The 143,604-nt window shown below is 49.2% G+C and overlaps 2 protein-coding genes across 3 annotated transcripts in view; both read right to left on the minus strand.

The window, feature by feature from the left end:
• Positions 1-13,956: 13,956 nt before the first annotated feature.
• On the minus strand, positions 13,957-83,222 carry PRDM15 (PR/SET domain 15). 2 transcript variants are annotated; one of them, XM_024996507.2, is made up of 24 exons: positions 81,790-83,222; positions 65,174-65,219; positions 64,560-64,653; positions 63,019-63,172; positions 60,532-60,784; positions 49,421-49,522; positions 48,911-49,135; positions 47,309-47,429; positions 45,746-45,927; positions 45,537-45,631; positions 45,098-45,185; positions 36,486-36,653; positions 33,903-34,000; positions 31,637-31,768; positions 30,788-30,922; positions 29,942-30,105; positions 29,058-29,137; positions 28,629-28,748; positions 26,777-26,908; positions 25,381-25,464; positions 24,864-25,039; positions 20,691-20,771; positions 18,990-19,199; positions 13,957-17,398 (listed from the first exon to the last, which is right to left on the minus strand). In XM_024996507.2, exons 1-24 carry the CDS (start codon positions 82,144-82,146, stop codon positions 16,922-16,924), a joined length of 3,774 nt encoding a protein of 1,257 aa, XP_024852275.1. In that variant the 5' UTR covers positions 82,147-83,222; the 3' UTR covers positions 13,957-16,921. The 2 variants fall into 2 exon arrangements, with proteins under 2 accessions (XP_024852275.1, XP_024852279.1); XM_024996511.2 differs by having other exon boundaries at positions 81,786-81,934.
• Positions 83,223-92,342: 9,120 nt separating this feature from the next.
• The window catches only part of C2CD2 (C2 calcium dependent domain containing 2), a 61,663-nt gene continuing 10,401 nt past the window's right edge, over positions 92,343-143,604 (minus strand). The window contains exons 2-14 of the mRNA NM_001192676.1: positions 141,265-141,363; positions 127,752-127,871; positions 123,243-123,347; positions 121,484-121,606; positions 118,556-118,676; positions 116,615-116,723; positions 112,857-112,921; positions 110,149-110,273; positions 108,686-108,860; positions 107,404-107,517; positions 104,451-104,578; positions 101,767-102,082; positions 92,343-92,710 (exon numbers count right to left, since the gene is read on the minus strand). Of these exons, the coding sequence (NP_001179605.1) occupies positions 92,490-92,710; positions 101,767-102,082; positions 104,451-104,578; positions 107,404-107,517; positions 108,686-108,860; positions 110,149-110,273; positions 112,857-112,921; positions 116,615-116,723; positions 118,556-118,676; positions 121,484-121,606; positions 123,243-123,347; positions 127,752-127,871; positions 141,265-141,363 (1,821 nt within the window). The 3' untranslated portion in view covers positions 92,343-92,489. The remainder of the gene's footprint in view (positions 92,711-101,766; positions 102,083-104,450; positions 104,579-107,403; positions 107,518-108,685; positions 108,861-110,148; positions 110,274-112,856; positions 112,922-116,614; positions 116,724-118,555; positions 118,677-121,483; positions 121,607-123,242; positions 123,348-127,751; positions 127,872-141,264; positions 141,364-143,604) is intronic.

The following is a 143,604-nucleotide window of genomic DNA, read 5'->3' on the forward strand; positions in this document are numbered from 1 at the left end:
AAGAATCTGCCTGCCAATGCAGGAAATGCGGGTTTGATCCCTGGGTCGAAAAGATCCCCTGGAGAAGGAAATAGCAAACCACTTCAGTATTCTTGCCTGGGAAATCCCATGGACAGAGGAACCCCATGGGCTACAGTCCATGGGGTCCCAAAAGAGTCAGACACAACTTAGCAAGTAAACGACAACAGCAACAACATATAAGATAGATCATCCACAAGGACCTACTGTATAGCACAGGAAACTAAACTCAATATTCTTCACTAATCTGTAAGGGAAATGAATCTCAAAAAGAATGCCTACGTCTTATATGTAATTGAATCTCTGTGCAGTACACCTGAAACTAACACCACATTGTAAATCAACTATACTCCAATACAAAATAAAAGTTAAATTGAAAAAGGTATGGCATCTAAAATAAATCATCATTGTAAATGTTAATGAAGAAAGTATTAAATTATATAGCCCTTTGTTTTTCTCTCTTCTGTTGGTTTTGTTCCATATCAATGTTAGATGTTAAGCAAAAACTTGATATTTTATTTGAATTAATAAATTATGAATTATTTGGGGACGACAGAGGATGAGATGGCTGGATGGCATCACCGACTCAATGGATGTGAGTCTCAGTGAACTCCGGGAGTTGGTGATGGACAGGGAGGCCTGGCGTGCTGCGATTCATGGGGTCGTAAAGAGTCGGACACGACTGAGCGACTGATCTGATCTGATCTGATCATTATTTATAATTTATTAATAATTATTTATAATTTATTATATAATTAATAAATTATGAATTAATGATTCATATGATCATTTTCATACTTTAAGATTGCACAATATAAATCAGAAACACTTTAAAACCTTTCCATCATATCCGAAACTTGAAGTGCTGAAGATCATTCTTTTCTTCATTCAATAAAGTCTTAGTGAATTAAAAAAAAGAAACTATCCCGTTTACTTTTCTTCAAGCTGGTCAGAAGAAGTTGTGTTGTAATTGAGCAGCCAACACCTCCCACGTGTATGTTTTCCTGGCTTGCTACCCATGTTCCCTGAGTACGTACATGGGTGCTAAGTCGCTTCAGTCGTGTCCAACTCTGTGTGATTCCATGGACTGTAGCCCACCAGGCTCCTCTGTCCATGGGATTCTCCAGGCAAGAGTACTGGAGTGGGTTGCCCTGATCTCCTCCAGGGCATCTTCCCTACCCAGGTGTTGAACTGGCATCTCTTTCGTCTAACGTGTATTGGCAGGCAGGTTCTTTACCACTGGCACCACCTGGGAAGCCTCAGTTACTTTGTCCAGTTGTCTTCTCCTTGATCCTGTCTTGTTATCACAGAACCAGAATTCAAGAATCATTTGTCTCAGAGATGAGACATCGACACAAACCACAGCGCACAAGTCAGCCTGAGTAGCTAATGAAAAAGAAATCAGTAGGAAAGTTAAAACAGTCCAGTTAATGTGAGTCAACACCTTAATTCTTCGATTTGCAAAACAAAGCAAAAGGCTTTGCAAGCACCCGCCATGATGTTTGCCTTACTTGTTAAAAGGTAATTTGTTAGCAAAGATGTTTAAAATAATGTCAACTGTCTTGAATAAATATATGTTCTGTATCCAACAAACCCCAACTATTTGTAGGGCACTGTGGCATGTTTTATAGCAGTGGTTTAAAATACTTTAACCTACAGCCCCAGTGGACCAGCCATTTCCAAGACGGTCTCTTCAACAATGATAAGAGATAGGCTCCGCACCTCCCTCCTGCCCTCAACGACCCCATGCTATGCTGGCTTCCTGTTCACTTCCTCACATTGACAAGGGAAGACTGGACAGGATAGGTCTTGCTAGCTGCCAGGGGCTTTCCCTGGCAACTCAAAGCTACAGGGAGAATGAAGAGTCCCACACATTGTAAGAGATTGCACATGGTCTTGGTCAGAGGTAGGGATTGAAAGAAATTGTAGTTGCTATGGAAACCATACATTTTTCTATGCTAAACTGCTCAGCGTCAAATCATGGCCAGCTGCCCCAAAATGAAAATCACCAGGAAAAAACCCATTACAAGGAAATTCAGAATATAAAAGTTCCACTTGTTTGTTTTTTAAAGATGAATTTGTCATATGAATCTCTAGGGGTTCATCTCCATTTTTCTTTCCTCAGCTTGGGTAGATTCTAATTAATCAAACTCCCAAACTTGATTTTTTACCCTTTTCAGAATTAGACTAGTACGTAATTTAAAAACAACATATCTTTTTTAATGTAAATTTAGAAATCTCCAAAAAGTGATCGGTGCATTATAAGAAAAATATGAACAAAGCTAATGGAGGTGATGGAAGTCCAGTTGAGCTATTTCAAATCCTAAAAGATGATGCTGTGAAAGTGCTGCACTCAATATGCCAACAAATTTGGAAAACTCAGCAGCGGCCACAGAACTGGAAAATGTCAGTTTTCATTTCAATCCCAAAGAAAGGCAATGCCAAAGCATGTTCAAACTACCACACAATTGCACTCATCTCACATGCTAGCAAAGTAATGCTCAAAATTCTCCAAGCTAGGCTTCAACAGTACATGAACCATGAATTTCCAGATGTTCAAGCTGGGTTTAGAAAAGGCAGAGGAACCAGAGATTAAGTTGCCAACATTCACTGGATCATTGAAAAAGCAAAAGAGTTCCAGAAAAACATCTACTTCTGCTTTATTGACTATGCCAAAGCCTTTGACTGTGTGGATCACAACAAACTGGAAAATTCTTCAAGAGATGGGAATACCAGACCACCATACCTGCCTCCTGAGAAATCTGTATGCAGGTCAAGAAGCAACAGTTAGAACTAGACATGGAACAATGGACTGGTTCCAAATTGGGAAAGGAGTACATCAAGGCTATATATTGTCATCCTGTTTATTTAACTTATGCAGAGTACATCATACGAAATGCCGGGCTAGATGAAGCCCAAGCTGGAATCAAGATTGCTGGGAGATATATCAATAACCTCAGATATGCAGATGATACTACCTTTATGGCAGTAAGCAAAGAGGAACTAAAGAGCCTCTTGATGAAAGTGAAAAAGATGCCTTAAAACTCAACATTCAAAAAACAAAGATCACAGCATCTGATCCCATCACTTCATGCCAAATAGATGGGGAAGCAATGGAAACAGTGACAGACTATTTTTTAGGCTCCAAAATCACTTCAGATGGTGACTGCAGCCATGAAATTAAAATACGTTTGCTCCTTAGAAGAAAAGCTATGACCAACCTAGACAGTAAATTAAAAAGCAGAGACATTACTTTGCTGGCAAAGGTCCATCTAGTCAAAGCTATGGTTTTTCCAGTAATCATGTATGGATATGAGAGTTGGACCATAAAGAAAGCTGAGTGCCAAATAATTGATGCTTTTGAAATTGGTGTTGGAGAAGACTCTTGAGAGTCCCTTGGACTGCAAGGAGATCAAACCAGCCAATCCTAAAGGAAATCAGTCCTGAATATTCATTGGATGGACTGATCCTGAAGCTGAAGCCACAATCTTTTGGCCACCTGATGCAGAGAACTGACTCATTGGAAAAGACTCTGATGCTGGGGAAAGATTGAAGACAGGAGGAGAAGGGGATGACAGAGGATGAGATGGTTGGATGGCATCACTGACTCGATGGACACAAGTTTGAGCAAGCTCCGGGAGTTGGTGATGGACAGGGAATCCTGGCGTGCTGCAATCCATGGGGTCGCAAAGAGTAGGACATGACTGAATGCCTGAACTCAACTAGGCTTCCCAGGTGGCTCGGCAGTGAATCTGCCAATTCAGGAGCCGAAGGTTCGATTCCTGGGTTGGGCAGATCCCCTGGAGAAGGGAATGGCAACCCATCCAGTATTCTTGCCTGGGAAATCCCATGGACAGAGGAGCCTGATAGGCAACTGTCCATGGGGTAGGAGAGAGTTGGATGTGACTTACGACTAAACAACAATAAAGCAGTCTAGCCACACAGTCTAACCTGGCTCCATACGGATATCGATAAATACATGCTCTAAAGTTAAACATAAGCTCACCAAAAATGAGCCATAAACTTATTAGTAGAGTGTGGTTTAATAAGTGAAAGTGACAGTCACTCAGTCGTGTCCAACTCTTTGAGACTCCATGGACTATACAGTCCATGGAATTCTTCAGGCCAGAATACTGGAGTGGGTAGCCTTTCCCTTCTCCCGGGAATCTTCCCAACCCAGGGATCAAACCCATATCTCCTGCATCGCACATGGAATCTTTACCAACTGAGCCACAGGGAAGCCTAAGAATACGGGAGTGGGTAGCCTTTCCCTTCTCCAGCTGTATCTTCCGGACCCAGGAATCAAACCAGGGTCTCCTGCATTGTAGGTGGATTCTTTACCAACTGAGCTATGAGGGAAGCCCATGGTTTAATAAAAGATTTTATAAAAATATAATTCATAATTCATATTTTTCCTGAAAAGCTACATGAAACGAAAGTAAATACTGATCAGCCCACACAGAAAGGAGAGTTGAGCACAGAGAGAAATAATTAAAATAAAATAAAATCACAATGAAAACATTTTAAATATAAACTATAACAATGATCAGCAAATATAAATATTTCAGAAGACATTTCTACCTATACTCTAAAGTACTTTTAAACACTCATTTGCAAAAACTTGGTAAATGAATATGAAAAATAAAAATGTATTCTAAAATGCTAACTGAAAATCTTGAATGTGAGTTGCATATACGATTGTGTGTGTGACAACAGAAGAAAACGTTTTCTTATCACAGCTGACATTTCCTGCAAGAAAAGCTTCCTGTGAGCAGGGCCTCAAATTTCGAAAGCAGAACTATGCCAGCAACAGATTATGGGTCATGAGAGCCTAGCCATATATTGCTGATCTTATAATGTGCTCCATATGCTTGCTTTCCATTTGTTGTTGCTCATTCGCCCAGTCATGTCCGACTCTTAGTGACCCCATAGACTGCAGCACACCAGGCCTACCTGTCCCTCATCATCTCCTTGAGATTGCCCAAGTTCATGTTCATTGCATCGGTGATGCCATCCAGCCATCTCATCCTCTGACGCCCTCTTCTCCTTTTGCCCTTGATCTTTCCCAGCATCAGAGACTTTTCCAGTGAGTTGTCTGTTCACATCAGATGACCAAAATACTGGAGCTTCAGCTCAGCATCAGTCCTTCCAGTGAATATTCAGGGTTAATCTCCCTTGAGATTGACTGATTTGATATCCTGGCAGTCCAAGGGACTTCCCATTTAGAAATGGACATATCAGGACACTCCAGCCCACTGTAATTCAGTAGAGATATTTGGGACCCAAGCAGTTTACAAGGACCTCAAGCTGCCCCAATCTGTACAAAATCAAGAAGGAAGGTTCCTAAGACCTAATGCTTTATTTATCTATTTTTTCTTTCTTTTTTTTTTGGCCACTTGAGTGCAGCATGTGGGATCTTAGTTCCCCAAGGAGGAATGGAACCCGTGTCCCCTGTGGTGGAAGCTCAGAGTCTTAACCATTGGACCACCAGGGAGGTCCCAAGAGTTAATGCTTTAGAAAAGTGCTAAATTCTTTTCTTGCTCTTGAACCCAGATTGCCCAATATGACCCTGATCCCTTACTTAATCTGAGACTGCACCCAATTTGTCAACACAAACCTTTATGTCACTTGTAGGTCACCCACAGTTATGATAAGAAGACAAATGCCTTTACAAGCAGCTTAGAGTTTTGCTAAAATGTCTTTCCTTATCATTACATCTAATAAAAGATCCTTAATAACATAAAGATATCAAGGAGTTTTTAAGATAGGCTGAAGCTACAATTAGATGACCTCCAAAAGCAAATGCATTAGATTGCAAAAAAAGTCTCTCTCTTTTTTTAAATGAATGAAGAACAATAACCACAGAAAAATATGCCATTCTCTTTAAAAAAAAATTCTAAACCTTTCCAAAACCTCCAATTTCTAAACTTTCATTTTCCCGTCTTAACAATAAGTGATGCACTTTCTAAACCTTTCTTAAAAGAACTTCAAATCTAAATATAATGAACCTGAGGCACTTCCCTGGTGGTTCGTTGGCCAAAACTCCACTCTTTCAACACAGGGAGCTGGGGGTTCAATCCTTGTTCAGGGAAGTGGATTCCACATGCCACATCTAGAAGACTCCGCATGCCACAACTCAGACCTGGCACAGACAAGTAAATAAAATACATACACACACATAAAATGAACTTGAAGAAAGCCCTTGTACAGAGTCTCACACAGTGTGTTCACAGTGACAGGTAAGAGGAAGCCAGTGTTACAAATTTTCCCTGTGTAGGCGTTTGCCTGGACCCTGAGCTCATCTGATATTACCATTACTGACCATAGCCTACAACTTCCTTGTACAATAATGACACGGCGAAGCTGATGTCAGTGTCTTGTCAATTCAGTTTAACTCTAAAAGAAGTTGTTAAAGACCTACTGAACTGCACTGATCAACTGAGGAACTGTCTCTCCAGCTGTCCAGAAGAGTTGTGTATCATATGTACACAGTCTCCTTTACTTCAGATTCAAAAGGAAGTGTCAAGTTAAGGCATAGTACTGTAGGGGCTTCCCTGGTGGTCCACTGGCTATGACTCCATGCTCTGAATTCAGGAGACCCAAGTTCGACTCCTGTTCAGGGAACTAGATCCCACATGCCACATCTAAGGGTTTACATGCTGAAACAAAGATCGAAGATTCCCACTTGCTGCAACTAAGACCCAGTGCAGCCAAATAAAAAAATTAAATAATTAATTTTTAAAAAGCATGTAACTATGATTCCAAAACCTTCAAAACATCATATTTTTAACCTCTGGATTGAATCTGACTTTTGGAAAATAAAATATTTGGCAAGAATATTTACTTTGTCATCAAAAAAACAGCCATGGACTTACTGTCTTCTGGAACCTGTGATTTCACAAGATCAAAAGTTTACATTTGGGGAGAACATTCCTGGACGAGCAGGACAAGCCAGAACTTCCTCCTGAGGGTGTGTTCTGAGTGCCCGCTGGGTTGGTGCCTCCTGTTCTCCTGGGTCCCTGCCTTAAAGGTATGTCCTTGAAGGTTATAAAGAGATCTCCTTCAGCTGGGTCATGTGATAAAAGTAACATTAGTTTTTGCAAGGCATTCTAAAACTGAAAGGGAGATGATTAACTTAAGCAGTATTTTCAGCCATTGTCTAGGGGAGCGCTCTACTTACATCCACTTGAAAAGGAAGACAATTACAAAGCACACATACAAAGTAATGTGATTCAAGTTACAGATCCTGAAAGCTTTATTCCCTGTCTAGTCAAGATGGGACATAAGGAACTGGATTTTCACCACTAGTACGCTCTCTTTCAAAGAACGAGACTAGGAAAAGTGTGTAGCCGAGGGGCACGCCAGCCCTCAATGTGGGCTAGCCCAGTTTAAGACATGATTCAGAAGTACATCCAGATGTAACTACAATGCTTAGGGGATGAGGGGTACATTAAAAATCTAAATTCCCCTGAAAAACTGAAAAATAGATCATCAATGAAATTAGGTTCAGGGACTTTCCTGGTGGCCCAGTGGATAAGACTATATACTTCCTCTGCAGGGTCCATGGGTTCAAACCTGAATGCTGCACACCTCGGTCTAAAGAAATTAAGTTCAAAGTTTATATGGAGTACATGTTTGGATGAAAACGAAACCACAGAGGACTTCCCTAGCAGTCTAGTGGTTAAGACTTGATGCTTCCAATGCAGGGGGCCTGGACTCAATCCCTGGTTTGGGTACAAGGATCCCACGTGCCATGGGGTGTGGCAAAAAAAAAAAAAAAGAGAGAGATTACAGAAAGCAAAGCCACAGAAATGCACAATAATGAACTGCTTCTGTTCAAGAAATGAAAATCAGATTGCACAAAAATGAGCATAAGCTTGATGTCCACGCACAAATAGAGCAACAGGTAGATTTCTGCTTGGCTTTATCATTGTCCTTTTTATTAAGAATCATGCAAGGACTCTATTTCTTATTTTATCTTACTACAATGTTGTTAAGGGATCTATTTTTGAGCAACATTCTTTGTACAAGACCTTTCCAAGACCAGCTGGGCTCTCCCGACAGTTACTCTTCATCACCTGAGCTGGACTCAAGCCCCCAGGGAGGGTCAGTGTGTTCAGTTTTACTTCTTCAGGTCACAGAAAAGTGGTCCAGACTCATCATGGTTTCAACCCCCGAGGAAAGTGAGGATTTTAAAAAGGCTATCATCTCAGGAATGTCCTGCAAATTCTATCACCAAAGACAGAACAACAGTCAATCAATTCTACAAACTAACTGTACTTTGCTGTTGTTTAGTTGCTCAGTCGTGTCCGACTCTTTGTGACCCCCTGGACTGTAGCCAGCCAAGCTTCTCCATCCATGGGATTTCCCGGGCAAGAACAGTGGAGTGGGCTGCCATTTCATTCTCCAGGGGATCTTCCTGACCCAGGGATGGAAACTGCATCTCTTGCATCTCCTGAATTGGCAGGCGATTCTTTCCTGCTGAGTACTTAAGTCAGGTTTAATTGAAGTAAAACGATTCAGAATTGTTAATTCACTAGATACAGCCCTTGTCAGGAAGACCCTTAACTAGAATATGCAAAATAATACTTGGGTTTACAGTCAAAAGTATTTGGAACCCTTGAAGAGAATATAGGCAAAACATTCTCTGACATAAATTGTACCAATGTTTTCTTAAGTCAGTCTCACAAAACAATAGAGATAAAACAAAAATAAACAAATGGGACCCCTTCAAACTTACAAGCTTTTGTACAGCAAAGTAAACCATAAGCAAAATGAAAAGACAACCCACAGACTAGGAGAAAATATTTGCAAACTATGTGACCAAAAAGGGCTTAATTTCCAAAATACACAAATAGTTCATACAACTCAACATCAAAAAAAAAAAAACTAATCAAAAATAGGCAGAAGACCTAAACAGACATTTCTCCAAAGGAGACATACAGATGGCCAATAAGCACATGAAAAGATGCTCAACATGCCTAATTATTAGAAAAATGTAAATCAGAACTACGTGGAAATATCACCTCACATCAGTCAGAATGGCCATCATGAAGAAGTCTACAAACAATAAATCCTGGAGAGAGTGTGTAGAAAAGGGAACCCTCCTACAATGTTGGTGAGAATGTAAGTTGGTGCAACCATTATGGTGAATAGCATGGAGGTTCCTTAAAAAACTAGAAATAGAGTTACCATATGATCCTGCATTTCCACTCCCGGGCGTATCCAGACGAAACTAATCCCAAAAGATACATACTTCCCTATTTTCACAGCAATGCTATTCACAATAGCCCAGACGTGGAAGCAACCTAAATGTCTATCGACAGATGAATGGGTAAAGAAGATGTGGTGTATATAGTATATATACCATGAAGCATTAGTGAAGTGAGTGAAGTCGCTCAGTCATGTCCGACTCTTTGCGACCCTATGGACTGTAGCCCACCAGGATCCAACCCCATGGGATTCTTCAAGCAAGAGTACTGGAGTGGGTTGCCATTTCCTTCTCCAGGGGATCTTCCCGACTCAGGGATCGAACCCAGGTCTCCTGCATTCCAGACAGACGCTTTAACCCCTGAGCCATCAGGGAAGCCCATGGAGCATTACTCAGTCATAAGAAAGAACCAAATGACGCCATTTGTAGCAACATGGATGGATCTCGAGATTATCCATTAAGTGAAATTAAGTCAGGAAGAGAAATACGAATATCAGATCGTACCATTCATATGCGGAACCTAAATTATGACACAAATAAACCTGCCTATGAAACAGAATCACGGGGAACAGACTGGTGGTTGCCAAAGGGCAGGAGGTCGGGCAAAGGTTGGAGGGGGAGGTTGAGGTTAGCAGATGCAAGCTTTATAAACACGAGGGACAACAACAAGGCCCCACTGTACAGCACAGAGAGCTATATTCAGTATCCTGTGATAAATCATAATAGAAAAGAATAACTTAAAAAATGTGTATATATATATATTTATAACTGAATCACTTTCTGTATAGCAGTAATCAACATATTGTAAATCAACTATATTTTAATTAAAAAAAAAAACTGGAACCCTTCAAGGTTCAAGGGTAAATCGAAGAGGAGAAAACATCAAGAACAAAAGTCTGAAGAGCTAGGGCAGGTTGTGGAGTTAGTTTGTGGGTTTAAGAAGTGTAAGGTTATTAGACAAAAACCTATGATTGGCTCTTCTTGATCTTCACCACAAACAGAACAAGGGGGCATACCCTCAATTATCGGACACAAGGGTCTTTTTTTGCACAGAAACAACTCCACTCGCCTCATTAGCAGTAAAATAAACGCTGGGGGAGTTCAGTTGTGTTTCTATTCTTGGTTTGAAATACTGGTGCCAAGCAGCAGCTCAGGGCTATTAAAATCTGAGTTGTAGCAAGCTGAGGAAAAGCCACTCTGCTGGGTGTGAGTCACCAGAGCCAGGGAAGTTCTCACAGTGATTCACACGGCAAGCCAGAGGTGACGGTAAGCTCTGCAGCGTCACAAGTCTGACTGTGGCTGGTGACTAAGCAGTTAAAATATTGAGGCTGTGACTCCACCTGAAGACAGGTGTGGGGTAGGGGTGGGGGGTAATTACAGCCTGAGTGGGAAAGCTGAGCCCTGTCTGACAAACTGTCGGAAGGGAGCCAGTAAAGTCATTTAACTTTTTTTATTGTTGCCTTTGCAGTTAAAAAGGGAAAAACATAGTATGGAGGGTCCTCAAAAAACTAAAAATGAAGTTGCCATATGATCCGGCAATCCCATTCTTGGGCATTTATCCAGACAAAACTAGAATTTGAAAAGATACATCACCCCAATTCATAGCAGCGCTATTCACAGTAGCCAAGACACAAAAGCAAGCACGGAACCATTGACAGATGAATGGATTGAGAAGATGTGCTACATACATACAGATGGGTATCAGCCTTAGAAAAATGAAATAATGCCATTTGCAGAAATGTGGGTGGACCTGGAGATTATCATACTAAACAAAGGCAGTCAGAAAGAGAAGGGCAAGTATCATACGGTATTGCTTATATGTGGAATCTAAGATATGACACAAATAAATCTATCTATGACAGAGATAGACTATCTTAATAAAACAAAGTTGAAGAAATAATCATCTCATCAATAAGATTGAGTCATTGGAGACTAGGATTTCCAAGTCTCTCAAAGACTCGGAAGTTTCAAGTGATAACTCCAACTAGATTTAATAAATTTCTGTTTTGGGGGGTTAGTGCTTCAAAGCTTTGGTGCTCAAGGAAGTATGTTGTCTCCCTCGATGCTTAGGAAAAATACTTGCCTATTAATCTCTAGTGTGGGTCAGGCTTACTGCATGGGGCTGGGGGTGGCTCAGAGGAAAAATGATGAGAAAAAGCAGTCTCAACTGAGCAACTGAGCACACACACGCTTTTGGAGCTTACTGAACAGCAGGGAAGCTCAAATATGAACAAAGTCATATAATGAGTAAATAGTGTAATTGCCAACCGGATCGGTGTTGTGCTTGCTTTCAGATGTGATATGAGGGTGACTCCAAGAGGTGTCTCTGAGGTGGAGTTTGAGGCGAGATCTGAAGGACAAGTACATTTAACCAAGTGAGGGTTGGGAGCTAGGTGGGTGGAGACCTTGGGAGGGGGTGGGAGAGGGAGGCAGGACAGCCACTGCAGCCTCGAGGCCACAGAAATGATCAGGGTGTGTCCAGAGACAGAGTCTGTTGGAGGATACTAGCATTGATGCGTGGGTGACCATAGAGCAACACCCCCACAAGGGCCACTGAGGCCGCCCTGTGGAACAGGGGAACGAGGGGGGCTGACTGGCCCCACAGGGTTGTCCACTGGAAATTTGGAGGGAGACAGTCACGGAGATGGTGACACCCAGACAGATCCAAAGGCACTGGGGGTCTAAATGCGGCTCTGGGTTCTTGCCTGTGTGAGTAGGTGGAAGGCTAGGCTATCGGCTGTGAGAGGTGACAGTGGAGGGGAGGCGCCAGGTTTGGGGCTGGGGGTCATGGATTCCAGGGTCAGACGTGCAAGCCTGACAACCCTCAGGGACATCCAGGTGGAGATGAGTCGGTGGACTTCCCGGGAACAGAAGATGGCGATGCAGGAGCCACACAGCACCCTTTTCCCAACTGCAGCCAGCCCCCCACCCCAACCCTAGATCGTCTAGGAAAAGCAGACAGTGACACCTGAGGACTTCTAAAACGGCTCCTGCAATGCAGCGCCCACTCCCTGTCTTTCCTTGATGATCTTGCTACCCTGTTTCATGGCTAAAACTTGGAAGAGAGAATTTCTGGGGTAGGAGGCAAGCTCCAGATGGTCGTGCAAGGGCATGACGCCCTAGCGCCCAGGAAGAGTTGAAAGTCCCAAGTGGAACAGACAGGGATCACTGGGTACTGAGTCCTGGGTCCTGCATCCTTGCTCTTCCAGGGAGGTGTGCTACGCCAGGCTCCCTGCAAAGACTCAGGTAGGTCTGTGTCCCATTGATGGGCCATCTTCCCACAGAGACTGGGTCCGTCTCCCTCCTTATGGAGCAAATGTGGGCAGACACACCTGTTAACGGGGAAGAGCAGACGGCTTGGATTCAAGGCAGTCTGCAGGCAGGTGCCAACCCTCTGGTGTTGTCTGGATGCCAGCTGCCTGCACCTGGGACCATGGGGAGGGAGGAAAGCCTCAGATCCTGGGGCACTGGGGCTTAGTGGGTGGGATGATCCCAGTCAGCTGGTTGTGTGGGTAACCTAGAGCGGCTGCCAGACAATTCTGTTGCTTCCACCATCACGCAAATCAGATCATTCGCTGTCATTCCAGAACCGGGGCACTTCTGATGCAGAGGCGCTCAAGCTGGATGAAAACAGCCAGAGGCGCAACTGTCTCCCCTTTCTACTGGAATTTGTTGGACGTACAAGAATGTGCTGACGGCCTGCTGGATGCTGAGCAGGTGAATCCCACTCACTGGCAGGAGGGTTAGCTGCTATCAGCTGTCTCCTAAGACAGAACCAAAGCATCTAAAACAAGGTTCTCCTAATTCAAATTCTTAGAAGGTCTGATGGCACACCAGGTGCTTTTTAAGTTTAAAATGACCACTCCTAACAAATCAGAACAATTTGATCAATACAATTTAAGGGATTGTTCCAGACCACTTGCCCAAAGAAACACCTTGCTTGTCAAGTTCTCCCTTCTCTGGCTACTCATCTTTTTTGGATCTATTCTCTCTGTTTGAACTGTGGTGCCGAAGAAGACTCTTGAGAGTCCCTTGAATGGCAAGGAGATAAAACCAGTCAATCTTAAAGGAAATCAACCCTGAATATTCACTGGAAGGACTGATGCTGAAACTCTAATACTTTGGCCACCTGATGTGAAGAGCCAACTCACTGGAATAGACCCTGATGCTGGGAAAGATTGAAGGCAGGAGGAGAAGGGGGTGACAGAGGATGAGATGGTTGGGTGGTACCACCAACTCGATGGATATGGGTTTGAGCAAGCTCTGGGAGTGGGTGATGGACAGGGAAGCCTAGCATGCTACAGTTCGTGGGGTCTCAAGGAATCAGACATGACTGAGCAAATGAACTGGACTGATTCTCTCTGTTTAAGGGCTTACCCTGGTGGCTCAGACTGTTAAGAATCTGCCTGCAATGCAGGAGACCCAGCTTTAATCCCTGGGTGGGGAAGATCCCCTGGAGAAGAGAATGGCAACCCACTCCAGTATTCTTGCCTAGAGAACTCCATGGACAGAGGAGCCTGGCAGGCTACAGTCCATGGGGTCACAAAGAGTCGGACACGACTAAGTGACTAACACACATCTCCATTTAAGCTTTACAAAAATTGCTACTACCACTTGCTTTTTCAAAAAATTGATGGCTGCACTGTGAGACATGCAGGAAGTTAGTTCTCTGACCAGGAATTGGCTCTGTTCCTTAAAAAAAAAAAAAAACCTGTGAAAGCTTCTAATATTTTAATATCTTGTTTATTTTCAACGTTTGGGTCACTTAAAATAATCCAAACATTTCACAGGGTGTGAACCACACAGGAATTACAATTGTTCTCAAAATATACCAAGTGTGTCCCCCACTCAGGACGAGTGATCTGAGCAGACCGTGAGCCATGGAAAAACACAGCTCCTGGCAAATCTTGTCTTCAAACAAATTGATGGGATTTGAAGGACGTGTGACTTCTCAGCCTTGACACCTTTCAAAACCCAACAGGAAAGTGACTCACACAGCCCTGAGTTGGGAGCCATGAGCTCTGGCGCCGTGGCAGTCAGGCCCACACATCTGCCTCCAGAGCCTGGAATCCTCCCAGGCGGTCACCCTTGGTCACATGACCACTGTGGAGCAGCACCCAGCATGGGAGCACAACCCCTGCGGGCCCTCCTGTCCTTGCCTCACAGTCCATGTCAGGCAGTGTACCCCGGGGGCCAGCTCTGCAAGGCTCACAGCGCTGGTGGCGTGGACGACACTTCACGGGCCTAGACCCAGCATCTTCTGGTTACTGATTTAGCGGAATTCGGGGATTCACAGAGCTCAGAGGCCGCAGTGATTTCATCCCCTTTCCTCCTACACTTGTGCACCTGGGATCAATTAAAACACTAAATCCTTTCTACCAGGAAACAGGGATAAATGTGCACAGCACTCTAGAGCTGATGGCTCTTTGGGCTGACTAGGTTTTTTTTTGCTCCCCAGTTTTTTATATGGAAACTCAAAGCAACTGTTTCACGACAGCACAAATCTATTTTGCCTCAGACAGTGATCCTATTAGGACAAATATTTCTACAGAAAACTCAGGAGTAAATCTGATTTTTATTTCGAGTTTTTGCTTATTGTAACAAGAAGTACTATTACACATCTGTGTATTGAAATGAACGATGGTAAGTACACTGGGGCCACACAACCTAAATTAGGTTCTTTAAAAACACACGATGCATTCTTATCCTAGTCACAAAAACAACTTTTCTTAAAAAAATAAAATTGTGATTTTAAAGGCCTTTATTTCATAGGGAAGAGGAATAAAAGATAAATGATAGCGGGTGTTCAATCACATCTGGGTTTTTTTTTTCCTTGGTCATTTGTCCTTTATCTTCTGCAAGTGCAAAAGGAAATGGTCAGTGATGTTTAAAAAAATACCTTAGGGACCTTGGCGTGCTTGATGACTCCACAGACACCTGGACCACTTACATTTGGAGAACAGAGAGAATGCTTAGAAAATATATCACCCCTAGCCCAAGTTCATTTGATGAAACTATTATGTATAAAGCAGTTAATTATATACATAAATAACATAAAAATAATTATCATAAATTAAAAGTCAAATAATCGCCCACGACAAATTCAACGGAGAGGGGCAAGCTGGGAGTTAGGGACGAGCTGGGTGTGGAGGGTGAATTCTGCAGCCCCCTTTCACATGCTGCATGGGTGATGAACTCAGTTCACGAAGGCCTGTATTGCACACATCAAAACCTAGCCCTCTCCTCAACAGCTTGTGACTTGGAACTACGCGAAGTGCTGAGAACGCTGCCCTTTGCGCGACAGATCTCCCGCAGCCTCACTGGCAGCATCAGGTCAGTCTGTCTCACTTATTTACTCTTTACTGAAGGTCTCCCAACTAACACAGGATCACAAAGAGTGATCAAGACAAAGCAAAGCAACCGTTATCTTTTCATTCTGGACAGGGCAAAGGCATCACTCAAGCTTCTTCACCTGCCTCTTTGTCTCCCTGGCTGGACAGCCAGAGGACTGGCTGCTGGCCGCCACCTCGGTGGCCCTGAGCCTCACCCACCACCCCTGAAATGGGTGCACACGTGTGAGCTGTCACTCAGCACATTCATTCATTCATTCGGGGCGCTGATGCTTCTATTACTCAGCTAATGACCTTTTCTGCTTTCATACTACTTGGCAGGACAGCACTACCTCTGTATTTCAGAAAAAAACCTACCCCTTTCCCCATAAGGAGCAAAGTTCACTCAACATTTTTATAGAAAACTGGTCTTGAAACACATCAACCTTTGGAATTAGAGTTTAAACAGAAAAAAGACATGAATTTCTTCCCCGTTTCTCCAGTTCAGGGGACTCTAGCCGAGTCTCAGCCACAATAAATACATTTGGATGGCAGAGTCCTGAGACGGCTCCAGGGAGCCTCCAGAAGGGCCAGCGGGAGGCCCTTTTGATGCACGTGTAACAGCGACCCCTGCGTTGGGGCCGCTGTGTAAGCTGGACATAGGCCTACAGTGCAAACGACGTCGCGTGTCAAAGGAAAACAGAAGAACATGGTCTCCACAGTTTCGAACGCGAGATACGCTCGAGATAAAGTTTAAAAAAAGAACCGTACTGAAAATCCATTCAGGAACCCTATTACTAGGACGCCTTGCTGAGCGACCTCACGTGACCGCTTGCCTGTGACCAATGCGAAGGCCAGAGGAGGGGCATCTCCCCACAGGGCAGCTTTCCACACGGTTTCAGCCAACGACTTTGACTCAACTGGAATTTCAAAGATAAATGTGACTTGAACTTCTACCTGTTCAAAGTCCAGGAGCCCAGAGAAAACTCTGTTCCCACCCAGCACATTGCTACATTTTAACACAGCAGCCCAGCCCTAAAGGGAAAAAGGAAACAAACCACTTCCCTTTTGCAAACCTCCAGTCCCTCCAGCTCTGGGAGGGAAGCCTGGGGGCCTGCCTTCTCTGGGAGAATGCGTGGGGCTGCTCCTGGGGACAATTGGCCTGCCCAGGGTCACTTCTGAGTTCAGCTGACATACTGCCATGGTTCTGGGGGCATTTGGAGATAATTCTGCAAAAGCTAAGTCAACCTTTCTTACACTGCAATAATGTGTTTGCTTTTCTCTGTTTGGTATCCAGCCAACAAATCTTAAGTGAAAACAAACCCCATCTGTGGTTCTCTCCCTGGTTTCTCTGTAAGCTGCCTCAGTAGCTGTACATCTGCGGCTGCTGCTCGGCCGGCACTGAGGGCTGGGCGGCCTGCTGGGCGGGGGCCGGCGGCGGTGGGGGCGGCCCATCCGTCTGGGGCACCGCCCGCCAGGTGAGCGGGTGCTGCTCGCCCAGCTGGCTCCCCAGGGGCGTGATGGAGTTGACCAGGGTGGTCAGGTTGATGAAGTGGGCCACAGATTGTGGGTTCGAGGCTTCCGGCTGCGGGTGGATCTGGAGGTCGTTCTGGCGGTTGTGCAGCATGGCGGAGCCACTGACGGTATCAAAGGTCACGGTCAGGATGGAGTTGTCCAGCTGGAGCTGGCGTTCTGGAGTGGTCAGGTGCCCGACGGCCACTGGCTGGAGGTTGGTAAACTGGGTCCCGGCCGTGGTGGTGATGGGGGTCACGGTGATGTTGGTCAGGCCGACGGAGCTGGACGGGGTGGTCACGTTGGGGTCGCCCAGGGTCACCACCACCTGGAAGAGTCACGCATGACACGAGACCGTTAGTTTCTGAAGAATTAAGAACAAGAGCAGCTTCCTGTGCTGTGCTTTGTGGAGGATTCCCCGTGACGCAGGGATCATCTCACGTTCGGCCCAAAGGAAGGAGGTGAGATGTGCTGGTGAAAGACTAAACCACACTAGTTTCCTGGAAAAAGAATTCCAGGGAAAAAGAGAAACGAGATACAGATGTGATCATTGAGACCATCAGTTGGAACTGAGCAATAAATGATTTCAGTGTCGAGAAAAAAACAGAGAACAGTAATCACGAGAGAAGCTGAAGTGAAGAGGAACTCAAGAGCCTCTTGATGAGGGTGAAAGAGGAGAGTGAAAAAGCTGGCTTAAAACTCAGCATTCAAAATACTAAGATCATGGCATGTGGTCCCATCAATTCATGGCAAATAGATGGGGAAAAAGTGGAAGCACTGACAGATTTTATTTTCTTGGGCTCCAAAATCACTGTGGATGGTGACTGTAGAAGGCGAAATTAAAAGACACTTACTCCTTGGAAGAAAAGCCATGACAAACCTAGACAGTGTGTTAAAAAGCAGAGACATTACTTTGCCAACAAAGGTCCATCTAGTCAAAGCTGTGGTTTTTCCAGTAGTCATGTATGGATGTGAGAGTTGGATCATAAAGAAGGGTGAGTGCTGAAGGACTGATGCTTTTGAATTGCAGTGTTGGATAAAACTCTTGAGAGTCTCTTGGACAGCAAGATCAAACCAGTCAATCCTAAAGGAAATCAACCCTGACTAGTCACTGGAAGGACTGAGGCTAAAGCGGAAGCTTCAATATTTTAGCCATCTGATGTGAAGAGCTGACTCATCGGAAAAGACCCTGATGCTGGGAAAGACTGAGGGCAGGGGGAGAAGGGGACGACAGAGGATGAGATAGTTGGATGGCATCACCAACTTAAGGAACATGAGTTTGAGCAAACTCTGGGAGACAGTGAAGAACAGGGAAGCTTGTCATGCTGCCATCCATGAGGTCGCAATGAATCAGACATGACTCAGCGACTGAACAACAACAATCACGAGAATATTCTTCGTTGTCTTTTAACACACTGCAAAGCTCAGAAGGACAACAAACCCGTGTGCATGGCCAAGAACTAATAAACAAAAAAGACAGCACCGCTCTCCCCACAAAGAGGGACAAAAGGCCAGAGAAACACAGGAACCCTTGCAACCAGGATGACCAGGGCCACTCAAGAGAGGCGCGGCGTCCAACACACGCTGACAGAGAGCTGAGGGCCCTGAAACCCAAGCAGGGAAGGGTCGGCAAAGGGGAAGTTCTGGCTAAAAGCAGCGGCTGGACACACGCCCTGCTGTGCAGGGTCGGGTCCCCCCGCCTGACCAGCACACTCAGGCCCCTGAGGACCTCCCCCAACTGGTCCCAGCCAGTTCCCAACCGTGGGGGTACGCCTGCTTTTCACCACGATGGTGGTGACCTCTGGGTCTGCACTGGGAAACGGGGCACAGGCTGACGGCAGTCAGGGTCCAAGTCCCCATGGGGAGAAGGATACCAGGCCGGCCCCCCACACCCGGGCCAGACTCCGCACAAGCGCCACCTGCTGGATGCTCTGCACGGCCGAGTCCGTCTCGTCCCCGACACCGCCCGAGAACGAGCCCTCCTTCTCCGAGAACTCGCTGAAGGCGGCATCCTCAGGGCCCGTGGCCCCGGCCTCCTCCTCCGGCTTCTGCTTCCTCTTGGGAGCTCTCCTGGTGGCTTTCACGTGCTTCCCTTCGGCCAGCTCCTCCTGCTCCAGACTCAGCTCAGGCTGCACGAACAGAAGGTGAGACAATGACAGGTCAGTGCATCGTGCCCCTGAGGCGGCCTGGCACCATCTCCAGACACCAGGTGACCAGGCCCATCTGCTAATGTGCACATCTAGGGATGGCAGCAAGTTCCCGCTGGTCTCTGCTGCTTCTCTTTAAAGTGAGGAAAGTTGGATAGAAGTCATACTTGGTGCTGAAATAGAAATATCTGTGCAAACAGGTTTTGAGCCCTTGTTTCAGCCCTGTTGAGCTCTGCCTGAGGCTACAAAGGCTTTCACATCAGGCTCTCTGCCCCAGACTGACACAGGTTCACTGTAGACACAATCTTGGATCAAGGATGAGTCTGACTGCAAGAACCGTGTGGTCATGGTTTTTAGGGATAGCAAATAAGGACCCAGCAGTAATGGTGACCACAGATGGGTGCCCGGCATACTTCTTTCCCTCCTGCTGACCCACAGCTGGCCCAGCCCAGGATCACAGAGGCCGCTGGGCAGTGGTGGCCCGCAAGGCTCTCCGCCTCGGTCACCCACCACCCGTCCTGTCCTCGGTGCCATCCCATGAGGTGTGGCCTCACCCAGTGGCAGACAGACCCCGAGGAGGCCTGTCAGGACATGGCCACGAGGGGCTGCCCATGTCAGGGGCGGACGTGGTCATGGGTCTTAGGCCTGGCTGTTTAGCGCAACCCAGCCACTGAGCACTGGGCTCAAAGCTCTGCTCTCTGCAAAACAGAGAGGGATAAACGCGATTTTAAAGTGACTGAGCGCGAAATGTTCCCTTCAAAATAAGAGAAAGCCTTTATATCAAGGTACTGACTACAAATTCCTTTTGAAAGTTCACATAATTTGTTTAAGGTTATTTTGCTCTTCTGGGTGATACTTGTGATGGTTAACTAAAGCATCCCTTTGCTAGTTTGGGGCGCCCAGTCATGTGGCCCAACACCAGTCCAGATGCTGTCCTGAAGGTGTTTTTCAGATGTGATCAACACTGAAGCCAGTAGGTGCTGAGTAAAACAGCACCTTCTGAACGTGGGTGGGCCTGGACCAATCAGGTGAAGGCCCTGAGAACCGACAAAGTTCCCAGAAGACGAGGGAATTCTGCCTCCAGCATCAGCTCCTCTTGGGTGTCCAGCCTCCGGCCCTCCCGGCAGATTCTGGACCTGCCAGACCCACAACTAAGTGAGCCAACTCCTTAAAATAAATCTAGTTCTCTCTGCACGTGCGTGCATGTGCATGCACACACACACACATGCTTTACTGTTTTCTCTGGGGGAACTCAGTCTTAATAAACAATCTATTCTCTAAAAAGACACACATCTGTTTTCAGAAAACTGAAATTCTAAAATGTTCACAGAAACTAGAAGGCTCCTGGGGTGACGACCAATTAACAGAAGAGAGGGAAATGAGTGTGACACGTAGGGGTTGCCCCAAGGGCTGCTCCTGACACCTACTGGGCTCCTCGGGTGAGACACCCTGCCCCGCGTGCTCCGCGCTCACCTGGACGATGCCGATGGAGGAGGCGTCGATGGTGGTGGTCTCCGGGAGGTGGTCCAGGTCGTCAATCCTCACGGCCAGGACCTAGGAGTGGGCGCAGGGCCGTGAGCCCAGGACATGGCACCTGAAGGCCAGCCCAGGAAAGTGGGGCCAGACACACGGCCGCTGGGCTGTCTCCCTCACAGGCCCCCACGTGCCCACCGGCCCTGCTCAGCACTCAGAAGCCTGGGATCCAGAGTCCTGCCCGGCTCTCCTTCCCTCCTCCCAGGCCCCCTCTCCTCAAGTGTCCACCGCGTTCCCACACACGGGGGTGTCCCCTCGGCCATCCGTGCGTCATCGCACCATCTACTGCCCCGGTGGAGGCCCTGCTTCCCTTCCTGTCCACGCCGTCCACTCTCTGAGGAAGTGCATCCTCACTCAATCTCAGTATCTCTCACTAAGAGCGGAGCGGGATAAGACACAGTACAGCAAACCCATCCTATAACGAGTTACCAAGAGGGAGACGTGTCCATGTGACACACCTTAATTTCCCAGCTGCGCCCCCCGACCCGCAGCCCCCAGGAGCCACACCGGCCTGTCCTCAGCAGGAGGCAGACCCTTACACTGGAACACACGCTCGAGTTTTACGTGGTTCCCCCCTCACCGCAAACCTGGTCCACACCCCGCTGACACTGGCTACACAGGTGACTGTGGTCACCTAACTGAACAAGTCACAGGTGGTGCACAGAGCACGTAGGACACTTCGGGGGGAGGCTGTGATGGGGAGTCGCTGAGGGACGGAGGTGGCCGTGGAAAAACGAAATGCAACCAGGGAAAGCACGGCAGTCTGTCCAAACGGCTCTGCAGTCAAATGGCTTTGCAAGCATCTTTCCATTTTTGTTCCAAACTAAATTAAGAACAAAACTATAGGCTATATATCATGGGTGTGGCTTATTTAAGAAAGATGACAGACCACTGTATTTCTGGGCTTAGGATCCAAGACCATCCAGGACAGGGCACTCTCTGAAAGGGCGGCCAGCGAGGCGGTTATGTGTGTTTCAATAGAAATGCTGACATGGTGGTGAGAACCCAAGTGTGACTGAGGCTGCAAAGCTGAGTCAGAGCAGCTGGAGGCCACTGACTGTTCTCTCCCACCACACCACCTCCACCTCTGTCACCATCACCACCCCATCACTGCCACCACCACCTCCATCACCAACATCATCAGTGTCCTAGTCACACCATCCGGAAGCCAGAGAGAACCACCACAGCAGCACCTGTCGACTTTACTCTGTTAGGAGATTCGACCACACGTGAAAAGCACTTTTTGTGTTTGAATCTTCCTCAATGTAACATTCATTCAAAGCAGAGGGAAGACCATAAGTGGAGTCACAGAACAGCATGAATTCTTAAAGATCCTGAGTTTGTGAAAGCAGCTTATACTTAACACCCTAACATGCAGGCCAGCCTTCACCAGACCCCCACGCCTGAGTCTGCGCCCAGCACCACTGCAGAGCACCCCCGCCCTGCACAGCCTGGCCGCGCGTGGTGCCCTCACTGCAGCAGAGCCTCCCCGGCCTCACTCCTGCAGTCTGGGGACGTTTCTCCCATTCCCTCTGCTCTCCTCTGTGTGACGTGTCTGCATCCTTCCCCTCCTTCCATCTACCACCCTAGACCATCAGGTCCAAGAGGATGGGGCACCCCCGGTCCAGCTGGTCACCAGCGCTCATCCCTGCAGGCACTTAACTATTTGTCTGAACACACAGAAGGAAACAACAGAGAAACATCAAAGGATCGAAGGAAAGCAGCCCAGGGGAGAGAGGCTGAAAGTGCCTGAGACAGAAGGGAGTGAGAAGAGAGCCCCGACAGTGGAGCCCGAGCCTGCTGGGGGCCCCTCCAGAGTACTCTGCAGCCCAGCATGGTGGGCTTGACAAGAGGTGCTAAGAGGTGGCCATGCAGATGGAGCAATGAGGCAAGTGATCATTAACCAGAGGAAAATGTCTGCTGAGCTGCTCCGTGTCCGCAAGGGCCCTGCACCCAGCAGCACACATCACACATGCCATGGGCAAAACCCACCGTGCACACCGTTAGTGCACGGAGCTACAGACACCCATGTACCGAGAAATCACTCACTCCCACCCACCACGAGCCCCCGGGGGAGCCTGCAGCATCTGCCCTGGACCCCAACACCTAGAGGGGGCCCCACTGACACTGGGCAGCCGGATGGATGCTGACACACCAGGCTCCTGCTCCCGACTTTGTTTCTCTAGGTGGAGACGCCAGCAGGCCACTAGGCGAAAAAGGCTGGAGTGAGGGGAGCAAAGCTGGTGGAATCCCAGTTCCTCATGCTAAGCGGAAAGAGCCTGGGGTCCATGGGTCATGGATCTGCACGGGCTGTGGAGGACATGGCGAGGTGATGGGAGAAAAAGACGAACTCATCAGCCAAATGAAGCAGAAGGTGCTCTTATAATTGCAAAAGTAACCCATGTTCATCAGAGGCGATTCTTTGAAACAGAGAAAACTATAAAGGTAAGAAATAACCAAAACTTTGGTGCCAGAAGACCACAGTGCAATGCTTCCCCCTTTCTTGTTTCACATGGTTTATATTACACAGGTGAGTATCTGTAAATATACAATGTGAACGACATGCTGTGGGTACACCTGTAGTCTATGCAAGGTGCATGCTGCTTTCTTACAATGCGCATTCACAATCTTACGCAGAACTCTCTGCAAACACATCACAGTCACGCACATCGCTGAGCTACCACTAACAGCGGCATTCCTCTTACTGGACACTCAGGGGTCCACGCAGTCATTTATTAAAGCATTGGGGAGATGTCACACTACCCTCAGGAGGACATGCAACTGTGCATGCCGTGGAAAGTGAAAGTGAAGTTGCTCAGTTGTGTCCGACTCTTTGCGACCCCATGGTCTGTAGCCTACCAGGCTCCTCTGTCCATGGGATTTTCTAGGCAAGAGTGCTGGAGTGGGGTGCCATTTCCTTCTCCAGAGGATCTTTCCAACCCAGGGATCGAACCCTGGTCTCCCGCACTGCAGGCAGATGCTTTAACCTCTGAGCTTCCAGTCCTGGAATTGGGTGCAATCCCAGTCATTCTGAATCCCAGAACCTCCCCTAATTCCATGGAGGAAGCATGCCACCTTCTACTGTTAAAGGCTTTCTCTCGTGTCTCAACCACATGTACTTCCTTTAGTGAATCTCCTCTCCCCAGACACAGTGGGTTCTCTGTTATTCTCGTGGAAGGCGTGCTATCTTTACCATTAACAGCCAGTATTTGTTAACTGCTGCTGCTAAGTCACTTCAGTCGTGTCCGACTCTGTGCGACCCCATAGACGGCAGCCCACCAGGCCCCCCATCCCTGGGATTCTCCAGGCAAGAACACTAGAGTGGGTTGCCATTTCCTTCTCCAATGCATGAAAGTGAAAAGTGAAAGTGAAGTCACTCAGTCGTGTCCGACCCTTAGCGACCCCAGGCTCCTCCGTCCATGGGATTTTCCAGGCAAGAGTACTGGAGTAGGGTGCCATTGCCTTCTCCGTCTGTTAACTATACTGACCCATTTTTCAGTTTTCCCTTTGCGTGTTCTCTTGACCCCCAGAAACTCTACTTGTTATGTTGCTTACTTAGTCAAATCGTTTGTTCAAAATTTTCACTGCTTTCGTGCTTATAAAGCCTCTAGTTTTGTTTTCAGTTTACTGTCTTTTCAAACAGCATGACTTATTCAATGCCCTGGACCTGCCTTGAGCACCGGCTTCTGGGTGTCAGGGTCCACCTACCTTCCTGGGTACACTTTCTCCATCTCAATCCTCAGGGCCACTTTCTAAGCAGCCCCCAACACCATGCAGAGCCCCTGGTTCTGCACATTTTTTAGCTACTCTAAAGGGAGGAATGGGGGAGAGGGAGGGTAGCACCCCTGTCCTGCTATAATTCCAGGGAGGGAGTAATTGATTACTTCAGCAAAAGACCACTTGGGGCTCTTCTATTCACTCATCCATTCGGTGCCTCCTACCCGCAGGCAGAGGGGAGCGTCGGACCCCGGCCCTGCCTCCAGGAATCCCGGGGTGGTGACCCTGCGTGGTGGGATCTCGGAGCGGGGGAAGTCAGCGGGCCGAGGACAGAGGTGCCGGGCTCGCACGGGGGAGGGGATGTAGAGTGGGCAGCCCCGCCCGGCGCATGCTCACCTCAGGGTGCTTGCGCCGCATGTGTCTGCTCATGGAGGCCCTGGTGGACACCTTAGTCCCACACAGCTGGCAGCTCTGCGCCTCCACCTTGTCGTGGGTGAGCTGCACGTGCTTCTGCAGCATGTACTCGGTGACGTACTTCTTGTCGCACACGGAGCACGTCCACTGCTTGCCCACTGCGCGGGCGCATGGGGAGGGAGAGATGAGCGTGGGTGGTGAGGGGGTCAGCCTCTAGGTCGCGGACCCAGTCACCCACCCCGAGGTCAGGCCTTGGAAAGACCCCCCTCCCACCCAGGAATGCTTCAATCAACATCTGAAAATGCGAGCATGAATATTCGAAAGTTTTGTGGCTGAATTTTAGGGGGGAAGGGGCTTCATTAAGGCACAAAAGTGCCAGATATTCTGAAAAAGTCCACATAGAGCCTCACAGCCAAGCTCTCCACACCCTGCACACCCAGACGGCCCCAGCAGAAACCATGGCAGCCGGCCGGATGGTCCCCAGGCACTCCCAGCTCACCCGTGTGGATGAGCTTGTGTGTCTCCATCGTGTTTCTCTCACTGAATGTTTTTCCGCACAGTTCGCACATGAAATCTTTAATCCCTGCAGGAAAAGGCACATTTAACATCACGTTTCTCGAGTGTTTTAACTGTATACAGCATCAGTCTTGTCCATGACACGTTTCTGTATTTGTAAAGGCTGTGGGGGCTGCTAAGTTACCCAGAGATGACAGTAAGCCTTCATTCCCCCATTCAACCTGCAAACTGTGGCTTGAAAACCATTCTACTGCAGGTGTCTGAGTGTTCAGATCAGTGACTTGGGCTGGGGTGGTCACCCTGCCCGCCTGCAACATGGAAGTATCAAGCCGTCAGACCGTTGCATTCCCCAAGCTGACAAAAAAGGTGGGCCCTCTGCCTCTTAGATAAACATTTGCCCTAAATGTAAAGCACGGCAAGTGACTTTCAAGCCTGCTTATCTTGGTCCTGTATTTGCTGGGCCCCTGGTACTCGGGATCCCATGTTCACGTGGCTCCTGGAGGCAAGAGCAACAGAGGCCACTACACCCCAGTGGGTGGAGAGTTGTGAGACCCCCAAGGAGGCGCAGGACCCAGTCCCAGGAGGTGAGCGCTTCCCAGAAAAGGGGAAGCAAGAAACGGATGGCCTCCCCCAGGAAAAGGAGAGCCGCATGCTTTTGTGAAAGCCCAGTGCCCTGGGGGCTGGCATTCCAGGGGGACCCAAAGCAGACCTGTGTGGTGGCCTGGCCGGCCCTGGGGGCAGTGAGAGAGGTGGGCACACAGCTGGGCCAGGCAGTAGCAAGACTCAAGTCCATTACAGAGAGAATATGAACCAACCAGATGCTCCTGCTAACTTCACACACAGCTCCACCACCCTGGGAAGACTGTCTCTCATTCTGCTGTCGATCTGATTCTGTCTTATATACACGTTTACCCATAGACAACCGTTTATAAGAAATGAGCTCGTGAATGTTGATGAAAGTTAACATGCACATCTCATCACTTGAAGGAAGCACTGTCCTTTAAGGTGGACACACAATTCAGCCTCTGCCCTGCTGATAGACACTTAAGGGGTCCAGTCTCCTGTCCAGATGACATGACGATCATGCACACACACATGCCAGGTCTTTGTCCGATGGTTTCTCCTGGCTGAGTGGGAGGGAAGGGCACTGAAGGCATCGAGGGTGGTAACCAGGACCTGTGTGTTTGGGGGACGCAGGGGGCTTGTTGCAGGGATGGGGGAGCTTCTGGGAAACCGATTACTTATCCAGTTTCCTAAAGCTCGACCAGAGAGCCAGGGGCCTGTTGGGAGCTAGAGACCCTGCGGAGCAGCGGCGGCTCTGCTCGAGCTGTTCCTCACCAGCGGGCTGGTGCCTCTGCACCCGAGCACCACGGACTCACCTGTGTGCCGCTTATAGTGCTTGAGCATGTTGACCTTCTGCGCGAACTTGCGGTGGCACTCCCTGCACTCGTACTCTTTGATGCCCTTGTGCAGCTTCATGTGGTGGCGCAGCGCGTGCTTGGTCTTCATGCCTGCGGGACAGGGCGGGTTGGCGCCCCACCTCGGGAGCCGCCCATGCCACACCCCACACCCTGCCCCCAGTGCCCACGCCTGCCCCCCACACCCCGCTCATCCCCCGCCCCGAGGGTCCATGCCTTACCCCACCCCCATGTCCTTCCCTGCCCCCACGCCCCCGAGTGCCCATGCCCCACCCCCACTCACCCCGAGTGCCCATGCCCCACCCCCACGCCCCCGAGTGCCCATGCCCCACCCCCACTCACCCCGAGTGCCCATGCCCCACCGCCACTCCACCCCAAGTGCCCATGCCCACCCACAGCGCCCATGCCCACCCTGAGGAAAGGTATGCCATACAAGATGTGAGAACAGGCCCCAGTACCTGCCCTGGACACCCCTCCCCATCCGGCCAGGCCCACTGAGCAGCACTCAGGACTCAGGTATGGTTGTCCCTGCCCACCTGGGGGCAGGGCCCACCAGACCTGTCCCCTCCAGCCCTCCCCACCTCTCCACAGCTCCAGAGCGGTGGGAATGGGGCTGGAAGAGCTGTGGCAAAGATGGGGCTGGGGCTGGGGGTGGACTTCCACCCAGCATGGCCAGGGCTAAGACACGGGTAGAAACTTCTAGAAATGTCCGTGTGCAACACTTACATGCTGCTTTTGAAGCATGTAACTAAGGCCTGAGGCAGGAAAAACTATTTTGTATAACCATTTGTGTTGTTTAAAAATAAATATTTTTTGGTTAGGTTCTTGTGTTACTTTTCAATAGAACAATCTGCACTGTTGCACAGGGTTACTCTGGAGAACAGACAAGAAACTCTTGCCTCTGGGGAGGGGGACTGGAGCTGCCCGGGGTGAGGAACTTCTCACTTTCTGCTCTTCTCTGGTTAACTCTTTAAGTCTTCTACATGTAATCTTATTTTATGAGGCTAATTAGCAGTTGATCCAGTGAGTAGAATTATGGGACATTTGTGTTTGCTTTATACCTTCCTGTTTAATTTTAAAAATCAAGGAAAAATAAAAACTTCATGAAATAGTAAATTTTTAAAAAATGCTAACGGCATCAAGACAAACTTTTAAATCAAGACAGACTTGATTTGTCCTGTATCTGAAGGGGGGTGGCCCTGCCACTCTTCCACACACACAGCACTGGCAGCCACTTGGAACCAAAGATCCACAGCTCCAAGCCTTCCTCACAGTTTTGGTTTCTTTTTAAACAGAAATGGGTTAAAATTTTACCATGGACTGAGATTATCTCTTTCTATCTGATTATACTTAGTGATATGAACTATTTTACTAACAGGTTCATTTAACTAATTTCACCTGATTAAAATAAAGGTCATTGTCATCACCGGCCACAGAAAGTCAGCGTCGACACACAGCTGGTCCCTGGAAGCAGCTGAGGGGTCTGCACCTCCACTGAGACCACACGGTGATTCTGAGGGCACTCTGTACATCACACACGGTGATTCTGAGGGCGCTCTGTACATCACACACGGTGATTCTGAGGGCGCTCTATACATCACACAGCCACGCTGCACCGTCTCCCTGCTCTTAAAACAGCTTACCTATGCCTCGGTTTTATCCCCTGCCTTTGACTGACTTTTCTTTTTGACCCACGGTTAAATACTCTGGGTCTTCTTTTCTGGTAGATGACTCAGGTCTGGGCGACGCCCCCCACCAGCCACTCGGCCTGCTGCCCCTTCTGGATGACGGCCAGGCCCCCACCTGCCCTCACCTTTCCCACACTCTGCACACAGGTACTCCCGGATGTTGTCATGGACACGCATGTGCTCCTTCAGCATGTCCTTCCTGGCAAAGGACTTCCCACACTGCTCACAGGCATGACTTTTCACACCTACAAGCAAACACAGGGCAGGCTGTCACCGCAGGGAATCCTGACCCAGGGTCACTGCACGAGGGCAGCACCCGGAAGAAGCACATCCCCTGGCCCAACCCAACCCACCCCTTGCAGCTGGAGCCCTGACCACTGAACCCTCCTTCCTTGGTCTCTGCAAGGACCCAGAGGGGGACTGGACAAGGAGGGGCTGAGTTGGGAGGAGTAGCAAGTATGGATGGAGAAGGACCAGCCGGGAGATGATGACGACCCCCCAGGGCAGGAAGCACGCAGAGGGGCCTAGCGCTGCATCCTCCCAGGCCCGGCTACCTGTGTGGATTAGTTTGTGCCGCTCCAGGTTCCCGATGCTGTTGAAGATCCGCCCGCAGATCTCGCAGGGGTGGATGTACCTGAAAGCAGACACAGGCTCAGGACGGCACACAGCCTCGGCCGACCGGCACACGGAGTGCACTTGCATAAGCGCCTTTATCAGAAAGTGGGGTAAAAAAGGTGCTATGGGGGTGACAAGGGGCCCGAGACCTTAGCCTCCATCTGGGCTGAGTTGTCCCCCTCGAAGTTCAGATGCTGGCATCCTGACTCTGCACCTCAGAACGTGGCTGAGCCTGGAGATGGGGGGGGGGGTCTCTGCAGAGGTCCTCAAATTAAAGATGAGGTCACTGGACGGGCCCTAACCCAGTAACTGGTGTTCTTTCAAGCAGGGACACAGAGACACGCGCAGAGGGAAGGCCATGAAGACACACCCTGGCGCCAAGGAGAGAGCTGGGGCTGACACTCTCCCATGGCCACAGGGGGACCCAGAGCTCAGCCTCAGCATCGACATAACATGTCACTGTTGTTCAGGCCTCCGGGTCGCGGCCCCAGCGGAGGACTCGGCTCTAAACAAGGCTGTAGCCTGACTCACCCAGACACGCAGTACTGACTACTGGCTGCAGCCAGATGGGGGAGCTGATGTTCACAAAACCTAATTACTCTGGGGAAAAGGGTCTCTGGTCCTATGTAGGCAGGTCTGCAATGCCGCCCACTGCTGTGGGTCCCAGAGACTGTGCGAGCTGATGACCAAGCAAGGAGCAAGGCCAGCGCATCCCCCAGGCCGGCCCAGGGCTCTCCAAGGAGACAGGTTGCTCCGTGCTCACCACCCCTCTGCGGGAAGCCAGCCCTCTCTCCGCACCACCCTAGAGTCCCGGGATCCTCACTTCTGCACGTTGGGGTCGGGCAGGTTCTCGCGGTGGATGACCATGTGGGCGTGGTAGGTGGCCTTCAGGGCGAAGCGCCGGTGGCAGATGCTGCAGCCGTAGCCCTTCTCCTTGTGCACCTCCATGATGTGCTTCAGGTACTCCTTCCCGCGGCCGAAGGTGAGCTGCGGACGCACACGCTGTTCACCTGCGCACGCAGCCCATCCCCGCGGCTAACGATGCGCCGCCTCCGCGCAGGCGCCCCGGGCAGGGGGAGAACCCGCCTCCACGCAGCAGAGAGGAACTCTAAGGTGCAGGGCCAGTACCCGGCAAAACTATGAAGCAGGGGGGCCGTTAAGAGGCGGACCCCAGGTCCTCCTGTAACTCTCACAGCAGGTCCCGTCCCCCACCCAAGGCAGCTTCTAGAACTCCTCTCCTCTGCACTCAACTGACCCCATCTTTCCCCCACGCCCAAAGGTCCTGACAAGTGCAGGGCCTGGTGCGGGTGCCCAGCACACAGGGACCTACTTTGTGAAACCACAGGGTCTACCAATTGCTGAATATGGAAACCTCCCCCTGCCCCCCCAGCTGCTAAGCAAGGCCCTCTGCTGTGTGCGAGGGCACGGCCAAGGAGAGAAGCCCCGGCGCACAGGTCCACGCTGGTCAGCCACACAGGCACCGTGTGGACCAGACTGGTTCTGAGACGGTGGTCCCTGCGATGGTGATAAGACCCACAACCATCATCCCGGAGAAGCGACGAGCCCTGGGGCACCCTCCAGGACTTCTGTGAGGGCCCCACCCAAGCCTGAGCCTCTGTGGGCCAGCAGCCCCGCTACCCCATGCACTCAGCAGCCGTGGTCCGCTTACCTGACACCTTTTGCAGCTGTACTTGTGAGGCTCTGAGTCTGCACTCTCGTCTGAATGGTCATCATTTTCTTCTGAGGAGATCCCAATCTTGCCAATAAACTCCTCTCTCTGGTGGTCATCCATCAGCGCGATGTCCTGCAAGACAATCACCATGTTCTGCTTCTAACGTGCTTGGCAGAAGCATTAACCGGTGGCCTGTACACTAGGTGCAGAAACTGTGTCCTCGGGTCACCTGGAACACCCCACCCCCTGACGATGGTGCCATCAGGTCCTGCTTGTGTTCACATGACTCTGCATGCCAGGGCTGGAGCTCTCAGGAACAGTCCCTGAGACAGACGACGCCTGGAGGGTGTGTTCTCCATCCTCACTTGGGCACCTACCACTCTTTCCTTTTTCCTGGATCAGCACTTCTCCCCCGAGAGCGAACCCGAATCCTCACTACCCTGCACACTGGCAAGCTCTCGTCTCAGGTTCCTCAAAGGTAGGGAAGGAAGCAAAAGCCCCTGGCCTGATCCTTGGTCTTCTCCCAGGAGGTATCTAGCATGGAGGGTTTTTTTGTTTTTTTTTATTTTTATACTTTACATAATTGTATTAGTTTTGCCAAATATCAAAATGAATCCGCCACAGGTATGCATGTGTTCCCTATCCTGAACCCTCCTCCCTCCCCATATGGAGGGTTTTTAATGTGAGCCCTTTAGGTGGGCGTGAAATGCAGCACTCAAGAGAGCTCACCTGGAGAGCAGCAAAAATATCCCTCGGACCCAGAGGGCTGGCCCCGCCCCCCCGCGCGCCCCGCGCCGAGGGCTGGCCCCGCCCCCCCGCGCCCCGCGCGCCAGGCGCCTGACTCACCTTGAAGTGGACGTGGATGTGGTCCCTGAGCACGTCCACACGGAAGAACTTGCGCCCGCAGATCTCACAGGTGTACTTCTTGTCGCCGTGGGTCAGCAGGTGCTTGTTCATGTTGCTCCTGCAGGAGAACACCTGCGGGCAGGAGAGCGGGGGCGGAGATGCCTGTTACCACGCATGTAGGGCCTCACTGAGAGAACATAATCGGGCACAAAAATGCGGTAGTTTCCTCCCAAAATATAAGTTGCCACAAATCCTCAGTGTTCAAGAGAAATAATCCCGTGGTACTGCAATCATGATCGTTTAACCATTTAAACTGGTGCTTACATTGTAATACAGAACTAACCGTTCTTTAGTCTTCACCATACACTACTCTGCTCACAATTTTACTCAAATATTTCACTGGAATGGGGCCTACCAAGAAGAGTAAGTCACACAAACAGCTGCAGTTTTCTCAAAGTGGGTATCAGAGTTACAGTTTGTGTTCCCTATTTCATGCATAATTATTACCACCTCCCTCAATTTCTCTGTATTTCGTGTCTAAAGTGATAAGTGTGGGGACTCAGCCATTCACCCAATCAATACTAATCCAGATGTGCCTGCAGAGACCACCACCCCAACCCCACTGATCTAAAGTCTCTGGCCGCATGGCTTTCCCCCTAATGGTCAAGTAACCAGAGGAGCAGGTCTCCTTAGCACTGTTCTCAGAAAGAGACCAAAACCTGAATGAAAGGGAAAAAGGTTCACAAGGAACAGAGGCAAATGTTGTTGAGGGACATTTCCGTTCAAGATCTGCAGGTGACTTGGGGCCGACAGCCCTGAGACCACAGCCCAGGGAGGCCGGGCCGCAAGTCAAGTCAGCAGAGCAGGAAGATGGGCACCTCTGGGGAGGAACAGAGGCCCTGGGTGTCCCCCAGCACCTGTCTTCTCCAAGCAGACAGGGCTGGAGACAGGTATAGCTGGAGGCAGTGAAGAAGTCAGTCCTGGAGACATTCAGGTTCCTTTGTTGCCGGCATCCCTCTGTGAGCATCCAGTGAACATCTCACAGAATAAAACGTGTCCGAGTGTGAGTCACATAGCTGGCTGGTTCACGCACAGGGTATTCCAAGAACACAGGAGGGACATGGTGTTGTCACTCCTCAGAGCCAGTGGTCGGCAGGCAGGATGAGCAGGATCCGTGGATACAGGGCAGCCTCATCCACCCCTGCCTGGCCACCTGGGCTCAGGTGTGCATTCTGCGGCACCTGCTCCCCCTGCCACTCCAGCCCCTAAACCCACACTAAGTCAGGGCCTGCACTGTGGGTCCACGGGCCACACAACCCAGCTGACCTGTTTGCTTTGTGGTTTGGAAAAAAAAAAAATCAGGAAATTTCCCATAAAAACATGGATTTCCGTTTTCTCTTGAAAAGGTCAAAAGATCTGGCAATGTGGCCACTTGCCAGCAGGCTAGGCCAAATCACAGCTGGCCAGTGGCCTGGGGTTTCACTTTTCCATCGTCTGGACCTGGTGTCTGTTGAGGGTGCACCGATGCTCCAGGGCCACGTGGCTCCCGTGGGCTTGTGGGACTGAGAGCCTGGGCCTCCCGAGTAGTGGGAGGCAAGTCTAAGAATGGAGCAACTGCAGGGGGCACATGCACAAAGACCACCACCATTTCCCGTGTAAGCTGACGTGGCCTGGACGGCAGCACTTGGACAGGGCTCCCCACGCAGGGCTGATCAATGCCCCTCCTGGACGTGGCCCGGGGCTATTCAGATAGTCGGTGCACTCTGGAAGTTTAGGGTCTGCCGAGCAGTCAGGCCTCTCTGACGGCCAGCTCAGACAGCCCAGCATTGATTTGCTTACTTGGGGCACAAGCATCCATGGACATGCATGGCGTGTGTGGCCGTGGCTGGGTCAGTGTCTCACTTGGAAATAGTGCGGGAGGATCACAACTGACCAAGATGTAAACCTAGAACGTCCAGCCCCCTCCACCACACACGCCCGGCTCCGGGAACTGGAGATGGAGCATGCGCACTTTGGCGGCATCGGCGGAAAATCCTAGCTGAGCGGAGACAAGGCTGAGCTCCTTCACTGGAGATCCACCTCGACAGCAAGAGAGCAGATGACCGGAGCACCGAGTAACGGGACCCCGTGGCTCAGGACACCCGAGTATCCACTCGACCCTAAACCTTCTCCCCCAACCCCGTCCACGCGTGCAGTGGGTAGAGCTCTCAGGTTTCCCATAGAAAAAGGTGAGCTGGGTCCCGGGTACCGCACCGACTCGTGTTACCTTGCCGCACACCGGGCATCCAGACGGCTCCTTCCTGTAGCGCACCAGGTTCTCACCGCCGCCGGCCTCCACGTCTTCCCTCTTCACCCGCCGCACTCCTGAAACCCCCGCCCGCGAGAGTCAGAGTCAGTGCGCACCGCACGCGGGAGCCCTGGTCCCTTCCGACGTCCGCCATCTGCCAGGGGCTCGCCCAGCCAGCAGAGGTCAGGGCTGCCCATGGGTGGGTCCAAGGAGCCAGCAGGGTCTCTTGTCTGTGATGCACTAGCGCCACCTGCCGCTCGGAGACGGAGCCCGGGCGACGGGGCAGGAGCCCACGCCACAAGCTCCTTACCGCCTGCCGCACCTGACACTTGCAAATCCAAGGGCAGCGAGTTTTACAACGCAGAAGAGTCAGAATGCGTTACCGTAAGGAAGGCATTTGTGCTCAACCTAAAGGCTCAAGACAACGGTGGGATTCTTTGAGACAGCTGAGAGTAGGTGGGAATACTTATTAAAAAGATAGTAATATTCATACTTAACATTAAATCAGCCCAATCAGGATCAAGGTAAACAGTAAGACTAAAAAAAAAAAAAAAAATTAAGGCATAAGTGTTCATGTGTGCGTGCTCAGTCACTTCAATGTCTGACTCTTCAACCCCATGGACTGCAGCGCGTTGCCATGCTGTCCTCCAAGGAATCTTCCCCACTGAGGGATCAAACCCTGGCCTCTTACACCTCCTGCATTAGCAGGCAGGTTCTTTACCACTAGCACTAGCTGGGAAGCCCAAGTGTTCATAATTGGGGTCAAAACAGACTGAGAAGTTCTCAGGAAACAAGGAATTTTTGGATACAAACAAGAAGTTCCTTCTCAGGGTCTCTTACTAACCACTGACCTGTCTTTCTGGGGCATTCTTGCATAAACCATGTGAACACAGAGCCAGGCTCAAACATGGCTGGCAAGGTGACCTGGAGACAAACAGTTCCCAGCAGTAAAGCATGCAGGTGTGCAGCTGGTGTGGTTTACGCTTCTATATAGAAGGGAAGGCCATGAACAGCCACAGAGTATTCGCTCATTCCCAAGGAAAATGATTTGAGCTGTGTCAGCTGTAAAACATTGTGAGATAAAAGTTGTATAATGCAACCCACACATGTGTCAATCAGGAAACACCTGACTTCTCCAGGTAATGGCAGCTCTTAGGGGCCCACCTGGGGCTTGATAATCAGGGTCCAGTTCAACCAGGCCAGCAGGTCAGCGCAGTGGTTATCCCCACCGCAGATGGTGAGGAGACAGGCCCAGGGGCGTGCCCAAGGCCACCTACTCACAAAGTGGACACCAGGCCCTTGGAGCAGCCCCAGATCACGGAGGGAGTGGTGGAGCTTATGAACCAGGTGGAGAAGGGCCAGGTAAAAAGGCAGGATGCAAACGTGAGGCAGGACGTGATCAGGCATGTATTAAAAGCCACGATGACACACGTACATACACAGCTGTGTGCAGTGGTCAGACTTCACGTACGAGTTTGTTATCTGACCTTTTTCCTCAACAGGCATATATACTCCATTCGTAATTCTTTGTAAAGTGACTTTTTTTTTAATAAGAAGGTGCTCTGCTCAGTGAGTGCTGCTTACAGAGGCCGGTTGGCAAGAGAGCAATGGCCTGCAGAATAAGGATTGTGCTGTGCTTAGGCAGTCAGTCATGTCCCACTCTCTGTGTCCCATGGACTGTAGCCCACCAGGCTCCTCTGTCCGTGGGGATTCTCCAGGCAAGAACACTGGAGTGAGTTGCCAATGGATCTTCCCAAAACAGGGATCAAACTTGGGTCTCCTGCATCGTGGGTGGATTCTTCACATCTGAGCCACTAAAGCTGAAGTGCCACTTAAAAAGAGGGTCTGTCAGAGCAGGTTCTTGGAGAAAACCTCAGGTGAGGTGCGTGCTCAGGACACACCTGTGGCCCAGGGGCCCAGGTCTCCTTCTTCTCTTTGGTGCCCTGGCCTTCCCGTCGGGTCTGCCCTGCGGGGCCCCCCGCACACACACCTCACTTCCTGTCTTACTCCTTCCCTCAGTTGCCCTGCCACGTCCCACCCCAATACTGACCCCACTTAAGTCCACTTTGTCTTGTGCTGGCCTCTCGTGAACCCACCACATGAAGGGCAGCCCCAGGCCCGCCAGACTTGGCAAGGGTCATCAGGGCCCTCGACAGACAGAAGGGGAAGAGGGGGAGTCACTCGTGGCCCCAACAGCATCCTCCTGCAAGGCTCTGCTGCACCCACATGGCTGCAAGCACACCCCATGTGGCACTTCATACCCCATCTTTTCCCTACTTATATCGGAAGCATTTCCTCAATATTAAACTCCTTGGAAAAACTGTTTTGGGTGACTGAGGACGTTCAGTCCCTCAAAGAGTCCAGTTCCCCTGATATCCTCCCCACGCCCCGTGGAGTGTTCAGCGACCCGTGGAGTGTTCGGGACGGCTCCGGTTCCCACTGACACGTGACGCGACCATTCCCCGCAGGACCCGAGGCTGTGCCAGTTCCTGTGAGGCAGCGCCTTACAGCAGGCACCCACGGGGGTGGGGCGGCATCACCCAAGCCCACAGGTGCGCTCACCTTCCAGGTGCCGCCTCTGGTGGTCGAGCATGACGTCCTTGCGGTAGAACATCTTGTTGCAGACCTCACAGGCGAACTTCTTGTCCCCGTGCTTCTTCTTGTGCTTGGAGAGGTTGCTGTTGGTGGAGAAGAACCGGAAGCACATCTCACACTGGAACGTCTTGTCGTCTGTCGAAGAGGTTGGGAAAGGAAGCGGCTTTTAGGTGCGTGACACTGAGCGCTCGTTCCCCTGGGGCTGGCAATGAGGCCGAGGGGAAGGGCAGAGTCAGGAAAAGGCACTGCCGCCACCATCTGAACTGAGAAAACACCCTGCCCGGCCAGGCCTGAGGCATGTGCAGAGCGGACAGAGCTACTGCCCAGCCCATCCCCTCACCCCCAGGACACACATCTACAGCATCTGGGGATTCCTAGTGAGGCAAAAGGCCTGGGCCCTCACCCCCTAACCTGACCGCAGCCCCCACCCCTGCTTTCCCCACACCCACTTCGGACAAGCTGCCTCCCACCCCAGCCCAGGCTCAGCTCCCCACCCCAGCCCAGGCTCAGCCCCCCAGCCCCTCTTTCCCCCCACCCCACCCAGGCTCAGCTTCCCCAGAGCCCAGCTATCACCTGCCCCTTCTCTCCCACCTGGCCCTCCATGGGCTCCTCCCCCATCGCACATAGACATCCCCCGTTTCTCCCACCTGTAAACAGATTGCCTTGTTCCTAGGGCCCCTTTAGGAGACACATACCTTCCACCTCTACCCCTAATGAAGGCTCTGGAAATACCGACGGCCAATATCCCAGCCTCACCCCCAGTTCCTCCCCAAAGGTGGCCAAACTGCCCACCAGGGCCTCTGACAGTCCCCACCCTGCTCTTTCCTTCCAGGCAAGCAGGGCACCCCTCAGCCCTCCTGCCCACCCCCCTAGCCCTGAGGATCTGCTCCCCATGAGTGCAAACAGAGGGGCCATCGGGGGACCTGCGAGGCCCTGGCCTCTCGTCAGCTGTCCACCTTGGTCCCACCCACCTGGCCTCTGCCAGGGGATCTCAGCCAGCACTCTCCTCTCAGACTGGCCCCCTGCTCCCCCATCTCATGTCACCCCCTAACCCCCATACCCTCCCTGCTCCTGCCAGGACGCGTACCTGCCAGGGTCTGTCACCTAAACCAGCCCCATAAGGGAGTCCCCACTACCCACTGGCCCTCCTCCAACCCAGGAGCCCTGTCCCTTGTCGCCTGTGTGGGTGGGCGTGACAGTGTGCTTCCTGCTCCGGAGTGAGGGCCAGAGGATGCTCTGCATCACACTCATCTCTGGGCCCTTGGTTACAGCCCACTGACCACTTCCCGTGGTCAGTCAGTGTGTGCTGAGTGCACCAATCCCAGAGTTAAGTTTCATTTTCTACATTGATTCTGACTGGGGTTCTCATTCTGCTTCACAATGGACCCCCATCCCAGAATCTCAGCCTGTGCACTGCAGACACTTGGGCTGATCATAGTGGAGGAGGATGGGTGGTGGGGGTGTCCCACAGTCGGCATGCTGAGCAGCATCCCTGGCCTCCCCCGCCCAGATGCCAGCAGCACCCCCAGCTGTTACAAGCCAGTCAGCTCCAGACTCAGCGGTTAACTTCTCTCCTGACCCCAGTGTGCAGCCCCGTGAGGCCCAGGGGTGTCCACACAGTGCCCTGTACACGGGTTTGTGCATGTGTGCACAGCACAGGCACTTAGCATGTGAAGATTTTCAGACTTATTTTAACAGCTACATAATATTCTACTCAGTTCATGTATCACAATTTTCTTCATTGTTTTTGATACCAGACAATTTAGTAGTTCTTGGTAATTTTTTTTTTCCAACTAGATTTCCCTAGCATTGATTCTTAGGAACAAGACCAGAGACAAGGGCATCTGCCATCTTGCTTAGTGAAGGGCCACACCATACAGCGTGCTGAAGCTGACGCTCCAATGCTTGGTCACCTGATGTGAAGAGCCGACTCACTGGAAAAGACCCTGATGCCGGCAAAGACTGAGGGCAGGAGGAGAAGGGGATGGCAGAGGATGAGATGGCTGGATGGCATCACTGACTCAGTGGACATGAGTTTGAGCGAACCCTGGGAAATAGTGAAGAACAGGAAGGCCTAGTGTGCTGCAGTCCACGGGGTCACAAAGAGTCAGACACGACTGAGCGACTGAACAGCACCCCCCTACAGTGCTATCCCAGCAGATTACTGGAGGCCCCACCCATCCTGGGCCTCCCAAACGACACAGGTGAGCGTCCCTCCTGGGCAGGTTGGCCCCACAAGCCCCAGATGGAACCCGACAGCCGTGCAAAGTGCAGTGCAGCCCTTGGACTTCAGCTCCCTCTCTCCCTAATGAGTCCCTCCCAGCTAATGGAGACGACCCACTTCCAACCTTTCCCAACCCACAGAGGTGGCCTCCGCCCAGCCGCCCAACCCACAGTGGAGCTGGAGCAGCTGTCGGGCCAGGCTGTCAGCTCGGGCGGCTTTTCCCGCCGTGGCATCCACCTGTCACCAGTTCAGGAGTCCAGACAGGCGCTCAAGGACAACCTTCTCCCACCCATAATCCTGTTGCCCTCGAGGTCTACACTGGTCTTTTGACAAAATGCAGCAACTGAGAATGAATACCTATTATGTGGTGTGTGGTCAGGCCACGCGGGACGGCCGTCCTCCGGCTCTCTGTCCACCTCCTGCTTGTCCAGCATCTGTCTCACCTCCACTCACATGAACCGCTCGCCCTCTGCCTCAGCTAGGGACTGTCCTAATCTTTAGGCCAGAAAGACTCCACCTGCTAGTTCTTTCAAGGGAAATACCTGCCCTCGTGCTGGTCCTGGCTGTTAACCTGAGGGGCTGGAAGGGGTGTGCCCCAGCTGCTGGACTCCCTGGTAACTGACAAGCCAACCTGAAGGCAATCTCCCCCTATAAATGGGGGGTGTGTGTGTATAGCAGAGGCAGCTGTGGCTTCAGAGCCTATGTTTCTGACATGTAAGGTAATGTCTCTGTCGCTGTCTCTGGACTTTCTTTGGTCTCAAGGACAGGCAACTCCAAGGCCTGCAAGCCTGGGAGTGCAGCTTGACACGCAGGCTCTGGTGAAGGGTAAGTGTGCAGGACATGGGATGGGGAATTTCCAGGGGGCTGGCTGCACGGGAACCCAGGTGGCTCTGTCTTGCCGGATGGCCTAGACGTGAAGCTCAGCTCTTCTCTAACTCCCAAGAAAGGCTGAGAGCAGATGAGGGCCATTTACAAGAGTTAGACTTACGCCTCCTCACACCCAGGACAGGCTCCGCTGTCCTTGAGAAAAGCCCAAGAAATCATCATTTCAAAGCTCACACAAATCCCTGACTTAACAGCCTATGGAAGATACATTGTCCTAAGGTAAGTACTATATAAAAGTATAATGGTGCAAATATATATTACACAAATCAGCTCAGTTCCCAGTTTATCCTGTTTTCCATTCAAAACTTCTAACGTTTGAAATTACAGAGAAATTACACTTCAATCCACTGCTGCTCAGGTACTTCTATATAACAAAGAACCACAAGCATCTGTTTTAACAGAATTTTCTGCTGACGTGTAGCAACTGCTGCTTTGTCTGCATACATTCTGTTTCATTTGTGTCCAGAGAAATAAAGATAAAAAAAGGACAACTTCTCTTCCTCGGCTTTGAGCCAGTCTCACCAAACAGGACCTGTGTCACCCTCCACTCACCCAGTGTGCTCGTGCAGAACCGAGCATGGCCACACGGGGCGCCATCGTCCCACTGGGCACCAAGGTCAGCTGAGGCCCATCTGACTGTTGCTTGCTCGCTAAGGCTAACATGTGTCCCACTCTTTGCGACCCTATGAACTGCAGCACACCAGGCTTCCCTGTCCTTCACTATCTCTCAGAGTTTGCACAAACTCATGTCCATTGAGTCAGTGATGCCATCCAACCATCTCATCCTCTGTCATTCCCTTCTCCTTCCGCCTTCAATCTTCCCAGCAACAGGGTCTCTTCCAATGAGTCAGTTCTTCACATCAGGTAGCCAAAGTATTGGTGCTTTAGCTTCAGCATTAGTCCTTCCAATGAATATTCAGGACTGATATCCTTTAGGATTGACTGGTTGGATCTCATTGCTGTCCAAGAGACTCTCAAGAGTCTTCTCCAACACCACGGTTTGAATGTATCCATTCTTTGGTGCTCAGTCTTCTCTATACTCCAACTCTCCCATCCATACATGACTACTGGAAAACCACAGCTTTGACTAGATGGACCTTTGTAAGCAAAGTAATCTCTCTGCTTTTTAATACACTGTCATCTATTTCTGCTTTATTGACTATGCCAAAGCCTTTGACTATGTGGATTACAATAAACTGTGGAAAATTCTGGAACAGATGGGAATACCAGACCACCTGATCTGCCTCTTGAGAACTCTGTATGCAATTCAGGAAGCAACAGTTAGAACTGGACATGGAACAACAGACTGGTTCCAAATAGGAAAAGGAGTTCATCAAGGCTGTATATTGTCACCCTGTTTATTTAACTTATATGCAGAGTACATCATGAGAAACACTGGACTGGAAGAAACACAAGCTGGAATCAAGATTGCCGGGAGAAATATCAATCACCTCAGCTATGCAGATGACACCACCCTTATGGCAGAAAGTGAAGAGGAACTCAAAAGCCTCTTGATGAAAGTGAAAGTGGAGAGTGAAAAAGTTGGCTTAAAGCTCAACATTCAGAAAACGAAGATCATGGCATCCGGTCCCATCACTTCATGGGAAATAGATGGGGAAACAGCGGAAACAGTGTCAGACTTTATTTTTCTGGGCTCCAAAATCACTGCAGATGGTGACTGCAGCCATGAAATTAAAAGACGCTTACTCCTTGGAAGGAAAGTTATGACCAACCTAGATAGCATATTCAAAAGCAGAGATATTACTTTGCCAACAAAGGTTCGTCTAGTCAAGGCTATGGTTTTTCCTGTGGTCATGTATGGATGTGAGAGTTGGACTGTGAAGAAGGCTGAGCGCCGAAGCATTGATGCTTTTGAACTGTGGTGTTGGAGAAGACTCTTGAGAGTCCCTTGGACTGCAAGGAGATCCAACCAGTCCATTCTGAAGGAGATCAGCACTGGGATTTCTTTGGAAGGAATGATGCTAAAGCTGAAACTCCAGTACTTTGGCCATCTCATGTGAAGAGTTGACTCACTGGAAAAGACTCTGATGCTGGGAGGGATTGGGGGCAAGAGGAGAAGGGGACAACAGAGGATGAGATGGCTGGATGGCATCACTGACTCAATGGACGTGAGTCTCAGTGAACTCCGGGAGTTGGTGATAGACAGGGTAGCCTGGTGTGCTGTGATTCATGGGGTCGCAAAGAGTCAGACACGACTGAGCGACTGATCTGATCTGATCTGATCTAGGTTTGTCATAGCTATTCTTCCAAGGAGCAAGTCTCTTTTAATTTCATGGCTGCAATCACCATCCGCATAGATTCTGGAGCCCAAGAAAATTAAATCTGACAGTTTCCACGTTTCCCCCATCTATTTGTCATGTGACAGGACTGAATGCCAAGATCTTAGTTTCTTGAATGCTGAGTTTTAAGCCAGCTTTTTTCAGTCTCCTCTTTGACCTACATCAAGACGCTCTTTAATTCCTCTTCACTTTCTGCCATTAGACTGGTAACATCTTCATATCTGAGGTTATATTTCTCCCGGCAATCTTGATTCCAGCTTGTGCTTCATCCAGCCCTGCATTTCACATGATGTCCTCTGCATATAAGTTAAATATGCAGGGTGACAGTATACAGCCTTGATGTACACCTTTCCCAATTTGAAACCAGTCCGTGTTTCCATGTCCGGTTCTAACTATTGCTTCTTGTCCTGCATACAGGTTTCACAAGAGACAGGGAAGATGGTCTGGTATTCCCATCTCATTAAGAATATTCTTCAGTTTGTTGTGATCCACACAGTCAAAGGCTTTAGCTTAGTCAATGAAGCAGATTTTTTTTTTGGAATTACCTTGCTTTTTCTATGATCCAGCATATGTTGGCAATTTGATCTCTGGTTCCTCTGCCTTTTCTAAATCTAGCTTGTACAGCTGGAAGTTCTTGGTTCACATACTGTTCAAGCCTCACTTGAAGGATTTTGAGCATAATCTTGCTGGCATGTGAAATGAGTGCAATTGTGCGGTAGTTTGAACTTTCTTTGGCATTGCCTTTCTTTGGGATTGGAATGAAAACCGATGTTTTCCAGTGCTGTGGCCACTGCTGAGTTTTCTAAATTTGCTGGCATATTGAGTGCAGCACTTTCACAGCATCATCTTTTAGGATTTGAAATAGCTTAGCTGGAATTCCATCACCTCTACTAGCTTTGTTCGTAGTGATGCTTCCTAATGCCCACCTGACTTCACATTCCAGGATGTCTGGATGTAGGTAAGTGATCACACCATCGTGGTTATCTGGGTCGTTAAGACCTTTTTTGTATAGTTCTGTGTATTCTTGCCACCTCTTCTTAATATCTTCTGCTTCTGTTAGGTCCTTGCTGTTTTTGTCCTTTATTGTACCCATCTTTGCATGAAATGTTCCCTTGATCTCTCCAATGTTGTTAAAGAGATGTCTAGTCTTTCCCATTCTATTGTTTTCCCCTATTTCTTTGCATTGTTCATACAGTCAGCAAAAACAAGACCTGGAGTTGACTGTGGCTCAGATCATCAGCTCCTTACTACAAAATTCAGGCTCAAATTGAAGAAAGTGGGGAAAACCACTAGGCCATTCAGGTATGACCTAAATCAAATCCCTTATGACTATACAGTGGAGGGGATGAATAGACTGAAGAGACCAGATCTGGTAGATAGAGTGACAGACAGACCTGTAGACAGACAGATAGTAATAGGCAGATAGAATGACAGACAGTCTGTAACACTGTGCAGGAGGTGGTGACCAAAACCATCCCCAGGAAAAAGAAATGCAAGAAGGCAAAGTGGTTGTCTGAGAAGGCCTTACAAATACCTGAGAAAGGAAGAACAGTGAAAGGCAAAGGAGAAAGGGAAGGATATTCCTAAGTGAATGCAGAGTTCCAGACAATAGCAAGAAAGCCATCCTAAGTGAACAATTTGACTGACGTGACATCAAAAATTGGTGGGTTTCCCCAGGTTTGGGGCACACGACTGCAGATTGCAGGTGGCGGGGCACATTATATGGATCCACCTGGAAGCTTCCAAGTCCGCTTCACCCCGTGACTGACGCTGCAGAGCAGCCTGAGCTCAAGTGAGACAAGACTCACCTGCCACTTCAGAAAAGCCCCACCGTGGGTGGAGGAAACAGCCTTGGTTTCCAACAGAAGCCCGCAGAGTGGAACAAGCACGTGAGTCAAACAAAGGGACAGAGCAGAGCCTGCAGGAGCAGGCGCCGGCGGGGAGGGCAGCGATGCTGGATATGATGGGTAAGGATGCCCCAAGATGAGGACTGGCCAGCACCTTAACAAGAATCAGCACAGAGTCACAGAGTGAACAGGGACCCACATGGAGGGTCAATGGAAGGGGATTCGGAATTAAGTGCTAACTTGGCAAGTGTCCAAGCCGGCTGCCACCAGTGCCCCCTCCCACCCCCCCGGCCCAGGTGCCATGATTCCGAGAATAGGGGCCGAAAAGACAACAGTGACCCTCCCCGGTGCCCATCCTCCCAGGGTGGGGATGGGGGGCAGCGAGCCTTCACCCACGGGGCGCTAGACAGAGGCCACCCTGACCGGCTGAGCCCCGCACAGCCATGTCCTGGCCATCCTCAGGGATTTATGTACATCATGTGTGCTCACCAGCTGTGAGCTGGCCAGACACTGAGCTCAGGATGCTTGGCTAGGCCCAGCAAGCCATCCTGGCCACAGGCTGGTCTGAGCATATGGCATCAGCCACACACAAGCAGACGAAGGTCCAGGTCATGAGTGGAGACCAGGGACAGAGGCAGGCTCAGAGCAAAACCAGTCGGTGAGAGGGAACAGCCAGGCCTTTGCCAGACACGGGTGGGCCCATGGAGGGAGGAGGGTGGATGGCTGAGGAAGGTCCTACCGATAAGGAGGCAGAAGCCCACTCCTCCAGCCGTGACCCCACCTCGGCACGTACTTCTCCCTTGATCCCCGAACAAACCCTCCTCGGCCGCTCAACATTCTTGGTGAGGATGAAACCTCCCCAGTCTCAGATGCAGCCATGGGCATGCTCAGTCGCTCAATCGTGTCCAACTCTTTGTGCAGCCCCATGGACTGTAGCCCATCAGGCTCCTCTGTCCATAGGATTCTCCAGGAAAGAATACTGGAGTGGGTTGCCAGGCCCTCCTCCAGGGGATCTTCCCAACCTGTGGATGGAACCTGCATCTCCTGAATTGGCAGGAGGATTCTCTACCACTAGCGCCACCAGGGAAGCCACAAATGCAACCATATGTAGCTGCTTTTGATGAATAGTAGGAAATAAATTCTCTTTTAAATGGGAATTCTCCATCTGCATGTCTTAGCATTAACAGCTGCTTGAAAGCAAACCAAATGGAGCAGAATCTTAAAGGTGAGGTTACCAGTTAAATTCACCTTCACCCCCTGCTGGAGCACCTGGTTCCCACCCCGCCAGGTACCTGAGCCTCAGTGCTGGGCGGGGCCGCTCACCTGTGCGGCAGTTGTGAAACTCCAGCGCGCTCTGGATGCGGAAGGTCTTCTCACAGGTGCCACAGCGGTACCTGTACTCGCTGTCGACCTGATGGGAGGAGACCGGGGGGGGGGGGGGGGGGGGTGGGGGGGCAGTAGTGGGGCAGCTGGGACACCCTCTCCTCAAAGGAGCTGCTCCAGCAATGTCGTGTCTCACACTCCCTCCCTCTGCTACCCTCCTGCCCAGCTGAGAAACACGAACCGTGCCTGGCTGACCCACTGCCCTGGAAAGAGAAGCATCCAGGTGACCTCGGTGCCCACGTTGGCCTCCGGCTCCTCCCCGATCCGCGGCAGCACCCTGCCAGACCCCGGCCTATCTCGGCCCCTCCGGCTCCCTCTCCCCACTCCCCTCGCCCGGGACTCTCCAGTCATCATTGCTCTTCTCTCCTCCACCACCCACCTCGTTCCTGCTGTGCTTGTACGAGACGTGCTGCTTCAGGCTCTCCTTGCGGCTGAACAACTTGGCACATTCCTCACATTTAAACAGCTTGTCACCTAAGGACAAGCCAGTGACGAGCACGTCACTCCTCCAGGCGCACCGAGACCGCGGTGCCCGCCTGGGGCCGCCGCCTGGCCCCCGGGGCGGACATGGCGGCGGCAGGGACTCACCATGCGAGCGCACGTGCCTGCTCAGGTTGCTGCTGTTCTGGAAGACCTTGCTGCAGATACTACACTGGTATACCCGCCTGTGCTCGCCCAGCTGCCGCACCACCTTCCGCCGGATGCCGTGCCGGCTCGAGAGGATCAGGCTCCTCTTGAGGGTGATGGTGCCGCTCTGGTGATGCGGGAACCTGCGGGAGAGACGCACAGGCTGGTGAGGTGGGCGGGAGGCAGGGTCGCTGGGGACAGAAGCTCAAGGTTAGTCATCCTGGAAAGGGCGCCTGTCGAATCTTCCCAGCTCGACACCGGAGGGGAGTGTTGGGCACAGGTGTCCCCCAGCTTTGGGGCTTCTGGATAAGGGAGCACCCTGAATGTCTCTGGAAGGGAGACACCCTGAATGTGCGGTGGCATCACTCAGCTTTTCCACACCAGCCACTCATCTCCCTCGGCATTAACTCTGGTCACCAGAAGCCTGGACCTCAGTTAGTACATTGGCCAGAGTGACCCCATCTCTTCTGCTTTCCTCACTTGCCTCTACCCTGTTTCATATCTTCCCTGAACCTGATTTTTTCAAACTTCTTCTCCCTATTAAATGTGTTTCTAACAGTAAGTTACTGAAATCCTCTGGGCAATAAGATGGAGCATGAATAAGTAGGTCACGCTCACCATTTCTGACAATGCTCTGCTCTGCTCTGTTTTTGCACAGCTTCCTGGACTGTCTAGGACCAGGCATGCTTTGACACTGAAGGATGCACTCCAAAAAGGACCTAAAAACTGTCACAGGTTTATTCAACTTCAGGGCAAAAATTACCAAGAATAATAGCTAAAACAAACATTTTCCTCATTCACAAAAAGAAGAGAAATGCAGAATATTAAATTTACAGAAGTTCAGATACAAACTGTTCCATCATGGCAGCCTTGTTAGACACAACACAAGTATCAGCTGGTGGAAGAGTGGATGAACCAAGTGTGGTCCTCCCGCATGATGGAGTAGTGTTCCGACTTAAACCAGAAGGACACTCCGATACCTGCTGCAACACACATGGACCTCGAGGGCGTTACGCTAAGTGAAGTAAACCAGTCACAAAAGGACAAACATGTGTGATCCGTTATACGAGGTCCTGAGAGACATGAGTACCTCCTGTAAGGTCGTCACAGAGATAGAAAGCAGAATAGTGGGTGCCAGGGGCTGGAGAGGGGGAGATGGGGAGTTAGTATTTCATAAGGATGGAGTTTCATCTTGGGGAAGATGAAAAAATTCTGGAGATGGATGGAAGGTTCTGCAAAGACGTGATTGTTTTTGAAAACACTGAACCATACACTTAGAAATGGCTAAGATGATAAATTGTATACTATGTGTATTTTACAACAATAAAAAGGCTTTCTCATCTATTTTCACAGAGGCTGCACTATTAACTCCCTGAGCTCCAGGACATTCCTGCTGCTCCCCATGCATGTGCATTTCCCATAAGAAGTAAACCATCCCCTCTCATCAGGCTTTCCCTCTGAAATGGATTAGCCGCCACACGCTGCTGCCCATGAAGCCAGGCCGAGTGCCATGCTGGGACTTACTTTGGCACTGAGCTGGTGTCGCTGGGGGTGGCGGCCAGCTTTCCCAGAACAAGCTCCATGATCCGCTCATCTGGCGTCACAGTCACGGGCTCGACCTCAGTCATGATCTCTGTCACTTGCTCTGCAAGGAGGGGACAAGACAAGCTGTGTCACTTCTGGGGCCGTGGACAGAACACAGCTGAACCCAGATGACAGGCCCAAGGGGCGGCAGCCAGGCCAATGCCATAGACACGGGTCACAAGATTGACAGAGGGAAAAAAACAGCAATACTTTAGAATCCACACATTTGCCTGCAGATTGAAAAGAGCAAAATGTTATTCTTAACTCAAAACTGGAGTTGGAATCTGTGATTCTTTTTAAAACCACAGGAGTCATAACTCTATTTCAATCCCTTTTCATACCACCTAAAACAAAACACTTTGATATATAGTAGGGTCTTATAACTTATTAAATTCATCCTGACAGAGATTTAGGAGTATTAATTTCTGTAATTACACAAGTCATCGTATGTTCAAAAGCAAATAATCATTTTCTATAAGAGTTAAATACCAAATGACCACAGTAATAGGGACCCAGGACTGACCCTCTAAACAAATGAAATATGGGAAGACTACACAAAAAGATTTATCTACTTCACCTACTATGATGTGTCTTCCTAACGCAACTAATAATTAGTGAAATAATCACTTAATAAGTTTTTCACTTCTTTCTGTCTTTTCTTCTTGTTTATAGAGAAGTACAGAGACTGTCCAGGGGAAGCTTAAACCACTTCTCCTGAGAATATTATCTGAGGGCTGCTCCTCTGAATTCTCTTTAACTCTGAGAGAGAACAAAAATTTCTTGTCACTCACAAAGAAATCCTAGGCTACAGCAGACAGCAAGAAGAAAAACTGCCCAGTGGGTGGTCAGTGAGGAAGGCAGTGAGGGGACTCACGAGTGTCTGAGCATCAAGTCTGGTCCTTACATGCCAGACCCGCCAGAATCTGGTGGCACTTCTGGTGAGGCCATGAGGTCTGAGGGGACGTGGCCTCGTGGGGACCCCTCACCCGAGAGACCAGGTTCCCTCCAAACTCAACTGAAGCTACTATATTGTCAGAGTAACACCTTTAGCCATGGCCCAGAGTGCAGCTGCATTGTCCGTTCACAGGAGACAGGGAGCAGACGCTGGAGCACCCACATGATGGACCGACATGACTCGGCACCGAAGGAAAGTGGGAAGCCCAACGTGGACAAGTCTTTTCCACATGTGGCCTGGAAGATGCTGAGCACAGAGCTCCCAGGATGGGTGGCTGAGGAGATGGAAATGTTCTGTCCAGACGACCACCTACAATGGGGAACCCGCCTATCAAAGTTCACAGCCCACGCACTCTACCAAACGCACTGGGAGTAAGCTGTACTCGAAAGAGCTGGTTCACAGCAAGAGCAGGGCTTAAACAGCACCTCCGTCTAGACTCTGGACCAAGTTCTCCTGCCTGGCAAGGAGGCAATATGGCCTCAGGCCCCTCCCCGCTATCATCACTCCTCCCCCAGGACCACGCCCCAAGCTGGCTCCTCCCCATGGCCACGCCCCCAAGCTGGCTCCTCCCCCAGGACCACCCTCACCTGCTGGCTCCTTGCCTTCAACAATGACTAGAGGCTGCTCTGGTTTGGATGCTTTGGGTTTTCTTCCCCTTCGAGGCTTTTTCTTCTGCTCTTTGGTGGCACTGACAGTCTTGGGAACCTCAGCAGGTTCCCCCCGGGGCACATCTGCTTCTTTCTCCGGGGCTGACTCCTGCTGGCCGGCTGGGGCGCCGCTCTTGGATTGTTCCAAGTGGCCCAACAGGTGCTCTGCAGAAGATGCTTATGATGAATCCACCAGGCTGAAAACACTTAGGCCACAAAAACAGAGCCCCCACTACCCTTCTCCCCAACTGAACTACTCTGCTGAGATGGAGGCCACACAGAGGACTTCAAGACAAAGCACAGATCCCTGGGAGGAGGCCCGCGGGACACAGGCCAGGAGAGGAGCCAGGGGAATCCTGACACCCTCCCCGATGGAAGTGACAGTGCGCGTCTGGGTGAACGCATCCGGAGACTCCCTGGCGTCTGGCCCAGCAGGCGCCTGCCCCTTACCATTCAGCAGCTGCAGCTCCAGGAAGGTGGCTGAACACACCTTGCACACCCACTGGCTGGGCTCTGCCTCCACCGGGGTGCTGTTCTCTGGGGTGCCTGCAGCTTCAAAAGACAAGGTGGGGGGAGAAGGTCCAGAAGTTCCTCTCTGTGCTGCCCAGCCCAGTGGAGGGCGCACCTGCCCCATAGGAGGTGACAATGACAGTGGTGACAACTGCCATCTCTTGGGAGCAAATCCAACCCTCCAAACACTGTTCTCAGAGTTTTACCCACAGGGACTCGTTCATGCCTGTAAGCATCCCCATTTCACAGATGAGGAAACTGGGCACGGAGAACTGGAACCAGTCTGAGGCAGGGCTGGCACCAGTCAAGGAAATGTACCCTCTTCACAGAAGCCAGTCCAGTGGGAACAGACACACACCCCTCCACACACACTGATGACTTCAAGGAAAAAAAAAAAAAGGCATCCTAGAGCCCACAGCGAATTCTCTACTCTCTCACTGGCTCACGTGTCAAGAAGGGGCGAATCCACGAGTCAGGCGCCATGCCCTGAGCCCAGTTTCACCATGGCTCCTGCCCAAGCACTGTCAACAAAACTTTTGCAATGATAGAAATGTTCTGTAACTGCCTTCCAGGTGGCAGCCACGTGTGCCTAGTGCCCCTGAGGAACTGGACTTCTGCTTTTACTGCATTTGAATTTAGGTTTAAATAGCCCAACCACTAGACCATTCAGGTATGACCCAAATCAAATCCCTTATGATTATACAGTGGAAGTGAGAAATAGATTTAAGGGCCTAGATCTGATAGAGTGCCTGATGAACTATGGAATGAGGTTTGTGACATCGTATAGGAGACAGGTATCAAGACCATCCCCATGGAAAAGAAATGCAAAAAAGCAAAATGTCTGGGGAGGCCTTACAAATAGCTGTGAAAAGAAGAGAAGCGAAAAGCAAAGGAGAAAAGGAAAGATATAAACATCTGATGCAGAGTTCCAAAGAATAGCAAGAAGAGATAAGAAAGCCTTCTTCAGCAATCAATGCAAAAAAATAGAGGAAAACAACAGAATGGGAAAGACTAGAGATCTCTTTTAGAAAATCAGAGATACCAAAGGAGCATTTCATGCAAAGATGGGCTCAATAAAGGACAGAAATGGTATGGACCTAACAGAAGCAGAAGATATTAAGAAGAGATGGCAAGAATACACAGAAGAACTGTACAAAAAGATCTTCACGACCCAGATAATCACGATGGTGTGATCACTGACCTAGAGCCAGACATCCTGGAATGTGAAGTCAAGTGGGCCTTAGAAAGCATCACTATGAACAAAGCTAGTGGAGGTGATAGAATTCCAGTTGAGCTATTTCAAATCCTGAAAGATGATGCTGTGAAAGTGCTGCACTCGATATGCCAGCAAATTTGGAAAACTCAGCAGTGGCCACAGGACTGGAAAAGGTCAGTTTTCATTCCAATCCCAAAGAAAGGCAATGCCAAAGAATGCTCAAACTACCACACAATTGCACTCATCTCACACGCTAGTAAAGTAATGCTCAAAATTCTCCAATCCAGGCTTCAGCAATATGTGAACTGTGAACTTCCTGATGTGCAAGCTGGTTTTAGAAAAGGCAGAGGAACCATAGATCAAATTGCCAACATCCGCTGGATCATGGAAAAAGCAAGAGAGTTCCAGAAAAACATCTATTTCTTCTTTATTGACTATGCCACAGCCTTTGACTGTGTGCATCACCATAAACTGTGGAAAATTCTGAAAGAGATGGGAATACCAGACCACCTGATCTGCCTCTTGCGAAATCTGTATGCAGGTCAGGAAGCAACAGTTAGAACTGGACATGGAACAACAAACTGGTTCCAAATAGGAAAAGGAGTTCGTCAAGGCTGTATATTGTCACCCTGTTTATTTAACTTATATGCAGAGTACATCATGAGAAATGCTGGACTGGAAGAAACACAAGCTGGAATCAAGATTGCCGGGAGAAATGTCAATCACCTCAGCTATGCAGATGACACCACCCTTATGGCAGAAAGTGAAGAGGAACTCAAAAGCCTCTTGATGAAAGTGAAAGAGGAGAGTGAAAAAGTTGGCTTAAAGCTCAATGTTCAGAAAACGAAGATCATGGCATCTGGTCCCATCACTTCATGGGAAATAGATGGGGAAACAGTGGAAACGTGTCAGACTTTATTTTTCTGGGCTCCAAAATCACTGCAGATGGTGACTGCAGCCATGAAATTAAAAGACACTTACTCCTTGGAAGGAAAATTATGACCAACCTAGATAGCATATTTAAAAGCAGAGATGTTACTTTGCCAACAAAGGTTCGTCTAGTCAAGGCTATGGTTTTTCCTGTGGTCATGTATGGATGTGAGAGTTGGACTGTGAAGAAGGCTGAGCGCCGAAGCATTGATGCTTTTGAACTGTGGTGTTGGAGAAGACTCTTGAGAGTCCCTTGGACCGCAAGGAGATCCAACCAGTCCATTCTGAAGGAGATCAGCCCTGGGATTTCTTTGGAAGGAATGATGCTAAAGCTGAAACTCCAGTACTTTGGCCACCTCATGCGAAGAGTTGACTCATTGGAAAAGACTCTGATGCTGGGAGGGATTGGGGGCAAGAGGAAAAGGGGACGACAGAGGATGAGATGGCTGGATGGCATCACTGACTCGATGGATGTGAGTCTCAGTGAACTCTGGGAGTTGGTGATAGACAGGGAGGCCTGGTGTGCTGCGATTCATGGGATCGCAAAGAGTCGGACACGACTGAGCGGCTGACCTGGGCCACCCCGGGGCAGGTGCTCGCTCTGCAGGGCAGTGCCTCTATCCCTCCTGGTACCTTCACCAGATTCTGGGTCGGAGGAAGACAACCAGGGCCCATGGAACACAGAGGGGGATCCTGGCTGCGTAGACTCTTTAAAAAAAAATACTGATGCTCTTGTGAGTCCTCAGAGTTAGGAATGTAAGAGAGAAGAACCTTTGTTTTCTATTACAGGTGGAACTAGTAGTCAAGAATCTGCCTGCAATGCAGGAGACGTGAAGAGACATGGGTCCGATCCGGGGGAGGGAAGATACCCTGGAGTAGGAAATGGCAACCCACTCTAGTATTCTTGCCTGGAAAATCCCACGGACAGAGGAGCCTGGGGACTGCAGTCCACTGGGTTGCACAGAGTCAGACATGACTAAAGCGACTTAGCACATGAGCACCCACAAGTTAGTCACTAAAGGGATGTTGCCTGTAAGCTTAAATTACACATCATGGCCCATCCCTGGGAACCCTGCCTCTCAGGGTTTGAGAGGCAGCTTAATGAACATTAAGCTGAAATACCTTTGTTTAGCTCACAGGAAACACCCTGACCAGGCTCACCTGTGAATGGCTGCAGGAAGGAAGAAATTAACACATCCCCTCTGGAGGCTGACTGGAACCAGGAAATGCTTGCCTTCATTCCCTCCCCTTTTAGTACAAAAGAGGCCTGAATTCTAACTCAGAGAAGATGGTTCTTTGGGACACTGGTCCACTATCTTCTAGAACCTGCTGTCTTTCCAAATAAAGTGGCTATTCCTGCCCCAACAACTGTCTCTCGATTGACTGTGCAGTGAGCAGTATGAGCTTGGATTCTCTAACAGGGACGTTCGAAGCAAATGTATGTTCATGATATCCTGGCCCAGGAGACTGATTTCTCTAAACCCCACATGGCAGCCTGTCAGGGCTGGACAGAGGCCACCAGCTCTCACCACCACCTCCACTCCTGTCTGTGTGTAGCTTGTGTTGACACTCAGGACCCATCACAACGCCCATCAAAACATGCTGGGGCCACCCACAAAGCAAGACCCTCCAGGGCTGTGACTTGCGCAGGCCTTCAGTTACTAGGAAAAAGCACACCTCTTTCTGTATCAAAAACCAGCAATAAGGCTGCAAAAGATGGAAGGAAAAATGGAGACCACCGCTACAACTATTTGCGTGCCTTTTCTGAGTCTTCGTCAGATAACAAGAGATTAGAAATATAAGTGGATGTGAAATTTTCGGTTATACCAAAACTAGAACAGAAAGAGCAGAGAGTGAGCAGCACAGAAGCAGGGCATGTTCTCGGGAGGTGCCCTCTGGCTCAGCCTCTGCTCTCGCCTGCGCCTGCTCTCTGGGGAATCCGTGGAAGAGCATCAGGAAAAGGTGGTCACAATTGAAACCAAAATCCCGTATCTCACTCACCTTCCCCAACACACACGGTCTAAAGAGGGCAGAGTACTCTTGCACAGGAGAGTTTCAGAGAAGGAGGCTGAGGAGGGGTGAGCGGGCAGCTCCTTCTAACCCAAATGAGTTGCGGTCACCGCACCACGAGGTCCCCGCCCAGGGGTGGAATTCACGCTGACCTGACCTGGGGCAGGAAACCTTTTTCTTTAGCTGATGTCCGGAAGCGGAAGCGGGGCTGACAGGACCAACTAGAAGAACCAGTCATGACTGCTGTCCTCTCACTGAGGGCAGTGTTCTATTTCACAAAAACTATCTTTAAAGGTAAAAATTATGAGAAAAAAAAATATTAGCCAACGATCAGGAGGCAACTGCTGATCACAATCACGCACGTCCAACAAGACAGACACGTCTATGCAAAATGAAATGGCGCTGCGGGGGAGAGGCAGCGATGACACGGAAGGCTCCCAGCAGACAGTCACCAACACAAGTGAGGAAGACCGAGCACGAGGTGTGCCAGCACGCGAGGCAGGACCTCAGCCTCGCAGAAACGCATGGCTGCGTGAACAATGGAAGAGAAACGGCGTAAGTACAAGGACAGGGGATGGATACTGGTCACCAGGGGACGGGGTACAGAGTCATACGAAGGAACCTTCTGGGGTGATGAGAACATTCTATATCTTTTTTAAAACAATAAGTTTGAATGTTTGTTTTTTAATGTCTTTGGCTGTGCCAGGTCTCAGTTGCGGCATGCGGGATCTTTAGTTGTGGCCTGCAAACTCTCAGTTGTAGTATGGGGGATCTAGTTTCCTGACCAGGGATGGAACCCAGGCCCCCTGCGTTGGAAGCAAGAAAGCTTACCCACTGGACCGCCGGGGAAGCCCCAGACCATTCTCTATCTTGATGGCAATGGAGGTCCCGCAACTGTGGACCTTTGTTCAAACTCTGATACCGCCCACTAAAATCACTATTTTATTGTTTGAAAACTATATGCCCACTGTGTTGGTTTGTAAAAACTGCTAGAAAATGCCAAGCAAAAATCCCAAGAGTCATTAAGATGGTGCTGTTATACGTAATCAAGAAGTTCCTCAAGTGTTAGGAAATGTATTTACAGCTCACCTCTTTCACTAGGAAAGTGATTTTGAAAATCTGACGCTGACAGCTGACTCTAAATCCTACACGCCTGCTGGCTGAGACCACGAGGCTTCCTGGGCTGCCTACTTCATCGGCCAATGGGCCCAGATGTGTGTAAAGAAGAGAAATTAACCTTCATGGACATTCAATGAAAACATGTGATTAGGAAAGTAAATCCAATACCAGGGGAAAAAAATTTATAGATTAAGTTTTGAAAGAAGTGTGTGTCACTGCTCCTTCAGGTGGAAGGAAAAATACTTCTGTATTTAAATGTCTATTCTGGCAAACTGGCGTAATACCTGTATAATTATTAACAGTGCCCAATGTTCTTAGAAGCCCAGAGGTGGAGTCATGACTACCCTGGTGTTCCTGAATGAGAGAAGTCAGGACAGGGTGGAGAGGCAGATGTGCTGGATGACACGGTTCCAAGGTGATTTCATTAAGATCTGTTCTATCAAACTCAGCCCCCGATTAAGGAGCTCTCCTACAGAAGAAGGCAATGGCACCCCACTCCAGTACTCTTGCCTGGAAAATCCCATGGACAGAAGAGCCTGGTAGGCTGTAGTCCGTGGGGTCGCTAAGAGTCGGACATGACTGAGTGACTTCCCTTTCACTTTTCACTTTCATGCATTGGAGAAGGAAATGGCAACCCACTCCAGTATTCTTGCCTGGAGAATCCCAGGGACAGGGGACCCTGGTGGGCTGCTGTCTATGGGGTCGCACAGAGTCGGACACGACTGAAGTGACTTAGCAGCAGCAGCAGCAGCAGCTACAGGTTAAAAAAAAGCCAACAGGACAACTGTCACTCTGATTGTTGTTCTTCAGTTGCCAAGTTGGGTCTGACTCTTTGCAGACTATCTCCTGGAATTTGCTTAAATTCATGTCCATTGAGTCAGTGATACTACCTAACTATCTCATCCTCTGCTGCCCTCTTCTCCTTTTGCCCTCAATCTTTTCCAGTATCAGCATTTTTTCCAATGAGGTGACTCTTCACATCAAGTGGTCAAAGTACTGGGGCTTCAGCTTCAGCATCACTCCTTCCAATGAATATACAGGGCTGATTTCCTTTAGGATGACTGATTTGATCTCCTTGCAGTCCAAAGGACTCTCAAGAGTCTTCTCCAGCAGCACAATTTTAAAGCATCAATTCTTTGGCACTCAGTCTTCTTTATGGTTCAACTCTCACATCCAGACTGGAAATCCCATAGCTTTGACCATACAGACCTTCGTCAGCAAAGTGACGTCTCTGCTTATTAATATGCTGTCTAGGTTTGCCATAGCTTTCTTCCAAGGAGCAAGCACCTTTTAATTTCATGGTTGCAATCACCATCTGCAGTGATTTTAGAGCCCCAAAATATAAAATCTGTCACTGCTTCCACATTTCCCCTTTCTATTTGCCAGGAAGTGATGGGTCCAAATGTCATGATCTTAAGTCTTTCAAATGTTGAATTTTAAGCCAGCTTTTTCATTCTCCCCTTTCACCTTTACCAAGAGGCTCTTTAGTTCCTCTTCACTTTCTGCCATTAGAGTGGTATCATCTGCATATCTATGGTTGTTGATATTTCTCCCAGCAATCTTGATTTCAGCTTGTGCTTCATCCAGCCCGGCATTGCACATGATGCATTCTGCACAGAAGTGAAATAAGCAGGGTGACAATATACAGCCTTGTCACACTTGTTTCCCAATTTTGAACCAATTTGTTGTTCCATGGCTGGTTCTAACTGCTGCTTATTGACCTGCATACAGGTTTCTCAGGAGACAGGTAAGGTGGTCTGGTATTCCCATCTCTTGAGGAATTTTCCAGTTTACTGTGATCCACATTGTCAAAGACTTGAGCACAGTCAATGAAGCAGAAGCAGATGCTTTTCTGGAATTCCTTTGCTTTTTCTATGATCCAGCATATGTTGGCAATTTGATCTCTCATTCCTCTGCCTTTTCTAAATCCAGCTTATACATCTGGAAGTTCTTGGTTCATGTACTGCTGAAGCTTAGCTTGAAGGAATTTGACCATTATTTGCTAGTGTGTGAAATTAGTGCAATTGTGTGGTAGTTAGAACATTCTTTGGCACCACCCTTCTTTGGGATTGGAATGAAAACTGACCTCTTCCAGTTCTGTAGCCACTGCTGAGTTTCCCAAATTTGCTGGCATATTGAGTGCAGCACTTTCACAGCATCATCTTTTAGGATTTGAAATAGCTCAGCTGGAATTCCATTACCCACACTAGCTTTGTTTGTAGTCATGCATCCTAAAGCCCACTTGACTTCACACTCAGTATGTCTGGCTCTAGGTAAGTGACCATACCCTCATGGTTATCTGGGTCATTAAGACCTTTTTTGTACAGTTCTTGAGTGTGTTTTTGCCACCTCTTCTTAATCTCTTCTGCTTCTGTAAGGTCCTTAGTATTTCTGTCCTTTATGGTTCCCATCTTTGCATGAACTATTCCCTTGATCTCTCCAATTTTCTTAAAGAAATCTCTAGTCTGTCCCATTCTATTATTTTCTACTACTTCTTTGCACTGTTCATTTAAGAAGGGCTTCTTACCTCTCCTTGCTATTCTCTGGAACTCTGCATTCAGTTGGGTATATCTTTCCCTTTTTCCCTTGCTTTTTGCTTCTCTTTTCTCAGCTACTTATAAAGCCTCTTCAGACAACCCCTTGGCCCTTCTTGCATTTCTTTTTCTTGGGGATGGTTTTGGTCACTGCCTCCTATACAATGTTACAAACCTCTGTCCACAGTTCTTCACTAGCACTGGCACTCCATCTCCTAGATCTAATCCCTTGAATCCATTTGTCACTTCTACTGTATAATCATGAGAGATTTAATTTAGGTCGTATCTGAAAGGTCTAGTGGTTTTCCCTACTTTCTGCACTTTCAACCTGAATTTTACAGCAAGGAGCTCATGATCTAAGCCACAGTCAGCTCCTGGCCTTGTTTTGCTGACTGTATAAAGCTTCTCCATCTTTGGCTGCAAAGAACATAATCAATCTGATTTTGGCGTTGACCATTTGGTGTTGTCTATGTTTAGAATTGTCTCTTGTGTTGTTGGAAAAGGGTGTTTGCTATGACCAGTGTGTTCTCTTGGCAAAACTCTGTTAGCCTTTGCCCTGCTTCATTTTATACTCCAAGGCCAAACTTGCCTGTGCTCCAGGTATCTCATGACTTCCTACTTTGGTATTCCAATCCTCTATGATGAAAAAAGTATCTTTTTTTTGGTGTTAGTTCTAGAAGATGTTGTAGGTCTCCATAGAACCGTTCAGCTTCTTCAGCATTAGTGGCTGGGGCATAGACTTGGATTACTGTGATATTGAATGGTTTGCCATGGAAATGAACAGAGATCATTCTGTAGTTTTTGAAACTACACCGAAGTACTGCATTTCAGACTCTTGTTGATTATGAGGGCTACTCCACTTCTTCTAAGAGACTGTTGCCCAGAGCAGTAGATATATATAATGGTCATCTGAATTAAATTCACCCATTCCCATCCATTTCAGTTTACTGATTCCAAAGATGTCAGTGATCACTCTTGCCATCTCCTGTTTGACCACATCTAATTTACCTTTATCCATGGATCTAACATTCCAGGTTCCTATGAAACATTGTATTTTACAGCATTGGACTTTACTTTCACCATGAGACATATCCACAACTGAGAATTGTTTCCACTTGGCCTAGCCGCTTCATTCTTTCTGGAGCTTTTAGTAATTGCCCTCCACTGTTCCCAAGTACCATACTGGACACCTTCCGACCCGGGGTCTCATCTTCCAGTGTCATATCCTTTCGCCTTTTCATACTGTTCATAGGGTTCTCGTGCCAAGAATACTGGAGTGGTTTGCCATTCCCTCCTCCAGTGGACCACGTTTTTGTCAGAACTCTTCACTATAACCCATCCGTCTTGGGTGGCCCTGCACAGCATGGCTCATAGCTCCAATGAGTTACACATGCTCCTTTGCACTGACAAGGCTGTGATCCATGAAGAAGAAACTCCAATATGGGGAGTAACCTCTATGCTGGCTTTGACCTTGAAAGTCATGAGGCATGTGCCATACACAACCGATAACGTCAGACCCTAACAACCGAACCCTGACGTGCAGTCTAGGCTGGTCACATGGAATACGGAATCCAGGACATAAGGAAACCAGGTCAGTAAGATGCTGGTGACCCTGGAAGCAGTTGGGGAGCTGGCTTCATCCCACCCACTGCGGGTGCCTCTGGGGGGTAGGGCAAGGTACCCAGTTTTAGCAAATCCAGAGGGTGGGTCTAGGAGCAGTCTGGTAAAAAACCAAGGGTCTCTCCAAATTCCTTCTGTCTCCTTTCCTATCAAAATAAAGAAAGGCCCCTCAAGGCCAGTGTCCCTCTGCAAACACCCCTGTGAAGATGTAAACCCTCTGCTGCCATCAGGCCCCATGTGCAGCCGTCTGTCTTTCCTGGGGAATCCCCAGAAGCTCAGCACACCACCACCTGCACCCAGCCTGTACTCACTGAAGGAACGCCCTGGAAATTCACGTCTACCCAGAGGCTCTGGGTAGGGGTTTTGAAGAAGTAACCAAGGCAAGGCAGGTGAGACTGGATTTGGGTGGTCCTAAATCCAGTGACTGGTGTCCTCATAGGAAAAGGACCCAGAGACCCAGGGAGAGATCCCGGCAGGGACGAGGTGATGCAGCGACCAGCCAAGGATCGCCAAGGGCCATCAGCAACACCAGAGCTGGAACAGGGCCGGAGGAACCAGCCCTACCCACACCTGGATCCTGGACTTCAGGCTTCCAGACTGTGAGACAGGACATTTCTCTCATTTAAGCCCTGGTCTGCAGTGCTCTGAGAAACCGTGCGGGCCACTTCATGGACCCCTCCCTCCTTGATACTGCTGGGCAAGCCCACCTGGAGTGGCTCCCAAACCTCAGCTACGATGTAGGGGTCATGGGACAGCCCAGAGCCCCCCAAACTTGTTACCCCTCTTGCCCTACCAAGCCATCTGTAACCCACAGTGCTCAAAACAAAAGAGATCATTTCCTTGTCAGAATCCTGTGGTTTGGGGTCAGGAGGAAAGTCAGCGTCTGCTTCTCCCCAAGAGGAATTCATCTTAGAGGCAGCCACAAGCGTGTCCACCCCCGGCAGTCCCAGGTGGGGTGTGTGAAATCCCATTCACCCAGGTCACAGCCCCACATGTAAGCCATTCACAAGGTCAGGTGGGAAGGACATGCACCCAAAGGACCTACAATGGGGGTGGAAAAGCCTTAAGTCCACCCGCCCCTTACAAGGTCAGACGCCCCAGTTCGGGGTGGCAAGCCCTCATCTGATTTGCTTCTCCATACGATGCAGGTGAATCACAGGTGTCCACTAGGTCTTTCTCTGACCACCCCCCCCCCCACACACACACACATATGCACACTCCAACCTCTAGGAGAAGGCTGCTGGAGCCAGAATCCGGGTTCAAATCCTGATTCCTTCACTCTCTGCTCTGTGACTCAAGGCAGGTTTCTTAACCTCCCTGTGCTCCATTCCCTCTGCCCAAACCCTGGGACCATAACCTGACCCCAGAGGATGGGCAGGTGAGTGATGTGGGAAGCCAGAGGACCGAGCTGGGAATGGAGCTGCCGCCAGCAAGCCTGGCCTTGGGCGAGCTCTTCTAACAGCCTCTCAGGCCAGGCAATCAACATGCACACCAACTAACCCATCTGCATTCCCCACCCCCGCAGGCCTGCCCAGCTGGACGCCTCTCACTAACATCAGGTTGCTGTGCGAGGCAGGGGCAGCAGGACAGCGGGCAGGCTGGGGGCAGGGGCCACCACATACCCTGGAGCCCGGGGCAAGCCTGCCTCAGCATGGGCTTGTCCATCCTCTTGGCGTAGAAGGCTGCGTACCACACACGCAGCTCGGTGCCCGGGGGGATGTCCCTGGAGGTGGTGAAGTAGACATCGCTGCCGTGCTGGAAGGCTGTCAGGTTCTGGTGACCTGGCTCCGCTGCCGGCCGCACCAGCATCATCCAGTTGCAGTCGTCCTCGTTGGAGGTGTCAAAGCACACGGGGTGCCCATCCTTCTGGAACACCTGGCGGGGGGAGCGCAGACCACCGCAGGGCCGGGTGGGGGCTGGTTATCCACCAGTGTGTGTATTAGCGTGCACACACGTGTGTGTGTGTGCATGTGCGCACGCAAGGGGCTACTGAGTGACCAGTCTAGACACTGCCACATCAGGGCACTGCACGGACCTGTTCTACACTGATAGGTGTCCACACTGATGGGCGGGCAGAGGAGGACCCCCGAAACAGGTCAGACTGGTCACAGGCAACAGGGAAGCAGGAGGCACAACTAAAGGTCAGGTGTCAGGGGGAGGCCTGAGTTCTTAGGTGGGAACTGGGGTGCCTCATCTCCACCTGTGGTCCAGGCGGGTACCTGGTCACGTGTGCTCTGCTCCTGTTCCAGGATGCACGAGGAAGCCTGAGCTCTACTCCCAGGTCAGGAGTTCTCAGGAGCCCTGAGTGCTACGCATGGTCCTGTTGGGAATGAGGACACCTCAGGTCTACCTGTGGTCCAGGTGTAGGACCTGGACACTCAGCTCTAATCAGTTTTCAAGTGGGCATGAAGACACCCGAGTTCTACTCCTGGCCCAGGGTGTCAGGGGAACACCTGAACTCTATACCTGGGCCGGGTGTATCAGGATACCTGAGTTCTTTTCCCAGTTCTGTTGCAACTATGTTCAATGACTTTGGCAAAGTTTCTCAATCCCTTTTTAAAAATTTGAATTATTTATTCATTTATTTATTGACTTGTTGACCATTCCAGGCGGCATGCGGGATCTTAGTTCCCAGACCAGGGAGTGGACCTGTGCACCCTTCAGTGGAAGTGCAGAGTCTTAACCACTGGGCCATGGAAGTCCCATTCCTTGATCTTTACAAGCTGTGCCTTCATCTAAAAAGCAGCACCATCACTTTATGGATGGAATGCAGGCAGGGACGAGGGGGAGAAGCCTGAATATTTTGAAGTTCAAAGTAACCACATGGAATGGGGGCTCCAGTCCCCTATTTGCTGATGCAATTGTTGTTTCCTCATTATAGAAAGAAATCTCCCTTCTTCTCCTGCCTTTTCCTGTAGGGGCACCCCACTGCTAAGAGCTGGAGAACCCCCTCTGAGAAGGGGAGGGGGTGGAGGGGGCTACCAGGTGCCTAATGCCTCCTAGTTGGTACAGGGGCTGCTCCCAGTTGGCCTTAGCCTCCTCCTGTGGGCATAAAGGTGCCCCCAGCACCCAGGTACCCAACACTGAGCCTGTGCTGGAACAACTCAACACCAGACACAGACCTTCGGAATCTTGAGTCACTGAAAGAAACCAAAACAGGCACAAAGGGCTTTTTCAAAGAGGCCTTGGCCAACCATGGGCCCACAGCGATTACTCCCATCAGCCCCGGGTCTCTTGACATCACTCCTGCACATAAAACAGCCTTTCTTTCTTTCCTTTCTTTGTAAACAAATCAAGTCCCTTTCCTTTCTCTCTGCCATGCTGAAATCTCCCTTGTAAACTCAGTTCTCTGAGGACTGTCGAGTCCCCACGGTCAGCTGGATCATCTCTGTCACAAAACACTTGGGTCTCTGCTAAGGGTCTCCAGGAAAGCTTGCCTCTGGGGCTCACTGCTGCCCGACCAGCGCCTGTTCCTCTCAGTTTATTTCATGGGTGTTTCTGAAGGCTGGCTGCGGCTGAGCCCTCTGGGCATGGGGCCAGAGCTGTGACCCATACTCACAACCCCAGCCTCGCGGCACCTCTGGGGGTCTCACTTTAAGTGATCAAGTCCTCCCTGTGATTTTCTTCCATTTCCTTTTTCTCAGTGTCACACAGAAGCCATCATCTCCCTGTCTGATGTGCTTTTCAGAGTTGCCAAATTTTGCACTGGTCTCTCATCAACACAAAACACCTTCCTTTCAAAAGAGCCTTGCAAACTCCACACAGGTGTGAAATCCCCACGCGGTTCTGCAAATTCCACAGAAAGCCCCTCCTACAGCCTGCACTGGGGTGGTAGGGGGGCTGTCCATTCTTGCCTATGTTTTAAATATACTCTTATGAGTTTTGCAAAATACTAACTTAACTCATGCTCTTGTGATATAAAAATAAACTAAAAAAAAAAAAAGAAAAAGAAACACTGTCTTGGAAATTCAGCAGAACTACAACACCTAGAGCTGTCTCTATGATGTTTGTAAATCACTGAACTCTTCAGTGAGCATCACCCTCACACACCTGCACGCAAGGAAGGTCACAAACACGGGTGCCACAGCCCCCACCAGCCCAGCGTGTACCTTCAGTGGAAACGCGGACTCCTTCTCCCATTTGGCGACGCGTCGCGACTCAAAGGGGCCGAACTGCGTGCGCTTGACGAGCTGGGTCACGGCAAACACCCCCTCAGCTCCGTCTTCCAGGCGTCTGATCTCCAGGTTGGAGGGAAGGGATGACCTAGAGATGAAACAAAGCAAGAGAGTCTCGGCCTCCAGTGCCCACTGGCCAGGGTGCCACCCTCACCAGGGACAGAGGGTTAGGACGATGGAGAAGGCTGCTCCCGCTGGCCCCAGAGCAGCTGATGGAGAGGCAATGACTTGAAGATGTGTTTATACTCCCCACCCAGGAGACAGAGCCAATGCTCACATGCATGCATACACACACACACACACACCCCCTAAGTGGGCCCATAGAGAGGGAGGGAGGACCAGAGAGAGACCATGAAGAGGTGCCACGTGGAAAGGACCACGGGAATGACAAGACCAGAAGAGGGTTTCCCGCGAGGCTGCGCTGGGCGAGGTTCATCACGAATGTGGCCTTTCTAAGTCAATTCAGACAATGTTAAGGAGAGGACACGTGTATCCTGGTGGGAGAGGAAGGGAGGTGTGTCGGCAAGGACCTAGCGTGAGCCAAGACCAGGGCACGCCTGACCCACGTCTGGGGTGGGGTATGGACCCCTCACAGGAGCGGCAGGAGGCCAGTTGAGATGAGGAACCCATCCGGGAAGGACTGATGGCTCCCACTGGAGGTTTGTGGGCAATGGGCAACCACTGAAGGGTCTGGAAGAGCTGGTCAGGTCTGTGGTCTGGGCCAAAATAGGAATCTCTCTGCTCTGCACAGGTAAGTCACAGTCAAACTAGTTGGGAGGCTTCTAGGAACAGCAGTGATGACAGCCTGAGTGCCAGCCCATTCCTAAAGCAGATGTCGTGATGACAGCCACGTCTGAGGGGCCACCCTCTCCTCTTTACAGATGAGACAACCAGGATGCCTAGAGGGGCATGTCTCGTCCAGGTCCAAACAGCTACCACGTGGCAACAGGGCTGCAACCTGGGGGCCCCACAGGGGACACGGTCCCCCAACCCCAGGGAAATGTGGACTGGCAGAGCCACAGAGCCCCTGCACCAGATCTAGGTGCTCGTCCAGCAGCTACTCCCCCTTTGCCTAGCCACCTGTACTCACTGCCCACAGCTCCAGCCCCCAGCCAGGCATGTGTCAGACAGCAAGCCTGGGTTCGAACCACAGGGGAGACTGAAGGAGCAGACCTACAACCTCAGCCGTGGTCACCTGGTGTATAAACCAACTCAGCGCCCCAGCTGAACCAGGAACTAGATAAAAGATATTGACCAGGAAGCCTCTTCCTTGACATGCCCAGGCTCATCCCCGGGGCAGGTAAACAGCTTGCAGTGGATGGTGGCTTCGAACAAGAGGACGATCCCTCTCCTCCTTATTTGCTGTCTCCTCCTTTTGTGTAGACACCGAGGTGGCCAGGCTCTCGCCACAGGTGACAAACAGACAACCCTGTTTGACAGGCAGGATGGTAAAGACAGCTGGAGGGGTCACTCACCTGGCCCTGCTTAACACGAAGGAGTCTTTGACCATGACCACCGGGCCCAGCTCAGGACATTCAGAGTCGTGGTACTGGCTGCAGTCCTCACACCCTGAAAACAGACATCCTGGCATCAGGGGAGGGGGCATCAAGAGGGGAGGGAGACGCCCACAGAGCATCCCACAGCCCGGGGGTGACCCACAGCGCTCCCCACAAGTGCAAAAAGAGAGCAACACAGGACACGAGCCCCCAGGAGAAAAACCCAGCTCCACGGCACGCGGCAAGGCTGACCGAGTCAGCTCTATGGGGACGCAGGACAGCGTCTCAGTCAACGAAAACTCACCAACGTAACCCGTTTCTCATAAATCGAACATGCCGGAAACCCTTCTAAAACCTGGGATTACCTTTCTGAGTCTGCTGCTACCCTTGTCCCAGTGCCCTTTGCCGGGAGTTCTGGGAAAGCAGATTCTTTTAAAATCGGACCCGGTAGCACATTTCATGTCATACACTGTGGTTCTTAGTAACAGGGAAAATCCCATCTAAAAGGAGACAGCTTTTCTCTACACAAAGACCAGACGTGCACGTGACTCTGCCTGCTGGTGAAGGTGGGCCACGGGCCCTGCAACACTTACAGATGAACATGATCTCTTCATTCCCGTCCTCAGCCATCGCCGCCACCTGCCAGGACACAGTGCCACATTAATGAGCAGCTTTGGGCCCAAGGCATTTTTTTTTTTTTTAATTTATTGAGTAAACTTGATTTACAAAGTGGTGTTAATTTCTGCTACACGGCGAAGTGATTCAGTTACATATATGCATGCGTGCTGAGTCACTTCGGTCGTGTCCAGCTTTTTGTGACCCTGTGGACTGTACCCACCAGGCTCCTCTGTCCATGGGATTCTCCAGGCAAGAACACTGGAGTGGGCTGCCGTGCCCTTCTCCTTCAGTTATACATACAATTCTTCCTTACATTCTTTCCCACTGGCATTTTTGATGATTAATATTTTTTAATTGGAGGATAATTACTTTACGAGGTTGTATTCGTTTCTACTGTATAATGAAGTGAATCAGCTACATGTATACATATATGCCCTCCCTTGCGGACCTCCCCCGACCCCCATCTCATGCCTCGACGTCACCACAGAGGACCAAACTGAGCTCCCTGTGCTTCTGGACCTAGAGTCCATCATACAGAGTACAGTTAGGAAGAGAAAAATTTCACATATGAATGCATATATGTGAAAGCCAGAAAAATGATACAAATGAACCTATTTTCAGGGGAGGAATAGAGACACAGATGTAGAGACATGTGAACACAGTGGGGGAAGGGGAGGACGGGATGTATCGGGAGATTGGGATTGACATATGTAAGTTACTGTGTGTAAAATAGCTACCTAGTGGGAAGCTGCTATAAAGCCAGAAAGCTCAGCTCAGTGCTCCACTTGCATATTTTTTTAGTATTTATTTATTTGGTTGCACCAGGCATGTAGAATCCAGTTCCCTGACCACGGATCGAACATAGGTCCCCTGCACTGGGGGCATGGAGTCTTAGCCACTGGATCGCCAGGGAGGTCCCCCTCCATTGGCATTTTTTAAAGACAGTTCCTGCTCCCACAGACAAAGGAGCCTGGTAGGCCGAGGTCCATGGGGCCGATAAGAGTCAGACACGACTGAGCGACTTTACTTTCACTTTTCACTTTCATGCACTGGAGAAGGAAATGGCAACCCACTCCAGTGTTCTTGCCTGGAGAATCGCAGGGACGGGGGAGCCTGGTGGGCTGCCGTCTATGGGGTCGCACAGAGTCGGACACAACTGATGCAACTTAGCAGCAGCAGCAGCTAATGGCCCCCTAAACCATATACAGAGACTGACTTTGTGATTAGAAAAAAAATTTTTTTTCCATTTTGTTTTTTTGGTCACATCATGTGGCTTGCAGAACCTCAGTTCCCTGACCAGGAATAGAACCCGGGCTCTCGCAGTGGAAGCACAGAGCCCTAACCACTGCACAGTCAGGGAATTCCCTGACTTGGTGCTCCAAAGGCAACATGCAGTACGGTCCTCTTTATTGTGGGATGGGTTTGGGCCTTGAAATGTTTCCTCACCCAGAACGATGTTGCTTTTAACAAGCCACATGTGTGCATGGCTCTGGATTTAGGACACTGTCGTGAAACCTGGCTTTCACCTTTCCCTAGCAGCCATCCGCTTCCATATGTAAAATACATGTTGTTGTTGTCCAGTCGCTCAGTTGTATCCGACTCTTGCAACTCCGTGGACTGCAGTATGCCAGGCTTCCCTGTCCTTCACTATCTCTCAGAGCTTGCTCAAATTCATGTCCATTGAGTCAGTGATGCCATCCAACCATCTCAATCTCTGTTGCCCCCTTCTTCTCCTGCTTTCAATCTTTCCCAGCATCAGGGTCTTTTCCAATGAGTCCACTCTTCACATCAGGTGTCAACAGTACTGGAATTTCAGCTTCAGCATCAGCTTCCAAAGAACACCCAGGACTGATCTCCTATAGGATGGACTGGTTGGATCTCCTTGCAGTCCAAGGGACTCTCAAGAGTCTTCTCCAACACCACAGTTCAAAAGCTTCAATTCTTCAGCACTCAGATGAAAGTGAAAGAGGAGAGTGAAAAAGTTGGCTTAAAGCTCAACATTCAGAAAACTAAGATCATGGCATCCGGTCCCATCACTTCATGGCAAATAGATGGGGAAACAGTGGAACAGTGGCTGACTTTATTTTTCTGGGCTCCAAAATCACTGCAGATGGTGACTGCAGCCATGAAATTAAAAGACGCTTACTCCTTGGAAGGAAAGTTATGACCAACCTAGACAAATATTCGGAGAAGGCAATGGCAACCCACTCCAGTACTCTTGCCTGGCAAATCCCATAGATGGAGGAGCCTGGTGGGCTGCAGTCCATGGGGTCCCTAGGAGTCGGACATGACTGAGCGACTTCACTTTCACTTTTCACTTTTATGCACTGGAGAAGGAAATGGCAACCCACTCCAGTGTCTTTGCCTGGAGAATCCCAGGGACGGGATTCCCAGCCCTGGTGGGCTACTGTCTACGGGGTCGCACAGAGTCGGACACGACTGAAGTGACTTAGCAGCAGCAGACAACATATTAAAAAGCAGAGACATTACTTTGTCAACAAAGGTCCGTCTAGTCAAGGCTATGGTTTTTCCAGTAGTCATGTATGTATGTGAGAGTTGGACTATAAAGAAAGCTGAGTGCCGAAGAATTGATGCTTTTGAACTGTGGTGTTGGAGAAGACTCTTGAGAGTCCTTTGGACTGCAAGGAGATCCAACCAGTCCATCCTAAAGGAGATCAGTCCTGGGTGTTCAGTGGAAAGACTGATGTTGAAGCTGAAACTCTAATACTTTGGCCACCTGATGTGAAGTGCTGACTCATTTGAAAAGACCCTGATGCTGGGAAAGACTGAGGGCAAGAGGAGAAGGGGACAACAGAGGATGAGATGGTTGGATGGCATCACTGACTCAAGGGACATGGGTTGGATAGACTCCAGGAGTTGGTGATGGACAGGGAGGCCTGGCGTGCTGCGGTTCATGGGGTCACAAAGAGTCGGACACGCCTGAGCGACTGAACTGAACTGAACAGCTTTCTTTACAGTCCAACTCTCACATCCATATGTGACTATTGGTAAAACCACATCTTTGACTATACAGACCTTTGTCAGCAAAGTGATATTTCTGCTTTTTAATACACTAAGTTTGTCACAGCTTTTCTTCCAAGGAGCAAGTGACTTTTAATTTCATGGCTGTAGTCACTCTCCACAGTGATTTCTGAGCCTAAGGAAATAGTCTGTCACTGTTTCCATTGTTTCCCCATCTATTTGCAGTGAAGTGATGGGACTGGATGCCATGATCTTAGTTTCTTTAATGCACTGCCATTTAGAGAAAGCCAGTTTCCACGTGGCCACTTCTATTCTCCCTGCCTCACAGGACTGTGAATGCCTCCAGGGCAGCCTTGTCTCACACGACCTCTATTTTTCTCCACCTGCTAACCTCTGCGAAACATCACATTTCTCACATTTCTCTCGGGGACTAAGGCACCACCTAACATCATCGAGGGGAGTCCTCCTGCTCTCCACAAAACCTTTATCACATCCGGTCACTTCTATTTCTGGTTCAACCTTGAGGTTCACCTCCATAGCAGGCAGCCACACCCAGCCCCACTACCTATATATTTGTGGGCAATCTGAACATGTTCATTCTGGGGTCTCAGACTCCTGACCCATAAAAGGGAAATTAAGATGCCCACCCCATATAGCTTTGGGGGGAGTATAAAGTGAGATACACCTGGTGTGTGCCACTTGATAATAGTTCCTCTTCCCCCCCACACTTCCATCCCCAATTAAGTCAACCCAGTACATCCTTCCTGTATCCCACTCCTGGCCAAGACCATCTGTGGTACCATATGCAGGCTTGCATACTTCCTGAATGCTGATTCCACATGCCCTCTGTCCCATTCCCATCCCCAGGAGCTATTAAAGGATGAACAGCAGACAATGCAAAGTCCAAATGAAAATGCAGATTTGCTGAGCACATAATTTCATGAGCAGAGTAGAGGACAGAGTTGAAAATTCCACCACCGAAGTCAATTAGTTACAAGGAAATGAGGCAGAGACGGGATTTCCAATTTGCCCTTAAAATGCCAAGGATCCATAACCAGGGCATATTTTCCCCCAAACACAGCACAGTAGCTTCTGTTCCTGGGAACACACCTTTACAAGATGTCTCAAGTGGTTCAGCATGTTTAACTTGGGGCTTCCTGCCTGATGGCCTGCACAGGCAGGGTCAGAGGTCAGCCTGGAATGTGGGCAACGGCTGGTCACAGCGCAAAAGAGGAAGGACAAAGAGGAAGAAACATGTGGAAACCCACTTTCGTGAGCTGCTGAGGTGCCCTCAGGGGCCTAAGAACCGTCTGCCCACTGGCAGGAACCACTGACCTCCACTGGTCACATTCAAGGAAGTTCTCAAGAACACTCCCCAAACTGAAGCCAGATCATGGCAGAACACAGGATTCCCACAAAGCTGGCAGCATCAGAGGGTGCAAACGACGGGAACCACTCTGGCCTTTCTTGAGGCCTGATGTGGCCACCTGCCTCTGGTCTGGCCTCTCAAGGAGTCCACTTCCTGGCTATTATAAGTGGTCCTTCTATGAACACTGGGGTGCCAGAATCTTTCTGAATTACAGTTCTCTCCCAGGGATATACCCAGGGACTGCTGGATCATATGCTAGTTCTCAGTGCTTTAGGGAACCTCCATGGTTTTTTCCATAGTGGTTGTACCAACTGACATTCCCTCCAACAGTGTAGAAGGGTCCCCTTTTCTCTACACCCTCTCCATCACTTGTTATCTGGTTCCTGCCAGACTTTTCAGCAATGGCCATACTGACCAGTGTGAAGTGATACTTCACTGCAGTTCTGATCTGCATTTCTCTAACAATTAGTGATGCTGAGCATCCTTTCACATGCCCATTTGCCATCCCTGGGCTTCCCTGGTGGCTCAGATGGTAAAGAACCTGCCTGCAGTGCAGAAGACCTGGGTTTGATCCCTGGGTCAGGAAGATACCCTGGAGAAGGGAATGGCTACCCACTCCTGTATTCTGGCCTGGAAAATCCCATGGACAGAGGAGCCTGGTCTGCTGCAGTACAAGGGGTCACAAAGAGTCAGACATGACTGAGCAACTAACATTTGGCCATTCCTAGGGATCTCTTCAAGAAAATCAGAGATACCAAAGGAACATTTCATGCAAAGATGGGCTCGATAAAGGGCAGAAATGGTATGGACCTAACAGAAGCAGAAGATATTAAGAAGAGATGGCAAGAATACACAGAAGAACTGTACAAAAAAGATAATCACGATGGTGTGATCACTGACCTAGAGCCAGACATCCTGGAATGTGAAGTCAAGTGGGCCTTAGAAAGCATCACTATGAACAAAGCTAGTGGAGGTGATAGAATTCCAGTTGAGCTATTCTAAATCCTGAAAGATGATGCTGTGAAAGTGCTGCACTTGACATGCCAGCAAATTTGGAAAACTCAGCAGTGGCCACAGGACTGGAAAAGGTCAGTTTTCATTCCAATCCCAAAGAAAGGCAATGTCAAAGAATGTTCAAACTACCACACAATTGCACTCATCTCACACACTAGTAAAGTAATGCTCAAAATTCTCCAAGCCAGGCTTCAGCAATATGTGAACCGTGAACTTCCTGATGTGCAAGCTGGTTTTAGAAAAGGCAGAGGAACCAGAGATCAAATTGCCAACATCCGCTGGATCATGGAAAAAGCAACAGAGTTCCAGAAAAACATCTATTTCTGCTTTATTGACTATACCAAAGCCTTTGACTGTGTGCATCACAATAAACTGTGGAAAATTCTGAAAGAGATGGGAATACCAGACCACCTGATCTGCCTCTTGAGAAATCTGTATGCAGGTCAGGAAGCAACAGTTAGAACTGGACATGGAACAACGACTGGTTCCAAATAGGAAAAGGAGTTCGTCAAGGCTGTATATTGTCACCCTGTTTATTTAACTCATATGCAGAGTACATCATGAGAAATGCTGGACTGGAAGAAACACAAGCTGGAATCAAGATTGCCAGGAGAAATATCAATCACCTCAGATATGCAGATGACACCACCGTTATGGCAGAAAGTGAAGAGGAACTCAAAAGCCTCTTGATGAAAGTGAAAGTGGAGAGTGAAAAAGTTGGCTTAAAGCTCAACATTCAGAAAACGAAGATCATGGCATCCGGTCCCACCACTTCATGGGAAATAGATGGGGAAACAGTGGAAACAGTGTCAGACTTTATTTTTCTGGGCTCCAAAATCACTACAGATGGTGACTGCAGCCATGAAATTAAAAGACGCTTACACCTTGGAAGGAAAGTTATGACCAACCTAGATAGCATATTCAAAAGCAGAGACATTACTTTGCCAACAAAGGTTCGTCTAGTCAAGGTTATGGTTTTTCCTGTGGTCATGTATGGATGTGAGAGTTGGACTGTGAAGAAGGCTGAGTGCCGAAGAATTGATGCTTTTGAACTGTGGTGTTGGAGAAGACTCTTAAGAGTCCCTTGGACTGCAAGGAGATCCAACCAGTCCATTCTGAAGGAGATCAGTACTGGGATTTCTTTGGAAGGAATGATGCTAAAGCTGAAACTCCAGTACTTTGGCCACCTCATGCGAAGAGTTGACTCATTGGAAAAGACTGATGCTGGGAGGGATTGGGGGCAAGAGGAAAAGGGGACGACAGAGGATGAGATGGCTGGATGGCATCACTGACTCGATGGATGTGAGTCTGGGTGAACTCTGGGAGTTGGTCATGGACAGGGAGGCTTGGCGTGCTGTGATTCATGGGGTCGCAAAGAGTCGGACACGACTGAGTGACTGATCTGATCTGATGACTTCCTTTGGCAAAATGGCTATTTAGGTCTTCTGCCCACTTTTTGACTTGTTTTTCTGTTACTGAGTTATACAAGCTATCTGTATATTTTGGAAATTAAGCCCTTGTCAACTGCATAATTTGCAAATATTTTCTCCCATTCCATAGGTTATCTTTTCATTGTGGTTTCCTTTGCTGTGCAAAAGCTTATGAGTTTGATTAGATCCCATTCGTTCATTTTTGCTTGTATTTCTATTGCCTTGGGAGACTAAGAAAACATCAGTATGATTTATGTCAGAGAATGTTTGGGCTATATTCTCTTCTAGGAGTTTTCTGGTATCTTGTCTTTATGCCATTTTGAGTTTATTTTCATGTGCAATGAGAGACCATGGTCTAACTTCATTGTTTTACAAGTAGCCATCCAGCTTTCCCAATGCCAGTTACTAAAGGGACTGTCTTTTCTCCATTGTACATTCTTGCCTCCTTTGATGAAAATTAATTGACTGTAGATACTTGGGTTTGTTTCTGGGCTTTCTACTCTGTTCCATTGATTCACAGGTCTGTTTCTGTGCCATACCAAGCTACTTTGATTAGTACACCTTTGTAATATTATCTGAAGCCTGAGTTATGATGCCTCCAGCTTTGTTCTTCTTGCTCAGGATTGATTTGGCAATTCTGTGTCTCTTATGGTTCCACATAAATTTTAGGATTATTTGTCTATGAAATATGTCTCCAGTCATTTGATAAGGACTGCAATCAATTTGTAGACTGCTTTGAGTATTACGGCCATTTTAACAATACTATTTCTTCTAATCAAAGAGCATGGGCTATCTTTCCATTTCTTTAAACAATATTTAATTTCCTTTATCAGTGTTTTATAGTTCTCAGCATATAAGTCATTCATTTCCTCAATCAACTTTATTCCTAAGTATTTTTTATGCAATTTTAAACAGGATTTTTTTTTAACTTTCCCTTTCTGATATTTCACTGTTAGTGTAAAGAAGTGCAACAGATTTATGCATGTTAATCCTGCATCCTGCTACTTTGCTGAATTCATTTATCGGTTCTAGTAGTTTTTGTGTGGCATCTTTTTTGTTGCTGTTCAGTGACTAAATTGTGTCTAGCTCTTCATGACCTCACGGACTACAGCACACCAGGTTTCCCTGTTCTTCACTATTTCCTGGAGTTTGCCCAAACTCATGTCCATTGAGTTGGTGATGTCATCCAGTCATTTCATCCTCTGTTGCCCCTTCTCCTGCCCTCGATCTTTTCCAGCATCAGGGTCTTTCCCAGTGAATCAGCTCTTCCCATCAGGTGGCCAAAGTACCGGAGATTCAGCATCAGCCCTTCCAGTGAATACTCAGGGTTGATTTCCTTTAGGATTGACTGCTTTGATCTTCTTGCAGTCTAAAGGACTCTCCAGAGTCATCTTCTCCACCACAATTTGAAAGCATCAGTTCTTCAGCACTCAGCCTTCTTTATGGTTCAGTGCTCATAACCATACACGACTACTGGAAAAACCATAGCTTTGACTATATATGTACCTTTGCTGGCAAAGAGATGTCTCTGCTTTTTAATCTGTTATCTAGGTTCGTCATTTTAAAAAAGAAAGCAGAGACATCACTTTGCCAACAAAGGTTTGTTGTGATTTTGGAGCCCGAGAAAACAAAGTCTTTCACTGCTTCCACTTTTTCTTCCTCTATTTGCCATGAAGTGATGGCACCAGATGCCATGATCTGAGTTCAGAAATACTGGAATGGGTTGCCATTCCCTCCTCCAGTGGACCATATTTTGTCAGAACTCTTCACTACAACCTGTCCATTTTGGGTGGCCCTGCATGGCATGGCTCATAGCGTCATTGAGTTACACAAGCCCCTTTGCCATGACAAGGCTGTGATCCATGAAGAAGTAGCATCTTTAGGTTTTTCTATATATAGTATCATGTCACTTGCAAATAAAGACAATTTTACCTCTTCCTTCCAGTTTGGATACCTTTTCTTTTTCTTTTCTGATTGCTGTGGCCTGCACTTCCAATAACTATGTTGAACAGAAGTGGTGAGAGTGGACACACTTGTTCCAGATTTTAGCAAGGAGGCTTTCAGCTTTTCACTGTTGTATATTACATTAGTGATGTGTATGTCATAAATAGGTTTTATAAAGAAGCCTCCTGAAGTCTGTGCTATCCTGGAAAAATCCCTTTGGTGCGTGGAATGCTCCTTTGTAGAAGGGAAGTTCAGTCTCCAGACTTTTTCAGCATGTAAGAAATCCTAGAACAAGGGACTGTAGATAGTACTCTTGTAGGGGGAAATGACAGAAAAATTCACAAAGTGTGAGATTCAGCCATTTTAACTACTGATCCTGGAGATACGTACCTTACACCAGTGGTTCTCAAAGTGTGGTCCCTGGACTAGCAAACAGTAACACCAGCAGCACCTGGGAATTTCTTGAAAAGGCAAATTCTTGGGTCCCTCCCCAGACCTGCTGGAGCAGCCTCTCTGGGCTGGGATCTCCATACTCTGCAAACCGTAAGGTATTTGCAAACCTTTAGGTTATTCTGATGCAGCTCAAGTCTGAGAACAGCTGCTTAACCTTAAATCTTTTTAAAACTTACACGGCTGCCAAAAGAAAACAAACAGCAACTGTGATCACTGGAGGACCACGGTAACAGTGCCAGGAAACCTGTGATCGCTGGAGGACCACAGTAACAGTGTCAGGAAACCTGTGATCGCTGGAGGACCACGGTAACAGTGTCAGGAAACCTGTGATCGCTGGAGGACCACGGTAAGTGTTAGGAAACCTGTAATCGCTGGAGGACCACAGTAACAGTGTCAGGAAACCTGTGATCACTGAAGGACCACAGTAATAGTGTCAGAAAACCTGTGATCACTGAAGGACCACGGTAACAGTGTCAGGAAACCTGTGATCGCTGGAGGACCACGGTAACAGTGTCAGGAAACCTGTGATCGCTGGAGGACCACGGTAAGTGTTAGGAAACCTGTGATCGCTGGAGGACCACAGTAACAGTGTCAGGAAACCTGTGATCACTGAAGGACCACAGTAACAGTGTCAGAAAACCTGTGATCACTGAAGGGCCAGGGTAACAGTGTCAGGAAACCTGTGATCACTGGAGGACCACAGTAACAGTGTCAGGAAACCTGTGATCACTGAAGGACCACAGTAACAGTGTCAGAAAACCTGTGATCGCTGAAGGACCACGGTAACAGTGTCAGGAAACCTGTGATCGCTGGAGGACCACGGTAACAGTGTCAGGAAACCTGTGATCGCTGGAGGACCATGGTAACAGTGTCAGGAAACCTGTGATCGCTGGAGGACCATGGTAACAGTGTCAGGAAACCTGTGATCGCTGGAGGACCATGGTAGCAGTGTCAGGAAACCTGTGATCGCTGGAGGACCATGGTAACAGTGTCAGAAAGCCTGTGATCGCTGGGGACCACGGTAACAGTGTCAAGAAACCTATGATCGCTGGGGACCATGGTAACAGTGTCAGGAAACCTGTGATCGCTGGAGGACCACGGTAACAGTATCAGGAAACCTGTGATCACTGGGGACCACGGTAACAGTGTCAGGAAACCTGTGATCACCGGAGGACCACGGTAACAGTATCAGGAAACCTGTGATCGCTGGAGGACCACAGTAACAGTGTCAGGAAACCTGTGATCACTGGGGACCACGGTAACAGTGTCAGGAAACCTGTGATCACTGGAGGACCATGGTACCAGTGTCAGGAAACCTGTGATCGCTGGAGGACCACAGTAACAGTGTTAGGAAGCCAGATTCATCCTGAATGTCAGTTAGGCTCAGGTCAGGATGACCTGTGTGTAACTTGGTGAGAAACGGTTTGAAAGGAGGGGTGATGTGGAGCAGATGTTCTCTGTGACAACTGAGGTTTACGAGGCAGCCCCCGTAATGATAACTGTTAGGAAATGATTCTGAAAAGAAGATTAAAGTGGGAGGAGTCACCCTACCTGACTCAAACTTAATTATAAAGGGACAGCAATGAGGACTCAGGTTTAGCTGGAGAGACAGAAGCATAGGTCAATGGAAATGGAGAACAGAGTCACACAAATATGCTCAACTGATTTTGAACAAAGGGTAGAAGGAGCTCAACTAAAGAAAGATGGTCTTTTCAACAGTGCTGGAGCAACTGGACATGCAGAGGCAAAAAAAAAAAAGAACTGTGACCTTACATCTTACACAAGGATTAATTCCTAACAGACAAGAAACTTAAAAGGATAAGAAAATCTTTGGAAACTAGGGCTAGCCAGCTTTTAGACTTATTACCAAAAGCATAGTTGACTAAAGGAAAACTGATAAATGGGACTTCACCAAAATTTAAAGATTTTGCTTTACAGAATTCACTGTTAAGAGGATGAACAAAGTAAAGAACCAGAGACATTTTAACAAACCATGTATCCATATGTAAGATACGCAAAGAACTCTTAAAACCCAAGGATAGGATAAAAATGCAAGCAACCCATTTGTAAAGTGGGCAAAAGACATAAACAGACATTTCACCAACAAAAACACTGGAATGACAAATGAGCACATGAAGGGATGTTCAACATCATTAGCCTCCAAGTACAAAGCACAATGAGACACCACTACACACCTCTCAGAACAGCAGAGACTGGGGCACCCATGCACCCTGGTGGCATGGAATTCAATTCGACAATTTCTGATGAATCAACATGGCCTATGACTCAGCAACAGTACCGGCTGGGTGGCCATCCCAGAGAAATGGAAAGTTCCATCCATATAAAAGCCTGTACACTGCTGTTGGGGGCAGCTTTATTCCTAACAGCCCCATCTGGAGATAACCCAGGGTGCCTCACTGAGTGCCTGGTTCTGTAGCCTATCTACAGTCTGGAATACTAGTCAGCAACTGAAAACATGGAACTCCTGACACACGACAGACCCTGGTGAGCCTCCAGAATGCTGCTGGGTGAAAAAAGCCAATCCCCAGCAGTTACATAGTGTGTGATCCTGTTCACGTTCTTGAAATGGCAAAATCAGTGAGAAGGGAACTAGAGCAGTGAGTGGCTGGTGGGGGTCAAGGAGGGGTTGGTGTGGAAAGACAGAGAGCATGAAGCTATTAGAGGGCTCCAACCGGGCTGGCATGTCCTGTGTCTGGACCCCATCAAGGTCACCATTCCTCCAGTCACCCAGTACTGGAGTTGTGCATGGTGGTACCACCAGTGGGAAGTGGATGAAGTGAATATGGATCTCTGCATTCTTTTTTACAACCACCTGGGTAGCCACAGTGATCTCCAAATCACAGCAGTTTAAAAGCGACTTCCAGCACAATGGGTGGGAATGGTCTGGATCCCAGTGGAAATAAAGTACATATGACCTTGACTGGACAGCTGGATATCTGAACACTGGCTGGGTATCTGGCCAGATTTTGACCACATTAAGGTGCCAGCATTAAACGCTTTAGGTGGGCTCACGTATGGCAGTTATTTTTAGAGTCCTTCTCCTGGAGAGACACACACCGAAACATTTACAGATGCAATGATGTGACCAGGGTTTGCCTCCGGGTCCAACCAGTGGCAAGTCCTGGACGGGGTGGAGGGGGCAGTCAGGCCCCGGGCAGCGGCAACTGGGGTGGTGATTGACGCATGACTGTTGCCAGCCTGCTTCCTGTGTTCAGGTTTTCATACGAAAACTCCTTGTGAGTGGCACCCATACACACTTCCCCTGTCCTCTTCTTCCATTGATTTTTTTTTTGAGTCCTGCCCCCAGAGCTGACTGAAGACACATGTCAAGTCCATTAAACATCTTTTTCTTCACCTCACTTGACCTCTGAGTCATGCCAGACGTGGCTGACCACCTTCCTCTCCCCACATTCACTCGCCATCACCTCCCATGCCCAAGTCCACCCAGGCCCTGATCCTACCTAACGCTTAGGTCCAGGCATGACTGACCTCTTTGACCTCTTTGATGGTCCCACAAAAGTATTGTGTGAAATGCTATTTCCGGTCCTTCACCTGACAGTATAAGTAGCTCAGCCTTACTTGAAACAGCTGTTCAATTCAGTTCAGTCGCTCAGTCGTGTCTGACTCTTTGCGACCCCATGAATTGCAGCATGCCAGGCCTCCCTGTCCATCACCAACTCCTGGAGTTCACTCAAACTCACGTCCATCGAGTCAGTGATGCCATCCAGCCATCTCATCCTCTGTCGTCCCCTTCTCCTCCTGCCCCCCAATCCCTCCCAGCATCAGTCTTTTCCAATGAGTCAACTCTTTGGCATGAGGTGGCCAAAGTACTGGAGTTTCAGCTTCAACATCAGTCCTTCCACTGAACACCCAGGACTGATCTCCTTTAGGATGGACTGGTTGGATCTCCTTGCAGTCCAAGGGACTCTCAAGAGTCTTCTCCAACACCACAGTTTAAAAGCATCAATTTTTCGGCACTCAGCTTGCTTCACAGTCCAACTCTTACATCCATACATGACCACTGGAAAAACCATAGCCTTGACTAGACGGACCTTTGTTGGCAAAGTAATGTCTCTGCTTTTGAATATGCTATCTAGGTTGGTCATAACTTTCCTTCCAAGGAGTAAGCATCTTTTAATTTCATGGCTGCAATCACCATCTGAAACAGCTGTGAGGGACATAATTTCCAGCATATTATAAATATTGACTTCTTAAAATAGTTCTGTGGCTCTTTAAGCATGTCTATTGGAATCAAAGCACCAGAGCGTGACATCCGGTCATAGGGTATGTGGACAAGCTCTTCTCCCCCTTCAGGAGGTGCTTCTGTCTCTACCAGCATTTGTTTCCATCACTGCAGGTGTTAAACCCCACGTGTTACATTGGTGCTTGAAATGACTACGGATCACCTTTTATACATATAGATCAAACTGGTCTTGATTTTCTAGGACCCTGAGTCTGTGGCAACTTCTCCTGGACTGAGCTATCGTTCCAATAACTGGGACACCACTGATCAAAATGGAAGTGCTGCCCACACCGGTGACCGCTGACCTGACACACAGGCTGGGATTAATGAGGTAAACAGGGCTTTCTCCCCAGTCCACTCATGTACGGTGGAATTTGATTCAGCTCCGCTCCTATCCTCTGCTCTCACAGATGTGAGTGCAGAAGGCTCTGCTCCACAGACAAGCAATTTTGCGGGGGAGGGGCTCTGTCACTACTTAGCGACAGCCACTGCCCGAGGTCTCCCAGACACCGTGATGCCCACACGCCTGTGAGCTGACCACGGCCCACACTGAGACTGGGGCTGGGGGTCGCCATGTCCTGGATGACGGGAGGGGCCTTTCTTAAGCCGGGAGCACTTCAGGAAGGTGAGGACCAGGGCCGCGAGCGCAGGGCAAGGGTCTCTCCCACCCTGAGGGGCAGTTTAAAAATGCTGCTGGTCTCCTGGGCCCTGATTCCCTGACCACGCCCCAACCTGCACACCTGTCAGCTGCCTTCAGCGAATGGCACCGCCTGTCACCCCTGCACATTCCCCAACAGTCCAGTAGCAAGGCCCGCCTCACTCTGGAAACACTCCTTGTCCTGTCCTGACTCCTCATCTCCCCTCTGCCTCCACCCTGTTTCTAAGGGAAAGACACAGGTTTGCTGGACCCCGCCCAAAGCCCCCAGGGGTGTCTGGCTCTCAGGGTGAACTCTGAGTAGAGTACAGCCTGTGCTGCCCTGACTCGGCCACACAAAGCTTGCTGCCACCCCAGGGCCTTTGCACTTGCCCTCACCCCAGATCTCCACTGAGGAACACTGGTTTCCATTCAGCCATCCCCTCCCCAGATAGACCTTCTGGGTCCCCACTGCCCAAGTGCGCCCACCCCTGCCCCAACCCCCACCTCCACCTGCCACCCTTCCTGCCTTCTCCTCCAGGCTCCAACCACTATCCATCTCCTCCCCTCCAGAACATTCGATCTATGGGGCAGGGCCTTCTCTCTTCTCTGCAGCACCCGGCAAGGAACAGCTGCTTGAACGATGGCCGATGAATGTAGGCATACATGAACTGTGTGAGATGAACTCAGCGAGTATTGTCATGGGTCACAACTGTGAAAAGGAGGCTGAGAAAGCATTTGAGTCCCTGCTCACAAACTCGGCCTCTCAAATCCCATGTCCAAGAAACAGCTGCCTTCAATCTCTCTCAAACCTGCAGAATGGGTGCTGCGTTCTCCGGCCTTCTACACAGACAATGGTATGTGAGACACATATGCCAAGCTAATGGAGTTCTTTCTCAAATACCATTATTCCCAGAAAAGCTATTAGCCTCGCAGTTGAGTTTTGTTTTGGTTTATGGGTGTTCTGGAAAAATATAAATGTTTTTTCTGTTTACAAAATAGAACATATTACTACTGCATTCTTTGTTGGCAATTTTTCTGCAAAAATATGAATCAAAGATATAGGAGGAAAAAACTACATAGGATAAATCCTACTATTTTTCCTCTTCAAAATTCAAACTACAGTTGTTTTCTTAACCATTCAACCACCATAAGGTAGTGATGTCAAGGAAATGCAGAGAAGCAGAATGAAGCAGTGAAAATGTGGAAAATGTGAAAATATCCAGATTTGAAACAAAATATGGTAGCGGTATGTGTGTAGTGGGGGGAGAGAGAAGAGGGGGGCTGACTTATAAAACAAAGTGTCCACAATCATTCCAGGCAGAGTTCACATTGTTGGCTCTAAAGATTTGTTACAAAACCAGTTGCTCATTTACTTTTCATCCTTAATACTTCCAGGAACTTAACAGTGTTCTCCAAATTGATCTGGTGAGTCCAGATTTTATGAGAGTGGCTTAGGCAACCCTGATATTTGTGGGCTGGCAGCTTTAACTATGTACACGGGTCCACGTGTCTCTGATCACACACTTTTTTTCTACCATTTTAATCTACCCATGGTGTACCCAGTGGTGGGGAGAGGGCAATTTCTGAGCGTTTGTGGATTAAAAAAAATCTCATCCACTACATTAAGATCTTAATAAACACAAAATAACGATAACCATCAGGAAGGTGGATATTTCCATAGGGCGTTTCCACTTGTCCCCTCAAAGCTGACCCTCACCGGTCCGACATCCTCTCCAGAGGCCACATGGCCTGCTGGTCCACCTGTCCGCGCCAGGGCGGGGCCAGCGCACCCCTTCCCAGCACGGCCACCCACCCGGAGAGTGGGCACATGTCACCTGTCCGTGGGTTTCACTATCTTGCCTCTGCCACGCAAGGGTTTACATAAACGGGATGCAGGGTGCTCTTGGGGATGGGGGTGGGGTGGGCAGCCCCATCGCCCAAATTCAGGGGTCTGCCTTTGTAATCTCAGAAGCCAGGGGTCCAGGGACCCTCCCTGTGCGCCCCCGGAGGCTGGGCCCAGGACGGGGGAGCGTGACATCACGAGGGACCGTCGGCGACGAGGGCGCCCGGGGGCGGGACCGCGGGCCGGGGGCCGGGGGCGGCGGACCCCCTGCGCCGCGCCCACGGGCGAGCGCGGCCCCGGCCCCGCGCCGGGAGCCGGCCGCCCGGGGTGCGGGGGGCGGCGAGGGGCGGCAGGCGGCGGGGCCCGCGGCGGAGCCGGCGGCGGCGGGCGGGCGGGCAGGCGGCGCGCAGGGTGATCCCGGAGCGGCTCCGGGAAATCCAGCCGGGTTTTGACTCCGATCGCCCACGGTGCCCGCAGCCGGCGAATGTAACAAAGAACAGGCGGCATGGCGGATGGACCGGGGCGGGCGGCGGGCCGGGCGGGGCCGGGGGCGGCAGGCCGGGCCGGGGCGCGCGGGGGCGGCCGGCCGGGGGTGGCTGGCCGGGGCGGCGCGCGCGGGGGCGGGCGGCGGGCGCGGGACCCGGGCTTTACCTGCCTTTGGAATGTGCAGAGCGGGATCGGATCCGGACTCCGGGTTGCGATCCGCTCCGGAAACTGCGCAGCACCGGAAGCCGGGGGGCGGCAGCGAGGCATTGTGGGAGTTGTAGTCCTCGCGGGACGCGGGCGGCGTGGACGCGAGAGCCTGGACAGGAGAGCGGGAGCGGGCGGCCTGGGCCTGGACTGGGCGGTGTGGCCGCGGAGCAGGCGGTCTGGACTGGGGAGCGGGCAGGGCGGACCGGGAGCGGGTGGTGTGGACGGGGCCCCGGGCGGCGTAGACTGGAGAGCCTGGGAGTAGGAGGTGTGGACGCGGAAGCGGGCGGCATGGACCAGCGAGCAGCAGGGCGCGGGTCATGTGGACCGAGAGGAGGTGGCACAGACCGGTGGAATGGTAGCGGACGCGGTGGACCGGGGCAGTGGGATTGCGGATCGCATGGACGAGGGGGACCGGAGCGGCGTGGACTGGACTGGCAGGGCGCGGGCGAGGCGTGGACCGGTCGCTGGGTGAACGGGCGGTGTGGATCCGGATCGGGCGGCAGACGCGTAGCGGGTTCCGGCTGCCCTTTCCCCGGGGCCGGAGGGGGCGTCAAGCGGCCGCGCGCACCCCTTCCCCGGTGGCGTGGCGGATCCGGATACCCGCGACGGGTTCGCGGGTTCACGTTGGCAGCTCGCACACCGCCACCCAGCGCGGACCTTTCTTCTGACGGTTCCCTCGAGACTTAATTTCCTGGGGGTGGGGGAGGGGAGGTGAAAGAGAGTCGAACTTTCTTTTTTTCTAACTTATTTATTTTTTAATTGAAGGATAATTGCTTTACAGAGTTTTGTTTTCAGTCAAACATCAAGAATCAGCCATAGGTGCACCCATGTCCCTTCCCTCCAGAACCTCCCTCCCCTCTCCTTCCCCATCCCACTCTTACAGGTTGTTACACAGCCCCTGTATGAGTTCCCTGGTCATACAGCAAATTCCCATTGGCTATTTATTTTACATATGGTATTGTAAATTTGCATGTTACTCTCTCCATACATCTCAACCTCCACCCCCACTACCCCCCACCCCGCCGGTGTCGATAAGTCTGTTTGCCGCCCAGGAATAACAATTTCTGAATTTAGCCCACAGACCTGCTTGTTACCTTTCTTGGTCATCTTTCTGTCCACTTGGTAAAGGCTTAGAGGCTCTTGACTTGCTTGCCAAGCTCCTAAATTAGAGCAGCTCACTGGTGAGTGGAGATCCTGCCTTTTAAGTTCAGGCCCTGGGAGTCCCCAGAGTTCTGCCTTAACCACTGCCCCACACTGCGCTGTGCCAAGTACCTATAGGCACCCCGGATGCTGCGAACTTGAGGCCAGAGCGCCACTGCCTGGCACAAACTGTTTCTGTCCCCTCTGCCTTCCACCCAAGCTTGGGGGAGGGATGGGGCTTGTATGGTCTCAACCCTTATCATTCACTGAACAAACAGTCACAGAGGAATAGAAACAGAAGAGACCAGAAGGATCCTTCATCTAGTCCTGGGCGCTCAGATTTGGCAATGTAGCTGCCTTGGCTCAGAGATTAAAACGTCTGCCTGGAATGTGGGAGACCCGGGTTCGATCCCTGGGTGGGGAAGATCCACCTGGAGAAGGAAATGGCAACCTACTCCAGTACTCTTGCCTGGAGAATCCCATGGAGGGAGGAGCCTGGTAGGCTACAGTCCATGGGGTCGCAAAGAGTTGGACACAACTGAGTTCACTTTCTGCCTTGTACATTTCTGTCTGGCAAAAACATACTAATAAAATCAAAGAGAGGGAGTGAACTGAGAGCAATGATTTGAAATTGATATTAGAAAGGGCTCCTTCCCCTAATATATATAAAGCTCTTAAGAACCAGTAAGAAAAAGATAAAGAACCCAACAGAAAAATCAACAGTCTATGGACAGTTCACAGAAAATACAATGACTCCTATGTATGTTATTCACTCAGTCATGTCCAACTCTTTTTCAACCACATAACTGTAGCCCTCCAGGCTCCTCTGTCCATGGGATTCTCCAGGTAGGAATACTGGAGTGGGTTGCCATGCCCTCCTCCAGGGGATCCTTCCCAACCCAGGGATCAAACCCAGGTCTCCCACATTGCAGGCAGATTCTTTACTGTCTGAGCCACCAGGGAAACCCATAGGAAATGCTAACCAACTATATTATTGCAGCTGTGTATGTAAGCAAACTTACAGTGAGATCATTTTTATCTCTTACATTAGCAAAGATTTTCAAAGATTAATAGCATGATTTTGAAGAGACTGTAGAGAAACAAACAGTCTCATCCTTTCCAGGTTCAGATATAATCAGCACAGCCTCCATCTGGGCCATCTGTTAATATCCACAGAAATCCTCGATGCACAGAACCTTTGGCCCAGCCATCCCATCTGCAGGAATTTATCCTTCGGTCGGACTCACTTGTACAAATTGATCTGTGTACGAGGTTGATCTTTTTTTCCTTTGTGGGACTTAATTCCCTGACTAGGGATTGAAACCACGCCCCGGGCAGTGAAGTTGATCTTAATTTCCCATCAGCAGGGCGTGTCCATAGGGACTGGGGAGGAAGTGCTGCTGGGGCTCCTTTCTCTGCTCCTACCCCACCTTGACAGACAGCCTTCCGCAGTGGCTGCCGGGTGGCACTCTCAGTAGGTCCGCATCACCACCTCCCACACCTGGATTACCTCACCTGTGCCTCCTCAGCTCCACCCTGCTGAGCCCCACCCAGTGGTGAGATTCCAGCCTTCTGTTCCTTGAACACGTTGCCAAGGTCTACACTTACCCCTGTATCTTGGAACATGTTCCCAGGTTCTCCCCATCATTCAGGTCTTTGCCCAAGTGCACCCCAACTGCCAAGAGCCCCAAACTGACCACAGCAGCTAATGTGCAATCCCCACCAACACACTCACCCCTCTTGAAACATCACTCCCAGGTCTCATTCAATAAGATCATGGCATCTGGTCCCATCACTTCATGGCAAATAGATGGGGAAACAATGGAAACAGTGAGAGACATTACTTTTTTGGGCTTCAAAATCACTGCAGATGGTGACCGCAGCCATGAAATGAAAAGACGCTTGCTCCTTGGAAGAAAAGTTATTACCAACCTAGATAGCATATTGAAAAGCAGAGACATTGCTTTGCTGACAAAGTCTATCTAGTCAAAGCTATAATTTTTCCAGTAGTCGTGTATGGATGTGAGAGTTGGGACTATACAGAAAGCTGAGCACCGAAGAATTGATGCTTTTGAACCATGGTGTTGGAGAAGACTCTTGAGAGTCCCTTGGACAGCAAAGAGATCAAATCAGTCAATCCTAAAGGAAATCAGTCCTGAACATTCATTGGAAGGGCTGTTGCTAAAGCTGAAACTCCAATACTTTGGCCATCTGATGTGAAGAGGCAACTCATTGGAAAAGACCCTGATGCTGGGAAAGATTGAAGGCAAGAGGAGAAGGGGGCAACAGAGGATGAGATGGTTGGATGGCATCACCAACTCAATGGACATGAGTTTGAGCAAGCTCCAGGAGATGGTGAAGGACAGGGAAGCCCAAAGTACTGCAGTCCGTGGGGTCGCAAAGAGCTGGACGCGACTGAGTGACAGAACATGTTCTTAGAAAATGCTTTCTGAAGAATTTAGGGTGAAACATGATGTCCTCAAACAATAATCAATCAATTGAGCACTAGATCCTGGATCGAACAAATAGAGCAAAACCAGAGAATCTAGGTGAAGGATACATAGGTTATTCCCTAGGTTGGAATTTTTAAAAATAAATTGGGAGAATTAAAAACAAAAACACACAAGGCTTTCCCTTGTGTGTTTGAGTGGCTAAGTCTCCATGCTCCCCATGTAGGGGGCCGAGGTTAGTTCCCTCGTGGGAACTGAATCCCACGTGCTACAATTAAAGATCCCACATGCCACAAAGAAGATTTAAGATCCTGTGTGCCAGGAACAGCGAAATAAATAAATATGTATAAAACCCCACATAAACAGAGAAGTGCTTCCCATATGATCAGCGGATTTTCCTTCTCAAACAGCAGCTGTGACGTTAAGATGCCATTGCCTTACTGTGCAGCCCCAGACTGGGGCTCATGCTCTCAGCCCCGACATTGGCCTGCCTGATACATGTCTCATAGCTCTGGCTTTTTGTTAATTTAAACATAAAGCTCCTTTGCTAGGGGATACTGTGGACATACATATCCTAAGCTTCACTTCTCCACACCACCTTTAGCTTCTGCTTTCAATCTGGCTAATTCTTCCCATCCAGATAAAGAGAACTAACCAGCAAGGACTTCCCTGGTGGCTCAGATGGTAAAGCGTCTGTCTGCAGTGCAGGAGACCTGGGTTCCATCCCTGGGTCGGGAAGAGTCCCTGGAGAAGGAAGTGGCAACCCACTCCAGTACTCTTGCCTAGAAAGTCCCACAGATGGAGGAGCCTGGTGTCCATGGGGTCACAAAGAGTTGGACACGACTGAGCAATTTCACTTCACTTTCACAACCAGCAAGTGGTCTCGTGCCTACTATGTGCCAAGCAGTGCATCTCATGTTCCATCATTCTCACCCATAACATAAAGTTCGGGAAAGACCATGTGAGGCCACAAGTCCTTGGTCTCTTCAGTTGACACGAGGTGGTGGAGACTAGTCATAAAAACGGGTTCTGCAGCCAGGCAGCCTGGGCTTAAATTCTGATCCTGCCAAGTTACCAGCTGTGTGATCTTGAGCAAGCGACTAAACCTCTTGATGCCTCAGTTTCCTGAGATCATAACTCACAGGGTTGCTTCAAAGAGCATAGAAGTCAGTGTCTAGTAAATTCTTTGCAAAATCCTGGCACATAGCAAGCGCTCAGTTAGTTTTGGCAATAATTACTGTGATCTCGAGTCCTCCCCTGGTATTTCTGTAAAATATCAAGCAGCCCAGTGCACCTATACAAGCATCTAACTTGATGAATATTGACAGCATCAGTATCATGAATCGTTCTGAATGCCTGGCACATGCAAGGCACAGCTTGGCCATTTGCATTACAGACAGTTACGGTTCAGAGCGGAGGTGAGCTGTGGACAGCTATGAAGGGTGATGGCCCTGGCTCACCTTGGGAAGGGGGCCTGGCCTGGCAGCTTTCTCTTGAGGGCGGGCACTGTGCTACATCATTCAGGCTGGTATCCAGCCCTCTATGGCGAGCGAGCTGCCTTTCTTTTGATAAACGATTTACTGACACATACACACAGCACCCTACATTTGTGAGGGACCAAGGTCAAGAGCAGCATTCTTTGTCACACACATCCCCTCCATGTCTGCTCCATCCCCAGACCCCAGTGAGTGGGGTAGGAGTGAGTAAGCAGAATTCCTGTATGAGCTGGTACAAAGCTGTCAACTGATGTCCATCATCATGGACATCATTCTAAACCCAGGGGATACGGGCACCCACATTCTTGCTGGGCTTCAAGTCTAGGACAGGGTGAGAAGGGGCCAAGTGGCAGGGCTGAAGGATGCTGACAGAATTGCTCTGGGGCAGGCACTTCACATAGAATGCAGGACTTGTTTGGTTAGACGGTAAGAACGGGAGAGGTGTGTCCTGCAGCTGACGGGTGCGCACGCCACGATGAATGTGCTGAAGTGGCTGAACTGGATCCATCTATGCTGTGTAGATGGGATCGGCAAGAACACAGTGTGCACCTGCAAGTGACCGCCAGGAGGTCAGGTTAGGACAGCTGGTCGTCCAGCACCTCCATCAGACTCCTCCCGAGTGTCAGAGCAGAACAGACTGCTGGCCACACAGGAAGCAGCTGTTCAACAGAGGGCCTGAGACACCTTGATCCCAAGCCAGACTCGGCGCCATCGCCACCTGCCATGTCCAGAGCAGAGAACCCAGAGCCGAGCCTGCAATGCTGGGGCTTTATGTAGGCGGACTCCTCCTCTGAAATGCAGGGCTGTGAGTCAGTCTTGGCCCTCGAGTGACCACTCCATACCTAGAGGACGTTCAGGGTTAGGACAGCTGAGAGGAAGGATGGGGGATGGGGATGGGGGTTGGACTGGGGACCAGTTTTCTTAGGGCTTGGGCAGAGCAGGGGGACAGGAAACTGACACACAGGGAGGCTGATAAGCAGCAAAGATGTGAGGCCTGGAGGGCTGGCACAGGATACTCTGTCTGCGCGCCCCTCCCGGCCCCTGCCCCACCCCTACCCCCTGAACCTGCAGCCTGGATCCCAGCCATCCTGGGGCCCCACCTGGCATCTACCCCTCCAGCTCTCAGGCAGCTGGGGCAGGGTGATGATGGCGGCATGGTGGATAGATAGCGGTTTCACCCCAAGGGAACAGTGCTCCTCAAAAAGTCCCTGGGGATCACACGGGGTCACATAACCACTGGGGGACCCAGGCCAAGAGACCCCGAGTGGCAGGCAGCACCTACAATTCACCGGGGCCCTAAAGTTCACTGGAGACACTGTCATTCCAATAAATGATTTTAGCCCCAGGCTTAAAGCAGGTGCTTAGTGACATATGAATCATTTATGAAGAATGTTAGGACAGCTCCTCTTCCAACCACCTGACCAGGGTCACACCTGACGAGAGAAAAACCAGGATTCCCAGACCCTCGGAGAAGTTGAGGGACACGGGGGCAGCGCAGGACTCAGCAAAGACAACTCAGTGTTTAGTGTTCTGTGGGCCCGTTTATTTCCTTCCAAGACCATTTGCGTTCCAGCCACATCTTCCCGGAATGAACCCAACCACACAAGGTCAGTACGAGACCGCAGTCTGTTTTTAAAGTGCTACCCAGGAATACAATCACGGTCGGGTTAAATTCATCACCACGCTTGATCATCAAGCCAAACCTCTCCGCATACCTGGAAACCCTTTTGTTTTCTTCTTAAAAAAAAAAAAAAAAAAATTGTAGCTTTGATATAACACTGGGGAGGGGGGAACTATAAGCCTAAATTATAAATGGCACATTACTGGTCATTTGGAAGCTGGGGGAATGGGGCTGTGCTGTGCTCAGTCATGTTCAACCCCTTGCAACCCCATGGACTGTAGCCTGCCAGGCTCCTCTGTCCATGGGATTTCCCAGGCGAGAACACTGGAGTGGGTTGCCATTTCCTCCTCCAGGGTGAATGCGGCAGTTTGTTGCATTTTGACTGCTTCCTCATCTGGAAGGAAGGAATGCCAAAAAAAAAAAGAAGGAAGCAGAGAGGTGTAACCTGAGTTTGCTTTGTAGGACTAGCAGTGCTGATGTCCCTGGGCCGCTTGCTTTGGTCATCACGCCTTCACAGGCTTGGGGTGGTGGTGGCAGGACCTGGCAACAAGGTCTAGGCTGGTGCTGAGACCTGTTTTTCATCTGATGGAGTTAAATGTTCTGGCTTCCAACAGCCACCAATTTATATTTCAAGTTTCAAGACTGAGGGCCATGAGAACATTACTCAGAAAACATTTGAATTGAGTGGCAGCAGTGCAAATTAACCTTTCCCTTTCTGTTCAAGAAGAAAAGGTATAGCATTCTTCTATACATGTGACCAGTAAGACCAATCAAACATCTGGACAGGCACCCAGCTTGTCATTGGCTGGCAGCAGCAGGCCAGGTAGTTATCTCTAGAAATCCAGGGATGCTTGTGGACTTAAACTTGAGACCTGGTTGAAATAAAGTGCTTGGTCTAAACCTTCTTCCTCACAGCAGGTTTTCAGCCAGAATGATGAGGTGGGTACTTCTGTTGATGCTACATGAAAACAGACACACACCTGAAGGTCCATTTCATTCCTCAGGAAATAACACAGGCTCATCCTTAAACAAATCCAATAGAAGTACTGGCAACTTATTAAAACCGACATGAGCAGCTGGTTCCAGACATACAGATACACATTACCATTAGTGTTCATGAGAAATTGCTTTCAAAGCACCACTCTGCAAGAAATTTCATCAAAACAATATCAAAAGCCCCCAAACCACTCTCACGTGTGGAAAAGGTAAAGGGAATGAAGTGATTTACAATAAGTAGGTTTTGCATTTGGTGTATAATCTTAATTGATGTTTGGTGTCAATGACATTTAACATAAATATCCTACACTATTAAAAAATACACCTGGATAAACAGCTTGGAAATGAAACATTCACAGTATCAATACAGCCCACGTTCTCACGGCACTACCCTGACCCTACCTTTCATTTTTCCTGTCTTATTCCTATGTCAGTGTCCTCTGTCACTTCAGAAAAATGCATTTGCGGGAGACTAATGTATGTGCATCTGGAGGGTAGGCTCCTGGAGTGACTTAAATGTTCAGGGTTCTTGAAGTGCATCTAGCAGACACCAGCAGACATGCATCTCGCCAGCACACACTCCCTCTTGTGTTAATCCATGTGCTTCTCCCTCACAGGTTGGACGGAAAGCCCCTGACACTTCCCCAGGACCCTGAAAAGGAGTCAGGTCTTGAGAAAGTTGAGAAGCAGAGCCCTGGATGAAGGTATGGAGCAGTGAGCAGGATGCTTGTGGGGTTGTTCAGGAATGGGAATGGCTACGACTTCTTTTAGAGTGAGAAAGTTGAAAGTAAGACTCTGACACCTTCACACTCCTAAGTCGAGTTCAAATCAAATAAAAAATTGCACTGACAACTTCTGATCAGTGTCTGACATTCTGACACACACCATACCCTCTTAGAATTAATTCTGAAATGTCACAGGTTCTGCCGAGCACATGAGAAAGGACAAGAATCCCTCAAGTGAAACAGAACATTAATGAGACCATTGGTTCCAAAAGACTAGTAGTGATTTCTAGTCTGTGGTGACTAACTTGGTATGAACATACTAGATTTTGGAATGTCAGGTGCTAATTTACAGTGATAACAATTGGACTATAATCTTTAAAAGCAATGTATGCTAAAAAAGTCATTTTACAGTCAGTTGATAATTATTGGGACACCTAAGGATTTTGAATAGTGCGTTTTAAAACAAAATTCCTGGTTTTTAAGTTTTTTTGATGTGGACCATTTTTAAAGCCTTTATTGAACCCGTTTCAATATTGGTTCTGTTGTTTATACTCTAGATTTTGGCCACGAGGCATGTGGGATCTTAGCTCTCTGGCCAGGGATTGAACCCATACCCCCTATACTGGGAGGTGAAGCCTTAACCACTGGACCACGAGGGAAGTCCCTATAATAAAATTCTTAATGTTATTTTCTAATCTCATCCTCAAAATGAAAAAGAGTAGGAAAGGAAAGAAGTCTATAAACTTGATTTTTATAAAGGTTTCTGCTCATCCCTGGCTCTCTTCCATGAAGTATATGTTGAAGGAGTCACAAAGGCACCTCTAGAAAGGGGCTCACCCAATTTCCTATCTGTGACAGAAGCCGAGTTTTCATAATTGCCTTTGAGTCTTACGAAGAAAAATGGATCTTATGCAAAACCTGTCATCAGGATGACAGGTGCTCCTTAATAAGCATTTCTCCTAAAAGTGCCTCATCCAGAGGAGTGAAAACCTGTGACTGGACCCCAGGGGAAGGGCTCACGGAGGAGGAACATGGTTTCCCCCTGGGAAAAGGCGAATTGATGAGGAAGGTGGTTTGGAAGATCCATAGGATACTAACATCGTGTGCCAAGCTCACTGTTTTTCCCACTGGAAATTAAAACAAGGGCCTCCCAAGAGTGGCTGAGCAGCGTTCACAGTAGCATTCTGAAGAGCTCATAAAAGAAATCTGATGTGTGTTTGGCTCATTTGTTATTAAACTTCCATTCCTAAGACTCACACCTGAGACATAAAATGATTTCCTCCTTTGCCCTGATAGTACTTTGTTTCAGCTGTTGGCAATATTTGGCAAAACCTTGAACTAAAGAAAAACCACGTATGTATGGTGAACACAGCCTTGTGTTTGTGGCTTATTGCTCCTGACTTCATCTGACGGGCTGGCTGCTCTCCTGTGAGCCCGGACGGCAGACGGCAGGGAAAACATTCCGTGTGTTGACTGCTCTGTTGGTATTATTATAGCTTCTGACGCTATTCAGAAAAATGTAAAACCACCTAAGGATTTACGTATCTCCTACTTGCAAATAGGCTCAAAGTAAACTTAGAAAAGTGTTCAGCATAATATGCATAGGATATATTTAGTATTTGCATAATTTTTCAAATTATATGGCTAATATCAAAGGCAAGTGTCTTCCTATATTTGTCAGTGTTTCCATTACTGCAGTGATTGCTCTGTTTGCCCGCGTCCCTCCTCTCACTCCGCAGGGGCAGCCGCACTTTTTATTCTGAGTAGCCAATCAGGAGAGGTGACCCATCCATTCCATTCACAGTGACAGCACGGAGGAACCGTCCCCTTTGCTATGTGGTCCAGGCACCAACCAAGGTTAGAGCATGGAGGACCGAGCTCGTTTCCCCAGCTGCCCATCCACAGCCCCTTACAGTGAGTTCCACAGCTCGCACGGGAAGTATCCTCCCATCTAACTTCAGTCCTCAGCTGTGAGCACAGACAAACGGTGGAGTCTTCGGGTCCCCTGGCTTCTGGTGGCAAATTGGGCTTTGCAGATTCTCTTCAGGGAAGCCTCCTGGATGGAGACTGTTTTTTTTTTTTTTTTTCCCTTTAAAAGACAAAATGGTTGGAAAAACCCCAGCTAGACGGTGGACAGGGCAGCCGTCCAGCAGCTCGCTGGCCCTCTGGCTGTATCCCGGCAGGTGGCGATGGTGGGTCCGCACGTGCAGCTTCCCTGGGGAGGGGGCACCGGCCTACGGGCAGGGGTCCGAGGGGGCGCCATTCAGGGTGCTCTGGCCCCGGTGCCTGGAGAGCAGCTTCTTGTTCAGGATCCGAGAGAGCGTCACCCCCTTCCTCCGTGCCCCATCAGGCTGCTGCAGGAACACGAGGTCATTGTGTGACTGGCTCAGGCCGGGGTCTTTCTGCTGGTGCCGCCGGCGGAAGAAGAGCTTGGCACCCTTCCTTAAAATTCCTCCTGAAAGAGCAAGGCATAGGGTCAGAGGGCTGCAGCGAGAGGCTGGGACGTGTCCGGGAGGGAAGGAGAGAAGGCAGCTCCAGTGACTAACACAGGCAGCCTGTGACTGCAAGCGCAGAAAGGCAGCTGGGTCAGGCCTGTGCGCAACACAAGAGCTCCCAAGGCGTAGTGAGCAGAGCAGCTTAAAAAAGGAGAGTAGGGGCAGTGGGCTGGACTGTCCCTTGGAATCCATTCCCAGGGAAGGCACTCAGATCCCTGACTTTTAGGGGTCCCCTAGCCCTACCCACTCCTTGTCATGAGGAACAGTATAAGTAGCAGAGCAGGGCTCTAATGACCCAGAAAGGATGCTCCGATATCAAAACCAAATTAAGGACTCTGACAGAAACGATTTTCACCTTCTTAGGAAAGTTGTTGTTTAGTTCGAGTCGTGTCCGACTCTTTGTGACCCTGTCAACTGTAGACCGACAGGCTCCTCTGTCCATGGGATTTCCCAGGCAAGAATACTGGAGTGGGTTGCCATTTCCTTCTCCAGGGGAGCTTCCCGACCCAGGAATCAAACCCACAACTCCTGCACTGGCAGGTGGATTCTTTACCACTGAGCCACCTGGGAAGCCCCTTAGGAAAGTTAAATGACACTTATTCTTTTGGGGAGGAAGAGCTTTTATAACTCCAGATCCAGCATGTGTCTATTAAGCTAAGTCACATGACATGTCTGTTACTTGATCACTTTTGATCTACAAAACCTCTTTTGCTTGTTCGGATCTATGCAAATTCGATGTAAAATGATGGAACATGAACTAGAAAAATATAGCAGCAGCAGTGATTTCAACAGCGATGGTTCCTTAAAGGTTAAAGGCCAGTTACCATAGCAACGGGACAGAGCCCACTAACCTGCTTTCACTTCCACAAACTAGTTTAACATCCTGTGAGTAAGGCCCCACCAGGGTCCTTTCCAGTCAGGCTGTGAAACCCATGACCATTTTGCATGTAGGAGTTAAGGACTTTGAAAGAAGAATGGCTTGACCTTCCCAATAAGGAGCTTTATAGCTAATCTGGCAATTCATTCTTTTCACGACAGATCCAGCAAGTACTTCAAAAGCTGTGACATATGCAAAACCATCCGGCTTAATCCAAACAGGAGGCCTGAGGGCAACACTTTGCTCTTCTAGCTGAGACAGATAATTGTGGAATCTGACCGAGCCCTGTCCACAGACCTTTGCAGGATCAGCACTGACTGTGGCGAAGGCAGCAATCCCGTGAATTTCAGAGGCCACACCCTAGACCTGAACTTAAGGATGCCCGTCCTACTTGCTCTGCCCAGAATGGATGGGTCTCCTCTCCTGATTGGCTGCTCCAAATAAAACCCCTGAGGACTGAGAGGTGGGACAGAGAAACAGAGAAACCACCACGGGAACGAAAACACTATGACAAGTGTAGGAAGACATCTGCCTTTGATATTAGCCATGTACCTTGAAAACTCAGAAGCTTCTGTGCGGAAGCTCAAGAGAAACGGGCTGAGTTTCATTGGGTCAAAGCTGCCCCCAAAGAATTGTTTTGGTTCTCTCTTTGGATACAATCACCTTTCAAGAAGGCTGAATAGGATATACATATATACATCAGTCAGTTCAGTTCAGTCGCTCACTCGTATCTCTTTGCGACCCCATGGATTGTAGCACGCCAGGCCTCCCTGTCCATCACCAACTCCTGGAGTTCACTCAAACTCATGTCCATTGAGTTGGTGATGCCATCCAACCATCTCATCTTCTGTGTGTGTGTGTGTATATATATATATATATATTTACAATTATATATATTTATAGTTATATATATGTATATGTCGGAGAAGGCACTGGCAACCCACTCCAGTACTCTTCTTGCCTGGAGAATCCCATGGCTGGAGAGGCCTGGTAGGCTGCAGTCCATGGGGTCGCTACGAGTTGGACACGACTGAGCGACTTCATTTTCACTTTTCACTTTCATGCATTGGAGAAGGAAATGGCAACCCACTCTAGTGTTCTTGCCTGGAGAATCCCAGGGATGGGGGAGCCTGGTGGGCTGCCATCTATGGGGTCGCACAGAGTCGGACACGACTGACGCGACTTAGCAGCAGCAGCAGCAGCAGCATATGTATATGTACATGTATTTATGTATATATTTACAATTATTAAAATATATATAATTGCAAATATATAAAAATATCTATATAATTGTAAATATATATATATACACAGAGGATGAGATGGTTGGATGGCATCACCGACTCAATGGACATGAGTTTGAGAAATGGCAATGCATTCCAGTATTCTCGCCTGGAAAATCCCATGGACAGAGGAGCCTGGCGGGCTACAGTCCATGGGTCACAAGAGTCAGACACGACTTAGTGACTAAACCACCACCACCACCAGAGTTGGGAGGTGGTGTGCGGGGGCTTGAGGAAGGCTGGAAGAGGGACAAAGCAGAAAGGTGAATGTAAGTCTCCGTGGCTTTACTTCAAGTCAACGGGCCTGACTGGCTGCTCCCTGGACCTCAGAGGTCCATTCCTGGATCCATTCTAATCCCGGGAAGATGCAGCGTATCTCAAAAAAAAACAGCAGGCAGGGTGCATGATGGCAGGGGTCACCACAACCCATGGGGCCTGACTCTGGAGTCTGGCCAGTGGGGTGGATACAGTGATGCCTGATGGTTAATGACCTAGGGACTCAAATGTCCCAGAGGCTCCCAACCTGGCCAGGTTCCCTTAGGTTCGGGTAGGCGGGGGATGGGAAGTGCTTAGGAGGTGTTTCTGGTCTACAGGTAGCTGCTCTGGGTTAAGCTCACAGTCACTCAGTCATGTCTGACTCTTTGCGACCCCATGGACCGCAGCACACAGGCTTCAGCCCCTCAAATAGCATGTAAATGTGGGGCTGTCACATCAGAACAGAGGAGAGGGAGGGAGGTCCGAGGGACCCATCTGGTTAATCTAGACTCTAATCCCACTTCCCATTCCCATCTCCCTGGGGTGGGGGACAGGGAATGGAAGTGTGGGGAGGGGAGCAGACCAGTCTGTCCCCCAGGCCAGCTGCAGACCTAGGGATGTGGAAGCCAGCAGTAAGAGAACCTCCCCTTGAACACTCCATCCACAAAGCCCATTTCACACGTGTCCCTGTGCTGAAATCCCATCTGGGGTTTGGAGCCAAGATCTAAGGTGTGAGTGGGGGTGGTGTCACAGTTTGAATCTTGTCCATCCAGAATTCTTATGTTGGGGTCCTAACCCCAGGTCCTCAGAATGTGACCTTACTTAGAGATATGGTCATGACATTGGCGATTCAGTTATAGCAAGGTCATTAGGACAGGTGCTAATCAAGTATGACTGGGGTCCTTATAAAAAGGGGAAGTTTGAACAGAGGCGCACTGGGAAACGCCATGTGAAGATGAAGGCAGAGCTCAAGGTGATGCACCTACAAGCCAAGAGGCAACGTGCTATGTTGTTAGCAATCCCCCCCAAACCCCAAAGCTGGGGGAGCGGCTGGGACTGACCCTCCCTCCCAGCCTCAGGAGCAGCCAGCCCTGCCCACACCTTGATCTTGGACTTCCAGCCTCTGGAACTCAGAGACGAGATCTCTGTTGTTTAAAGCACCTCACCTATGGAGCTCTGTTTCAGCCACCCCCAGGGTCTAACACAGACGAGACAGGGAAGGGGAAGATCTGACTTAGGATGAGGATCCTGGAACGGCAGCTGTGTCCTCCTGTATCCCTGAACCCTGGATACCGTGTGGAAGATTGCGCTGCCCTCCCTGCCAGGCACACGCGTGGTTTCTGTCCTTCGTCCTCCACCCTCTGGAGCAGGGGTGCTGTGTTGTTAACTGCCTGCTCAGCATCAGTCCAGAACCAGATGCTGCCACATGTGCTCTGGTTCAGATTGACCCCTAACTTGCCACGACTTGCCACACTCTGGGGACGTCGGCTTTTTGGACAGAGGATGGTCACGTGAGGGGCGAGACTGAGGTTTGCACCTCTACAAGCTGCAGCCCAGGTTACGTTTCCCAGCCACCTCCAAGGGTGCTCTCATCTCTTGCTTACAAATAAGGAAGTAGAGACTCAGAGAGGGACATGCTTTGTCCTTCAAAGCTTGGCTCCTCTGTGCTGCTGAGGATGCATCTGAACTGGAGGTAGCTGGCGGGCATCTGGAGGGCCGGTCTGCCAAGTTGCTGCTGGGGAGTTCTCCAGAGGGTGGGACTGAGCAGTTCTCAGAGGGAGCTCAGAGCAGAGCCCTGCTGTTTGGCAGGGACTGGGATAGGCTTCCGGGCATGATGAAAGGCATGCCGGTGGCCTGGGGAGGACAGAATATTCCAGCGCTGTGAGCCCTTCTCCAGGCTCTGCAGTTTAACTCATCACACATGAAGAAGGACCAGTACAAGCCGAGGTTATTCCATTTTCATCACTAAATAAAAATGTGATCGTCTGTTTAAACTTGGTCACTCAAGCACAGTGACCTTCGGGGTAAATGACTGGGGATGGACACAGCACAGCTGCGCTTGGTGGACACCGATACAGCTGCAGCACGGCAGGTCGTAGCTCAGACGGGCAAGTGCACTCATCTTTGCAGGGAGGCAGGGCCATTCAGAGCCACATGACCAGGACGCCGCACCCAGTGTTCTATGCCAGCTTGCCCAGCGTGCCCAGCGACTCCATCCGGCACTGAGCTGAGTGTTGCTGGGAAGCCCCTGTCCGTGTGGTCCAGGTCTCCCACCTGTGCCTGAGCCCTAGGAGATACCCCAGGTGACGTGCATGGCCTTCATCCAATCAACTGAGAACAAAAAGGAAGGATCCCCGGGCAGAGATTCTGCCTCAAGACTGTGGCATCAGCTCCTGTCTGCCCTGTAGGTTTCAGACTCACCCACACAACCCAGATCCTTGAAATCTAGAACCAATCAATTCTGTTTCCCTGGAGAACCCTGATGACACAAGAACTCTAGTTTGGAAGGTCACACTTTCCCCAGGCCCCAGAATCTGTCACTCCTTGCTGACAGGGGAACTCACAACCATGGGGCAATGGAGAGAGGCTGTTCAGATTTAACAAGCCCACCTCATTCACCTGCCGGGCAAGAAGCAAGGCTCAGACCTCACTCCTGATCTTAAAGATGCCTGAAGGTCAAATGTGAAAATGGGTTACGTGAAACTTAAGGCAAATAACCAAAATCTTACACGGTACCAGGAAGAGAAAAAAAAATCTTTCTCTGGTTCCAGCAACGTTGCTGCTGCTAAGTCGCTTCAGTTGTGTCCGACTCTGTGCGACCCCACAGACGGCAGCCCACCAGGCTCCCCCGTCCCTGGGATTCTCCAGGCAAGAACACTGGAGCGGGTTGCCATTTCCTTCTCCAATGCATGAAAGTGAAAAGTGCAAGTGAGGTCGCTCAGTCGTGTCTGACTCTTAGCGACCCCACGGACTGCAGCCCACCAGGCTCCTCCATCCATGGGAGTTTCCAGGCAGGAGTACTGGAGTGGGGTGCCATTGCCTTCTCCGCCAGCAAGGTTAATAAAATATATATATGTGTGTGTATATATATATAAGGCTCAAGTATAAACACGTTGTTTAGTTGCTCAGTTGTGTCCAACTCTTTTGCGACCCTATGGACTGTAGCCTGCCAGGCTCCTCTGTGCATGGGATTTCCCATGCAAGAATACTGGAGTGGGTTGCTATTCCCTTCTCCAAGGGATCTTCCCAACCCAGGGATTGAACCTGTGTCTCCTACATTGGCAGGTGTATTGACAGGTGTATTCTTGACCACTGCACCGCCCCCGAGAAACCCCATAAACTCATATACGAAGGAATTAAAAATAATTATTCTATTTGACGTTGCAGATACTCCCCACTTTATTCCTGCTTGTTTCCACAGTTTAACAGACATAAATCGCTCAAGGAAAAATGTGTCCCAACATCTTACTGACAGGAGAACGGTGACCAAAAGCAAACTTGTAAGTTGCAGTTTGCTACCCAAAGGACAGCTTTAGACTTCAAGGGGAACCATGGACAGCCCATTTATAGAAATGACTACCTTTTAGAACCAAGGACAGTTATGGAGGCCGGTCCGTCTGTATTTCTTGGCGAGGTGGTGGTGCACGTGGGCTACCACCGTCCTGTCTTTCCCTGAGATGCCGGTCTCCTACCACCTGACCAGGGCACTTTGCAGGAGGGATGTGGGAAAAGTAGCATCCTGGCAAGGTCCAACTGGGAAGGGACGGGAGGGATGGGGACGTGGGGAGCTTATCTAGCTTCCAGCTCAGTTAGGGTATCTGCTTTCCTCATAGCAAGACTATTCTTAATTTTAAAAAATATATAAAACAAAAATAACTTACTGTGTAGGCAATTAACTCTGGTTGGCATAGCGATCCTCTTAAGTTAAAGGGGATGAGCAGGAGATGGAGAAAAGGAAGAAGTGAAAAGAAAAGTTTGCAACAGCAAAATCAGAATGCGAGACGGTAAGAGTTTGAAGCATTTACATCACACAACGTAGGATGCTACTGTGCAGGACGTTGGTTTGTTTCTCTTTGTCTTACTTTTGAGTGTTTCTCAAAGTCTCCACCGATGCTTTTGTTCTGACTTGTGGTAAAACAGACATAAATGTACCATCTTAGCCACTTCTACATTTGGTTTGTCTTAAGTGCATTCGCAGTGTGGTATAAGTATACCAGGGCTTTGTTAAGCTAAAAATAAAACTAGTTTGAGAAATGCATTTCCTGTCTTGGCTGCATCATCACAGTAAGTAGATTTCCAATCGGCAGAATTCCAGGGGAATTCTAACAGGCAGGCAGGTCTCAGAAAGCTAACTTCCTCCTGTGACAGGAGACACAGGTGGTTCTTAATCTGAAAACTGTTTTTAGTTTACAAAGGAGAGCTGCCTCCTTATCACCAGTTTTGGTGGGAAACAGCAACTATCTGCACAACGCAGAACCATCTAAGGTTCTGACAACAAATCTCTCAGATAACACTGAGAGATTAACACTGAGAATATAAAGCCCTTTTTTTAAGTGCTACCAAATGCGTCCCTTTAAAAAATCCTGCGTCTGTGAAGCCCTAGGAGTGAGGTGCGTCCTGGGAGCCCAGCGCCATCCTCCGGGGCTCAGGGTGGAGGACCAGCACATCTGTGGGCACCAGGTCCCCAGAGTGAGGGTGTCACCCATCCCACCGGCCACGGGAGAGAAGCAGGGTGGCCAGGACACAGCAAGGACACACACCGCAGGGAAAGAGCTCCCTGGGAGGACCAGCAGAGGGAGCGAGGGAGGAGGGAACAGCGGTCTCCGAATGCACCTGGGTTGGCGAGGCTCAGCCTTTCAGAATGGGCTGAGGGCGGGAGGCAGGGCCAGCTTCTGTGAGAAGAGGAGACGGACGGCTGCTGGTCTGTTGGGCACAGAAGGGGCACATCCACCTGTTCCCCGTGTGTCCACCCTGCCCAGTGCCCACCTGCCTGCCTTAGGCCGAGGTGAGCCCCCTTGGGCAGCTCTGGCCCCAAGACACCGGGGGCGGAGGTCGGGGGCTGGTGCATGCCAGGCTGTGGACCAACAGCCAGGCCACCTTTTCCACAACAGAAGCCAGGAAGCCACCACAGAGCCAGTGCTCAGGTCACCACTCCCCACGCCACTCCTGGTCACCTGATGGGGCCCTGGGGATAAGGTCTCAACACTGGGCAGGGGGCAGATGGAGTCTCTTCATCTCAGGGTCTGGAACCACACCTAGGAATCCTCTCCTCTCTCTCTCCTCCTCTTCTAACTTCTGCCTCCTCCCCGATCTGTCCCCGATCTGCGGGGGTGGGTCAAGGGGGAGAGACAGGAATCGAATGCGGAGGGCTCTCCAGCTCCATCCCAAGGATACCAGGGCTGTCCTGTGCCCCGAGGTGTGATGAGCGGCAACCCTGGCCTCGACCTGGCTGAAGCCAGCAGCACCCCCTACTCCCAGCTATGACAATTGAAATTCTCCAGCCACGTCCGGCGTCCCCTGGGGAGGGGACATGATTGCCCCAAGCAGGAACCACTGCACTGGTCCGCGGCACCAAGAACAAAGGAGCAGAAGGCAGAGCCGCTGACCACGGTTCCCGACTAGTGAGATTCCTAATGTCTACCCTCGCCGAGGAACCAGGACAGAGCTGTACCCAGGACTCCTGGATTGGCCCCAGCCCCTGCCTCGGCTCTCCTATCCCATGCTCTGCACTGGGACCTCCTATAACCGCTCGGCCGGTGGGGTTCTCGGGGAGGCGGGCACCCGCAGTAGGTATATCCCCGAACATGGAGGAGGGAGCTGAGACTCAGTGAGTCTTGAAGCCTCACATCTAGAGCTGGCCAAACCTCTGGGCTAAATTCTCTTGGCAAGTATCTTCAGGTCACCATCGTGCCAAAGCACTGTCTGGATTAAACTGCACACTGAAGAAATGTACAGATTTAAAGCCCTGTTTTAGTGCTAATGCAAAACAGTCGCTTATTCTAATTCAATGATTACCTCACCTCCACACATGTGTTAAGTTAATTGGCTAATTTTCTAGGGAGCTCTCTCTCTGTGGGTCCTGTTAGGGCTGAGTGGGGAGGTCTGGTTTGGTTTCAGTTGGAGGGAAGAGTCTGAGAGGCATGCAAGTGCAGGGGAGCCCATCTGTGCAGCTGAGGGAACCCCAGTCTCTGCCCAGCTGGTCTCCTTGGCTCCATTGTGGTATGTGGCTCCTGGTGGCCCCTCTCCATGCTCTGGATGGTTCTACTCCCAGGAGGAGGGTGCACAGACAGAGAACAGGGTGCCTCTAGCCATGAACACCAAGTGGCCCCGAGAACACAGAGAGATGACCCGGCCACTCACACGCAGAAGGGTTCTGAACGTGTCCCCAGCCCTGCCCATGGGCTCGAAATGGGCTCAAACATTGAGTGCAGGTGTTTTTGTAGGCGTGGGGGTGCAAGGGTAGGGTGCCCTTGTAGAGGAGAAGGGAAAGAGAGCAGAGGCTGAGAACTGAATTTCAGTCTGGAAACTAGCAGGAGACCAAAGCCACAGACTGGCAGAGGGGAGCGATGGGGAGCAGGGCCGGGTGGGGAGGGGCTGGTACCTTTATGCTTCTTGGCAGCGGCTGGCTCCAACTCCGACACACTCAGGGAGCTCTCAGACAACTCGTCCCCCTCGGGGTCCTGCAGGGCCTGGCCACCCCACGCCCCAGCGGGTGGCTCTTTCTCCAAGTCCCAGGAGTCCAGCTCTATCTCCTGGGGCTCCAGGGCTGGTAGGGTCCCCACTGGGGCCTCCTCCGGTGGGGCAGAGGTCACAGCCGCCTCCGGCTGGTCCTGGGGGGCATCCTCTTGGTGGGCACCATCCATGGAGGCTGCGTAGTCCAGCATCAGGGCCGCATCGCTGTCCTGAGATAGCGAGGTCTGTCCAGGGGCGAGAGACAAAGTCAGGGTGAGGAAGGTGCCAGGATACTCGGGAGGAGCAGTGAGCTGGAGAAGCCTTGGCAGCCCCACACACACAGCCGTGGGGGTGGTTTCGGTGTCCGAAGGTGCCCGGCCCTCCAAGGAGACAGCTAAGGAAGCTGAGAATCAGTGGACGCAGGTCTCCCAAGGCAGAAGGTCGGCCTGAGGTGCCAGGCTGGGGGAATCTGGGAAAAAGCACCCTCTCTGGGTGTGGAGGTGGCACATAGTCTGCTTAGTGACCACTGACAACTGCCTTTTCTGACCCAAGTCAGAAATGCCCACTGATTCAATCTGGGACAATTTGACCTTCAGTAAAAATGAGGCTTTCTTGGCGGCTCAGCAGTAAAGAATTCCCCTGCCAGTGCTGGAGATGTGAGTTCAATCCCTGAGTTGCAAACATCATCTAGAGGAAGAAACGGCAATCCACTCCAGTATTCTTGCCTGGAGAATCCCATGGACAGAGGAGCCTGGTGGGCTACAGTCCAGGGTTTGCAAAGAGTTGGACATGACTTAGCGACTAAACAACCACAACAAAAATGGTAAGTCAGCTGGACTAAATGATCTAGAATAAAACCTTAGAGAAAGAGGAGATGGAGACAGTCACAAGTCTTGTCCTTATTTGTTCTTTTTTTTTTTAAGCCTCTGGTGCCTCAGACAGTAAAGAATCTGCCTGCAAATGCAGGAGACCTGCGTTTTCTCCGTGGGTCGGGAAGATCCCCTAGAGAAGGGAATGGCTACCCACTCCAGTGTTCTTGCCTGGAGAATCCATGCATAGAGGACCCTGGCGGGCTACAGTCCATGGGGTCACAGAGGGTCAGACACGACTGAGTGACTAACAGTTCTACTCTCATTCTTATTTTTGGTTTTTAGTTTGGTATAGTTTTGTTTTTGGTCACACTGCTTGGCATGTGGGATCTTAGTTCCCTGACCAGGGGATGGAACCCCCTACCCCCTGCAGTAGAAACTTGGAGTCCTAACCACTGGGCAACCAGGGAAGCACATTCACTCATTTATTAATCCTAAAGAAAACCCAACTACTGAACTGAGCCGGGTGCTTCCAGAGATGCTATCGCCCCCTCCTGGCTGCTTCTGGAAGTGCATGCAGGAAACCCAGAGGCATCACCTGGCTCTTGGAAGATGGTTTCCAAGGCCACCCACACCCTGGGTACAATTGCAACATTGGTGACTCGCCCCTAGCACTTCCCACGATCTATTATGGCCCCTTTCCCAAGAGCCAGGGGCTCAGTTCTCAGCATGCCCTCCTATCCACCCTCTTATGCCCTCAAGAAATCAAGCTACCCGCCGTGTCCAAAAATTCATCTTTCTCCTTGTCCCCTCCCAACTACTAAATTTCCCACCTGCCCCTCCATCACTCACATTTTCTTTGCTCATTCTGAAAGGTTAAAAAGAGTTAGGGACTGTCACCTAGGCCCTTTCCCTGAAGGGCTAGCCTCTCCAGTAGCCTGGCCTGCCCATTGTCCACACGGGATGCCTCGAGCCTGCCATCTGCCCTGGACTAAGGTCACAGAGCAGCACAAGGAAGGCACAGGGACAGGGATGTGTTTTAAAACAAGTTTCATTTCTCTGACTGCAGGAGGCATAAAGTTTCACTGCAAAAGGAAGGGTTTGGAAATGAGTCATGTGTAAAGTGAAAGTTCCCCAAGACGGCTTGGTGATGGGGGTGGAGGTCCTGTCCTGAAGGGGAGCTGACCTCATCTTGGTCTTTCTCTTTCAGTAATTTTTCTTCAAATGATTCACCAACCTCTCAACACTCAAAGCATCCCAGGTCAGAAACCATCAAGTTCCTTCCTCAACAGGATAAGCTGCGTAAACAAAAATGCCACAAGTAATCCCTTGTTGCTGTTGCTGCTGCTGCTAAGTCACTTCAGTCGTGTCCGACTCTGTACAACCCCATAGAGGGCAGCCCACCAGGCTCCTCCGTCCATGGGATTTTCAGGGCAAGAGTACTGGAGTGGGGTGCCAAGGGATTCTCTGAATCCCTTGTTGGGGGAACACAATCTGACATTCCCCAGGTGGCGCTAGTGGTAAAGAACCTGCCTACAATGCAGGAGACCTGAGAGATGCAGGTTTGATCCCTGGGTCAGGAAGATTGCCTGGAGGAGGACATGCAACCCACTCCAGTATTCTTCCCTGGAGAATCCCAAGGAGAGAGGAGCCTGGTGGGCTACAGTTCATGGGGTTGCAAGGAGTTGGACACGACTGAAGCCACCTAGCAAGCACGCAGGCAACCTGACATTCCAGGGGTGGAACTTTTCGGAGTTAAGTTGAGAGCCAGGGCAGGGCAGGCGTGGGAGGAGGAGAGGCTCACCTTGGAGACCCCGGATATGATGATTGTGCTCTTCTTCCTCGGGGACTTGAGCTTCAGCTTCGAGGACTCGCTGAGCTGTCGGATGGCGACTTCAGCCACCGGGTCGGCCCCGTTCAGCACCAGCAGCTCTGCCGGGGGAAGAGCAGGGTCGGACACATTAGCAAAACCTGGAACTTCGACAGGAACTTCAAAGACTGGGCAACAGATCTGGTCGTTAAGGAGGGGCTGGCAAACATTTTCTGTAAAGGGCCAGAGAGTGACTAGCTTGGGCTTTGTGGGCAGCTGGCCTGTCACAAGTACTCCACGCTGTCTCAGAAGTGGGTAAGCAGAGACCAGATGTAAGAGTGCACACCGGGGACTTCTCCCCTGGATGTGGTCCAGTGGATAAGAAGCTGCCTGTCAATGCAGGGGATATCAGTTTGATCCTTGGTCCGGGAAGATTCCACATGCCTCGGGCCAACTGAGCTTGTGTGGCACAACTATTGAGCCCAGATTCTAGAGCCCATGCTCTGCAACAAGAGAAGTCACAGCAATAAGAAGCCTGTGCAGTGCAAATACAGAACGCCCGTGCGTGGCAACGAAGACCCAGTGCAGTCAATAAAATAGAAGTAAATAATACAATAATTTAAAAAATTATACTTTTTTTTTTACAGTGGGCATGGCAGGTTCTGGGGAAACTTCATGAGCAGGACAGGCAATGTTACTGGTCTACAGCTGATGCTCTGTGCTTACACACACTCACCAAGGTGTACGCTTCACATCATGCACTTAAAAAATAGTAATAATTTTGTTTATTTATTTTTGGCTCTGCTACTGCTCGGGCTTCTCTCCAGGTGCGGCAAGTGGGGGCTAGTCTCCAGCACAGGCTCTAGAGCACAGCTCAGTAGCTGCAGTGCACAGGCTTAGTTGCTCTGCAGCATGTGGGATCTTCCCAGATCAGGGATCGAATCAGCATCTTCTGATTGGCAGGGGGATTCTTCACCACTGAGCCACCAGGGAGGCCCTCACATCGGGCATTTTAATGTATGGAAGTGATGCCTCAGTGGAGGTGATAACTAAGGCATGTAAGGAAACAGAAACCTCTGAGCTTTGGGGAAACGTGAATTCTGAAGGGCAGTGCAGCTACCCCCTGGCCCTCCCAAGTTCGCACACACAAGCTATTGTTCAGGGTGTCAAGCGACCGTTCATGGAAGCTGCTCCTCCCCAGGATTAGCCCACACCCCGGCCAACATCCAGGGAATGCTTAACTCGGACCCAAGCCCTGCAAAGAACTCAGTGCGTGTTATTTCAGGTAAATACTCCCAAGGTCTCCGGGGCGGGGGATTTTTTCAGTCTCCATTTGAGGAATGGGGAAGACAGGAGGCAGCCAGGTGGGCGGCAGGGCTGGGACCTCCCCCACTCCCCCCCCCGCCCCCCATCAACCCGGCCAGGTCTCTCCCACTCAGAGATGCTGCTGGATCTCACAGGTAATCGCTGCTGTAGGGCAATTAAAAGGACATGGGTGAAGGAGCAGGATGTCAACAGGAACTTTTTCTCACTTTGGCCTTAGTCTGTGGACCACAGATGCTCCACTTCCACAGCAGTCGTGAAGGACCAAGTGGTGGAGACCTATGTGGTCAATGACCACCCCCCACCCCCGACCCCAGGGGAAGAGCAGAGCATGGTGAGGGCTCCCGGGAGATGGCAGCGCTGCCAGTCCCAGGTCTCAGGACAGGGATGGCGGCACCGAGCCCAGAGTTTCCGTCCATCCTCAGAGATCCCAGCCGGGTGTCAGCTATGCTTGAGAAAGCTTCCAGGGTCCTTGGCTGCACAGAGCGGGCTGGGGATCCACAGCAGGGACACCCTGCTCAGGGTGAAGGTGCCCCCATGGTACAAGGCAGAGCTGAGCAAGGACTCTCGGGAGCAGCCAAAGGAGGGGTATTGCTTCCGCCGAGGATTCTGCAGTTGTTGTCGGTGGAGGGGCGGGTACCCTGCAGCTCCCATAGAACCAGGGAAACTCCCATGGGGAAGAGGCAATTTTCCACTCCTGCCAGGCTCTGAGAACACACAGCCATCCCAAGACAGCACCCATCAAAGGAGCGCTGCCTGCCCCGTGCCCACCTCTCCCATCCCATCCGCAACCTTAACAAGGAAAGAAAAACAGGACTCGGTGGACGGGGGCTGGTGGGCGAGCTGGAGAGAAGCTGCCTGCTCCATCCTTCTCAAAGTGCAGGTCACATGTGATGATCAAAGGGAGGAAATTTAACCCCAAATTTAGATTGTGTTTTGACTCCAATGGCAGTGACACAAGCGACCAGGAAGTGAGAACCTGCATCCAGAGCTCTGGGGACACTAACCCAGTTACAGGGGCTTCCCAGGTGGCGTTAGTGATAAAGAACCCACCTGCCAACGCAGGAGATGTAAGAGACCCAGGTTCCATCCCTGGCCGGGAAGATCCCCTGGAGGAGGGCATGGCAACCCACTCCAGTATTCTTGCCTGGAGAATCCCCATGGACAGAGGAGCATGGTGGGCTACAGTCCAAGAGGTTGCAAAGAGTTGGACACGACTGAGTGGCTTAGCATGCCACCTTATTACAGAGGTTTCCGGAGACAAAAAATAGAGAAGTCTTTACAATTATATCCCTGAATCCTGCTTATTTTATGATATCCAGGTAATTGGCACACCGAACAAAAGGAAAAATCACAGCCATAAATTTTTCGCAGTGAGGCATGAGCTGGGTTTTCTGCTTCTTTTGTCCAAGTTCCCTGGAACTTAGGGCAGGGATGCCAAGGCCACTCTCAGTCCTCCACTGACTTCCACTTCCCTCGTGTTCTTTTAGCTCCTCACTTATCCTTGAAAAATACAACTCTTCCCCAAACTCTAACAAGGAAATGCGTCTTCTCACCAGATGAGAGCTCGCAAGCAGAGCCGGAAGGAGCCGACTGGGGACCATCTCGAGTGGCCTCACGTTACCTGTGTCTGAGGAAGAGAATGTTTTGCTGACGGGGGCACCGTGGCAGGAGATGGCCTCGACCGAGATGTCCTTCTCGATGACCTTCACCTTGACAGGTGTCCTCAGGGGAGACTCTGCCGGGAGAAATCCTGGTTATAGCGGCCCTTCGAAAGCTGTCCGACTCTGCAGTCACCGGAAAGTGAAATCATGTCTCATTTCAGCTCTACTTCAAGCAGCCTGGGGGGCTTCCCTGGTGGTCCAGCGGCGAAGGCTCTACACTCCCAAAGCAGGAGGCCCGGGATCAAGCCTTGGTTAGGGAACTAGATGCCACATACCGCTACAAAAGAGTCCCTGTGCCACAGCTAAGACCCAAGGCAGCCAAATACGTAAATATAACTAACTGTAACAACCTAGAGGGGTGGGATGGGGAGGCAGGGTCAAGAGCAAGGGGACATGTGTATATCTATGGCTGATTCATGTTGATGTTTGGCAGAAACCAACACAATCCTGTAAAGCAATTACCCTTCAATTAAAAAATAAATAAACTTTAAAAATGTATTCCTAATTAAATATTCATGCAGCTGGAAAAGGTAAGAGGAAAACCTTAAGATATCTTTAACACACTCTTTTATTCTTTTTCGGGGGGAGGAGAGGAATGCCCCCAAAGAGGCATTGGAAACCTAGGTTTAAATAAAATTTCAGAAACCTTTGAATGAAGCCAGAATTTCACTTTCTGATTTTCATTCAAGAACTGAGCCAAGTGATTTTTTCTGGCATGATAATACTTCTGTATAGGCAGGAACACAGTACAGATTAAAAAGTAATAATAAATCATACACTTCTACAGAAGTCTCCAAGGCAGTGGGTGTGGGGACAGGTACAGAATTTGACAGATCTGAAACCACTATGCATCCAGCCTCCGAATGAACGATTTTTAACGTGAGAAAATATACTGGCTGCTCACATCTAATGTTTTAAGATAAAGTGCTGCCCCATGTAAATGTCATGGCGTACTTAATTTAATGAGATATTTCATCTAGTATCTTGACTTTGGTATCAGAATACACTGCAGGGTTGAACCTTGCTTTGTCTTGTCCTGCGTCTGACAAGATAGAAAGATAATTGTCTTGGGGAAAAAAAAAAAAAAAAAGCTATGCAAAAGCCTTGCCAATTACCATTCTTCCTGTGCCAGGAGATTTTTCTTAGGAATAATCATGCAGCCTACAGTGCTCTGCAGTTTATAGATGCAAGACATTTCCCAGGGAAGCGTGATTTCAGATTTTCTACGGGGAGGAGCCTCACCAGAGCCCATCGGGGACGCCCTCCCTGCGTCGAAGCGAGGCTTGGTTCTCACGGCAGTGACAGCAGTGACCACGGTCCCGCATGGCATCACAGTGCGGTCTTTTTCTATCTTTGCAGCAGGAACAGGCGGAGGCATTTGCCAGGGTTTTACCTCACCGGGTTCTATGTAAGAAAACTGTAGAGAAGGCTGGTTACCTGCTTTGTGGTCCATGCCGACGGACACCTCGCCATGGCACACTGCCTGCCTTTGCAATAACCTCTGATATCTTTAACTGTCACTTAGTATCATAATTAATGGGTAAGAATTCTGATTTTCCCAGAATTGACATAGAAGGATGAGACTCAGGCTCAGACCCAGCCACTCAGCTTGTAAAGATAGGAACACAGGCTGGAGAACCAAACAAAATAAGATAGCCCTGTCTGAGTTAGGCCTGAGTGAAAGGACGTCACGGGCAGTTATGTTGGGCAGACGATGCTGCGTAACCCCGGGCAGGAAGCGTCCCACTCATGTCTAGAAACGTGTGGGAGGAACAGCAGCTCTTCTTGGATAAGCGTCTTGCTTCAAGGTGAATGAGAGCAGGAGTCTGACAGATGTAAATTGTGGTGCCCTATAGCAAGGTCACAGTTGTGGAGCCCTATACCCAGGTCACAGGTGTGGCGTCCTACACCAAGCTCACAGGTGTGGAGCCCCACACCTTGGTCACAGGCGTGGAGCCCTACACCGAGGTCACAGGTATGGAGCCCTACACTGAGGTCACAGGTTTGTGCCGTACACCGAGGTTACAGGCGTGGAGCCCTACACTTTGTTCACAGGTGTGTGCCCTACACCGAGGTCACAGGCACGGAGCCCTACACCGAGGTCACAGGTGTGTGCCCTACACCGAGGTCACAGGCACGGAGCCCTACACCGAGGTCACAGGTGCAGGGCCCTACACCGAGGTCACAGGCGTGTGCCCTACACCGAGGTCACAGGCGTGGAGCCCTACATTATGGTCACAGTTGTGGTATCCTACACCAAGGTCACAGGTGTGGAGCCCTACATTGTGGTCATATTTGTGGCATCCTACATCGAGGCCACAGGATAAAAATTTCCGGAATTAACCAAGCCCCACAGCAACTGTTTACCGTGAACTTCTGGATCTAAACCTGCCAGTTCCCTGACATATTATGTAAAATACCCACCCTTCTACCCACTCTATAGCATCCTAACCAATCACTTAATACCACCATTCTAGCATGAATTTCCTTTGTCTTGAGGCCAATAGTTCTCGGAAGGGGTTGGCTCTCCCTTGAGCCTGTCCGCTGTTCTAAGAGTGTCTCCCACTCTAATAAATTCTATTCTCTCATTCTGCCTCATGTCTGGAAATTCTTTTTCACCTTGTGCTCAGACCATGACATCAACAAAGACGTCCCTTTGCTCAAGTGGGTGGGGCAGGACGTTGGCCTCATAGAGGACCTCATACCTCTGCCGTTACTGAACCCAACGCCGAGCTGCCCAAGGAGGCCCCGCTGGTTAGCGTAAAGCTCTGAGGCCCGGAAGGCTGCTTCTTGAACAAATCCAAGGGGACAGTCGTCATCGCCAACAGAGCTAAAGAGATAGGGGATGAGTGGGGAGAACCATGGGTGTCTGCACGGGAGCAGGATGGCCCAGAGCAGCTGCGCCAAGAAGCAACCCTGGACGCGCCCCGCACCTCTCACCCCTCCCCACCCTCCTGCCTTGCTCACTGGGAAACGCTCCCATTTCAGACCATTTTAGAAAAGTTAGTGTTGTGAAAGATACAAGAGAGCTGTGGAAACGCCACAAACCAAGGGGGCTACAGAGTTATGAAGATCAGAGGCGGTATGTGATCCTATCCTGGACTAGGATCACTATACTAAGATCAAATACTGCTAGGAAGGACCTTAGGGTATCGGCTGATGGGAACTGAAAAATCTGGTGGGTAGATTAACAAAGTGAATCAGTGTAACTCAGGAAGCTGATAACGACACTGTGGACAAATAAGAGAATGCCCCTATTTTTAGGAAGCACATACTAAAGAATTTAGGAGCAAAGGGCTAGGATGCCCCATACTTAAATGCACATGGTTTACCCTGAGTGTGTGTGTGTGTGTGTGTGTGTGTGCGTGTGGCGAGAGAGAAAGACCAACTGACAGCAACCGCCATGCATGAGCACAAACAATGAAGGAAATGGGCAAAATGTTAAAAATATCTGAGTTTGAGTAAAGGTTATGTGGTTGTTCTTTGTCCTGGTTTTTGTTTTTTCTTAAGTTAGAAATTTCACAAATCCCATCAGGCTGGACTGGAATGAAATTCCCACATGGCCAGCAGGGGTGGTGCCCTGGGCCTGGATTAGCAAACAGCAGTTCCACCCTGTGTTCAGACCACACACCCTCTCTTGGAATGTCAGTTCTTATCTCAGGAGCATCCCAGTTATCTCCAGACTACAGAGCTCAGGAAACTGCCTCAAAATTATGGCTAATTAACTAGGGAGCTTGAATTGCTTTTTTCCTATGTCTTAGTAACTTTAGGAGATAAACAGATGGCTTAGTTTCACAGCTTAATTGGCCAGGCAAGGGTCACCTCTCCATTTTGTTCATAAAGATTTTAAGAAACCTAATAAATACTGAAACTATGGATTTACACACATGCATACACAGGTTCACACTCAGTCTAGAGAGTTTTACCTCTGATTATTGTTTTCTTTTATCTAAAGCACGTGCCCAATTTTGGAGAAGAGAATGGCAATCCACTCCAATATTCTTGCCTGGAGAATTCAATGGACAGAGGAGTCTGGAGGGTTACAGTCCATGGGGTCACAAAGACTCAGACACGACTGAGCCAACTAACACTTTACTTCAAAGCATGTGCTCAGTTTAAGCTGCTGGGGCTTCTTTTACAAGGAAAAGCCAGTTGTAATTCATGGAGACAGAAAGCAGAAGGGTGTGTGCCAGAGGCTATGGGAGAGGCATGGGGAGTGAGTGTAAGTTTTGTAAAATGAAGGACTGACATTGAAGCTGAGGCTCCAATACTTTGGCCATCTGATGCAAAGAGTGGACTCACTGGAAAAGACCCTGATGCTGGGAAAGATTGAGGGCAGGAGGAGAAGGGGGCAGCAGAGGATGAAATGATTGGATGGTATCACTGACTCAACGGACATGAGTTTGAGCAAACTCTGGGAGATGGTGAAGGACAGGGAAGCCTGGTGTGCTGCAGTCCATGGGGTCGCAAACAGCTGGACAAGACTGAGTGAATGAACCACAACAAAGATGAATTTTGGAGATGGATGGTGGTGATGGCTGTACAACCATGTGAATGCACTTAATGCTACTGAATTTTACACTCAAAGATGGTTAAGATGGTAACATTTATATATGTTTTACCACAATTAAAAACTGAGATAAAATCTAAAAAAAGAAGGTTTATTAAGCCCAAGAAGGCTGAAAACTGCTTCTCAAGCCAAAAATTGTTGCATAAAAGATTTTGGATATTTGTTTTAAAAAATGAAAAGAACCAGTTGAATATACTCTTTCTCAGAATGTTTGACCTTGCTAATAACTAGAGTTACTGCTGACAAAGGTCCATATAGTTAAAGCTATGGTTTTCCCAGTAGTCATGTATGGATATGAGAGTCGGATCATAAGGAAGGCTAAGCACCGAAAAGTTCATGCTTTCGAACTGTGGTGCTGGAGAAGACTCTTAAGAGTCCCTTGGACTGCAAGGAGATCAAACCAATCAACCCTAAAGGAACTCTTTAGGATTTCCATCAGGCCACCTGATGGAAAGAGTTGACTCACTGGAAAAGACCCTGATGCTGGGAAAGATTGATCAGGAGGATAAAGGGGCGACAGAGGATGAGATGGTGGGATGTCATCATTGACTCGAGGGACATGAGTTTGAGCAAACTCCAGGGGATAGTGGAGGACAGAGGAGCCTGGTGTGCTGTGGTCCATGGGGTCGCAAAGAGTGGAACAGGACTTAGTGACTTAACAACAACAACAATAATTGGAATGGACTTTTGACTAAACATTCCATTGGGAAAACCTGGAGTGGCTTAGTGGGCAGGGCCAATTCTTCTGCTGAATCTCCCACCCTCCCTGCTCCAAGGCCCTGGCCAGGGCTGCTGTATGACCCTCCCAGAGAGCAGACCTCCTTCTGTCTGCTGAACACCCACCTTCTGAGGACTGCCCATCATCTGAAATCTGCAGGTGCAACTCCCTCGACTTGGCATTCAACTCACTGTGGAAAGAAGGGCTGTGAGTCCTTAAAAATGCTTTAATATTTTCTTGAAATAGTATTTTGTTTTCTGATTTGACAGAAAGGAATGCAAATCACCATCAATATTTAAGAAACTACAGAGACATATAAGCCAAGAAAATACAAAGATTATCAGCAACTTCACTATCCAGAAATAGTTAATATTTGGTGACTAGTCTTCTAGGATTAGGATTCCCAGGTGACTCAGTGGTAAAGAATTCACTTGCCAATGCAAGAGATGCAGGTTCAGCCCCTGGATAGGGCATATTCCCTGGAGTAGGAAATGGCAACCCACTCCAGTAGTCTTGCCTGGAAAATCCCATGCACAGAGGAGCCTGGTGGGCTACAGTCCATGGGGTTGCAGAATCAGACATGACTTAGCGACTGAGCCCACATGCACATTCCTAGGATTATCCAATGGAACTTAATGAATGATGATGGAAAGGTTCTGTAGAACTGCCATCCAGTTTGGTGGCCACCAGCTACATTTGGCTATTGAGAAATTTATTTTCTTTTTGGCTGCACTGGGTCTTCATTGTTGCGCATGAACTTTCTCTAGTTGCAAAGAGTGGAGGCTACTCTTTGTTGTGGTGAGCAGGCTTCCCATGGCAGTGGCTTCTCTTGTTGCAGAGCATGGGTTCTAGGCATGTGGGCTCAGGCACACAGGCTCAGTGGTTGTGGCTCATGGCTAAGCAGCTCTATGGGAGGTAGAATTTTCCTGGACCAGGGATTGAACCTGTGTTCCCTTGCATTGCAAGGCAAATTCTTAACCACTGGACCACCAGGGACTCCCAGCTATTGAGAACTTTAAATGTGGCCAGTGTAAACTGAGGAACTGGGTTTCATTTTGTTAATTTTAATTAATTGAAATTTAAAGAGCTACATGTGGTTAGTAGTTCCTGTATTAAAAGGCAGAGCTGTATAACTACTTGAAAACAAATATAGAACATAATATACCTCCCCACTCCTATATAATCTGTTGTTTTCACTTAAGATTTCATGGACATCTTCCCATGTTAATAGCTGTAGAGCAACATCCTTTTTCATAGGCATCTAGTACTCCACTATCTGGGCCTCTGAGATTTTATTCAGCCAACTCCTTAATAACCAAGCCTTAATAATGTTTTGCCTCCAATATTTCATAATTATAAACAAGCTGGGATCAACATCCTCATATGTATATCTTTGCACACATGTGTGATTATTTCCTTAGAAAAAGAGCAATTGCCAATCAAAAGGTATATGCATATAAAAGATTTTGTTTTTTTATATATATTGATGACTTTCAGAATAATTATTCCAATATATATATATATATCCACTGGCAACTTTCAGTTTTTCTCTACCCACTTGTAAGGGGAAAAATAATCTTTGCTTAAGTTTGCATTACTTAAGCTATTTCTGAGACTGAATATCTTTTCAGATGTTTCTAGCTATCTATAATTCTTACTTTTTTATTTCTAGTTGAGATATTTTGCCCAATTTTCTATGAGAATCTCATCTTTGTATTAATAATTTACAAAAAGCCCTTTATATTATACATGGGACACCTTCTTCCATTACTTTCGTAAATTATTTACTATTTAACACCAGAAAGTGATTTCTATATTTTTGTAGTCAGCTGCTTTACCAACATATAATTTATATTAATTTTTGTATTATTGTTTCTATCCTATATCCATTATTTCTAATAGTTTCAATTGATTTTCTTGAGAAGTCTGTGTGTGCTGGTTGCTCAGTTGTGTCCAATTCTTTGCGACCCCATGGACTGTAGCCTTCCAGGCTCCTCTGTCCATGGGATTTCCCAGGCAAGAATACTGAAGTGGGTTGCCATTTCCTTCTCCAGGGGATCTTCCTGACTCAGGGATCAAACCCTGGCCTCCTGCATTGCAGGCAGATTCTTTACTGCCTGAGCCACCAGAGAAACCCTGAGTAGACTAAATATGCAATAATAGCATCTCCAAGTAATGATTGGTTTTGCCTCTTCCTCTCTGCTGCTGCTACTGCTAAGTCGCTTCAGTTGTGTCCAACTCTGTGCGACCCCATAGATGGCAGCCCACCAGGCTCCCCTGTCCCTGGGATTCTCCAGGCAAGAACACTGGAATGGGGTGCCATTTCCTTCTCCTTGCATACTATTTCTTTTTCTTATCTAATTGCATTAACCAGTACTTCTAGAACAAAACAATGGGGCTCCTTCTCTTGACTTTAGTGGGACTGCTTCTAATACTTATCACTAATGTGATTTTTTTTTTAAATCTTTTGAAAAAGAAGTGAACATAAATCTTGTTCTAATTAAGTGTTAAAAATTAGAAATGGGTATTAAATGTCACTGACTGTCTTTTGGACCTATATAGAGATAATTACTTTGTGTTCTCCTTTGATCTCGTGACGCAACAGAGTTCATTCATAGATCTCACATTAAACCATATTTGCACTTTTGGTATGAACTCAGCCTCACTGGAGTCTTCTTTTTTTTTTTAATTCAGTAGTTGCAGTACGAGGCTCTGTAGTTGTGGCCCACAGGCTTAGCTGCTCCATGGCATATGGAACCTTCCCAGACCAGGGATGAACCCATGTCCCTGTATTTGCAGGAGGACTTCCACCCACTGCACCACCAGGAAAGTCCTTGGTATATTATTCTTAATGTGCTACTGGATTCTATTTGATAATATATTAGTTCCTACATCATAATTATGATGTAATTCCTACATCATAATTTATAAGTGGTCTACACTTTTCCCTTTTTCCATTCTCTTTGTCAGATTTTGGTAATGAAAGAGTTAATTCTTGGGTGGGTTGATAAGGAGTCCAGGGTCCTCAAGGAGGAAGTGGTCTGGAACCCTCAAGGAGGAGAAAAGGACATTTTTTTTTCCCTACATTGCTTTGTCTTAGTCAAGTAAGAGGTTATTTTCTTTAAGCCAGTGATGAGGCAACAAAACTCATCTTGCTCAAGGATATGTTTTTCCTTAAGTTCTGTACTAATGATTATATATCATCAATGTATCTTGCTCGAGGACATGTTTCTTCTCCTTAACAAGAACATTCTGACTAATCTTGTTATCTTAAGATGTATGTTGTAAGAGTGGGTCTGGTAAGACCTCTCAATTGTTAGTTCTAATCTTGTTAATTTAAGATTTATGTTGTGGGAGTGGGTCTGGTAAAAGTATATAAGGCCTTGATAAGACCAGCAAGTGTGGTATTCTTTTCCCTTTTCTGATGTCTATGTCAGAAGCTTTCTCTTGTCCCTTTTCTTATTTTAATAAAACTCTGCTACACAAAAGCTCTTGAGCTTTTTGACCAAGCTTTTGATCAAGCCTGGTCTCTGGTCCTGAAGCTAAATCTTCTTCGGAGATCACGAATCCAACATTGTTCACTGTAAGCGATCAGTATCAACCAGAAGTTTCCTTCCATTCTGATCTGGGTGGTGTGTGTTTCTAAAGCAAGTGGAAGGTCCAACACGTCTCTCTTGTCAGAGCGGGGCAGGGGAGTAGGTGAGGTGTGACCCGATACTAAGCGCTGCCTTCAAAAGGAAATCCGTGTCTGACTTAAAGCCACCCTTGCTCTTTTCCTTTCCTTCCTTCCTTCCTTTTGTGCTACGGGATGGTTTCAGAATTTGGCAGCATCGAGTAGGTGAGGCCATGGAAACCCAAGTCCATGACAGCCAGCTGTACTCACAAGGTGAATTCTTCTTCCCAAGTGAGGGCAGTAGTGTTTCTTGAGAGGGTGCTGGAGAACTTCTGCACAGGATCATTCAGCCGAACTATACACACTGGGTTAACATTGCCTGTAATCAGACAGAAGGCCACCGTATTAGCCTTTATTTCTCTCTTCTAGTTGGATCAAGACGTTTTGCATATAAGAGAAAGGCTGAATTCAATGTTTGTGGTCTTGGCTCTCCTACTTCTGAGTGTCCATCTACAACCTCTCAAAGCACATACTCTGGGGTGACAGATTCTATACTTGCTGGATGTCCACAGCTCTAGACTGCCTCCAAGTCACACTCCTCCCCCCTCAGCTCTGACTGCAGGCACTGCGCCCCAGGGCGGTGCCCTCCCTGGGGTGACATTACAGCAGAGATGTGGGCCGCACTTTGGAAAAGACTAACTGCTTGGAAAAGTCAGGGCATCTGGGGTAACTGCTAAATTTGGGGGTACCTCACATAGAACCTGCTTCCCTTTTACAAAAATGTATGTTTTTACAGTTGACTCAGCTTAGCCAAAAATTTTTGAGGTATTTGATGCAGGTAACAGGACATTTCACTAATGAAGACTTGTGTCTGCTTCAAGGCTGTGCTTGCCCTATGGCATAAAGCTGTGACTGTATCGTGTGATCAGTCATCAGTGGTAGAGCTTCCTTGGTGGCTCACTGGTAAAGAATCTGCTTGTCAACGCAGGGGACGCAGGTTTGATCCCTGGTCTGGGAAGAGTCCACGTGCCACAGAGCCACAAAGCTCACGCACCAAGAACTAGTGAGCCCTGCTCTACAGCCCGCAGGTTGTCGCTGCTGAGCCTGGACACCCCAGAGCCCGCGCTCCACAAGAGAAGCCAGTGCACACCACGGCTGGAGGGCAGCCCCCGGTGCCCGCAACCAGAGAAAAGCCTGCACAGCAACAGCCCAGCACAGCCAAAATCAAACCGAGTCATCCGTGCATATAAACAATCCATGGTGAAGGGACGGACCGCGCTGACCCTTTACCGGGTGGTGCTGTGTTCCATGCACATCACCTTACTAATTACCACAATCACCTCCAAGAGGAGACTCACACCCAGCTGGGGACCTACTGGCGGAGGTGAGAAACGGGGCCCCCAGTCCTGGCCAAATGGGTCCCGGGCAGCCCCTCCCACCTGCTAAGTGGTGTGGCCTCCAGAGGCGACCTTTGAATTACCAAAACAGCCACCTATGCCCAGCTTCACAGAGCCTTGGCTTTCAAATGTGCTCTGCCCATACTTCTGGAACTGGATGAATCTCCTCACAAATAAACACAAGTAACCCCTGACGTTCTCAGACAATAAAAAAGGACTCATTGCTATTCTTGGCAAAAACCACATCGCAGTGGAAAGACGTGTCCAGTCCCAGGCTCCTTGGCATCTGGAGTCTCGGCAGTGATTCAGAGTCACCCGCTCTGCAGTGTTTCTGTCCTCCTTCATGGCAGCCTCTCCTGGCAACACAGGGGCCCCCAGGGGCCTGACACCTTCGTGACACCCATAATCCCGTGTGGCGCCTCCTCTCCCAGGAAGAAAGGAGTGCGCTGGTCAGGGATGCTTAACATGTATTTATAGCGTCACTAGGAAAAGATAAAAATAGAAAGGTGGCTTCCAGGCTAGAGAAAAGGACAAAGCAAAAAAGTATCCTCCTTCTTCCTTCAGCCTCATGTGTGCAAAATCAGGACTGTGTTTTCACCATCTTGCATCATTACCACAGTGTTCAGGAGCTGCTCTCTGCTGAAAGGCAGAGATCACACTGTACACCCAATTGCCGGGAGCCACAGAAGGAAGCAAAGACCACAGACAACCCATGAGGCACCCCGGCCCCTCTGCTCATACTGCAGACAGTCACATCCACAGCCAGCCGGCACCCTGCCCTCACCAGGGTGCTTTCTGCAGCCCCATCACCCACCTGAAGCACCAGGATGGCTCAGGAGCGAGACTCGGATGTTCTTCACCAACAGTTTGAGGTCATGAGCCCTTGGAGGTTTGGGAGGGCAGGATTCCTGAGTGGATGAAGTGCGCTGCAGATGCTACAGAAAGGAGAACGGAGAGCAGTGACTCCTGGGGAAGAGGCAGTGGCCATCGGGCACCTGTTCCAGGGAAGGGATCTTCAAGAAGACCTGTAGAGGGAGCCTGGCCCTCACGCCAGCTCTGGAACAATGTTCCCTTCTCAGGAGGGTGGAGGGTACCAGTCACTCACAGCCGCTTCCCATAGAAAGCAAGTGGAGGAGCAAAGTGTTCACCCAGAGACGGTGCCCCAGAGGCCCACTGTGGGTGAAAATGGGGTCAAGCCTGAGCCAGCCAGGAGCTAAACACAGAATGGGACATGCTCCGTGGGCTGCAGGCGCCCACTGCCCACCAGCAGCGAGCGGGACACCAACCAGGACACGAAAGGCTGCTTCCCACCTCGGGGCAGACCCGCCATCCACGTGGGGAGGAGCTAAGTGTCGTCCGGGTGTCACGCTGGGGACAAAGCAGAGGCAGGTGCCCCTGGGGCAGCTTTGTCACCTCATCCTCAAATCAGCATTGAGGTATTTTCAATGGAGAGCCTCCAGAGCCTGGGGGACCCCACCTTCAGACCAGCCTTTCCAAGCTAACTTCCGCCTCCCACTTACAGCTCTGAGTGTTCTTTAAGAGGGGCTCTAGACACAAATGTTTGGGAGTCCTGAGAGGCTTCTCAGAGACATCATGGGCCTCTGCACAGTGAGGTCTTCCAGGAAGGATCCTTAAAGCTGACTTGACCTCACAGTGCTTTCCGGGGGGAAACTTACTAACATCTCAAGGACTGTAGTCTCCTTTAGGTCACTACCTAGAAAACACTATTGCCGACTGTGAGCTGAAGGGGCGGGGTGGCCAAGAAGTCATCACAGAATCCTTAAGATCCAGGTCCCTGAGTTCTGGGGACAGAGTAACCCACATGTCTGGGGTGGAGATGCAATGTTTTCTCAATTCTGTGTGTGTGATGGCTAATTTTATGTGTCAACCTGACTGGACCGTGGGGTGCCCAGGCGTGTAGCCCATGACTAAGCAAATAAGCATGCATACACATTATGCAATTATATGTATATGATTGGCTCACACAATTACAGAGACTCTCACGTACGTAAATAAATGCACACACACATCCCTTAGTTCTGGTTCTCTACAGAACCCTAATATAGTATGTATGCTATTTTGATACATAAACTCTGCAAATGTATTTAAAAGCATTATAGAATGCATTACAGAAGCAGGCAAGAATACTAGAGGGGGTTGCCTTTCCCTTCTCCAGAGGATCTTCCTGATCCAGGGATCAAACCTGGGTCTCCCGCATTGCAGGCCAATTCTTTACCCTCTGAGCCACCAGGGAAGCATTGTATAGTCATATTCCAAACAGGCAGCTTTGATGAACTGGGAACCCTGCACAAACACCCACAAAACCCTCACTCTGCCTGTCTGCTTACTCAGCGGCTCCGTCTGCTTCGTCAGGAGGGTGAAGCCTACTTCTTATATTCTGATAACCCTCAGTGCCCAGAGGGAATTACACAACACGGTGACCCACTGGTACGTGTCCAGGGAATCAGAGAGATTTTGTCTCCAGACTCTACACACTCACAGCTGGTGATGCCCTAAGAGGAACCAGAGTCCAAGAGCCTGCATCAAAGTCAAATTAAGGTTATACTATCACACTGCCTTTTTTTTTTTTAATACAGTTCATGGGGTTCTCACAGCAAGAATACTGCAGTGGCTTGCCATTCCCTCATCCTTCAGCATTCCCTCCTGCTGCTGAAGCTGAAGCTGAAGCTCCAATACTTTGGCCACCTGATGTGAAGAGCTGACTCACTGGAAAAGACCCTGATGCTGGGAAAGATTGAAGGTAGGAGGAGAAGGGAATGACAGAGGATGTTTGGATCACTGATTCAATGGAGATGAACTGGGAAAACTCCAGGAGATGGTGAGGGACAGGGAGGCCTGGCGTGCTGCTGTCCACAGAGTCGAAAAGAGTCGGACATGACTAGGACCGAATAACTTCGTCACACCATATAATAATGGTGGCTATTCTACCATGCCACATAAAAATACTGGAAACACGAATGAAAAATCACTTTAGGGACTGTATGTGCCTATTTTGCATAACCATCGTAAGAAGATCTGCTCATAAATGGAAGAATTAATTCATCCCAAGCAAAGGTTTTTAGATGTGCTGCCAATAAAGATGTGAGAGGCCAAGCCCAGGGGCTGGCCTGGATAAATGTCGTGAATGTAAATTTAGCCAAAGAGTTATTAGCACCTAATCAGGCAGTGGTGAGGGTCCCAGACCGGGGAGGGAGGGCAGGCAGCATGGGGAGGGACCCACAGAGAGCAGACAGCCTCGTGTGTCTGCACTACCCAAGGGGGGCAGACCTCCGAGAGGTGGTGCTGCTGGAGGCAGGGCCTGGCCCCCAGGCTGTCCCTGGCCTGGTCGAAAAGTCTGTGGCTACAGTGTGCTGCTCTGTCTCTCAGGGCAAGTTCCCAGGTACCTCAATCCTGGAAGGATAAGGTCTCAGACAACGGGCTCTGGGTGGACAGTGAAAAGTCACGTACTGGTCCCTGAAAATGATGGTTTCTGGGCTACTTAGACGTGGACTATGCTGAGTGGTCCAGACACCTCCTCCTTCCCTCCCACGGGGCCTTGGACCCCCGTGCCCTGAACTCAAAGCTTCGCCCCAGACTGCAGTCATCACCCACCAGCAGTCGTGCAATCTTGCTCTACCTGGGGCGGGGCAGAGGGATAGGAGGTGCCACTGATTGTCCAAGAGAGGATGACCACAGTCCGTCACGGGGCTGCAAAGCACCCGCACGCTGAGAGCCCGTTTACCTGAACTTCTCTCAGGTCCGCAGGCGTGGTGCTCAGTACCACCGATGGGGAGGCAGAGCTAATCAGGTGCTTCAGAATGTCCTTGAGGCTCTCAGAGACTGCCTCTGTCCCAGCTACCGGGTCCTGTCGAAAGAGGAGGTTGTCACCAGATCATCTCCGAACCGGGCAGAGGGCAGAGGGCAGAGGGCACAGGGCAGGCCAACACACGGCTTTCCTGATGCCCTCGACACGAAACAGAAGGTTCAGGCCAGAAAAGACTCACTCGTTCTCATCTTTACTGACCTCAGAAGTCACTCATGCTCCTTATTCTTTAAAGTGGTTAAGAATAATACAGACGCAACATACAAATATGTCAGCATTTCTGTGTATGTTCTTTCAGTCTCTTTCCTCAAATACATAGATGTGTGTTTTTTTCTTTCTTGACTGACATCTGATTTTTTTTTTTTAATTAAAAAGTATTCAAGGGACTTCCCTGGAAGTCCAGCAGTTATGACTCTGTGCTTCCACTGCAGAGGATATAGGTTTCATCCCCGGTTGGGGAACTAGGATCCCACACGCTATATGTGGCCAGGAAAAAAAAAAAAAAAAAAAGGATGGAAATCACGTGTTCACAATATTGGAACAAAAAAGATTAGGGTCTTGGATCCCAGATGATACAGAGGAACCACTGTACAAGCCCTGATCTCTCTGCTTCTGAGAAATTAACTTTTGTATTAAAAAAATAATTTAAAAAATCCAAAAAGTTGAAAAGCCCAAGAATGAAGAGAAGTTTGCAGAAGAACAGAAAGCAGGATGATGTGCACCACCAGATGTCAAGCTCTATAAGATTACAATAATTAATACCCAAAAGAAATGTGTCTATATGTTCTAGAATGTTCACACAAACTTAAAATGGAACTACCAGAGACCAAACCCATGCTCCCTGCATTGGAAGTTCGGAGTCTTAACCACTGGACCGCTGGGGAAGTCCCTGGAAGAATTTTTAAATACACATATTTCAGCTGTGCTGATAGTTTTGTAACAGAATAAGAGTCTGAAATAGAGTGAAATTTCAAGAAAATATCATAAAAGCCACTGCAAAGGAGTAACGTGACGACCTCAGCCTTCGGTGTATGTGATTTTGCATGATCTTTCCAGCAATTAAAAGTGACGGCACCCACATGACTTAGCAGCCTGCCCCACTCCCAGTCCCGCTTCCAAAGTCACTTCCTCACACACCCAAGGCCATGGGAGCAGGGAGATGACCTTCAGATTGGAGACGCAGCTTTGAAAGAGCTGGGAGAGAAGGGAGGTGGTGGCCTTGGGAGTCAGGTCTTGGACCCAGCCCGAGACGGAGGTGAGTGATGTGCCTTCACAGGGAAGGAGGGCAACTGAGGGGTGGGTGTCACAGAAGGTCGAGGAAAACCTAGATGCTACCACCGCAGTGGCTCTCAGCCTCCACTGCACAGGAGGGCTTTAAAAGCTTTCCGGTCCAATCAAACCTGCCTGGGGAGGCGGGGCAGTCTTTGGGAATTTTTAAAAACTGCTAGGTGATTACAGGTGCAGCCCAGGTGAGAGCCTGGCATTAAATCCACGGAAGCTACCCCCCCACCCACCATGCTGCCCTGCCGCTGCCCTGCCTCTTCCCTGCCTGCCATCCCCCAGGATCACACACCAGGGACCCCACTGATCAGAGGCTCCATCCCCCAGAGCTGGTAGTCACAACGTGCCCACGTTCACATATTCGTGATGGGGGAATCGCAGAACCTCACAAACTGACCTCCCCTGGGACTTTGGGCTGGACTGTGATGGCCATCTCTGGGGCGCTGATGAAGGACCACTTGATCTGAATGTCTTCCCTCTTCTCCTTCATGTGGAGCTCCAGCTGTTTAAAAAAAGAAAAAGAAAAAAAGACTATTGGAGGGCTGCTTTCTCCACCGGAGCCTCGATGTATGTCTGTGTGTTCATTTCTTTTCTTAGACAGTGGTTTATCCCCTGCCTTGGCATCCTGTGTGCTTTCAAAATTGCAAGGAGGGTCCCCAGTCCCTGACTGCCCCTCCCCTGTCGTGTAGCCTACCCCATCCCCATCAGCACTCTGCCTCAACCAACCACTCAGAGAGGAACATCAGGGTCGGGGCTGAACACCAGATCTCATGAAAACCTGCAACCTCTGCTGTGCAGCTCTCTTCTGAGAGCATCACCAAGACATACTGGAGCCGGAGGCAAAGAGAAGGGAGCCGGGATGCCTCGTCCACTCCCACACACTCACACGGCCCCCTCCCCTCACCCCACCCTGATTGTATGCAGGGGCGCATCAGCACTCTTAGCCTCTCTTGCCTGGGCCACTGCACAACCTCCACACGGACTCCAATCTCTCCCAGGGCCCCATTCAGCCCTGCCTGTAAGTCATGGCAGAACGACGCACCCCACCCCACCCCCACCCCCCCCCCCCGCCCGGCAAAGACAAGCACGCTCCTTGGAACCTGTGAATAGATTTCCTCAAATGGCAAAAGGGACTCTGCACGTGTGATTAGGGTAAGGACACTGAGGTGCAGAAACAATCCTACATGATTCCAGTGAGCCCACAGAGGTATAGGAGCCCTGAAAGATGGAAGAGGAAGACAGAAGAGCATGCAGGGAGAGGTGACTTGAAGACAGAGGAGGATGCCAGAAGCCCGGGGGTAAGGTTGCCTCTAGAAGCTGGGACCTGCCCTCAGCTGCCAGCCAGCCAGAGATTGGACCCTCAGTCCAACAACTCCAATAAGGAGCTGAATTCTGCCAACAATGGGTGAGCAAGGAAACAGATTCCCTCCAGAGCTCCCAGAAAGGAAGGCAGCCACCAGCACCAGGATTTTAGCCCGTGTTGGACATCACACCTCCAGAATGGTGATTGATAAATGTGTGCCATTTTCAGCTAAGATGTGGTGATTTGCTTCAGCAGCCACAGCAAGCTAAGCTACCATCCCTCCTTCTTCAGCAGGAGGCTCCTTCTACAGCCAAAGTTTTGACCCTTCCCATCTCCATGCTTCCTGCCACCACCCAGGGAAAGGGAAGGAAAGCGTGGCTGTAGAATTGTTTTCTCAATACTGGGTACGCCCCCTCATGCTAGCAACCAGGTAAAACAAAGGATGCTCCTGTTGCCCTGTAATTCTGGGCGACTCTAGCAAAATCGCACTTTTATTTCATTGCCACAGTCCCTGAGTTGTTCCACCACATTGGGGAGAGGGCGTAGCTGCTGGTCTCTATGCAGTTTTTATCTGAAGAACAGAGGAGGGAATGCCTCCTGCCAAGAACATTAATAATTCACCAACCTCTAGCAGCTGCTTCTGCTTTGAGAGGTAACCCACAGGCGGCCTTTAAACTGTGTTAAGAGATCAAAGACACAATTGAATTACCTGTGTCTGAGCTGTGTAAAATGGCACATCAACAGCATCTCAGGAAACATGTTTCCTTGGTGAATGTTTGTGGTCCTTGCTGAACTCACCCCATCCTGAACAGATCCCAGACTTTAAAATTATCTTCTAACCACATTGTCCAAAAAACTAGGGGAAGCAGGAGGGCTTTAACATCTGACAAGTCCATGAGGTCAACTTAACTTCCCTGGCTCTTGAAAATGGATAGGGGTATAGGGGATGGGTTTCATAAAAAAAGCCGTTTAGGTAGCCGGAAATTTTTGCTTGTCCTGGTTGTTTAAACCCATGTCTTTTAAGGAAACCAAATGGAATACAATCTCTTCTTGTGGTTGAGAATCTTGAAAGATTTGGGGTCACCCTCCAAATTAGCAGCCAAGCACAAGTTGGATTGGCAGTGACCCCTAAAACAGACCCAGAAATTCACAATTTCTACATGTCAGCTAAATAAGAACATAAGTGAACTTCTGCTCCATGTGTGACATTCACAGTTATCTGATGGGTTAGTCAACCAGAAGCTTCACTAAGTCTATTATAATTATTATCTCTATTTATAATTGTTCAATGTATAAAAATATATCAGTTATAAAAGTTATATACTATGTGTCTATTACAATTATTATAATAATGTTGACTATTCAAAAATAATGGTGATACTCATTTTCTAACATAAAAATAATGAGCCTTTTAAGTTGATTTTTTCAAACACTGAAAGGAAGAATGCTAAGTCCAGACTTTGAGCTGTGTTTCCAAGATGGAGGGGACTTTTGAGGTGCAGCATCTGATTCTAAATTATTAACAGAACCACCTTCCTCATCTCAGATGCCATCATCCTCAATCCAACAGTCAACAACATCTTGGACATGTGCTTTGAAAAATACCATATGTCCCATATTTGATAGATGGAAACTCTGAACTCATTATATATGTGTATACATCAGATCAGATCAGATCAGTCGCTCAGTCGTGTCCGACTCTTTGCGACCCCATGAATCGCAGCACGCCAGGCCTCCCTGTCCATCACCAACTCCCGGAGTTCACTCAGACTCGTGTCCATCGAGTCGGTGATGCCATCCAGCCATCTCATCCTCTGTCATCCCCTTCTCCTCCTACCCCCAATCCCTCCCAGCATCAGAGTCTTTTCCAATGAGTCAACTCTTCGCATGAGGTGGCCAAAGTACTGGAGTTTCAGCTTTAGCATCATTCCTTCCAAAGAAATCCCAGGGCTGATCTCCTTCAGAATGGACTGGTTGGATCTCCTTGCAGTCCAAGAGACTCTCAAGAGTCTTCTCCAACACCACAGTTCAAAAGCATCAATTCTTCGGCGCTCAGCCTTCTTCACAGTCCAACTCTCACATCCATACATGACCACAGGAAAAACCATAGCCTTGACTAGATGGACCTTTGTTGGCAAAGTAATGTCTCTGCTTTTGAATATGCTATCCAGGTTGGTCATAACTTTCCTTCCAAGGAGTAAGCGTCTTCTAATTTCATGGCTGCAGTCACCATCTGCAGTGATTTTGGAGCCCAGAAAAATAAAGTCTGACACTGTTTCCACTGTTTCCCCATCTATTTCCCATGAAGTGACGGGACGGGATGCCATGATCTTCGTTTTCTGAATGTTGAGCTTTAAGCCAACTTTTTCACTCTCCACTTTCACTTTCATCAAGAGGCTTTTGAGTTCCTCTTCACTTTCTGCCATAAGGGTGGTGTCATCTGCATATCTGAGGTTATTGATATTTCTCCCGGCAGTCTTGATTCCAGCTTGTGTTTCTTCCAGTCCAGCGTTTCTCGTGATGTACTCTGCATATAAGTTAAATAAACAGGGTGACAATATACAGCCTTGATGAACTCCTTTTCCTATTTGGAACCAGTCTGTTGTTCCATGTCCAGTTCGAATTGTTGCTTCCTGACCTGCATACAGATTTCTCAAGAGGCAGATCAGGTGTTCTGGTATTCTCATCTCTTTCAGAATTTTCCACAGTTTATTGTGATCCACACAGTCAAAGGCTTTGGCATAGTCAATAAAGCAGAAATAGATGTTTTTCTGGAACTCTCCTGCTTTTTCCATGATCCAGCAGAGGTTGGCAATTTGATCTCTGGTTTTTCTGCCTTTTCTAAACCCAGCTTGAGCATCAGGAAGTTCACGGTTCGCGTATTGCTGAAGCCTGGCTTGGAGGATTTTGAGCGTTACTTATGTGTGTACATATGGTGGCTTTGGTGGTTTAGTCACTAAGTCATGTCCGAGTCTTGCAACCCCATGGACTGTAGTCCGCCAGGCTCCTCTGTCCATGGCGATTCTCCAGGCGAAAATAGTGAAGTGGATTGCCATTTCCTTCTCTAGGTGTGTATATATGTGTGTGTGCATACACCTGTGTGTGTGTCCATGTGTATATATGTGTGTACATACACCTGTGTGTGTATATACAGTGTGTATTTATTTATTTATTTGGAGTGGATAGCCTTTCTGTTCTCCAGGGGAACTTCCCCACCCAGGGATCAAACCCAGGTCTCCCACATTGCAGGTGGATTCTCTACCAGGTGAGCCACAAGGGAAGCCCAAGAACACTGGAGTGGGTAGCCTATCCCTTCTCCAGTGGATCTTCCCGACCCAGGAATCGAACCAGGGTCTCCTGCATTGCAGGCAGATTCTTTACCAACTGAGCTATCAGAGAAGCCTGTGTGTATTTATACATAAACCCATTACATGCACACTTTTGTATTTCCCACAAAGACAATATAATATGAAGGTAACAGTCTGAAACCAATGAACAGTAATTAATGAAAACAGGAGCATGCGCGTCTGTGACAGCGCCCCACGCACCCTACAGATTTACGAAAACTGTTTTCCTAGGACAGACTCAGTCTCCCAATCTTACCTGTAGATGGAGCGGAGAGAGCCGCACGCCATACAGCGAGCGCCCTGCGTCCTCAGGTGAGGGTGGCCCCGCGCTGACCAGGAACTGGATGGTCTCGCCCACCACGTGGCAGAATACCACCTGCAGGGGGGACCAGAGAACACGCGAGTGTTACACCGGAGAGAGGACAGCGTCCGCCTTACCCATCTGCATCTCACGGAACAAAATAGCCTGGACTCCACAGATGAGCAAGAATGAGAACTCCGTTTCAAATGTGGGTGCATATCTAGATGCATATCTTTTCTATTACACCAGAGCTTAAAAACTAGAAACAATATTTCCAATCTTTTATCCCTGATGTATTCTCAGTTCAGTTCAGTCGTTCAGTCGCTCAGTCGTGTCCGACTCTTTGGGACCCCATGAATTGCAGCACGCCAGGCCTCCCTGTCCATCACCAACTCCCAGAGTTCACCCAGACTCACATCCATCGAGTCAGTGATGCCAGCCATCTCATCCTCTGTCGTCCCCTTCTCCTTCTGCCCCCAATACCTCCCAGCATCAGAGTCTTTTCCAGGACTTGCCCAAATCTAGTCAGAATCTTTCCACACAATTTTTTTTTCCTTTAAATATTTCTTTTTTCTATTTCTTCATGCAGCTGATTTTTAAATTTCCTGGGCAATTTATTCATATGGAGTGAAAGCCATTAGCCATCATCTCTCACTAAAAAAATGAGCCTTAAAAAGAAAATTAGTTATGGATGTTTACAGGTAAAAATTTTTAAAAAGTACCCAGAACATAAGAAATTGTTTCTATTTAAATATATTGTAACCTATTGGGGTTTAAAAAGATGTGGGGATAATTCAAAGAACTGTGAAATATTGAACGGTTACAAAATGATACAGTCTTAACAAAAATAGAGTTGTTAAAATGAGCTCATTTAAAAACCTATGAGACAAAGCAATTACATCAGGAACAAACCAGACCATATTCCTGACATAAATCACAAAGCACTTTAGAGAGAGGACTGTGAATGCTGTTACTGCAAAGGGAAGCATTCAGTCTCTGCCAGCGAATCCCCTACAGGAGCAGACCTTCCAGAAGGAGGGACTGGCCACCCTCCTGGCAGGATGCCAAGCGAGCCCAGCACAGGCTGACTATGAGGCCAGGTACCAGGTGTGCCTGGTAGAGGGGTGCTGGGGAGGACGAGGGGTGCCTGGCAGGGGGCCAGCATGTCTGGCCAAAGCCAAGGCATCAGAGGCTGAGAGGAAGGCAAGATGGACCCCTACACTCCCAAGGGAACAGCTGACCCCCACATTGGATGGTGTCACTTGGGAAGGAAGGAAAAATTCTTTAATTCTCTGGTGGATTTAGAACCTAAAATACCAAGTAGAAAGATTAACAAAATAATTACTTTGTCGGGGCAACTGCTATTTCACAAAGTTCAGGCTGAAAACATGTCTCCCTCCCCTCTCCTGATCCCTGGCTTACTGGCCCCCTCACAGGCATAGCTCCACTCAGAGCCCACCTGCCCATCCAAAAATGACCTGACCTGTACTACACAGGGAGCCCCAGCAAGGGGTCCATTTCCAGGGTCCACTATAAAAGCTTTTGGCAGCACAGGGCTAGAAAAAGAAAACCCTGCCTTTTCTAAATACTGGCAGAAAAGTGCACAACCCTCGTTTCATCCATTGTTGTAAAGGCCCTCTCTGAGGACTGACTTATGAGGAGTAGTTACATCTTTATCATGTTATTGCATCTCCAGAGTTCATCAAAGGTTGGAACAAAAAAATGTTTGTATAAGAAATGTCGCCTATTCACTTTAAAAATAAATGCTCTGTAAACAGTCCTTGTAGGAGGAATGTATTTTGATGCCGGATGAGGTACACACACACAAGTGACATGATAGAAAATTCTGTCCTTTGTCTCAAGAGCGGAGGTCATTTTACTTCTTAACGTAAAAAAACAAAACAAAACAGTGATTGGTTGACTTCTATTATTTCTATGGAACTTTCTATATGAAGCTAATTAGAATGTCACTGAGAACCTTGACAGATTCATTAGCGCCCTAACTCAAGGAAGAGTTTGGTTTCTGTTTGTCTTCAGTTCTACAAAAAGCTGGACCCCTCTGCTGATCCAGTGGTTAAGAATCCCCGGGGGCAGCCTAGATGGGGGTGAGTTTGGGGGAGAATGTGTGTGAGGTACACACACACATATGGCAGAGTTCCTTCACTGTTCACCTGAAACTATAACAATATTGTTTGTTAATTGACGGAAAACTCAGCAGTGGCCACAGGACTGGAAAAGGTCAATTTTCATTCCAATCCCAAAGAAAGGCAATGCCAAAGAATGCTCAAACTACCGCACAATTGCACTCATCTCACATGCTAGTAAAGTAATGCTCAAAATTCTCCAAGCCAGGCTTCAGCAATACGCGAACCGTGAACTTCCCGATGTTCAAGCTGGTTTTAGAAAAGGCAGAGGAACCAGAGATCAAATTGCCAATCTCTGCTGGATCATGGAAAAAGCAAGATAGCTCCAGAAAAACATCTATTTCTGCTTTATTGACTATGCCAAAGCCTTTGACTGTGTGCATCACAATAAACTGTGGAAAATTCTGAAAGAGATGGGAATACCAGAACACCTGATCTGCCTCTTGAGAAACCTGTATGCAGGTCAGGAAGCAACAGTTAGAACTGGACATGGAACAACAGACTGGTTCCAAATAGGAAAAGGAGTTCGTCAAGGCTGTATATTGTCACCCTGTTTATTTAACTTATATGCAGAGTACATCACGAGAAACGCTGGACTGGAAGAAACACAAGCTGGAATCAAGATTGCCGGGAGAAATATCAATAACCTCAGATATGCAGATGACACCACCCTTATGGCAGAAAGTGAAGAGGAACTCAAAAGCCTCTTGATGAAAGTGAAAGTGGAGAGTGAAAAAGTTGGCTTAAAGCTCAACATTCAGAAAACGAAGATCATGGCATCCCGTCCCGTCACTTCATGGGAAATAGATGGGGAAACAGTGGAAACAGTGTCAGACTTTATTTTTCTGGGCTCCAAAATCACTGCAGATGGTGACTGCAGCCATGAAATTAGAAGACGCTTACTCCTTGGAAGGAAAGTTATGACCAACCTGGATAGCATATTCAAAAGCAGAGACATTACTTTGCCAACAAAGGTCCATCTAGTCAAGGCTATGGTTTTTCCTGTGGTCATGTATGGATGTGAGAGTTGGACTGTGAAGAAGGCTGAGCGCCGAAGAATTGATGCTTTTGAACTGTGGTGTTGGAGAAGACTCTTGAGAGTCTCTTGGACTGCAAGGAGATCCAACCAGTCCATTCTGAAGGAGATCAGCCCTGGGATTTCTTTGGAAGGAATGATGCTAAAGCTGAAACTCCAGTACTTTGGCCACCTCATGCGAAGAGTTGACTCATTGGAAAAGACTCTGATGCTGGGAGGGATTGGGGGCAGAAGGAGAAGGGGATGACAGAGGATGAGATGGCTGGATGGCATCACCGACTCGATGGACACGAGTCTGAGTGAACTCCGGGAGTTGGTGATGGACAGGGAGGCCTGGCGTGCTGCGATTCATGGGGTCGCAAAGAGTCGGACACGACTGAGCGACTGATCTGATCTGATCTGATCTGATACACCAATACAAAGTTAAAAGTAACTATAAGAAAAGAAAAGAATCTGCCTGTCAATGCAGGGGACACGGGTTCCACCCCTGGTCAGGGAAGATTCCAGATGCCTCAGGGCAACTAAGCTCGGGTGCACCACAGCTGCTGAGCCCATGCTCTGCAACAAGAGGAGCCACTGCTAAGAGAAACTGCAAACCACAAGCAGAGAAAGCCTGCATGCTGCAGTGCAATCAAAAATAAATCCATTAATTAATTTTAAAAAAGAATGAAAAAAAATTTTTAAAAAGCTACCCCACTGCTTTGTTTCTGATACATGGATAGCTGAAGCACCTGGCTAAAAGCAATTAAACCAATAATCCAGCATAGATTTTAAGACTTTAAAACTTCTAGAATGCAAACCTCAAAGGTCACAATTACCATTCATGTCACATCTGGAAACTAGATGCAATCATTGACAATGGGACACCTTTTGCAGAGATCCCTGGAAGGTCTTCCCGGCCATACGCCAATGCTCTCAGTAACACCTGTTATATGGACCAACCATTTCTTGGCCTCTCTTCAGTGTTCAGCTGAAAAACCTAATTAAAACAACTATCTGATCAGTTTCAAGATAGGCAAACAAAATGCCCCCACCATTCCTACGGGTCCAGTTGGGAGGGATAATGACCAGGGCCAGCCTCTACTCCTCCACCCTGAGAGTAAAAGTCCCATTTGTCAAATGGACCAGAACAAAATGGAAAAGAGATTTTAGATATAAGTAATCTTCTTTCAGGGCATTATGGTGTTTTATACACAATGGGGATTAAATGATCTCAACCCAGGCAAATATTGGCTGGGCCGTCCCTGTAACCAAGGGGTCCCCTCTTGGAATGGCAGAAGGCAGGATCACCCAATGCAAGGTCAAGCAGACCCTTCCAACCAGGGCCAGAGTGACCAGGGTTGATGTCTATTAAATACAGACAAACAGGTAGAGACCCCGATCTTGACCCTAGAATCTTCCTACCCCAAACACAGACCTGTTCATAAGGCTCCCTTCTGAAGTTTATACATTGGGTCCTCAGAGCATCCCAATTATACCGAGCTGTTTGATATGGCTCGGGCTTCCAGGCGCATGTGTGCCAAGTTACTTTACTCACGTCTGATTCTCTGTTGTTGTTTAGTCACTAAGTCGTGTCTGACTCTTTTGCGACCCTATGGACTATAGCCCGCCAGGCTCCTCTGTCCATGAGATTCTCCAGGCAAGAATACTGGAGTGGGTTGCCATGCCGTCCTCCAGGAGATATTCCCAACCCAGGGATTGAACCCGTGGTAAAGAATCTGCCTGCCAATGCAGGAGATGCAGGAAACATGGGTTTGATCTGTGGGGCCATAAAGAAGGGTGAAAGATGAAGAACTGATGCTAAGTTGTGGTACTGGAGAAGACTCTTGAGAGTCCCTTGGACTGCAAGGAGATCAAACCAGTCAATCCTAAAGGAAATCAAGCCTGAAGACTCATTGGAAGGACTGATGCTAAAGCTGAAGCTCCAATACTTTGGCCTGATGTGAAGAGCCAACTCATTGGAAAAGACCTTGATGCTGGGAAATACTGAAGGCAAAAGGAGAAGAGGGCAGTAGAGGATGAGATGGTTAGACAGCATCATTGACTCAATGGATATGAGTCTCCCAGCAAACTTCGGGAGATGGTGAAGGACAGGGAAGCCTGACATGCTGCAGTCCATGGGGTCTCAAAGAGTCAAACACGACTGAGTGACTGAACAACAACACTACCAGGAGGTACTGTTACTACATAATGCAGCTTAATGTGGGCTTTCCTTGGCTTAAAAATCTGAGAATGCATTATCCTCCATGGTCTCTATGCATTAAAAGACACATATAAGACACTGCCTTTAAAATGAGGGCAGGGGAGAGCTGGGTCTTTTCCAGGCTGGCTGTTAGTGTTCTACTCAGTCATATCTTCACCATTAGCCACTGCCTTGTGTTCCAACTCACAAGCAAACCCCCAGCTTGCCTTTCGGCAGTCTACACCAGGCAAAGTACCTGAGGGCTGATTCAGCCCAGATTCCATCTGCCTGCCTCCAAACAAATAGGTGGCCCTCCCAGAAGCTCTGCCCCTATTCAGGCCTCAAAGGGTGGGGCCCCCAGGGAGGAATCTCTCACCTGCCTTTAGAAAGACCCTGCTTCAAAACAGTTTCACAAGTTGTTAGAACTTTAGCATAAATACCAGGCTAATAGGGTACCTGGAATTTCAAGTCATGCAAAACCAAAAAAAAAAAAAAAAAGTCAATTAGTTCCATGGTGGCTCAGTGGTAAAGAATCTGCCTGTCAATGCAGGGGACACCAGTCCCATTCCTGGGTGGAGAAGATCCTACGTGCTGCAGGGCAATTAAGCCTGTGCACCGACCTACTGAGCCTGTGCTTTAGAGCCCAGGAGCTGCAACTACGGAAGCCCATGTGCCTACAGCCCATGCTCTGCAACAAGAGAAGCCGCTGTGAGAAGAAGCTGTTGCATCACGACTAGAGAGTAGTCCCCGCTACAACTAGATAAAAGTCCCTGCACAGCAATGAAGACCCAGCACAACCGGAAGTAAATAAATAAATATTCACTTATCCAGAAAAAAAAAGTCAACCAAATTTCCTATTTGCAACTACAACTTTGTGTTCCACTACTCTGGCAAAGGAGAAGGGGATGGCAGAGGATAAGATGGTTGGATGGACATGAACTTGGGCAAACTCTGGGAGATGGTGAGGGACAGGGAGGACTGGTGTGCTGCAGTCCATGGGGTTGCAAAGTCAGACATGACTCAGTGACTGAACAACAACACACTTGCAAAGCAAGGGGTTCACCAAGGTTTGGAGAGAGCAGAGGAGACCCAGGAATCTCTCAGAGTGTATTTTAGTGTATAAATGTATAACAGACAGCCTTTAGATCGAAAAAGTCCATGTGCTCAGAATACACAATTCATACCCAGGGAGGGTTGCGGGGTTCCCCGACATATCAAGTGGAATAAGATTCTGGGGGAAATTCCAAGCAAATGCCTCAATCTGTTTGTTGCTATGGTTTCATGGAAGCAAAGGTTGGTTAGTGCCTTTCAGTTCCCCTTTTTCCATCTTCCCTCTTTCCTGGGGAGGGTGGGAGCTTAAGTGAAATGATAAACGTAAAATGATAATAATAAAAAAGGAAAGATAATAGTAACAGCACCATTTACAGTGTATCACAGTCAGAGCCTGTTTCTGGAGGCTGATTCGGGTTCAATTAAGCCTCTGCTTATTCAGTGGTTCCTGGTTCCCTCACCAGCCTCTCTATACCTTGGCTTCCCCCTCTATACAAAGGTCACGATGCTTCCTTGGGTGGAGGAGAGCTGTGGGTGCTAAGGAGAACAGACAGAGCCTGTATAGCCCAACGACATCAGGAGCAGGTCCCTGCAGGAACTGCACAGGCCGGGGCCAGGCAGGGGTTCACCTTTACAGACACAGCCCGTGGCTCAGAGGGAGAAGAAATACCCGACAAGCTCGGTGCCAGCCTGGATCTCTCTGACTTCTAGATCTTACTCCAGTCTTCGTGGATTTCTGTTTATTTAAAACTTTAACCTGAAGGTGATCGCTGCACCATTAGAAGCCTCTATTTATTTACAAATGACACAGACAACAAAGCTAATTCATACTTCAGGGGTAGGGCCACCCACCAAGGTAAACATCACTGCAGTCCCTCAGCACCAATGACTGTCGCTTTCCCTGGTGAGCCTTCAACATACGAATCCTGTTTACAGGGACACTCACCACGCTTGCTAAGGAAACGTGTGGCCTTTGCAGCAGGTGCCCGTCCTGCACAATCTGCCTGACCCTGGTTCATGTTCAGGGAGCTCAAATGCTGCCCGTGTAGACCTCATGCCTCCACAGGTGCATCAGGAGGGGCCACTGCTGCCACCTGAGGACAAAGAGCTGCTCTCGGGCCACTTGCAACACAGAAATTAAGTCTCCATCTTCTGGGTCAAACATTCTGGAGCAAAGCTCTTCCAGGACATGAGCAAAGAGAATGCAGCTGAAACTTGTTGCTCTTGTGTAAGAGTGTAATTACAGTCTGGGAGAGAGAAATGTGCTTGGGGCGTGTTGGGACTGGAAGGGACGACACAGAGAGCCCTGCAGAGAAGTTGAAGGGTGATGCCTTGCTCCATGAGTGCTGTAGACAGGGGTGCTTCCAGTCACCACCTGAAAAGATGCCCTTCCAGAGGAACGCAGGTGCCCTGTCCCAGGAGCACTCCCTTAGAGAAATGCCCCAGCCGCTGGTAGGCTTGTCTCTTGGGATAAATATTTGGTGCTGTCCTCAGATCATGGCACACAGCTTCTAAAACCCTTGGAATCTCCGGAGTGATAAGAATGTCTTTTGGATGCTAAGGAGATGACTGGTGGCTGGGGACCTAGATAACAACAGGAGGCAGGCAGGAGGTCAGCACAATCAAGGCGTGATGAGAGGGGAGAAGCTTTGCCACCTGGAGCTCAGGGGAATGGATAGGGACTAGAGATGGGATCACAGACCCATAGCCTGTGGTTTAATCAGACGTCCTCTGTAATGGAACCTCCATAAAACCCTTTATCAATGGGGTTCAGAGAGCATCTGGTCCTGGAAGGGTGGCACATATAGAGGGCATGGAAGTTCCCGTCCCTTCTCCCTTCCCTGCTCCAGACACCTTTGCCATTTGGCTGTCCCTGAGCTGTGTTCTTTATAAGACACTGGTAATGGCTCAGAGGGTAAAGCGTCTGCCTACAACGTGGGAGACCCGGGTTCAATCCCTGGGTCAGGAAGATCCCCTGGAGAAGGAAATGGCAACCCCCTCCAGTACTCTTCCCTAGAAAATCCCATGGACTGAGAAGCCTGGTAGGCTACAGTCCATGAGGTCACAAAGAGTCGGACACGACTTCAATTTCACTTTCAATAGTAAGGAAGGGCTTTCCAGGTGGCTCAGTGGTAAAGAATCCTTCTGAAGTCTAGGAGACCCAGGTTTGATCCTTTTGCAGGGAGGATCCCTTGGATGGCTACACACTCCAGTATTCTTGCCTGGGAAATCCCATGGACAGGGGAGCCTGTGGGCTACGGTCCATGAGGTCACAACAAGTCAGACACGACTGAGCAAGTAAACAACAATAGTAAGGAAACTGCTTTCCCAAGTTCTGTGAGCTGTTCTAGCGTAAGGAGGGGCTGTGGGAACCTTCAACCTTATAGCCAGTTGGTGGGTACAGGAAGGTCAGACCTAGGGTTGGCCCTTGACCTGAGGGGTCTGCACTGTACTTAGTGCCAGAATTGAATTGAATTGTAGGACACCCAGTTGGTGTTCAGAGGATTGGAGGACTGCTTGTTGGGTGAAAGAAAAAATGCACACATTTGGTGTCAAGAGTCACAAGTAAACCACTGAGAGGTCCCCATTCAGCCCTGGCTGCAGGGTGCGGAATGTGAAGCTCCCATGGGTCCTGGCTGCAGGGTGCAGAATGTGTAGCTCCCATCCTGCAAGATGACTCTGATGCTCTGACCTATGCAAGACCCCACTCTCTGTGCAGGACCGGGGCAGGGGGCTTGCTGATGAACAGATATTTGCAACGGTGGTTACTTTGGCGCACAGGGGTCTTCAGGGGCTGCAGGAGAAAGTCAGAGCACAGAGCACTTGGAGGGCGGGGGAGGCCCAGTTCTGTTCTGGGGGGGTCCTGCAGGGAGACTCGTTCAAACCCAAGTTGAAAAGATACCCACAAAGGGAGACCAGCACCCCATTCTCATCTGACCCAAGCCCCATTCAAGTCTTGATCCAAGACGTGACTATATACCAGCCCCCTTGTCCAGGCAGATTCCTCCTCTTCGTTACCTCAAATACCATCCACACGTCCCTTGTCAGGGCTGAGACAGGAGGATGAGAAACACGGACCCTGATGCTCTGAGGGGAGCAGAGAAAGGACAGGGCGGGGGGGTGGCGGTGGTGGTGGATGTCCTAGAATCTCCTGTCTCCTTGGACACGTTCTGTTTGTATCGTGAGGTTCTGCTGTGGATTTTCCCTTCTCAGGAATTACACTGCACCGAGAGAACATGTGACGGTGCTGGTACAGGATTCAGTCTAAGTTTGGAGACCCTGGGGGTGGCTCAGACCCTGAAAGGAGGAAGGCACTGTCATCAGCTCCTGGGATGATGTCTGTCCTTCATTTAACTTGTGGATATTTGGGAACCTCCCATGGGGACACGTTACAAGAGAAATTGACTAGTCAGGCTCGACTGCTTTGCAAGCGGGTACCCTGAAATGGGCTGTGATCAGCCAAGATGCATGTCCAAGAGAGGAAGAGGTTGCATACAGGATCCAAGCACCTGGGGGTATCCTGCTCCCCACTTCCCAGGGGCCAGGTGGATCCCCACAGGGCGCCTGAGCTGGTTCCCTGGGACCACGACCCTCAACCCACTTTCCTGCATTGCTCAGGGGGCTGAGTTCCTGCCCAAGAGGAGGGCCCTGATGCCAGCACAAAGGTACTGGCAGGCGCCCAGGTCCTCTCTGGCCAAGAAAACATAGGAGTCAAGAACTATGAAGAAACTTGTAAAAGAAAACAAAATCGTGTTCACTTTCCAGTAGTTTACTGAGTGAAAAGCTTCCTAGAACAGTGTGGACAGCTGCCCGTGGTCCCATCTGCAGGGAGCAAAGGAAGGAGGGCTGAGAGCAAGGAGGAAGAGGGCAGACTTAAAAAACTTGATGCTGGGCTTCCCTGGTGGTCCCATGGTTAAGAATCCACCTTGCAATACAAGGAACACCTGTTTGATCCCTGGTTTGGGAAGATCCCCCGTGCTGGGGAGCAACTAAGCCCATCCACCACAACTACTGAGCCCATGGGCTGCAACTAGTGAAGCCCGTGCACCTAGAGCCCGTGATCTGCAACAGGAGAAGCCCACCACAGTGAGAAGCCCACACACCGCAACAAAGTGTAGCCTCCCACTTGCCCCAGCTAGAGAAAGCCCGAGGGCAGCAACAAAGACCCAATACAACCAAAATAAAAAATTAATTAATTAAATGTTTAAAAGACAGGCTTAAAAAAAAAAAAAAGCCTGTGCAACTTCTATACATTGTTTTCAACTTTTTGATGGGTGTGCAATATTTCTGCCATGGTATTAAAACAAACACAGTTTAACCATTCACTTTCCAAACGTTGCGTTTCTGGTACTATCTGTATATCAAGACCTTTAAAAATGGTCTATGGCCATTTCTCATCCCTGCTCCCTCCCCAGCACCTCCAAGCCAGTCTCTGAGCTCTGTTCTCTTAATACTGACAGTGTCAGAAATCAGGGAACAGAAACCGTCCATCACAAAGGGACTTGAGGCTTATTTGTCAATAATAGGGCACTCAATCTGGAGAAGGCAATGGCACCCCACTCCACTACTCTTACCTGGAAAATCCCCTGGACAGAGGAGCCTGGTAGGCTGCAGTCCATGGAGTCGCTAAGAGTCGGACACGACTGAGCGACTTCACTTTCACTTTTCACTTTCCTGCATCGGAGAAGGAAATGGCAACCCACTCCAGTGTTCTTGCCTGGAGAATCCCAGGGACGGGGGAGCCTGGTGGGCTGCCATCTGTGGGGTCGTGCAGAGTCAGACACGACTGAAGTGATTTAGCAGCAGCAGCAGCAGGGCACTCAATCAATGCACAGGGGCACATCCCAAGCAGGGGACTCAGGTAGGCCAGGCCTACAGCAAGCTGCCCCCAGACCCCTAGCTTTTGAAACCTGGGCACTGCACCATCTGCTCACAGGGCCCCTTCCAGCTCTCACGGGCTGTGCTGGTGCCAGCATCCTGCCTTGTTGCCACCAGTTTTCTCCCAACATCTCCCAGGGATTTCCCATGCTTCCTGCAGGGGTTATGGAGCTCTGAGACTCCAGGATCCACCAGGGCATGGGGAGAGAGAGCCCTTTTGCATTGCCAGGGCAAAGGACGCTGGGTCAGTGCCTGGGTGACCAATTCTGGAGTCCATGGTGGAGCTGATTGTGTGTACCTACAACCCAGGAACCCCACACCGGCCCCAGAGATACTCCCAGGCTTGAGTCTGAGGACTCAGGAGACAGTTCAGGGCAGCCTTGCTGCACTTGTGAAAAAGAGAAAACCATCTCATTGTCCATCTTCGGAAGGTGGACAAAGCTGCCTGTGCCCACCCAGAGTCGTGAACTGCAGTTCCAGCTAAATGAACTAGAGCCCCAAAAACCAACCTGGGTGAACATTCAAACTGCCATGTTCTTATAAAGAGAAAGCTTGTTGGGAAAACGTACACACAAAACAATAAACATTTGAAATGCACAAATGATGTTCAGCTGACCCAGGGTGGGGGTGGGCGGGGATACACAAGGATGGGGTTCCAGGGGCTGGGTGGGAGCTCCTTCTGGGCCCAGGGGCCAGCCAGGTATCTCCTCCTCACAGTCTGCTAAACGGTATGCATTTAACTTGACAATAAAACATCAAGATCCAAGAGGAAGCTTACACTTGAGAGTCTCTCAGCACTTCACAGAGACTTTTTATTACAAAAAATTCTTCCCATTTTTTATGGTAGTTGACCAGTGTAATAAATAATTTCAGCCTGTGAACTGTTAGCAACTATAAAATAAACTCTGTGTAATAGCTAAATGGCTAAAATCTATATACCATGCTACAGAATTATTCACATATTATTTATAACTGTACCTATATAAATCTAGAGCTTCCCTGGTGGCACAGTGGTAAGGAACCCGCCTGCCAATACAGGAAACATGAGTTCCATCCCCGGGTCGGGAAGATCCGCTGGAGAAGGAAATGGCAACCCACTCTAGTATTCTTGCCTGGGAAATTCCTTGGACAGGGGAGCCTGGCAGGTTCCAGTCCTTGGGGTCACAAAGAGTCGGAAATGACTTAGTGACTAAACAACATTTTATAAATTATAAAATGTATGTTTATAATTTAATAAAATTTATAGATCAGTCCTGGGTGTTCATTGGAAGGACTGATGTTGAAGCTGAAACTCCAGTACTTTGGCCACCTCATGCGAAGAGTTGACTCATTGGAAAAAACTCTGATGCTGGGAGGGATTAAGGGCGAGAGGAGAAGGGGACGACAGAGGATGAGATGGTTGGATAGCATCACCGACTCAATGGACATGGGTTTGGGTGGACTCTGGGAGTTGGTGATGGATAGGGAGGCCTGGCGTGCTGCAGTTCATGGGGTCGCAAAGAGTCAGACATGACTGAGCGACTGAACTGAGCTGATATGTATATAAATTTACATATAATCCAATCATTTAAACTATACAATCAAATGGCTTTTAAATATACTAAATATTTGTTAAATATATTTCACATTGGTATGAGCATCACCAGCACCACCTTTAGAACGTTTCATCACCCCTTAAAATCCCATCCCCATTAGCAGTCACTGTTCACAGCCCACTCCCAGGCCCTGGACACTACTTGTCTACTTTCTGTCTCTATTGATTTATCTATTCTGAATATTTCATATGAATGGAATCTCGTAATATGTGTCATGTCTGGCTTCTTCCGCTTAGTGGAATGTCTTCAAGGCTCATCCACGTGGGAGCATGTGTCAGAATCGCATTCCTTTATGAGGCCAAATAATACTCCATCATGTGGGAATGCCATATTTCATTTATCCATTCATCAGTGATGGGCCATATTTTATTTATTTTTTTGGTGTAAGATGTCTGGCATTTTCAATAATTCTAAGAATAAATTCCCCCACCCCAGTTAAAAAAAAAAGAAAATCGAAATATAGTTGATTACAATGTTGTGTCAATCTCTGGTGTATAGTAAAGTGACCCAGTTATACATCCCAGTTTTAAATTGGCTTCCTGGGTGAGGAAAGGCCTCCAGCAGGTGACGGTGCCTGGCTCACCTTCTCCTGGGCTGACCGGGCCACGCTGGAGACTTGCTGCACAGTCAGCTCCAGGGGTGGCTGCAGCAGGTCCTCCTGGAAGCAGAGGAGCAGCGGGCCCTGGAACAGAAGAGCAGAGTGAGGAGACGGTGCCCTGGGAGGGTGGGGGGGCGGGGGGAGCTACTTTCTAAAGGAGATGACGTACTTGCTGCAAAGCTCTGCAGCTCTGCAGCTCTAAGAGGATGTGATATGACTTCATTTAGTTCAATGTGTGCTTCTGAAGAGCAGCCATGGACAAATATCAGTAAGAAACTCAGAGACAAAATAAAAAATGTGGCAATGAAGACGGCAGAGGGGGTTTTGAGAGCTCAGGTTCACAGTGAGAGTGGAGAAGCCCAGGCTCCCAGGAGGGTGGGTGCGCGGCTGGCCTGCAGGTGGGGCACAGCAGGTACATGGGCTGTGTTCTCCCCTTTCTCTAGGAAACCTCTCTCTAGTTTCAGAGAATCACCTCTCCCTGCCCCAAGGGGGTGCAGGCACTCTCCTTAGGTTACCCTCTTCTCCCGATGCCCAAGTGGCAGGTGGGCAGGAACCCGTGGGGAGCAGACAGGTGTTTCTCCATGGAATTTAGGATTCCTAGCCTGGAAATGAGCCAGCCGGTGGTATTGCTCAAGGATCAGATTCCTGAGTCCCTGCTTTGAGGATCCCCAGAGCTGCTAGTCTCCTGCCCTCCATGGTCTCCTGGTTTAACTCCACCTTCAGCTCTCCACATCCTCTCATACCCTCCCAGAAATGTCCTCCACAGCTTGTCACTCTGGCAGGTGACAAGTTCTTGCAATTAAAATCTTGCGTTAAAATTCTGCATTAAGTTTTGGTTCTTACAATTAAAATCTTCAATGTAAGACATGCAAATCAATTAATATGACCACAAGGAAACAAGACTAATGCTTTATGAAAGAATAAATCAGGACTTGGATTACCAACCAGGTCTTGGTTTTTTAAAAAATAAGTTCTCTTGTAAGGCTGAACACATATGCCAACAATACGACCCTGGAACGAAACTCTCCTTCAACTCTCTTCCTGATATGCTCCAGAAAGCCCATCATCATCAAATGAGTTCTGATCACGTATTTAAAAAACAGACTCAGCCCCACAGCTCCCCACCACATCTCATCTATTTCTGAGACTCCTGGCTGTGATGAGCTGGTTCCAACTGCAAGGCAAGATCAAGGGTGGGGGATAGAAATGGTACAAATGGCAGGAAAGCTCTCCTGGCAAGTGCAGTGGGGATGAGCAAGAATGAAGTCAGCCCAGGGCTGTTTCTTAAGAATCCCCAGTAATGCAACATACACCTACAGGCACAGAACACTGTCACTGAAGTTCTTCTAACCTCATCTTGTCTTAGCGACATCATTCTCACCTCTACAAACCATCAGGGGAGAATTAAATCTACTTCGTGAGAGTGATGAGGTCATGGTTCGGGGGCTGCTCTGCGGATGTTCTCCATGGCTAGAGCTTGCTTTGGTGCAACCTGCTGGCCAGTGGCTTGGGGATGACATCGCCCTGTGTGCCAGGCCTCCTGGTTGAAAGAGCAGCCCCAGCACAGAATGCAGTGCTAGGCAGGAGACTGACCCCTCACAGGAGTCATTACAGCTGCTAGACCACCACCAACTCTTTGTGACCCCATGGACTATAGCCCACCAGACTCCTCTGTCCATGGGATTCTCCAGGCAAGAATACTGGAGTGGGTTGCATTTCCTCCTCCAGGGGATCTTCCCCACCCAGGGCTAGAACCCATGCCTCTTGTGTCTCCTGCACTGCAGGAGGATTCTTTATCACTGCACCATCTGGGAAGCCCCACAGCTGCTGGGGACTGCATGTGAAACAATGTACCTTCTACCCCAGCCTGAAGAGACCACGTAGACTTAAGCTGCCTGGATGTCACCTCCTGCCCCCTGCCCATCAGGAGGTGCCATCTACACCCTCTTACCCATGGCACCTTCTGAATGAAAACCCTGTAGATATTCTGCTAGGAAAGTTAATGTCAAGAGGCAGGCTCACAAAGAAAATACATGATTCAGTTAAAATGAGGACCCAAAAGTTCCCCTTCCCTTTCTGATCGATCCTGGAGTTTCAGAGAGCCCAGCCTGTGTGCAGCAAAATCCCTGTATCTCTGCACTCTGTCCATGGGCAGGCAGCCTCGTTCCAGACTCAATCCCACTCAGACCAAAGAAAGACTTTACATCTACAAGGAAAAGCAACAGGCAGGAATTGCCAGGAGAACAAGTGAAAAAGAAACACAAGACACCAGCTGTCTGGGACATTAAGACACACTACAGAACCTCTGTGGGCTTCGCAGGTGGC

Source organism: Bos taurus, chromosome 1 (assembly GCF_002263795.3).
Source record: "Bos taurus isolate L1 Dominette 01449 registration number 42190680 breed Hereford chromosome 1, ARS-UCD2.0, whole genome shotgun sequence".
NCBI classification, from domain to species: Eukaryota; Metazoa; Chordata; class Mammalia; order Artiodactyla; family Bovidae; genus Bos; species Bos taurus.

What these genes read in the sequence shown, in the direction of transcription:
- PRDM15 (XM_024996507.2), bottom strand. Translation starts at nt 82,146, where the DNA reads ATGACCCGCGCCCTGCTGCTCGCTGGTCCATGCCGCCCGCTTCCGCGT. An exon ending in TTCGTGTTAAGCAGGGCCAG is followed by an intron (nt 63,173 to 64,559) that starts GTGAGTGACCCC and finishes TTTCATCTCTAG; the next exon opens with GTCATCCCTTCCCTCCAACC. An exon ending in ACAGCTGCAAAAGGTGTCAG is followed by an intron (nt 30,106 to 30,787) that starts GTAAGCGGACCA and finishes GTGCGTCCGCAG; the next exon opens with CTCACCTTCGGCCGCGGGAA.